Below are 143,560 nucleotides of genomic sequence, written 5' to 3' on the forward strand. Positions count from 1 at the left end.
TGCTGGTATAAAGGAGTAAAGGAGTAGCAGAGACATGGAACCTCCGCTCCAGAGCAGTGTTATTCACTGCAGGTTGTAACCCATTCATGGATGGGGAGAACAATTTATGGGCCACAAGCAACATTTTAAGCAAATGAATGGTATATTTATGTCAGAGTGCATCTCATGTGATAAGGACACGTCTTACCGGGTAGAAATGTAAATTGTGTTTCTTAATATGGATTATAGTCAAAGTTCCGAAAACACTGCTGTCATAACCTACAGTCTTAGGGACTCTAAAGGTCATTTCCAGAGACAGTAGTCTGTGGACTGCAGCTTGAGACACAGGTGCATTACAAATTTTGGTACCAACACAATTGTAAAAGGAAAGGCAAACGGGCACTGAAATTAAGGGACAGTGTTCATTTACATGATAACTATTCACAGGTTTATATTAATAACATTTTTTATTAAACAAATGTAACAAAATCATAAAGAATAAAGTTTTAAACCCAAAGAATCCAATGTGATAGGTAAAACTCTAGAATGACCCTTGCTCAGATATCATACCATCCCCTTTGAGTGGATGGAACTTGTGAGTATGATGGGAGATATCACTCCTGTGATTATGTTCCATTATAATGCAAAAGAGACCTTATCCTGGGTAGGTCTGACCTAATAAGGTGAATCCTTTCAAAGTAGAGTTTTCACTGGCTGGTTGCCAAAGGGAAAGTGGAGAGAGATGCTCCAGCTGGCCTGGCTGAAAGCAAACACACATGTTGTGATTGCCTATGGGGACCGTGTGGCAAGGAACTGCAAGCAGCCTTTAAGAGCTGACGGGAAGGGGCTTCGCTGGTGGCGCAGTGGCTAAGAATCTGCCTGCCAACACAGGGGACACAGGCTCGAGCCCTGGTCCAGGAAGATCCCACATGCCGTGGAGCAACTAAGCCCGTGCGCCACAACTACTGAGCCTGTGCTCTAGAGCCTGTGCTCCGCAACAAGAGAAGCCACCGCAGTGCGAAGCCCACGTACTGGAACAAGCCCACGCGCAGCAAAGAAGACCCAGCGCAGCCGAAACAAACAAAAGAACTGACAGGAAAACAAGGACCTCGGTCCTACAACCACAGAAGATGAATTCTGCCAACAACCAGTGAGTTTGGAAGAAGAACCTGAGACCCAGATGAAAACCACAGCCCTGCCTGACACCTTGCTTTCAGCCTGGTGAGACTGAGCAGAGAATCCACCTGAGCTGTGTCTGCACATCTACAGAAACCTACAGAAGCTATGAGATAATGAACGTGTTGTTTTAAACCACTAAGTTTGTAGCAATTTGTTATGCAGTAATAGAAAACTAATATATCCAGGAATAACACTTTGGTTTATATCCTTGTAGTTATATCGTTTGTAGTTTTCTTTCTGTGTACATCTATACTTTTTTGTTTGTAACAATCATACTTTTTCTTTAATCTTTTTTTTTTAAGATTTAATTTTATTTATTTTTGGCCACGTTGAGTCTTCATTGCTGCGCACGGGCTTTCTCTAGTTGCGGCGAGCAGGGGCTACTCCTTGTTGCGGTGCGCGGACTTCTCATTGCTGTGGCTTCTCTTGTTGCGGGCCTCGGTAGCTGCGGCTCGTGAGCTCTAAGGCGCAGGCTCAGTAGTTGTGATGCACAGGCTTAGTTGCTCCGCGGCATGTGGATTCTTCCCAGACCAGGGCTCGAACCCGTGTCCCCTGCATTGGCAGGCAGATTCTTATCCACTGGGCCACCAGGGAAGTCCCTCTTTAATCTTTTATTTACCCTATTGTTGAACATTTTTCACCCCATTAAACAATGATACCACAAGGTGTTTTTTTTGGAGTATAGTTGATTTACAATGTTGTGTTAGTTTCAGGTGAATTAGTAATACATACACATATATCCACTCTTTTTTAGATTCTTTTCCCATGTAGGCCATTACAGAGTACTGAGTAGAGTTCCCTGTGCTATACAGTAGGTCCTTATTAGTTATCTATTTTATATATAGTAGTTACCACACCTTTAAAAGTTGTGTAGAATTTATGTAATAACCCCCTATTGTTGAAGATTATTTTCAGGTTTTCATTATTATTAGCAGTACTGTCTCACACAATCCATGAAGAATTCCTGAATCTAAATACCTAGAAGTAGTCTTCCCAATATTTAAAAAACCTTTGCTCGTTTCCAGTCATCAACTAATTCTCTCCTACTTTCTCATTGTGAGAGCTTTTTTTTTTTTTTTTCGGCCCCTCCATGCAGCAGTTCCCTGACCTTCCCTGACCAGGGATTGAACCCAGGCCCTCGGCAGTGAGAGCCCGGAGTCCTAACCACTGGACTGCCAGGGAAGTCCCTCATTGTGAGAGCTCTTTTTTTTTTTTTTTTTTTTTGCAGCACGCGGGCTCCGGACGCACAGGCTCAGCGGCCATGGCTCACGGGCGCAGCCTCTCTGCGGCATGTGGGATCCTCCCGGACCGGGGCACGAACCCGTGTCCCCTGCATCGGCAGGCGGACTCTCAACCACTGCGCCACCAGGGAAGCCCATAAATTTTATTTTTGTAATTGAAATTTCATTTCTAGATTAGATGAGGTTTCAGGCTGCTATTCGTAAGTGACTTTCTAAAAATTAACACATCATGTGTGGATAATTTTTATTGCCCCAAAATGAAAAACTGATTGAATATAATTATAACTGTATGATCTCTTTTATTTTTTTAATATATTTATTTATTTATTTTTGGCTGCGTTAGGTCTTTGTTGCTGCGCCCGGGCTTTCTCTAGTTGTGGCGAGCAGGGGCTACTCTTGATTGTGGTGCGCAGGCTTCTCGTTGCGGTGGCTTCTCGTTGCAGAGCACGGGCTCTAGGCACGCGGGCTTCAGTAGTTGTGTCACGTGGGCTCAGAAGTTGTGGCTCACAGGCTCGAGAGCGCAGGCTCAGTAGTTGTGCACGGGCTTAGCTGCTCCAGGGCATGTGGGATCTTCCTGGACCAGGGCTCGAACCCGTGTCCCCTGCATTGGCAGGCGGATTCTCAACCACTGCGCCGCCAGGGAAGTCCCTACGATCTCTTTTAAATGTTGGTTTTTCAAGTTCTAGAGACATCTTGATACACTATGTAAGAATAAGTAAATGCAAGTCTAAATGATAGGTAAAGGAAACTTCTATTCAGGTGAAGAGCAAACTTTGGTTGATTTTGCAGAATTACCACCTATTCTGTACTATTTATTAACTTGTACTTTAATTTCGGCATTCCTGATACTTCCAGTCTTTGGCAGTTATTTTGAGGTATAAATTAAACAATATATGGTTAAGAATAAACACAAAAGAAACTGCAGGATGTCAGAAACACTTTAGCAGTTCCCCTTCTGCTGGTGGTAAACCAACTAGTGAATCGTTTGTGAATTGTAAAATCTACACATGTTCATTCAATAATTGATCACAGGCTCTTGAACAGATTATACTGATATTATTGAGAATAAAAAAAAATTAAGCAGGCACTGTTATTGCCTTTGGTGATATGAATCCCCAGAACCTCTTCTCAATCATCTGGAGGTTTACAAGTGACCTGCGGGGAGCTGCGATGTGTACCGCTGGCCGAGTCCTTCCCCATCCTTTCAATTCTAAGCCTTGGGTCGTAATGGCTGGTGGAAGCCAGCCTGGTTTGCCCTGGATCAGCCACGTCACCTTACATATGATGGAACTGGAGTTTCTACATCATCCCTGTTCAAAAGGCAGAGCATTCAGCCTGGGCCGGGTGTATTTCAGGCACAGCTCCTCTGTAATTCCCCCACAGTTAAACAGGACTCGCGTAATCCACCCAACCTGCTACCCTTTCTCTACCCTGCCCCTTCCCCACTGCCTCCTCGCCCCTTCAGCTTTTTTTTTTAATAAATTTATTTATTTGTTTATTTTGGCTGCGTTGGGTCTTCCTTGCTGTGTGCAGGCTTTCTGTAGCTGCGGCAAGCAGGATCTCCTGTGTTGCGGTGCGCAGGCTTCTCACTGCGGTGGCTTGTCTTGTGCTCTAGGCACGTGGGCTTCAGTAGTTGTGGCGATGCGGGCTCAGTAGTTGTGGCGCATGGGCTTAGCTGCTCTGCAGCATGTGGGATTTTCCCAGACCAGGGCATGAACCTGTGTCCCCTACATTGGCAGGCGGATTCTTAACCATTGTGCCACCAGGGAAGTCCCCCTTCAGCTTCTTTTATAGAGAGAGCTGCACAACTTTACTTTGAAGGATATTGAAATGTATGTTTGTGAGTTTATCTTGCGGTGAGTGTATTTTTGTGTGTGTAGAGGTTGATGAGGAGTTAACATGATGGAGCCCAAATCCAATACTGGTCATTATCTGAGGGAGAGTGAAGCATAATTGTTAAGTGGGCTCTGGAGCCAGGTGATTTGGGTTTGCATCCTGGCTCTGCCACTTACTAGCTGTGTGACCTTAATCTCTCCGTGTCTCATAGCCTCATTTTTATTTATTTATTTATTTTCCTTTCTTTTTTTCTTTATTAGAGTATAATTGCTTTACAATGGTGTGTTAGTTTCTGCTCTATAACAGAGTGCATCAGTTATACATATATATATGTTCCCATATCTCTTCCCTCTTGCATCTCCCTCCCTCCCACCCTCCCTATCCCACCCTTCCAGGTGGTCACAAAGCACAGAGTTGATCTCCCTGTGCTCTGCGGCTGCTTCCCACTAGCTATCTATTTTATGTTTGGTAGTGTATATATGTCCATGCCTCTCTCTCTCGCTTTGTCACAGCAAGACATATCTTCAAGTCCATTCTCTAGTAGGTCTGCGTCTTTATTCCTGTCTTACCCCTAGGTTATTAATGACATTTTTTTTCTTAAATTCCATATATATGTGTTAGCATATGGTATTTGTCTTCCTCTTTCTGACTTACTTCACTCTGTATGGCAGACTCTAGGTCTATCCACCTCATTACAAATAGCTCAATTTCGCTTCTTTTTATGGCTGAGTAGTATTCCATTGTATATATGTGCCACATCTTTATCCATTCATCCGATGATGGACACAATCATAGCCTCATTTTTAAAATAGGAGTTACAAATAGTACCTACTTCAAAAATAGTTGACAGGATGCACTGAGTTAGTGTAAATAAAATGCTTGGGGAATTCCCTAGTGGTCCAGTGGTTAGGACTCCGCACTTCCACTGCAGGGGGCCCGGGTTCCTTCCCTGGTCAGGGAACTAAGATCCCGCAAACCACGCGGCCGGAAAAAAAAAAGCCTGGTACAGTGCCAGGCACATAGTAATTGCCGTATGTGTTTGCCATTATTATTACCGTAGTAGTACTATTACTGTTACTACTAATAGACCTTTTCCGTAATAGAGTGGGGAAGAGATTCAGGAATAATCTATGAACAATGAAATATTAACTGAAAGATTTTTTCATACATGGAGGTGTACTTGACGCTGGCAGACGAAATAGAGACATTCATAATCTTTTTCTATTAATTTTTATTGGAGTATAGTTGCTTTACAATGTTGTGTTAGTTTCTGCTATACAGCAAAATGAATCAGCTATATGTATACATATATCCCTTTTTTGGATTTCCTTCCCATTTAGGTCACCACAGAGCACTGAGTCGAGTTCCCTGTGCTCTACAGTAGGTTCTCATTAGTTATCTATTTTATACATCTATAATCTTTTTTTCTTCCAAAATGTCCCTTTTGGAGCTTTATTTCATATAATTCCCTTGTTAACAACTATGCAGTTTTGAGGATGTGAGAAAAGTGCGAGCTTCAGTTAACACAGAGTCTTCCTGGACCTTGGCTCTAAAGCAGCGCCTGCTTGAGTGAGCTTCACAGTGTGGTACAAGCCTGCTCTGAGCTTCAGAAAAGCCTGTGCCTCTTTTCAGAGCAGACATTTGTGCGCCCTCACCCAGGGAAGCTGCTCCCTTCCACTTGCCCTTTCCAGTACTTCTGTCCCAGCACCATCATTTCAACAGGAGCCCACACTGGTTAATTACAGGTTGCTGGTGTTCCGGTGACCTTGTTCTCACGTGTGTAACCTGTTGGTAGGAATGTTTTAATTCCAGATAACCCGCAGAGGGCATCATCCTAGAAGCTGATGAGGTTTTAGAGTATTGGTTGAGACTGGTGTGCAGATAAATGGAGGAGCCTTGGTGTGAACCATTAATCTCCTGTCCTGCTCAGCCTCTTGTCTGCACACTTTCCCCTGATCCAGTCAGTTTTCTTTTCCCTTCTTCTTTTTTTTTTTAATATTTATTTATTTATTTGGTTGCACCGGGTCTTAGTTGCAGCAGGCCGTCTCCTTAGTTATGGCTCCCAGGCTCCTTAGTTGTGGCATGCGAACTCTTAGTTGCAGCATGCATGTGGGATCTAGTTCCCTGACCAGGGATCGAACCAAGACCTGCTGCACTGGGAGCACAGAGTCTTATCCACTGCGCCACCAGGGAAGTCCCTTCCTCTCCTTCCCCTTCTTAAGGAGTGTCTGCTCACTGCCTCCTCTGAAAATTGCCCAGTGACTTGGTACAGGTGTATTCCTGATCTGCCTTGTGAACTCCTGCTTCACATAACCCCTTCTTTAGAACAAGAATATGTATGTGAAAAAAGGTTAATCTGCTTTGATGCCTTTATTATTTCTGGCTTGTAATAGATTTCCCTCATGTTTCCAAAAGGTAAGTTGTTCGCTTCAAAAATGAATATATATTGCTGTGAATTAAATGTAATTTATTCTCTGTGGTTACACTCCCATCCTCACCTAACCTCTGTATGGTAGTAGTTCTCAAGGTTTAGTGTGGGGAGAATCACCTGGCAAGCTTGGTGAAGTGTGGGTTTCTGGAAAGATTCAGTCAGTCAGCCATGGGTGTCAGGAATCCTAGACAAGCATCTCCTGGCCCCTGTCCTAGGTGTGGTCGGGGAATTCCACTACAGAAGCATTGCTCTGTTGTACTGTCCAATGGACATATGGTGTGAGCCACACACATAATTTAAGATTTTCTAGTTGCTACATTAAAAAAAGTAAAAAGAAACAGCTGAAATGTTAATATATATTTTATTAACCTGGAATGATATTAATCTAAAATATCATTTTAACATATAATCAATATAAAATTATTAGGAAGATACTTTACATTTTATTTTTCATAATAAGTCTTCAAATTCTGGTATGTATTTTACATTCAGAGCTCATCAAATTGAAATTAGCCAATTTCAAGTAGTCACGTGGCTAGTGGCTATTTGTTTTGTGCTGGTCTCAGCCTGCAGATAACAGTGCTACAGCTAGAAATGCCTGGGGGGGACCCACCTGCACCCTGGGTGCGCCCCAGACAGACATTTCCTCTTTCAGAGCTGATGTTGTGGCCGGACCAACACTTGCAGTTCTTACTAGGATTGTAAGACACCCTCAGCAGCAACCGTCAGGGAGCTTTGCGGACACAAGGGTTATGACTCACAGCTTCCGGAGGGTACACAGCACGCCCCGGCCATGCAGCAAGGTCAGTACTGGTTTGATATTTGTCTATGAGCCAATTTAATTTCAATTCAGAAATGACTTTTGATCCAGCAGATGATTGGGTGTTTTGGAAAGAAATTGTAGGCATCTCCCTCATCCTAGGAGGGTGGTCCAATCCGCCCAACTCGGATAAAGTGAAATCTAATTCTCTCTCCATCACATGGCTCCTGACCATTTGGCAAGACCGTATTTATCGTCTTTAGGTCAAAAAGCTTTGCCCCCCAAACTAAGACCTGAGGTGTGAATGTCAGGAAGCAAAAGTTAACAACATCTGGTTCATCATTGCAGGCTTTTTCCCCATCTTCCCACACCCACACTGTTTTCAACCACTCTGCAATGTTCCAAACATCTTCTCCCCTGTCTTCTTTCCTTCTTCTACTTCTCTTTTCTTCTTTCCTTTACTACCCTCTTCTTCAAGTGAGAAGCAGAGTTCAGTAGAAAACAGCTGAAGGGTTGGGGAGACAGAAAAGGGAAAGATGAAAAGGAACAAATCTTGTCCTCCTACCACTGGGCCTTGAGTCCTAGGAAAAGTCAAGAAAAACAGTGGTGTCCTCTATCCTCAGAGTCAGGGTTTCCCCCTCTGGTGTGAACTGAGGCAAAAGGGTGCCCCCCCACCAGGCAGGAAGGAGTAGGACCAGCTGCAAGTCCGCACTGGAGTCCGAGGTCTCCTCAGCAGACACGAGGCCGTCCGCTGCCCTTGGTTTCGGAGGTGGCCTCTGCTGGGTGCCACCGGCCCGGGGAACATACTCAACAAGTGCACTGGCTCTTCTCCCTCGGCCCCGGGGCCGTGAGGACAGGACTGGAATCCAGGGGGAGGCTGCCCAGGGTGCCCTCCCCGTACAAGGGCAGGCTGTGGCGAGCCATCAACTCCCTGGCCATCAGCACGAAGACCTCGTCGATGTTCTTGGACTCCTTGGCAGACGTCTCCAAGACAGCCAGGAGGCCGTATTTCTCAGCCAGTGTGCAGGCATCCTCAAACAGGACGTGCCGTTTTTCCCACATGTCACATTTGTTCCCTGGGAGTGAGAGAGAAGCAAATATTCCGATGAGTAACTTAATCTGGTTTTTTAAAAGGTGAACTTCAAAGAGAACATTTTAGTTTAGCAATATGCGCACATGCATTTGTTCACAAATAGTTACTGATGGCAGATTTACTGAAAATGAACCCAACGATGAATGGAAACAGAGCCACTATCTTTTTTTTTTTTAATTGAAGTACAGTTGATTTACAATGTTGTGTTAGTTTCTGGTGTACAGCAAAGTGATTCATATATATATATAAAATTTCAGATTTTTTCCATTATACTTTATTACAAGATATTGAATATAGTTCCCGGTGCTGTACAGTAGGACACACACACCTGCGTGTCCGGAGCCTGTGCTCCTCAACGGGAGAGGCCACAACAGTGAGAGGCCCATGTACAGCAAAAAAAAAAAAAAAAAAAAAAAAAAAATTGCACAGACTTGAAGCAGACAGGTCAATGAGTTTTGGCAAATGTCTATGTCCCATAACCGCCAACCCCCTCAGGACACAGAACATTTGCAATTCCCCCAGAAAGCTCAATGAGGGGTTTTGCCAGCACAGCCCAGGATTTACTGTTAGAGAAGTACCGCATTTCTTTTCCTCCTCCTCAATCCTACATTCATCTAATCACTGGACTTTGATCTCTCGGAGGCAGGAATCTAAAGGCGAAATTACTTTCTCACCAGGGTTGTTTCACTAGACATCAAGGTTTATTACAAAGCTACAGCGATTAAGATGGGCTAGACCAGTGTTTCTTTATTGTCCTCATAGAGGGTCTTTTTCGATCTTTTTTCCCCCTAATTACCCCTTTGCCTCTGAAAAACAGTAAAACTTCCTATTTGGAAAAAAAATCTAGATTCACAGGAAATTGCACACGCACACACACACACACACACACACACACACACACACACACACACACACACACTACATATATATATATTCAGGGAGGTCCAGTGTACTCTTCTCCGAGTTTCCCCCAATGGTAACCTCTTGCACTACAGTACAATATCAAAACCAGGAAATTGACACTAATACAAGTCACAGAGCTTATTCAGATTTCACAAATTATACACACATTCCTTTGTGTGTATGTGTGTGTGCGTATGTATTTGTGCAATTTGATCACATGTGTAGATTCCTACACCTACCAGTGCAGTCAAGATACAGAACAGTTCCATCACCACGAAGTACTCGCCGTGCTACCCTTTACAACCTCCCACCAGCTCTAATCCCTGACCCCTGGTAACTAATCTGTTCTCCATCTGTATAATTTTGTCATTTCCAGGATGTTATGTAGGGGCTTCCCTGGTAGTGCAGTGGTTAAGAATCCACCTGCCAATGCAGGGGACACAGGTTCAAGCCCTGGTCCAGGAAGATCCCACATGCCATGGAACAACTAACCAAGCCTGTGCGCCACAACTACTGAGCCTGTGCTCTAGAGTCTGTGCTCCGCAACAAGAGAAGCAACCACAATGAGAGGCCCACGAACCGCAATGAAGAGTAGCCCTAGCTCCCTGCAACTAGAGAAAGCCCACGCGCAGCTACGAAGACCCAACGCAGCAAAAATAAATAAATAATAAATAAATAAATTTATTTTAAAAAAAAAGAATCATACAGTAGGTAGCCTTTGGAGATTGGCTTTTCTCAGCATAATTCTCTTGAGATCCATCAGAGTGATGTATGTATTAGTTTTTTTTTTTTTTTTTTTTTTTGCGGTACGCGGGCCTCTCACTGCTGCGGCCTCTCCCGTTGCGGAGCACAGGCTCCAGACGCGCAGGCTCAGCGGCCATGTCTCACGGGCCCAGCCGCTCCGCGGCATGTGGGAACCTTCCTGACCGGGGCACGAACCCGTATCCCCTGCATCGGCAGGCGGACTTTCAACCACTGCTCCACCAGGGAAGCCCCCAGTAGTTTCTTTTTTATTGCTGAGTCATGTTCCATGGTATGGATGTACCACAGTTTAACTACCCACCCATATGAAGGAAACTGAGTTGATTCTAGGTTTTTTTTGTTTGTTTGTTTGTTTGTTTGTTTTTTGTGGTATGCGGGCCTCTCACTGTTGTGGCCTCTCCCGTTGCGGAGCACAGGCTCCGGACGCGCAGGCTCAGCGGCCATGGCTCACGGGCGCAGCCGCTCCGTGTTATGTGGGATCTTCCCGGACCGGGGCACGAACCCACGTCCCCTGCATCGGCAGGCGGACGCTCAACCACTGCGCCACCAGGAAAGCCCTGATTCTAGTTTTTTATTATTATGAATAGTGCTTCAGTGAACATTTGTGTACAGACCTTACAAAATTTGTGTACAGACCCTACAGATACACTGTATATCTGGCCCTTTGGAGGCCACAAACCACTGTAATATCTGAAATATTTTTGCCCTCCAAAAGAATGCATGAAATAGACCAGTAGAATAGAATAAAAAGCTCAGAAACAAACTCACGAATATATGTACCCTTCACAGAAAGATGGTGCCACAGAGCAGTGGACAAGATTGCCTTTTTAGTCAATAGTACGGAGGCAATTGGATCTTTACATGAATAGTTACAAGTTTTGGCCCAGACCTCTCACTGTACACCATAATCAATGCTGGATAGATTGCAGATCTAAATGTAAAAGTCATAATAAATTATAAACAAACAAACAAATACAGCAAGCAAGGGAGGGTGGGAGGGAGACGCAACAGGGAGGAGATATGGGGATATATGTATACGTATAGCTGATTCACTTTGTTATACAGCAGAAACTAACACACCATTGTAAAGCAATTATACTCCAATAAAGATGTTAAAGAAACAAAAAACATACAGCAAGCAAGCTTCAAAAGATAATGTAAGGCTATGTTAATGATTTCAATTAGGGTAAATTTTCCTACATAGGATACAGGAAGCAATAATCATTAAGGAAAAGTTTGATGGATTGAAATATATTAAAATTAAAAATGTCTGTTCATCAAAATACACCATCAAGAGAGTGAAGAGGAACTCTGAGAGTAAAAAAGTGAAAGATGAGGGACTTCCCTGGTGGTCCAGTGGTTAAGACTCCAAGCTTCCAATGTAGGGAGCATGGGTTCGATTCCTGGTCAGGGAACTAAGATCCCACATGCCGCATGGCGTGGCTAAAACATTAAAATATAATAATAAAATTTTAAATAAATAAATAAAAGTGAAAGATGTATTTGCAACACATGCAATTGACAAAGGGCTCAGAGCTGTTCAAGAGAACTGACTTCAGGGAGCATAGGTGACCCCAGCCCAGCTGCTACCCCACTGTCCTCCACCAGCTGGTGCAGAGGCCCCAGCACAGGGAGGCACTAACGCAGGCCCCTGCTGCAGAGACCAGGGTTCCATTCCTCTATCAGGCAGCTTTTGTTCAGGACTGAACGAACCTTTCTTGGACACCATCCTCCTTCCTCCCTTCTCTCCTTCCCAGGGGCAGGTCTGCATGACATAGAAGACTCTCCCCTGCCTCCTTCTGCGCCTTCCTCTTTACCCCTCACAGCCATTTCTCCCAATAAATCTCTTGCATGTCTACCGGATCCTGTCCTGACATCTTCCTGGAAGACCCGAACCAACATAGATTATTTCCAGAAAACATAAGGTACTTGTAGGGATCAATAAGAAAAAGACAAACAACAGGTAGAAAAATGGGCATGAGAATTGAAAAGAGAATATCCAAATAGCTAACAAGTGTATGAAAAGGTGCTTGACCTCAACAGTGAACAGGGACCTGCAAATAAAAAATGCGAGTGATATCACGACACACTTATCAGGATGGAAGAAATGAAAAGATCTGATAATAGCAAGTGCTGGTGAGGATGTACAACCAGGAAATCCAGGTTCTAAGAGCTTTTGCTGAGAGATTGTGGACCTTTAAATATAACAGGGGTTTAAGTGGAAAGTTTGCCCGAGATCCTAAGGGGACAAATAGAAGATGCCAAAGAATGTTAAGAGACAGAACAGCCACATAACCTACAAAAGGAAGTTGGCTCCCAAACCCTTACTCTGAGGGAGTAAGAAGAGTTAAGAAGTTAGAAACAGAACAGAGGGGGATGAGAAAACGACAAGAAGCAGCCATCTCCAGGCGGAAAGCAGGGCACCTTGTGAATGATGTTCAGGAATTTGGGTGTTATCTTGGGGGTGACGGGGACACCGAAGGTTTTAAACAGAGGGACAGGGGCTTCCCTGGTGGCACAGTGGTTAAGAATCCGCCTGCCAATGCAGGGGACACGGATTCGAGCCCTGGGCCAGGAAGATCCCACATGCTGTGGAGCAACTAAGCCCGTGCGCCACACCTACTGAGCCTGCGCTCTAGAGCCCGCGAGCTGCAATTACTGAGCCCGTGTGCCACAACTACTGAAGCTCACGCACCTAGACCCCATGCTCTGCAACAAGAGAAGCCACAAGCCCGCGCACTGCAACAAAGAGTAGCCCCCGCTCGCCACAACTAGAGAAAGTCCGGATGCAGCAAGAAGACCCAATGCAGCCAAAAATAATTTTAAAGAAATTTTATATAAGTAAACAGAGGGACATTACTGAGGAGCTGGGTTCCCTGTGAATGGCTGGAGGGGAAGGAACAGGACAAATCAACGCACAATGGTCTCTTTGATTTTGTATGGTGGTGACATGGCCTCTAGGGGCTGGGGTAAACTTTTGAGAGAGAAAGCCATTTGTGTGAAGAACCATGGAGACAGAATGGAAAATATGGTAAAACGGGCAGGGACACTTCTGTGAGGGAACAGCACAGTTGGCTATCCCAGATTAAAGGGAGGAGGCCACTGACAGTAAACAGGAAGACCCGTGGTGTCAGCCCTTGGGATTGGATGCGTCATAAGCGAGAACATTGGGGACACGTCCTGATCATCTTAGGGGGCATTTCTAGAACCAGTTAAGAAGTGGGGCAGAGATATTTTTTACAACAGACAGACGAGGGAGTAAATCTCAAGCAAAAGTTGTGAGATTCGTGGAAATCCCACCACATCTTGGCATTTGTTCCCCTACTCTGCCCCACCTGTTTCTGCAGTAGGGGGAGGAAGAGTGAAGGACAATGCTGGTGGGGGCGGGGCCAGCAAAGGGCGGGGCCCGCAAGGGAGGAGAAGGCGGAGGTGGAGAAGCAGGTGAGGCCTTCCAAAGACAGCCCAGAGGGGATGGCTGGTCAGGGTGGCTTTGCATGGCAGCTTTCAAGGTTCTTCTGCTTCAACGTTTCCTGGGAAGCCTGTGAATTTAATGGAAGAGGGATCCAACACACCTTCCTGGGTAACCGCCAGCGAGTTTAGGACGGCGTGGTTCCCCTCAGCGAGATGCAAGGAATTCACACCCAAGCTTCCCTTCCCTGGGAGCTACTATTGGTGGGGTTCCCACCTTCCCTGCCGGCTCAGCTATGTCCCCCCTCTCCGGGGGATGCCCTCTGAGCCCCTCGTTCCCTGGATTGAGGTCTCAGCACTGTGCTAAGTGCTTTATGTTACCTTGTTTAATCCTTTCAATTCAACAAAACCTTTGAGGCAGGTACCAGTTTTACAGATGAGTAAGTAGAAATTTAGAGAGAGGGATGAGACCAAGTTCAGACAGGAAGGACAGAGAGGGAGATTTGAACCCAAATCTGGCTGACTGCAAAGTCCAGGCACTGGAGTGGACGAGACATTGCCTCAACCAGAGCTTCAGGGGGCGACTGTCGGCCTGACCAGCTACTGGAAAGTGGCTGGACAGGAACTGAACCACCCGGGGCTCTGATTCAAATCCTGCCTCACCTGTCAGTAGGTGACTCAGCTGAGCTCCTTGCCAGGATACTTAACCTCCAGAGGCCTCGGTTTCCTCAGCTGGGAGACGACAATGGTCGTCTCTGCTTCTCAGGATGGTTGTGAGGATTAAATGAAGGGACCCAGGGGCAGACTCAGAGTGGAGTTTAGTAAATGTCACCTGTCGTCAGATCTTGTCACCCCTCCTGGTCATCACACTTCAGGAGCAGCTGTTGTGAAGGGTGTCAGAAACCTTGGCCAGTGTCCTCCTCGGTGCTTCGAAGAAGTGGTCATTGAGGAAGAAATATGGCTCTGTTGGGGGGTCAGTGTTTATTTTTATAACTCTGAACTCTGCCTTTTTCTTTTTTAAAAAATAAATTTATTTATTTATTTGTGGCTGCATTGGGTCTTCATTGCTGCATGCGGGCTTTCTCTAGTTGCAGTGAGCGGGGGCTACTCTTCGTTGCAGAGCACGGGCTCTAGGCGCGCGGGCTTCAGTAGTTGTGGCACGTGGACTCAGTAGTTGTGGCTCGTGGGCTCAGTAGTTGTGGCTCGTGGGCTCTAGAGCGCAGGCTCAGTAGTTCTGGCTCATGGGCTTAGTTGCTTCGCAGCATGTGGGATCTTCCCGGACCAGGGCTCAAACCAGTGTCCCCTGCATTGGCAGGCAGATTCTTAACCACTGCACCACCAGGGAAGCCCTGAACTCTGTCTTTTGAAGAAGTGTTCTTTATATCTGAAATCAAATCAAAAATGTTTCTGGTCCCAGAGGGGACCTTTGGCTGAGAAGTAACAGGAGAGAGGAGGCAGCTCACACTTCTCCAAAAAGACAAGTCGCCCTCCATGTGGAAGACGCTTCCCAGGCTCACTAATCTCTCCTGTTTTCTGCCATGAGGGAAAAGACACAGCCCCTCTGAAAAAAGGGGCTAAGTTTGAGGCGCATTTTCTTTGGCAACTGGCTGTGGATAGGGAGCTTTTGATCTGATGCAGCACGAAGGAACGAGCCCCGTCTAGGCTCTTGGAATGACTTTGATTCTTAAGTTACAAGAAGCAGAATGAGTTACAAAGCAGCATTCTCTTCAAGGCCATGCGTATGATAGGGGCTAGACTGTGACTTAAAACAGCAAAGACAGGGAAAACATGGTTCTAGAATAACAAGTCCTTTTTGGAATCAGAATAGTAATAATAGATGGGCTAGATGTGCCAACGATGTGTGCGAGTGACCTCTTCTGTGGACCGTCTGCAGCCCAGCTATGCTTCCTGTCACTGCCTCCCCCCTCGGGGCCCAGCTGCTTGGTCCAGGCCGGGCACCTTACACCAGGCCTGCCCGCCACCGTGAGGTTGGCCAGCAGCCTGGGCCAGGCTTTGCCATGAGAAAGAGGAATGGGGCGGGACTTCTCTGATGGTCCAGTGGTTAAGACTCTGTGCTCCCAATGCAGGGGGCCTGGGTTGGACACCTGGCCAGGGAACTAGACACCGCGTGCGTGCTGCAACTAAAAGACCCTGTGTGCTGCAACTAAGACCCGGTGCAGCCGAATACATAAATAAATAAATATTTTTTAAAAATTAAGTATTAAAAAAAAAAGGAACGGGGCAATTGGATTTCCTTTCTGAAGAATGTGAGCTGGAGGGTATGAGAGAATGAGGGATTCTGTGGCAGGAGCAGGCTGGGGATTATGCTTTGAGGAACCCAGGAGAGATGGTTCAGAGGGAGAGTGCTGCAGGCCCACAGTATCCTGAATGTAAGAAGCAGCTCTGAGAGAAGACATAGATACACAATGGTGGAGGAGGCTGGTACACAGAGCCCAGCCCTGAGAAGAGGGTCCCCAACTTCCTGCTTGCGATGGGTGGCCTGGCTCCACTGTGTCTCCCACTCTGCTGGGCTTGAATGCTGGGCTGGGTTTTCCTAGGTCCCAGGGACTTGCACCCTCACCATAAGCACCCCACCCCATTGTTTAAGGAACACAGAGGAGTTTGTTCCCTCAAACAAATGAACCTTCTAGAAACAAACCCCACACCCGTTATGAAGCACCTACTCTGTGCTAGGCACTGTCAAGTGATGTATACACATTATCTCGTCACATCTTTACAACAACCCTAGTGAATACTGATTGCATATTATAGATGAGGAAACTAAGACTCAGAAGGTAACTTACCACACAGCTAGGACATGCCTGTGCATGGATAAATAAGCCACTAATCATTGCTATGTTTAGCGCTCAGTCCCACAGCAGCTCTCTAGACCTGTGCTCTGCAAACTTTAATTTGCATATGAATCTCTCTAGGATCCTGTTAAAACGAAGACTCAGATTCAGTAGGTCTGGAATGGGACCTGAGATGGGGCACTTTTAACAACCCCCAAAGTGATGCTGATTCTGTGGATTTTTAGGGCAGTGAAAATACTCTCTCTGATATCATCATGGTCGATACTTGTCATTAGACATTTGTCCAAACCCATAGAAAGTACAACACCATGAATGAGCCATAATGTAAACTATGAAGTTCAGATGACTATGATGTGTCAATGTAGGTTCATCCTTTGTAACAAATGTACCACATTGGTAGGAGATGTTGATATGGGAGAGGCTATGCATGTGTGAGTACAGGGGGCATATGGGAAATCTCCGTACCTTCCCAATTTTGCTGAGAACCTTAAAAACTGCTCTGAAAAAATAAGTCTTCATACAAAAAAAAAAGAAAAAGAAACCTAAAACCAAAAACCCCAGTGATGCTGATGCTGCTGGTCCGTGGACCACGCTTTGAGTAGCAAGAACCTAAACCAACTTGCCACTTGGTAAACATTAGTGTCCTTAGGAGGGGCACTGCTTGCAAAGCTAATACTATAGGGAAGTGACAGCACATTACCCGTTTCTGAATGCACAATGTGACGGCACGTATTTCAAGCTGTGAGTTCACTGTGTATAGTTGAAGTTGCGGTTAATTTTGATGTTGGCTTGTTGTTAAGATTTGCTTAGCATCTTAGCAGGTGTGATAAGTCATTCAAGAGTGTTGTCAGTCATAGTCATCTGAGCGGCTCTTCCGGGGATTAAGAGCCATCTGACGCTGTGAAGCTCGGACTACAGAATACTTCCTGTGTAGTCTGTACAGACGTGTGTCAAATCAGCCAGGGTGTACCTTCATCTAGATATCTGGCCCCATCTCAGGTTTTTGCAGTGAGAAACTCTAGGGTGGGGCCCTGGAATCTGTATTCTTAACAAGTTCAAACCACCCCACTCTCATGCTCAAGTGAACCTGATGGGAATTTCTGGCCCAGATGTTTTCTGAGGTCCCATCCGCCACGTGCACTTTTACGGCTTCCTGTTCCACTGCCACTGGAAACACAGAAAAAGCTGAGCATGGGGGGCGGCGGGCAGTCAAGGAAAGCAAAACACTTTGAAATCAACCTACCAATCAGCATGATGACCAAGTTTGCCGCCCCGTATTTCTCTATCTCGTGAATCCAGTGAGGAACAGACTCGAATGTGGACCGCCGGGTGAGGTCGTAGGCAATGATGGCCGCGTGGGCACTGCGATAGTAGCTTTGGGTGATGGTCCGGAAGCGCTCCTGGCCTGCAGTGTCCCATACCTGCATCTGGAGAAGGGCAGGAAAGGGGGTCTGCATCAGGAGTTCCCACCCCTGATGGGAACTTGCTCGCCTAAGTCGTTCCCTGGGTCTCACTTCTAGAGATCCAAATTCAGGAGATCTGGGGTGGGGCCCAGGAATCTGTCTTTTTTCAGGTGCTCCCCAGGGTAAAATCCCCAAGGTTTTCAGGTTGGGGGCCATCACCTAAGGTGCCCTTCAGTGGGAGAGGCGGATCCAGTGTCCTAAGGTCTGGTGTTCTTTTGCCTTCCTACCACACTCATCCCTTCATCCAGATGTTTTATCTTTCTTTTTTTTTTGCGGCACGCAGGCCTCTCACCGTTGTGGCCTCTCCTGCTGCGGAGCACAGGCTCCGGATGCGCAGGCTCAGCGGCCATGGCTCACGGGCCCAGCCGCTCCGCGGCATGTGGGATCTTCCCGGACCGGGGCACGAACCCGTGTCCCCTGCATCGGCAGGCGGACTCTCAACCACTGTGCCACCATGGAAGCCTCAAAATGTCTTTTTACTATTGTGTTTGTTTAATAAGGATCCCACACAAAATCCATTTATTACATTTTCACCAATACTTTTTGATCTTTTTTGGTTGGTCAAATGGGTAAATGATATTATCTCACTTATTTTAATTTCATTTCTTTAATCATGAGTAACAATGGGCACTTTTACTTTTTCACATAAATGTATGAGCCAGTTCACATAACATCTGTGAAGTAGCTGTTTTGTCTAATCTGTGAAGTGCCTACTTTTTGTATTTGGTTGTTGGTCTTTTCTTCGATATTTATCAGAGCTCTTTTCACATCAGAGAAATTAGCTCTCTGTCAGTTCCATATCTGCAAATGTTTCTTTCCAGTTTGTCACTCATCTTTGACTTTGTTTATGGTATTTTTGAGTATGTAGAAATTTGACCTTTATATGATCATATAGAAGAGTATTAATTTGACCTTTAAATAGTTAGATGGAGCAATATTTTCCCTTATGGCTTCTGGGTTCTTGTCTTACTTTAAAGCCTGATTTCTCTATTCCTCAATGATAAAAATAAATAGTCCCATGGGTTTTTTTTCCCTGGTATTTTAATGATCTCATAGTTTATATTTAAATCTTTCACTCCTCAGGCATGTGTTTCGGGGTTAGGAACCATGGCTAAAAGAGGCAGACCCACCCCTGTCCCCCTCTGACCTTCACTTTCTTGCCGTTGATCTCCAGGGCACGCACAGTGAAGTCCACCCCAATGGTGTTCTGCTGCGCCTCGGTGTAGACGCCGGACGTGAAATGCCGCACCACACACGTCTTCCCCACATTGGAATCCCCGATGAGGATAATCTTGAACAAATAGTCAAAGTTCTCATCCGCTGCCCTGGCTGAGCTGGAGAATTGCATGGCTCTTGCCACCTAGAACAGATCAAGGAAGAAAAGAAGGAATTCAGTCTCTCTTTAGTGCAGCCATCCCCAACCTTTTCAGCACCAGGGACTGGTTTCGTGGAAGACAATTTTTCCTCGGACAGGGTGGGGGGCTAGGATGGTTCAGGAGGCAACGTGAGCAATGGGGAGCGATGGGGAGCAATAGGGGGCGATGGGGAGTGATGGGGGGCAATGGGGGGCGATGGGGAACGATGGGGAGCGACAGGTGAAGCTTTGCTCACTTGCCTGCCGCTCACCTCCTGCTGTGTGGCCCAGTACCTAACAGGACCGGTACTGGTCCACAGCCTGGGGATTGGGGACCCCTGTGTTAGTGACCACCTACCAGGGGCCGGGAACTATTCTTGGCACTCGGGATTCAGCACAGGACAAGACAGAGTGAGGTCACTGTTTTCCTAGCACTGCCATCCTCGTGGGAGAAGCATGTTAATTACTGGTCAGGTAAGAGGGAGCTGCCCGCACAAACCCCACCTGTCCTAGGTGAGTTAACATTACTTTAGGGGTGACCTTGGAATGAAGAGGTTCTACTGTTCTCTGCTGGGCCCAGTACACGGTCAACACTCTCAGATGACAGCATTGACTGGGACTTCCCTGGCAGTCCAGGGGTTAAGACTCCATGCTTCCAGCGCTTCCACTGCAGGGGGTGGTGGGTTTGATCCCTGGTCCGGGAACTAAGATCCCACATGCCTCGGGGCCCAGCAGGAGTGTTTTACCTGCCAGTTATCAGGTGGGAGACATGCCTAGCTGTCAGCCTATCTCCATGTCACACGGGAGGAAGACAAATTACTGGAAGACTGAATGGCAAGGCAACCAGCCGCAAGCATCCATGAGCCCTGACAGACAAGTCAGTTTCGGGAAGAGTCACACAGCCCTTTCCTTGTGGCTGGCACCTGCTTTTCCTTGTCCTGGAAATTATGATTCTGAGAATATTCAGAATGAAAACTGTGGGGAATTCCCTGGCAGTCCAGCGGTTAGGACTCTGTGCTTTCACTGTCAAGGGCCCGGTTTCAATCCCTGGTTGGAGAACTAAGATCCCACAAGCCTCGAGGTGCCACAAAACAAAACGAAACCAACAAAAAAACCCTGTGGTTCGAATGTTTGTGCCATACTCTACCATAGGCTGGAAAAGAAAGTTTCTCATGACAGTGTCTCCCAAACTAACTGATTATCAGAATTACCTGGGAAGATAATTATCTATATATTCCTGGAGCCCATCTTAGGTCTGCTAAATAGATTTAAGAACATGCACACACTCCCAGGTGATTTTGAGGACTAGCTAGCCTTGGGAAGTGTTGACCGACACAATCACCCACCTGAAACTTTATTCCCACCTTCAGCGTCTCTGCTTAAATACCCACAGCATCTCAGATCACGAGGAACTCACTACCTCCTGAAAAAATCTATGTTGTGTGCACAGCTCTAACTTACATGGGGTTGAAATCTATCTCCCCGAGGTTTCCATCTGTGGACCCTCATGCTACATCAGGACTCCCATTCCACATGACAGCAGATTCCTACTCCACAGCCCAGCAGATTGTTGGAGCAGCAACCGTGTCCCCTCATGGCAGATATACCCGGGCCCTTCAACTGTTCTTTGGTTGTGTTGGGTCTCCTCGTCAGATGTCTCTTAAAAATACAGGAAACCTTATTTCATTTGATGACGAAATTTGATGTGTTGCAAATTGTTCCTGCCTATGACACCCTTCTTCATTTCCCCCAGTTTTAGTTTTTGGCTTTCTCAGAAGTCATAGAAAAGGACAAGTCTGTATCATGTCACAGATTAAAATCTGTACGTAAAAACTGCGAGCTTTAAACAGATGGAGGATCCTACACTTCTCCTAGACTCCTCTGAAATCACTATGGCTAAATGATCCAGCAGACACGAGACATAATCAAACAACTCTTCCCCGGGCTTTTCAAGTAAGAAAGCCATTCCACTTCCGGTGTCTTATCCCTGTAATTTGAGCTGAAATCTTACTTCCATGCCCCTGCCCCCATACACACACACCAAGTAAGTCCTCAGGGTTTCCACAAAAGCCCCCTTCACCTCCGCCTACACGCCCTGCAAGGAGAAACAAGCGATGTCCACCCTCCAACACCCTCCATCCTGCATCCTGTAACCTGCACCTGTTGCTTACCTGTCTGGCTCTCTCACCTCTGCCAGTAGGTAACGTTTGCTCTTTCTCCTGGTTTTCCTTTTGGTCCTCCGTGCCCCTTCTTCCTCCTGTCTCGAGGCGTGGTGGGAACTGTAGTTCTGTCCCCAGGTGTCAGGTTTGGTGGCCTGAGAAAGTGAAAGGAAAGTGTCAACCCTCCCTCCCTCCGCCTCCCCCTCCCTCCCCATCCGGAGGAGCTGCCATTGGGTACAAAGCACGGGGTGAGGCCACACTAGGTCACCTTTCCTCCGGCTTCTTAGCATCACATGTTATCCAGCAAACCCAAAATGAAAAGGACTAGCCTGCTACCTCAGCCAACACCTACTGAGCCTCCCTATTATTTCTTTCAGCTCACATTCTCTTAGGCGGCCCTTACCCCCAATTTTTCCTGGTGTCCCCTGTTTGGCTGGGGTGGGAGTGGCTAGTTGAAGGACAGCAACTTAAAGGAGGATACAGATCTGGGTTTTGAGTCATTTAACTGTTTTGTGGACTTGAATAACCTTTTCTGAGGAGCCACTGAGAGAAAGGAGGTGATCCAAAGAGAAGATTAAAAAACGAAAACAACTTTGAATTTGCAGGGGAAGAAGGAGCTGAAAAAAAATGTTTCCTTCCCCCCACAAAGTGTACCCCAGAACCAAGGTTAATTTCTAGGAAGACCTGGAGTTCGTCAGTCCCTGATGCTGGCAGGAGAAGCATGGAGCTGAGGTGAATTTTCCTTTTTATTTTTTCCCCACAGAGTCTGGAAGAGTCACTGCTTCTAGCATGGGGACCAGATCAGCTCCACTCTGTGGAATGTGCTGAGCAGGCAGTTAAGCTATAGGCACAACATGCAAAACAGAAACATCCCGATCGATAAAATATTAAACTGGTGTAGTGTTTTCAAACTGTGGGCCGAGACCCGTTAATGAGTCATGAAGTCAAATTTAGGGGGTTGTAACCAGCGTTTTTACAGAAAAGATTAGGAAACCAATTCAGAATGCATTCCATGGAGTAAGGGTATTGTTGCATGAGCTGTTTGGATCAGTTGTGAACAGGCACGTGTGTGCTGGGGGTGATGTAAGATGTATTTCTTACTGTGGATTGAGGCCTAGCACTGAAATAGAGGACAATTTATTCACTACTCAAGAACATTTCTCCAGAAACCTGTAAATGATGATTTATCTTACCCCAAATTCCATTTACACATCACTTTCAGGAACCTCTCTTTTGGGGAGGATAAATCCAATGTTGGCAGGTAGAGCAAGAAGACAAAAGACACTGCCAAATACTGCTGCTGCATACCGTGCTTTATTGTGTTTTTAAAAAATTTTTATTTTATTTATTTTTTTGCCCATGCCATGCAGCATGTGGGATCCTAGTTCACATTCAGCATGCGGGATCTTAGTTCCCTGATGAGGGATTGAACCCGTGCCCCCAGCAATGGAAGCGTGGAGTCCTAACCACTGGACTACCAGGGAAGGCCCTGCAGACTGTGCTCTGAAAGCCACAGTCATGCATATGAGGCTTCAAAATGAAATGTAGGTCAAGATCCATGACAAATGTATGGGCAGGGGCAGGAAATAAAACCCGTGAGATATGTCCGTGAGGTTAGGTGTCAAAATGTTCTCTTCTTCTGGTAATGATTACTGATAAAGAAAAAAAAAAACCCCAAACCAAAAAACCCCAGCTGACTCAGACTTCGCACTTGGAGAGCAAGTATAATTCGAATGGTAAAATGCCCGAATGGTTATGGACGTCAAGGAGAGATGCTGCTTTTCCCTACCCCGACCCTCTCCACCAATGCTGACTATAAGTGCAAAGAGCAGAACTTGGGTTATGGGGAAGAAGGCATTCTTGACCTGGCTGGTGGTGATGCAGGTCATATACTTATACACACACACATACATACGTGCATATACTCACATATATCTCACAATATATACAGTTTACCATTTTAACCATTTTTAAGTGTATCATCCAGTGGTCTTAAATATATTCACATTGTTGTGTAGCCATCACCACCATCCGTCTCCAGAACTTTTTCATCATCTCCAACTGAAACTCTATATCCTGTTAAACAATAACTCCTACTTCCCCTCCCCCCCAGCCCTTGGTAGCCATTATTCTACTTTCTGTCTCAATAAATTTGATTACCCTACGTACCTCATACAAGTGGAATCATACAGTAAGTGTCCTTTTGTGCCTGGCTTCTCTCACTTAGTTTAATGTTTTCAGGGTTCATCCATGTTGTAGCATGTGTCATAATTTCATTCTTTTAAAGTTGAATAATTGTCCACAATTTGTTTTTTACAATAAGTGTGAAACGCCTGGTCTGGTTGATTTATGGTTGCTCCCCATAATATCACATTTCCCCAGCCACACCCTCTGATGACTGGAAACAAAACTACCCCTGCATTGTGTAAAGGCAAATACAAATTAAAAATAAGAGACTTAATTCTCCTTGTTGAAAATAAGGGAAGAGGACCCCCCTCCCTCCTTTTTCTTTCAAAATTTCTGTCCTTTTCGAATATATGTATATCTTTAGAATGGCTAAATAACCTCTGCCGGTCTCACAACTCTGGAATGTTTCCTCCAGGACCTGGGAGCCATCTTTTGAAATTCAAACATCCAGGGAGCTATTGCCCCTAACTCCCAGTTCCTGTGGCAGGATGGGAGGCTAACTTCCGTGGGGGCTTTGCTCCAATTTGCAAAACCATCTCCTGTCCTAAAGGTGTGAAAAGTTTGTTTGTCCTAAAGGTGTGAGAAGTTCTCTGGATAAGCCAACTCCGGTGGTCTCCCCAGTGACCATGATAAAGTTAGGAGAAATATTTGTGACATAAGGTCCAGTCGAGTCCTCTCACTTGAGGAGTAGTGATTATCTGAGAACTTGCCTGGAGTGGGTAGTGTCTGCCTGGCAATGTAAGGGGGAGATTCCTTTCTTCCTTTGTTACCTCTTAGCGCGTTGCCTGTGATGTGCGTCGCAGTCTGATTCAAAGCGTATTCAATAATAAAACTGTTTTCTAATCTGCTATCTTTGTGGAGAGGTTTTCTGGGTTGAAAGACTTATTTATTTATTTATTTTCCCCCTAGCAGTTGAAAGAGAGCCCGGGAGGGCAAAAGACCCTTGTTCAGAGTCGTGTGTTGTAAGGCCTTCAGTTTTTTTTTGTTTTACATCTTTATTGGAGGCCTTCAGTTTTTGCTTGAGGTTGCCAGGATCTTAACACTCATTTATTTGTTTGGGTGATGGGGGTGGGATGTACAACAGTGAATTATACCGACAGACTAATAACCCTGTCCTTATGGGCAACTGTATTTAATTCAACAAAAATTTAAAGCTTATGCCCTCATGGCAGGTCAGTAGCACACCTAGCAGCGCATTTCTTTCTCTCAAAACAAAATGCAGAATAAAGGTTTTTTTAAAAAAAAGATGATTTATATATACATAATTTTTTCCCAGATTATATCTTTTCTCTCCCGCACTGCTTCTTTCCTAACAGTCCTGGCTGGTGTCCGTCCCTCCGACCCCCACTTCCCCCTCGGAGCTGCCGGGTCCACCCAGGCCTCTGGCGCCGTCTGGAAGTCGACACTCCCCCTCCCCCTCCCCTCCCCTCCCCTGTCCCTCCCTTGTCCCTCCCCTCCCCTCCCTCTCCTCCCTCTCTTCCAGTCCCCTCCCCTCCCCTCCCCCTCCCCTCCCTGCCCAGTGGCCCTCAGGTAAAGCCGCGCGGTCGGACTACAACTCCCAGCATGCCTCGGGTACCGACGGGTCACGTGAATGCCCGGAAACCCTGGCCGCGGCGGCGCCGGTGAGGTGGCGGTGGGAGTGGCAAGCTTGCGGGCGTGGCGGAGCGAGAGGAGCTATCGGGCGGCCGGAGTGCGACTGCTACTGCGGACTCGGGTGCGCGAGTGGCGACGCGCCGGGCCCGAGCCGAGAACGGCCGGAACCCGGCTTGGGGCGGGGGTGAGGGGCGCCGTAGGCGAGGGCAGGTCCGAGGAGCTTCCAGGCGACGAGGGGACGGGGCGGAGAGGCAGAAGGTGGCGGCCGGTGGGTGTGGCGCCGCGGGCAAGGCCGGCCACCCCTCGTTCCGTCCACGCTGTGCCTGGCTCCTCGGCGCCCAGGTGCTCCGGGACCGGCGGAGTACCGTAGCGGGCCGGCGAGTACCGTAGCGGAGGGGAGCGGGAGGGTCGGGAGGGCCTCCGGGGAGAGCCGGCGGCCGGGCCCCACGCCAGCGCGGTGGCGGGGGCGCCTGTGCAAGAAAAGGGTTTGTCGTCTAGACCAGGTGGAAGGGTACCTCACAGGTAGGGCGGGCAGGCTTTTGGAGAGGATGTAGTGAGGCCACAGAGGGAGAAGGGTCTTAGTGGAATAACTGGGCTTTGCCTTTTGGTAACTACCACGGTCTCGGTCAGGAATTTATCTGATCGCTTTTTCGTCATTAACTCAGTATTCTTGTGTGCACAATGTGGTCTGTTTATTCTCACGTCTCACGGGATTATGGGAACGTGTCCACAGGGTTTTTGGTGTTTCCAGAAACTAGGCGATCTCCTGATAACTTACTGAAAGGATTGTAGGGAGTTCCTGGGGTGAGCAAAATATGATTTTTAATGGCCACCTTCTTTCTTCAGCGTTTTGATGGTTGAATTCTTTTTTTTCCCATTTGTTGAATGTTTGCTATATGCCAGGCACTGTACTTACTTACTAAATTAATTTATTTTTGGCTGCGTTGGGTCTTTTTTAAAAAATTATTTTTGTCTGCGTTGTGTCTTCATTGATGCGTGCGGGCTTTTCTCTAGTTGCGGCGAGCGGGAGCTACTCTTCGTTGCGGTGCGCGGGCTCTCATTGCCTTGGCTTCTCTGGTTGCAGAGCACGGACTCTAGAGCACAGGCTCAGTAGTTGTGGCGCACGGGCTTAGTTGCTCCGCGGCATGTGCGCTCTTCCCGGATTAGGGCTCGAACCCATGTCCCCTGCATTGGCAGGCGGATTCTTAACCACTGCGTCACGAGGGAAGCCCCAGGTGCTGTACTTAGATAAATTGTCTCATTTAATCTTCAGTGAGGAAATTGAGACTCAAAGAAGTTAAGTGGAGGGTCTTGAATTCCAACCTGGAACTTTCATGCCTTTGTGTGGGCCATGTTGTGGCTTCAGATGACAATCTTCTATTAATCTTTGATATCTGGTCTCTGCATCAGAAAATAACCCTGAAATGATACTTTCATAAGCTCAAAGTCGGTGCACTGTCTTGTTGCTCACTAGCTGTCAGGATCCAGTGTATTAGTCATTGTCTCAGGTTCTGATTTGTCTTGTTCACCAGTGGTAAGGAGATGTCAGAGCAATGACCATTAACTTGAGTATAAGTCCTTTGTCTAGGAGAGGGAAAGATTTTTATCTTGAAAACTGTTGTCTTTGGAATATGTTCAAAATAGGTAGGAAGAACGTGGTTTGGGGAACCCTGAGAGAATTTTACAGAAAAGTGCTAGGTATTTTACATCTGTGGTAAGGAACAATTTAAGAAGAGAGACAAATTACAGGAAGACTTGAGTTTCGAATAAAAGGATTTACATGATACAGGGAAACGACCTCAAATGAGGTCATGTGGGATAAAAAAGATACTTGTGTAAATTACAGAATGCACAACTGTCACAATAGGTGAGCTCAACTATCCATTTAGTACTTTTCCCCCTACCTCTATACTGAGTATACATAATCATTTTACTTTGCAAACATAAAAACTGAAGTCTAGGGAGTGAAGTAATTGCCCTTCTTATTTAAGTGTGTGTGAGAACCACAGTTACTAATAAGGTGCTTTTTTTCCATCCTGCATCTATACTTCCATGTTTAATGTGTGATATTTTTAATTACTGTGTTTTACCCAACTTGGGATATTTTAACCTTTTAACCTTCCCTCTTACACAGTATAACGTAGGGTCTAGGGTCAGGTCTGGGTTTGAATGCTCCTTTCACCTCCTAAGAGATATTACTTTGTAAAATCCATTTTTTTATCTGTAAGATATGGTGAGAACTAAATGCAATGGCACATGGTAAGTACCTAGCACAGGGCCTGGCACTTTGAAAGCATTCAGTGTCGGCCATCAGTCAAAGCATTCATTCATTCAGAAAATCTTTACTGATCATTCTAAATGCTCTGCTAGGCCCTGGGGTTGTAGCTGTGGTGTTAAGACAGATGTGGAACTTACAGATGAACAATAAACATGTGAACAATTAAAGCAGATAATGAGATTGGGAGAAATGCTGTGAAGGGAAAAAGCAGATGGAGATGGGAGAGGTAGTAACGGAGGGAGCCCATTTTAGATAGGACGATCCAGGCAGCCACTCTAGCGGATGACACTTGAGGCTGAGCCAGGGAAAGGCAAGAGCAAGCCGTTTGCAAAGAACCAGGAGGAAAGCATGTCAGACAACAGAAGAGCAAATGCGAAGTCCCAAAGCAAGGAAGGGCTTGGTGTGTTCAGGGGCAAGAAAGGGATTGGGTGCTAGGGAGATGGTAGCCATGTGGAGGAGTGATGCTGGTGGGGGGCGGAGCAAGGGGGGCACAGAGGAGAAGGAAACGGCTAGCTCCACGCTGTGTACAGCGGCAGAGGACTGGGACCCACCCAGATGTCCCGCAGGAGACTGGACTGCGGCAGCTCTGTAGGTGCAGATGGGGTGGACCTCCACCCTCTGATAAGTGAAGAGAAAAAATAGTGCAGGATAGTGTGTGCATTTGTGTATGTGTGAGTGTGGGGCTACGCCTGGAATGCACGCACAGGTGCAGATTCTGCAGGAATGCAGAAGCAATGGTAGGAGCCCCTGGTGACATGAGAACAGGGAGGGAGGTGTCACTGTGTATATACCCTTTGAACTTTCTACCATTCTGCAAGAATGCAGAAGCAATGGTAGGAGCCCCGGGTGACGTGAGAACAGGGAGGGAGGTGTCACCGTGTATATACCCTTTGAACTTTCTACCGTATGTGTATAGCATCTACTGCATACAGGTTTTGGAGGCCATGGCAAAACTCTTGTGGTTTTATATGAGTCTTGGGAAACAGTGAAGAAGGCATTTTAAGCAGAAGAATGACAGCTGATTTATGTTTTAAGATATGTTTCTGGCTGATGTGTGAAGAGTGATGGGCAGCAGGGGGCTGGTGTGTGTGCTAGATGTAAAATAGTGAAACCCTGCCGGAGGCTGTTGCACTAGGCTTGGTAGAAGATGTGGGTGGTTGACCTTGGTAGTGGCTGTGGGGATGGAGAGAAGAGGATGGATTTGGGCTGAATTTTGGGGTGAAAAGGACTGGATTTAGTAATGGGTTGGATGTGGAAGCTGAGAGGAAAGGAGAAATGAGGGCTAAGTGTTAGTTGCCTTGGTGGTACCATCTTGTGAGGGCAGTGCTGGGGACGAATGGGTGTGGAGGGAGGAAGTGAAGAATTGTGAAATTGTCTTTTAGTTCCAAGGAGGGCTCTCAAGTGGTTGGTTGGCTGTGCCGCTGGGAGCCCTGGAGGGTCTGAGTTAGAGCTGGCGCTCTGGGAATCATAGGCAGAAAGCCGTGGTACCAGATAAAGGGGACAGAGATCTTGGAAGTTTAGAGAGAGAAGTGTAAGTGGTTATCTCAGATGTTGAGAAAGCAGGTCCTTAGGCAAGTGTGGACTTGCTGGGCAGAGCTGCATGCCCTCTGAGGTTTGTGGTTTTGAATCTGAAAAGTGAAACCAGCCCGCTCCTTTGATTTTTCTCTGGCAAAACTCAACCACTTGGGCCCAGGGGAGGAGGCCAGAGGCAAGCGAGGAAAAAAAGGCCCATAAGGGAGATAGTGCAGATTCTAAGTTGGGAAAGAAGGGAATGAGGACAGGAGGAGGGTCATGGATGAAGGGAAAAAATGGGGAGGTGACCTAATTGGGAGCTTGCTGAGGTAAAATGACTTTGGAGTGGGGAGTATGAAGTAAGCAGTTTTCTGGAAGGAGACAAAGCAAGATGTTTGAAATGCAGTTTGGGAGGTGATGCACTTACTGCTTAGTAGATGACACGGGCTGGGTTTTGACCACGGAGTGGGTTTTGCTTGTGGGATAGAGGAAAAGATTGGTGGGAAGAGGACAAGGGTCTGCTAGGTTACCCATCTGGGTGTTGACATGAGACAGAGCAGAGGGGGGACAGCAGGTGACCAGGAGACAACGGCTGTGAAGGGCAGTGGGCAGCGAGGCCCAGGAGCTTCAGAGAAGCTGGAGTCTCGCAAGGAGGAAGAGTGGTTGTGAAAAGGAAGATTGCTTCTCGCTGAGAGACCCCAGAGGAAGCAGTGTTATCTGGGGGCAGGCAGGAGTCCGCCAGGGTAGGAAAGGCAAGAACTCGCAGAACAGGGTCATAGTATGGAGGAGTAGATTAACTACTTCTCTCCATTTCCAGAGAGCATTTCCTTCCAGTGGGGGTCGGGTGAGGATGGGTGCGATGAGATGGAGGTGGCAGGTGATCTCCTTTCTGCCAGTCTCTCCCCTTTCCACTCCGCAGTCTGTTTCCCCCAAAGTGTTCCTAATATGAGACAACTTTATTTATTTATTATTTTTAAATAATTAATTAATTTTGGGCTGCGTTGGGTCTTTGTTGCTGTGCATGGGCTTTCTCTAGTTGCGGCGAGCCGGGGCTACTCTTTGTTGCAGTGCGTGGGCTTCTCATTGCGGTGGCTTCTCTTGTTGCGGAGCATGGGCTCTAGGCGCCTAGGCTTCAGTAGTTGTGGCTCGCGGGCTCTGGAGCGCAGGCTCCATAGTTGTGGCGCATGGGCTTAGTTGCTTCACAGCATGTGTGATCTTCCTGGACCAGGGATTGAACCCGTGTCCCCTGCATTGGCAGGCGGATTCTTAACCACTGCGCCACCAGGGAAGTCCCTACAAGACAGCTTTAAATCTTACTATTTTGAGTTGGAATGGACTCTAAATATGTATGGAAAGTGAAATTTGGGGAATGTTTTATATTCCAAGGCAGTGTTTATAAGGGGGAGATTGCCCTCTGCCTGGGCGTGTCACATGTGAAGCCATCTTTTTATTTAGCCTCCATCACACAATATGGAGTGTTCCATCCTGGAAAGTATATTGTGTGGGTGATCCTATAGGATCTCAGAAAGCTTCTTACAAGTCAGATGAGTTAATGATCATGAACTAGCCTTGAAAAGTAGAATAAGGCTCAATGGTTCTGCATCCTTTTTGATGGCAGGGATCTTACTTTTTATAAGTTTTTTTTTTTTTTTAAGATCATTCTTGGTCTCACATGACAGTTGTATATTTAGTATCCATGGATTAAGAAAATACTAAATGACAAGCTTCTATTCAGAAACACTTAAAATGAATTTTGGCTTTATTAATTATAACAGCATTTACATAAGCTTGAAAAATGTTAGACATTTGTTCAGTCTGTATTCAGAGCTGGAAAGAAAATGGTCTAAAAGTAGGATGTGCTTAATAGAGTTGGACTTGGCAAAAACTCTGTGCTTCTGCAGGGCTCCAGAGCTCACAGATGATCAGAAATCACTTCTGTGATGTAGGACATATAAATGCAAGGTATTGTTATTAATGATTATAATTATATAGGACCAGATGTTATAATAGTATTCATTTTAAATGGCATTCTGCCAACATCAGATGAATGTTTAAACTCTTTTCCCATTGAACTTATTAAGCATTTTCTTCCCTGTCACTGTAGCTAAGGAAAAGGTGGTTTATTTAGAAACTAAATCCAGATGGTCTCAAACAGCTTGGTAGTCACTTAGCACCATTAATGTAACTGTACAGGCCTGAAATCCACAACCATTATTGCCGAAGCAAGTAATTCCAATCTGTTGGAGCATACATTTTTGGAATTATTCTCTTACGTAATTAATTATAGAATTTCATAACCCACAACCTTTTCTGAAGTATTCAGTACAGTGTTTTGAGTTGTGAGTGTGTTCAGGTCAAAGAGCTATGATTTATAAAGAATGGTTAAAACTTTGAGTTGTTTCACTTGGGTGTCATGCTTAATTTGGGGGATAGAGGTAAATTTAGCAGTAACACTAGTAGCTCTCAGGTTTGTAACTTCCTGGAATTACAGACAGAAAGTTTATTTACATTTTGTGAGTGGAAATTTGTTGTCTTACTTGGCTCATAATTTTGTTTTAACATTTTTCAAGGAGAATGATTATGTGAAATTAACTATATTCTCCTGATATGGGATTAACCCTGGGCAGATCAGTGGCTAAAATAATTATCTTAATACCTTACATGCATTGTTTATTTTGGTCCCAGAAGAGATAGGCCATTTTACACATGACAGTCTGTGCTTCAGACAGATTGATGTGTCCAAGGGCTCACAGCCAGTAAGTGAATCAGCTATAATGTTTATATAACTTTAACCATCTCGACTTTGTATCTTTTATCCAAAAGTTTCAAGAATGGCCTTTCAGGGCTTCCCTGGTGGCGCAGTGGTTGAGAGTCCGCCTGCCGATGCAGGGGACATGGGTTCATGCCCCGGTCCGGGAAGATCCCACATGCTGCGGAGCAGCTGGGCCCGTGAGCCATGGCCGCTGAGCCTGCGCGTCTGGAGCCTGTGCTCCGCAACAGGAGAGGCCACAACAGTGAGAGGCATGTGTACTGCAAAAACAAACAAACAAACAAACAAAAAGGATGGCCTTTCAGCTGGGTCTCTCAGCATTTAAGGTTTTGGGTTCATCTACCAATCAGTAGTATAAATTGTAATAGAGAACAGGAGTATAAATAGCAGTTACAGGGAACACAGCCTTGGGCAAAGTCCTGTGATTCACTAATTTTAGTGCTGGAAGCTTTTGAGTTTGTCTCCTACCTTGACTATTATTGTAGTATGTTTATCATACAAGGTATTTTGTTAATTTAATTTTTTTTTAAGCTTTTTTTTTTTTTTTTTTTTTTTTGCGGTACACGGGCCTCTCACTGTTGTGGCCTCTCCCGTTGCGGAGCACAGGCTCCGGACGCGCAGGCTCAACGGCCATGGCTCACGGGCCCAGCCGCTCCGCGGCATCTTCCCAGACCGGGGCACGAACCTGTGTCCCCTGCATCGGCAGAGGGATTCTCAACCACTGCACCACCAGGGAAGCCCTGTTTTTGTTTTTAATTTATTTGTTTTTGGCTGCGTCGGGTCGTCGTTGCTGCACGCAGGCTTTCTCTAGTTGCGGCGAGCGGGAGCTACATTTCGTTTTGGTGCATGGGCTTCTCATTGTGGTGGCTTCTCTTTTTGCGGAGCACGGGTTCTAGGCGTCCAGGCTTCAGTAGTGGTGGCACATGAGCTCAGTAGTTGTGGCACGCGGGCTCTACAGCACGGGCTCAGTAGTTGTGGTGCACGGGCTTAGTTGCTCTGCAGCATGTGGGATCTTCCCAGGGCTTGAACCCGTGTCCCTTGCATTAGCAGGCGGATTCTTAACCACTGCACCACCAGCGAAGCCCCTGTTAATTTAATTTAATTTTTTCCTAATATGCAGATAAACTATAGGACTTTTACAATGCTGTGGATGTTTTCTCTCCTGATTTAAAAGTAATATACATTTTATTGTAGAATTTTTAGGAAAATATATAGAAAAGTATAATTACCCATAATCCCACTGCCTAGAGAGAACTATATATTCCCTGTTTACTTGTAAATATTATGTAAATCTAGAGTTCAGTTGATTATAAGTCATATCCTACACGTTTCACTTGCCATTTACTCATGTTATTATAAAGTCTTAATCATCATGTCAAATGATAAAATATTCAGCCATTTGGATATACCATAATTTGTTTAATTATTCCCCTCTTATTGCATGTTTAGGTTGTTTCTGCAGACTCATAGCTGGAGACATTAAGTGTAGGTGCTTACTTTATGCTTCATTAGTCTTGGTGTCAGAGTGTGGATGTGGCTTTCCGAGAGGACAGAGGAGAGGTGAGAGGAAGTGGAAGGAGATGGCAGAGGTGTGGCCCTGTCTCTTTCCCCTGTTCCTTTATGACTGGCACAAAGTTCATTTCTTCATATAAGAGAGCTCTTCCGACTTTTTGTGAAAACTACCCTTGTGTATAGAGCTGAATGCATCTTGTATTTCTTTAGGAATAAATCCCTGGAAATTGAATTTTTGTGTCAAAGGCTCTCAATGCACATGGCCGGATCGTCTTCCTATAAAATTGTGTTACTTTTCGCTTCCATCAGCAAGTGTATGAGAGTTCAGGATCATTAGACCTTGAGCTGCATTGAGCACAGTCTTTTTTAACTATGCAAACTTTTTTTGTTACCATAATTAGCATTTCTTATGTTCTAATGAGATTGGAACTCTTATTTGATAAGTTTAATAGCCATTTCATTTCTTCTGAGTTGTCTGTTCATTTCCGTTGCTCATTTTCCAGTCAGAATTAGTGATTTTCTTATCAGTTTGTATGAGAGTTCGTTCTTTTAGGAGGTAATCTTTCATAAAGGATTTCTTTTTTTTTTAAATAATAAATTTATTTATTTATTTATTTACTTATTGGCTGTGTTGGGTCTTTGTTGCTGCGCGCAGGCTTTCTCTAGTTGTGGCGAGCTGGGGCTACTCTTCGTTGCGGTGCGCGGGCTTCTCATTGCGGTGGCTTCTCTTGTTGCGGAGCACCGGCTCTAGGTGTGCGGGCTTCAGTAGTTGTGGCTTGCGGGCTCTGGAGCGCTGGCTCAGTAGTTGTGGAGCGCGGGCTTAGTTGCTCTGCGGCATGTGAGATCTTCCCCGACCAGGGCTCGAACCCGTGTCCCCTGCATAGGCAGGCGGATTCTTAACCACTGCGCCACCAGGGAAGCCCCAAGGATTTCTTTTTAAAGGACTAGTTAATAGCTATAAAACATAATTATCAACCTAGTTTTTTGGTGTCAACTAATCCACGTAATTTTTTTTTTCTAGGCCTGATTATACAGTGACTGGTTGTAAGTCTAAATAATTCTGTTTTTGGATAATATGCCTATTATGAGTAATGTTAATAATGTGTTTTGTTTTTCCAGAAAGAAGAAATGATGTAAACCATTCACTATCCAGACTTTAAGGTCAAGGTGAGAAGGAAGGTCAGGAGGAACATGGCCTGGCCAAATATTTTTCAAAGAGGAGCTCTGCTCTCCCAGTTCAGCCATCATCATGTGGTGGTGTTCCTGCTCACCTTCTTCAGGTAAGTGGACCACTGAAACTCTTCTCTTGTTGTTCTTGTCCTTGTTTTCCTTTTGAAGGAGCTATTTATTGCATGTCAAGTGCTTAATGCAGTGATTGGCCTGGGCTAATCATGAGCTGGACCAGCTAGTCCTTCTGCAGTACCTTATGATAGCTCTAATACAGTGGTTCTCGAGGGTTGTCTTGCCCATATTTGGCAATGTCTGGAGACATTTTTAGTTGTCACGCTGGGGGAAGGGGTGCTACTTGGATCTAGTGTGTTGGGACCAGGGATGCTGCTAAACATCCTGCAGTGCACGGGACAGCCCCCCACAATAGAGAATTTGGGGGGCCCAAAATATCAATACTGCTGTGATTGAAAAACCTTGCTCTAACATAAAGTCCTTTAATTGTTAAAACCAGGAGCTTGCGAACAAAGGATGTGTGTATTCAGGGAATGCTCTATGCCTCCTTGAGCAGTAAAGATGGTAGGAGACCTCTTTGAGGAACTTCGGTCACTCGTGTGAGAGCCCGACCAGTCAGTGTGACTGAAGAATCGTCCATGTCTGACTCAGTGGCCTTCAGTGGCTCTCTTTAGTGGTCTATAGATGACTTCAGCCAGGCTCTTTGGTGTTAAGGGCACGTTTTTCATAACCCTGTGACTCAACTATTTTGATTATTTCTTCTGAATACATTTTATTTATAATTAATCTTTATTGAAGCCACCGCAAATGATGATGATGGTTGTTTTATTTTTAAGGCAGAAACTAGGAAAATGGTTTTCTAATTATGTAAGAGTTGATAGGTAATTTTGGATGCTTGCTTTAGGGGAAATCCATTTGTGAGGGGTTGAGGGAGGCAACAGTATGAGGAAAAGACAGGCCCCAAGTAAAAAGCCACTGAATGGCTAGTGCAATGAGTGGCCAGTGGTTGGTAAAGACTTAAAATCCTTTACAGAACTGCAACCATGATTTAAAGGGGTTGCAGTCCATCACATCTCCATCTTCTAGGTCCAGAGACATGTTATGAGTGAACATGGGGGCTCATACTGAAGAAGACAAGTCAGTTGTTTCTTTGCTTAGCAGAGAGTGTTTCAGTGGATAGTTCTTATAAAGCAGTTTCTTCCCTCCCTCTTTCCCTCTCTCTCTCTTTCTTTCTGAATTTCTCTTTTTTAAAAGAAGAATTCCAAGTTGTATAAAACAAATGGGAATATATCTGTGATTTTATTGAATCTGTTTTTCTTTCATTCAGCTGTCTTTCTTCTCTCTTTTGTAGTTACTCGTTGCTCCACGCGTCAAGAAAAACATTTAGCAATGTCAAAGTCAGTATCTCTAAGCAGTGGACCCCAAGTGCTTTTAACAAGTCAATTGAACTGCCGGTAGAGGTAAGCGGAACGAAATGCTGGGGTGGATTTAAGAAGGGAACCACGCCCACCCATAAATTCTTCTAAGTTCTGTTTTGTTTCATTCATCCTTAGGATGGCTTACTATTTCCTATGGCATAAAATCCAAACTATTCTGCCTGATTTCTTAGCTTGCCCTGATTCAGGTCTGTTTTACCATTTCAACCAACTTATTTCTCACTGTTTTGAAATCACACAATTCTGCCTAGGCTGGTTTTTTCATCGAGTTTCACAAGTACCATGCTCATTTCTGCCTTTGAGATTTTGCCTGTATTCTTTTGTATGATCTTTCACCTTCCTTACACCCATCTAAATTTTGCTTTTTTCTTTGTGTCAAGATAAAATGCCACTTTTTCTATCAAATTTTTTTCCCAGCTTCTGCTGATTTTTTTCCCCTCCTGAACTGTGCACTGTAATATGCACTGCATATTACATAGTTTAATGTCGAGGTACTTATGTACTTTATAATCATTTCACTTGTTTTTATCTTGTTTAAGTGACTTGAAGTCAGGGAGTCTGTATCCAGTTTTATATTCATTTTTGTTTGTTTGTTTTGTTTTTGTTCTTTGGCTGTGCCGTGTGGCTTGCGGGATCTTAGTTCCCCGACCAGGGATCGAATCCAGGCCCTGGCAGTGAAAGTGCCGAGTCCTAACCACTGGACCTCCAGGGAATTCCCTCTTATATTCATTTTGGACCAAGTAAATTCTTTGATGACTATTTGGAATGGAGATGCTATTCTTTTTTTTAAATAAATTTATTTGTTTTTGGCTGTGTTGGGTCTTCATTGCTGCGTGCAGGCTTTCTCTAGTTGCGGGAAGTGGGGGCTACTCTTCATTGTGGTGCACGGGCTTCTCATTGCGGTGGCTTCTCTTGTTGTGGAGCATGGGCTCTAGGCTCGGCGGCTTCAGTAGTTGTGGCTCATGGGCTCTAGAGTGCAGGCTCAGTAGTTGTGGTGCACGGGCTTAGTTGCTCCGCAGCAGGTGGGATCTTCCCGGACCAGGACTCGAATGCGTGTTCCCTGCATTGGCAGGCGGATTCTTAAGCACTGCGCCACCGGGGAAGTCCTGGAGATGCTATTCTTTATGATGCCATATCTCAATACAAAAATCCATACCTGTCAAACTTTACTATGTTGTTTGAGCTCTACTTATGTGGAATTATAGGTATATGTTAATATGCTTTGCACTTTTTAAAATATTTATTTATTTTTGGCTGCGTTGGGTCTTTGTTGCTGCATGTGGGCTTTCTCTAGTTGCGGTGAGTGGGGGCTACTCTTCGTTGTGGTGCGCAGGCTTCTCATTGCAGTGGCTTCTCTTGTTGCGGAGCACGGGCTCTAGGCACATGGACTTCAGTAGTTGTGGCCCACGGGCTCAGTAGTTGTGGCTCACGGACTCTAGAGCGCAGGCTCAGTAGTTGTGGCACAGGGGCTTAGTTGCTCCGCGGCATGTGGGATCTTCCTGGACCAGGGCTCGAACCCGTGTCCCCTGCATTGGCAGGGGGATTCTTAACCACTGCACCACCAGGGAAGCCCCGCATTTTTATTTCTTAAAAATTATTTCCCCTATTTGGACCAATTCAAAATTGACAGAGATTCGAAGGTTATATGAATATACCCTGAAGTTTAAATAAGTTATTCAGTCAATTGCTTATTCAGTCTGTCTTGCACTGAGGATACAATCAATCAATCAGTCAATCAATAAAAGCCTAGAGGATTAAAAAAAGAAAAGAGCCTGTCCTCATGGAGCTGACATTGTAGTGGAAATGCTCTTGAACAATTTTTCTGGAATTGAAGTTATCAGGGACTTTTTTTTTTTTTAATCAAGGACTTTTAAAAGGGAGGCTGTTAAGACTAGACAGCTACATTTCTTGACGGAGCCTTGACCAGTGTTGTGTGCACGGTAACTACGTCTGAATGATCATTAACTGACTCGTCACAGACCCTCAAGGTGAAGTGGCCTTAGAGAGATCATATGCCCTAACCTCTCAAATGGTATAGAATCCTTCTTTGTCATTATTGACAGATGACCACCTAGCTTCTGATTTAATACTTCAGGGAGAAGAAACTCCCTGTTTTCTAGGTGGATGATTACATTTTTATTTAACTCTCATTATTAGGAAGTTCTTTCTTATAGTGAGGTAAGAGTGTTCTGCTGTTTAATTTTGATCTTAGGTTTTATCCTGAGCTGTGCATACTAAGTTGATTCGTGCTGTAGGACAGCCTGTTAAATATTTGAGGAAAATCCGTCTCCCTAAATTTCTCATGTTGAGGCAAAACATCCCTGCTCCTTCGGCTGTAGTTTAGTGACACAGAGCACTAAATATGCTCTTTCAGGTACAGGCTGACCAATATATAGAATAATAGGATTTGATTTAGGCGCTGAATTTCTGGTTATACAGCCTTTGTTTTTTAGGTGACTGGGATGGAGATCCCCAGTGCCACCCCCAGGTTTGATGATTCACTAGGGGGACTCATAGGACTCAGCATATGACTCAAAACTGTGGTTTATTACAGTGAAGCATACCGAGCAGAGTCAGCAAAGGGAAAAGCACATAGCGTAAGGTCTAGAGGAAAGCAGGCAAAACCTTCCAAGAGTCCCTTTCCAGTGCAATAATATGGATGTGCTTAATTTTTCCAGCAGCAAGTCATGACAGCTCCGGTGAGATGTTGTCTACTAGGGAAGCCCATTAGAGACTTGGTGGCAGGGTTTTTACTGGGGCTAGTCATGTAGGCACCCTCTGCCTGGCACATATGAAAATTCCACATTCCCATAAGGAAAGCAGGTGTTCAGCACAAACCATATTGTTTGGACAGACAGTTTAGGTACAGGGAGCCACTCTTAGCAGGGAATGATGGGAACCCTCCCAAGATCCAAGTTTCCAGGGGCCAGCCTTTCAAGTAGGCCTTGTTAAGGGTACATATCAGGTCTGCTATGGTAACTCTTTCCTGCCAGTGACCGTGTCACATTATTAGCTTGTGTTGAACTTGCATTAATTTTCCTGCTAAGATATTTACTTACTTACTTATTCTAATTGCTGCTTATTGAAGTAGGTTTCACCATTCTGATCTTTCAGAACTATGTACTCAGTAGCTTGGATGGATTGATTATGTAGAAGTTGGGTTCTGACTTATCTTGGAGGTCTTTGTATTTCCATACCTGCCCTCATAGAGAGCAGTGCCAACCTTCCACTCCCTTCTGTAGACTTTAAAATCCAGGTTTTTTCTTTCCTGAAGCCTGCTGCTGGGAGCAGAGTGGCTAGGGCAGTATGTACCTTTCACTCCTTCTGTGCTTCTGGGTCTGTAACTATCTTAACTCTAGCTTCCTTTGGAGACTTACTTTCTTGTCCAAAGTGGGAACGTTCTTAGAACCGGAAATATACGTAAAATGAGTCAACTCTAAAAAACATTTTGTTTATGTATGTTTTTTAACATTTCTTAAGTGCCCTAAACAGCATCCTCAAAAAGTGCTTATTATAGCTTTCATGTTTATGCATAGCTATCTTAGGTGCTTTACAAAAAAATTAAACAGACCCAGTCTGTATACCTTGAGATTTTATAATGGATCCCACTGACATGGGCAAACATTGGACATAGTAAGAGATCATGATATAAAATCTCTGTTTATAGATAACGAAGAGGAAATGGTCGAATCTAAGATTTGAGGACAACTTGATTGAAAATTGTGAACAAAAATTTGTTCCATTAAGTTAAAAAGTCATAACTCTCCAGACAGCACAGTCCTTCCAGGGTGTAGGGAATAGTGTAAGAGTCTAAACTTCTCTCCAGGAGAGGAAAGCAGGATTCAAGGTGCCCTCAACATTCCAGCTCAACCTCGGCCACAGCTGCTCTTACTCAGATTCTCACAGCAACAGATACCTGACCCCTGAACACAAGTCAGCTTCAGCTTCCTCCGAGCGCCGCTTCAGGAAGCGCTTTCGTGTCAGTTTCCCCACCCCCATGCATAGCTATAGTTCAGTGATAAACATTCTCACTTAGGAAACCCACACTGTGACCTTTTGTGTTTCCTGGAAGTGCCCCAGTGTGTAGCGGTTGTGGTAGCTTAATGCAGGCCCTCCCCTGACAACACAAGAAAGGCCTCCACACGTACAGGCCGGTCCTTTCACATGGCAATTGTGCATATGTGCAGGCCAGCGGGTGAGATTTGAGCACCTTAAAGTCACTTTGTTGATGACCTTCAGGTTCATTTCATTCTCTTTTGAGGAAATATCTGCCAGATACCCAAATCTGAATAACTAGAGTTTGTCTGTCGGTCACTCTTACGAGTAAAAATGACTTTTCAGCTTGCGACTCACACAGTTTTCCTGAAGACAGTCATCTTCTCTCCTGTTCGTATAGCTGTATTATCGATGTTAACTTTCTTCGCTAGTCTTTTCTCTTTTATCCTATTTTCTGAATCTTTTTGTTAGTCCTGCTTTTTTTTTTTAGTTTTGGGGTTTGTTTACACTTGTTAAGTAGGCAGTCAGAAGTGTATTTCAGCTGAATTTTAAACAGAAAAAAGCTCTTTGAAACCTGTCAGTTTTTGTGTCAGCCACACCTGCAGGGAGATTTTGGTGGCTTCTAGTAAGAGAAGAAAAAAAAAGAAAAAAACCCTGAAACTTGGAGCAGCTGCTTGAATGTGAGCTCCTCACACTGGTGTGTGCCCCCCAGGGCTTCATTCTGGGTCCTGTTGAGGCTGGATGGCATCAGGGATCAAAGATTGTGGTTAGAGAGGAAGGTGGCAAAATGACTCTAATTGGAGATATTTCGGGCCCCAAGTTGGCACACTGAAATACTGATGGGTCTCAGCCGTGTGGGCTGCTTTCTTATCGCTCATGAAAGCAGTGTGTGAGGGAAAGTAACAAGACTGTTGGCGTTAAGCCTCATGGAAGTGAGTCACAATGCTTTAGGATCACACTTTATATATTCTCTTACAATTTGGGGATTTTACTTTCTGTTAAAAGGTAGAGTGTATTTTAAGTTGCCGATTGTGATTTTTCTTTTTAATATTCCAAAGTCAAATTTTCTATAATAACCCATCTCAGAAATCATTTAGTATAACACCTTTTTGGTCTGCAGACCCCAAAGAGCTATGGGTTTGTATTTATGGAGACTTACTGTTTTAGAAATTAAAACCAAGACATTGAAGAAAACTACATTGGTTTTAAATTATTTATAAATGAACTAAATAACCTATAACACGTTAACATAAATAACATTTAGTGAAAAATGACTTTTTCAAAATGGAAAAAAATCACTTAATAAGGAGACTGGCATTGATTTACATTTTTGCAAATCTCTTCATGTCTGGCTCAGTAGAAGACAGTGGGTTTTCATGTCTGCTTCTGAATTCAGTCGCTTGCAGCTTGATCCTTTAAAGTATATGAAGAAAATTTGGCTTTCACAGATACATAGTAGGAAGGGGAGAAGTATTTTAATAGCCTTTTTCGTTAATTGTGGATATTTGTCTTTGATACTACATGAGAATTTGACAAGAGGCAATTTCTTAAAGGTTAGTTACAATGTGGAATCTGAAACTGTATTCATTAACTTTTTTATACACTTGCATTAAGATCCATTTGTCTGTCTTGTACTTTGAATGGATCCTGAAGTGACAGGCTCATTTCATTCTTTTCTGAGGAAGTATCTGCCAAATACCCAAATCTGAATAACTAGGGTTTGTTTGTCAGTCACTCTTTCAAGTAAAAAGGACATTCCAGCTTGCAGCTCAGACAGTTTTCTCAAGATAGCCATCATACTTTGGTGTGCATAAGTGCTGTATGCATATTTTCTGCTTCATCACACGAAATATTTTAAAAAATGTACTCAGGGGCCAGATTTAATAAAATCAATAATTTTTACTGCTCGACAAATATTTATTGAACGTCTAGCATGTGCCAAGGACATTCTTAAGTGAAATTGCCTTTGTTTTTTTTTAAACTGCGCGACATTAAAGAATACAGTGATTAATAGTACAGTTGTGGGGCTTCCCTGGTGGTGCAGTGGTTGGGGGTCTGCCTGCCGATGCAGGGGGCACGGGTTCGAGCCCTGGTCTGGGAGGATCCCGCATGCCGTGGAGCGGCTGGGCCCGTGAGCCACAACTACTGAGCCTGCGCGTCTGGAGCTTGTGCTCCGCAACGAGAGACCGCTATAGTGAGAGGCCCGCGCACCGCGATGAAGAGTGGCCCCTGCTCGCCGCAACTGGAGAAAACCCTCTCACAGAAACGAAGACCCAACACAGCCAAAACTAACTAACTAAATTAATTAATTAAAAAAATATATATATATAATAGTACAGTTGTGTAACCGCCTTGATCCGTGCTAAGGCACAGGAATTTTACCCACCATTGCTTTTGCACCATCAATGGAAAAGTTAAAGGGAAAAAGCAAATAACATTTTAGTGTTATGCAAATGATTTTGGCCTTGTGGACCTTTTTTGCATATGTGTTTCCTTATGTACAGAATGCTGATTTGCTCTTTTCAGTATCACCACCTGGTGATGCGGGGGTGGGTGGTAGTTGTGTGTGTAGGTGCTTTGGACCAGCGGGACTGACTGGTTCTTGTGTGACTGCAGATCTGGAGCAGCAACCATTTGTTTCCCAGTGCAGAGGAAGCCACTCTTTTCCTCGGAACACTTGACACCATCTTCCTCTTCTCCTATGCTGTGGTAAGTCTCAGAACTCTAGGCTTTTATGTTGAGGAAAAATGTAAAATTACTCCAAACCTTATGAAGTTGGCAAGGGATTTTGAATTTGCTGACTGAGGAGAGTTTATATTTTGTGTCCTTCCCATTCCTCTATTCCTCCATTCGACACATATTTTTTGAGCACCTAGCATGTGCCGAGCATGTGCCAGGTACTTTTCTAGTCGATGGGGAATTCATCAGTGAGCATCACAGGAGAAATCCCTTCCTTCATAAAGCTTATATTCTTTTTTAAGCTTCTCTTCTTGAGTGGGAGCTAAGGGAGACAAATGATAACAAAATGCTGTAAATAAGTAAATGACTGAGTGTATTCGAAGGTGGTAAGTGCTGTGGCAAAGAGCCAGGCCCGGGTGGGGGGGCAGGAGGGGGTTTGTCGTGTATGTAGGACAGCCGGGGAGGACCTCATGAAGAGCAGAGGCCTGAGTGTAGGTGGAGATTTCAGAGCCCTTCACATATAGATGATTTTTTATTTTTATTTTTTAAAATTTATTTATTTATTTGGTCGTGCTGGGTCTTAGTTGTGGCTCACTGGCTCCTTACTTGCAGCATGTGGGCTTCTTAGTTGCGGCAGGAGGGCTCCTAAGTTGCAGCTCGCAGGCTCCTTAGTTGTGGCATGCGAACTCTTAGTTGCAGCATGCATGCGGGATCTAGTTCCCTGACCAGGGATTGAACCCGGACCCCCTGCATTGGGAGTGTGGAGTCTTAACCACTGGACCACCAGGGAAGTCCCGTAGATGATTTTTTAAATTATGAGACTGGATGAAAATGGTCAGGAGAGTTGATAAGGACAGGGAGGAGGTAGGAAGACTGAGCCGGGGCTGGGGCGTTTCCAGTATTTCGAGGTGGGGAAGATGAGGGGTGGGCCAGGGAGGCTGAGAGGGAGCAGGAGAACCGTGAGAGGGTGGCATCGTCCTGGGAGCAGAACCGGGACAGCCGGGGCCAGCTCTGGCTGAGGGAGTATCCTGGGATCGGGCAGCCAGAGTCTCTGTCTGGCCTTAGGGAGTGTCTGTGGTGGCTGCTGAATTAGAGTGGTGGTGGCCATAGCTGGAGCTGTGCCCCCGGGGGAGCAGTCTGACCTTTTCTCCCCAGCATCTTACTGTTTATCTTTAAAATGTGTCCAGTTATAGGGCTTCCCTGGTGGCGCAGTGGTTGAGAGCCCGCCTGCCGGTGGAGGGGACGCGGATTCGTGCCCCGGTCTGGGAGGATCCCACATGCCGCGGAGCGGCTGGGCCCGTGAGCCATGGCCACTGGGCCTGCGCGTCCGGGGCCTGTGCTCCGCACAGGAGAGGCCACAACAGTGAGAGGCCCGCGTACCGCAAAAAAAAAAAAAAAAAAAAGTGTCCAGTTATAAAAAAGCCTTTTAGGTATAAATGTGCAGGTGATGTGAAATGCTGGGTGAAAGTCCCAAAGTAATCTCCAAATGTTTATTTGGGCGGTTACTAGAATATCTTTTCTTTGAAGAGGAAACTTACAGGCATAGTTGGAGCAGATCTTGGATCATTTAGCCTAGCTTCTCAGGCCAGCCTTTTTTTTTTTTTAATTGGGGTATAGTTGTTTTACAATGTTGTGTTAGTTTCTACTGTACAGTGGAGTTCCCTGTGCTATACCGCAGGTTCTTATTAGTTATCTATTTTATACATATTAGTGTATACATGTCAATTCTAGTCTCCCAGTTCATCCCACCCCTCTCCTCCTGCTTTCCCCCCTTGGTGTCCATATGTTTGTTCTCTACATCTGTGTCTCTGTTTCTGCCTTGCAGACCAGTTCATGCATACCATTTTTCTAGATTCCACATATATGCGTTAATATACAATGTTTATTTTTCTCTTTCTAACTTACTTCACTCTGTATGACAGTCTCTAGGTCTATCCATGCCTCTACAAACGACCCAATTTCGTTCCTTTTTATGGCTGAGTAATATTTCATTGTATATATGCACCACATCTTCTTTATCCATTTGTCTGTCAGTGGACATTTAGGTTGCTTCCATGACCTGGCTATTATAAATAGAGCTGTAATGAACATTGGGATGCATGTGTCTTTTTGAATTATGGTTTTCTCTGGGTACATGCCCAGTAGTGGGATTGCTGGGTCGTATGGTAGTTCTATTTTTTTTTTTTTTTTTTTTTTTTTTTTTGCGGTACCCGGGCCTCTCACTGATGTGGCCTCTCCCGTTGCGGAGCACAGGCTCTGGACGCGCAGGCCTAGCAGCCATGGCTCACGGGCCTATCCGCTCTGTGGCACGTGGGATCTTCCTGGACCGGGGCACGAACCCGTGTCCCCAGCATCGGCAGGCGCAGTCTTCAACCACTGCGCCAGCAGGAAAGCCCTATTTTTATTTTTTTAAGGAACCTCCATACTGTTCTCCATAGTGGCTGCGGGAATTTACATTCCTACCAACAGTGCAAGAGGGTTCCCTTTTCTCCACACCCTCTCCAGCATTTGTTGTTTGTAGATTTTCTGATGATCAGGCCAGCCTTTTCTGTACAAAATCCCAATATAGGATCGCTTGGCTTTGGCTGGAGCACTCCCAGTGATGCTTCTCCTTCAGCCTTAGAAGAGGCTGTGTCGTCTCATGGAACCACTAGCTCACCACCACCAACTAGCTATGATAAGCTTTGTATCAAAATGGAATTTAACCTTTTTTTTGATACTTAGTTTCCTTACCTACAGAGTTATGATGATACAGAATTATGATGATAATAGTTGTCTATAGGATTAAATAGGTTTAGGAGATAAAAGATAAATGCCATGAAAAACCAGTGATCATAACTCTTTATATTGAGCTGCATTTCCTTCTGTAACTGCCAGGTATTGTGTGGACCTTTGGAACAATACAGAATAAATTGGTTGCCTAATCTGAAACATAATTGAGAGATTTTCTTCACCACCAACCCCCCCCTTATATGTATAGTATAAAACCATGTGAATTGGAGCTATAGAACATAGACTCTTCTCTAATGTTTGCGGGTACCTCTTTTGATGTAGTGAAAGCTTGACAATAATGAGGGAGAAACATTTATTATGCCGTTTATCATCTAAATTTTCTCTAATATAGATATATTTATACAGCTATATTATATTTATAATGTAGTCAATTTATGAGAAACACTTGTATCTGAATTTAGGTATTTAGTCAAGACATTTATTCATTTTACATATTTGTGGAAGAAACCTAAAGTGTGTTGCCCTTAGCTTTTTGGCTGCCTTGCTGCCATGATCTCGGCATTTTAATTCCTGCCACTCAGTGGGAGGAGAGCAGAAGGCAGAACATTTGTGCCTCTCTTCAACTGATTATTGTCTCTGCCTCCGTGCTCTCCTTGCCTCGTGATGTCATGAAACCCAAGGATCAGATTAAGCAGGCAGTGCATGTGCCCCCAAAGCTTCTGTTCTGCAGGACACGTAACATCTTAATTCAGAATGCAAATGCCTAAGAGGAATCCCTTTGGGAAAGCAGGTAACTGATTTTTAGGAGTTCATCTGTTCTAGAAGAGGAAATATATTTGTGTGCTTGTTTTATTAGAATTATTCTTTGTGTTTTTTTTTCTTTTCTTTTCAGTCTCTTAGGCAGGGGATCAAATAGAATGGAAATTTGCACTGAATTGTACTGTCTTGGTGCATGAAGTATTTACAGTATAGTGTGCAGAAACAATTGTCATTTCCTGAAATGTTAGTGAAAGTGATTTAGACGGCTAGGCTAGGCAGGAGAATGAGATTTAATTTTTGTGTTTTGTTTGCCTCGCCTTGTTTGCTTTGGAATGCATTTCACTTTTTCCAGGCTGTGTTGTTTTCCAGAGCTATAAAATAAAATGCTTTATTTTTAGGGCCTTTTCATCAGTGGTATCGTTGGGGATCGGCTTAATTTGCGATGGGTTCTGTCTTTTGGCATGTGCTCCTCTGCATTAGTGGTAAGTTGAAAGGTGTTATTCTTATTACTATTACTGTTGTCTCAGCCAGGTATTTTACCATCCAAGCAGTCCCCCACTTCTGTATATAGAGTAGAATAGAAAAATTAATCTTCAGTGTTCTAATCCCTTCTGTGCCTTTTCGCTTAGGTATGTCCTTAAAGTGTGACTTCAGTCATGCCCCTTGCTTGATTCTCAGTCACCAGCAAAATCAAAGCATAACTTGCCTGGCATCCAGTGCCCCCGAGAACCTGGTCCCAGCCCGCCTCTACAGTCATGTCCTGTGCTTCACCTCTCTGCACTCCCACATCAAACTATCAATACCTTTTGTGGCCCTAACATATCCTGCTTCCTTCTACCTCACGGCTATCGTTCCTGCTGTTCTTCCTGCCTTGAATGCTCTCTGTTCAGCTCTTGATAGTATAACTCAGCGTCTCCTTCAAGTCATTGGCCAAATGACTCTTGTTTCATTATGCCTTACTTTACCAGCCCCACTCCCGGAAGTCATCCTTCCCTGTCCTGAGCTCCCGTGCCTGGATTTCTTTGAAGGCACTTCTCTTGTCTGCTGCTCAGCCTGCTTGTTTCTGTGTCGGTCTTGCTTTCCCTAGGAGCCTGCAGTGGGGTGATTAAGACCACAGACTTCCCCAGACCTGCACCGCCTGGGTTTCAGTCCTTCCCCGGGAGTTTCCAGCTACGGTTTCTGTGTGCTTTAGCCTCCCCTTTTGAATACCTCCACCTGGGGTTGCAGTGAGGGTTCTGTGTGTTACTATGTGTGGGGCATTTGGAACAGTGGCTGGTGTATTGAGTGCTATAGAGGGCAAGATCCATATTTGATTCATCTTTATTTGCTTACAAGCATCTGGTGATAAATTTTTGTTGATTGAATGAAAGCATGGAGTTTAGTTAGACTCTGTTATTGTTTTTCAATGTCTGCCATTTGTGTATGGGGAAAAACTTCTTTTTCTATTTCAGAGATTGAAGCACTTTATTTATTCACAAGCTGCTCACCCACACATATATACATACTATTTTTAAACCTGTATACATACTTTCTTGTTTGTTTGTTTTTTTACGTTTTTTGAAAAATTGAAGTATGTACATAAACTCAATAAACTCACCCTTTTTAGTGTATACTCCTGAATTTTGACAAGTGAGTATAGTTGTGTAACTGCCACCCTTCCTTCTGCCCCCAGCCTCTGGCAGGCACTGACTGTTTTTCTGTCGTTATAGCTTTGCTCATTCCAGAATGTCATATAACTGGAGTCATACAGTATTAGACATACCAGTTTGAAACCCATGCCAAGTATTCCCGAAGGAGACTGACTACAAATAAAATGCCCACGCCGAGCAGAATGCCTGGAAAAAAGCAGTCCTTTGATGAATGCCACCAAATGATTGAGCCAATCACAAGTTACGCCAATGCACTTATTAGGCACGGTGTTAATAATAGCCGGCGCTTTCTGGTCCGCGTGATGTGCCTGGGCTGTTCTAACGATATTTAAACATGTGAAGTCAGGTAGTCCCCAGAGCTGTCTTCCATAAACAAGAGGAAAGGGAAATAATGTAAAAAGAGGTCCAACAATCGGGACTTAACCTTTTAGAGTTGAAGATGCAAGTTGGAAGGATGGTCCTCGCTGTGTTTTACGCTCTTTGCCATCTCTGCCTCTCTGGTGGGGGTGGTTTGGTGGTGGTCTCACTCAGCACTGCTCTGGGCGGGAGCATCTGAAGAGTTGGCCACACGTCTCTCAGGCCCCAGACATTGACTGTATCTTTCACATAGGGTCTTTAGTCGGGGTGTCCACAAGGATGTTACATGTGTCTTTTTCTTTCTTCTTCTCTAAGGTGTTTGTCTTTGGCACTCTCACAGAATGGCTGCATTTCTACAACAAGGGGCTATACTGTAGCCTGTGGATCGTGAATGGCCTGCTGCAGTCCACTGGTTGGCCCTGCGTCGTTGCTGTTATGGGCAACTGGTTTGGGAAAGCTGGGTATGCCACTTCCTCCTCCTTTCATTTCTCTACTTAAGTAGTTTTAATATGGGATTGTTCAAGACTTGTCAGAGTCAATGCACTTGATCCCTTCGACACCACCCACGTCTTCCCTCTATTTTAGAAAGTTTAGAGCAGCCGGGAGAGGAGGTTTCATGTCAGAGTACATTGGAAATAATGTGGACCCTAGATATGGTCTAGCCTGTGGGACTCATTCACAGCAGTCTCCTGGCCATGGTCAGATATTGAGTGTGGCTAAGGCCATACGTCTCAAATTTTTTTTTTTTTAAATCTTCCCTTTAGAGAACATAAATAACACACCATAATAACAAATCTCACGTGCCATCTCATCATGTATCTTCCTGTAGGTTTTGCTTTCCCTTTTTTTGAGACTCAGTGATCTAGTTTAACCTTCTTAAAGATAAGGTAACTGAGGCCAGAAGTTATCCATAGGGCTTGCCCTAAGGTCACAGAGCAAAGGCTTCAAGAAGATGCAGATGGGGCTTCCCTGGTGGCGCAGTGGTTAAGAATCCACCTGCCAGTGCAGGTGACGCAGGTTCAAGCCCTGGTCCAGGAAGATCCCACATGCCGTGGAGCAACTAAGCCTGTGCGCCACAACTACTGAGCCTGCGAGTCACAACTGCTGAAGCACGCGCACTCTAGAGCCCATGCTCCACAACAAGAGAAGCCACCGCAACGAGAAGCCTGCGTGCTACATCAAAGAGTAGTCCCCCCCCCCAAAAAAAAAAAAAAATAGTCACCGCTCGCCACAACAAAAGAAAGCCTGCACGCAGCAATGAAGGCCCAACGCAGCCAAAAATAAATAAATAAATAACAAAAAATAAAGTTCCCTTTAAAAAAAAAAAAAGGAAAATGCAGATGAAGAATGCCAAACTTTGGGGCTTAGTTAAGTTGGCCATTTTTTCCATAAACCTTTAAGTACTTATCAGTTGTATGTGAGTTTGTGTGTGTGTGGCGGGGGCCATGGCTTGAGGATGGGCACCTACTGCCACTCAAGAAGAACCATACTTAATTTACAGGATAGGAAATAAATTGAGCTACCCAAAGACCTGGCTTTGTTGTTTATTGTTGTTTGTGGCACTCTGCCTTTGTTGTTTATCACTGTTTATGACACTCTGCCTTTAGGAATACTGTTAATTTGGATTTCTATCATTTGTCCTGGATAAATATTTATGTGTTGTGAGATGCACATTTATTTCATCGATGGCTCTATGTTTTTTGTTTGTTTACTCTTTTACGTAAGGACCAGTGTGCATAGCAGGCATTATCCACCCGCCGTGGTGATCAGTGCATGCTTTGACCAACTCCTCTCGGTTTTCCACCTTCCCCAGTCTCATAGTAGGAGTAGAGGTGCTTGCTGGCTAATGATCTCTGTATTGTTGTGAAAGTTCACCTGTAAAATGCCTTGTGGTTAGAATCAGCACCGCTTAATGAGAATGCTCTGATTATGTTCAGTGTGCTAGTGATTTCCAGTTCTTTCCAACTCTAGTGTCACTGGTTTAACAGAATTGATTTTCGGAGGTACTCATTCCCCTGGGATACTTTAGTTTTCTTTTGGAGTAGGAGATGCTGTCTGCTTGTGTGTTATTTATTTTTATTAAGATTTTTAACATAACTTCTTTCCAAGCGTGATTTTTGAAAATTATACAAAGGTTACTTGATTATTGTAACCAAACTAGATAATATAAATGAACATAGAGAAGTAAAGGTAAAACCACCTGAAATCCTGTCACTTCAAGGATAATCACTTTGACTTGTATAATTTTGAGATAATCCTTATCTGAACTTTTATAAATTGGGTGACACTTGGTGGTAGGTGGCAGTGACTGGGTAGGCTGACCTTGATTATTTCTCTGGCTCAGTCACAAATTCAAGAAAGCCATTACAGTTTACTTTCGAAAGTAAGACAGCTTGTTTTTAAGCAAATAACACTAGTAATTGAAATCAATGATGCATTGCCTGACACACAGTGACTCTTCCTGTGAAATGTAACAATAAACCATGAAGTACCAATAAAACTATGATAACTTAAAGTCACAGTTGTTTTCAGCCAGTTTCTTCTGAAATCATGTCTTTGGTCAGCCAGTGTTATTCAGACCCTCTAGGACGCTCTTGGTAGGTTTGTGATCCACTGAGGACGTTGCCTTGGAAAGCTATTACCTTGGCTGAATCGTGTCCCTCTTCCCGTTGTTGGGGTCATAGTTTTTTAAAACACATTGAGGCAGGTAGTACTAGTAGGTACACCCTTGCAGGCCCAAACTGTCAACTCTGTCACTGCACTCATTCCTTTGAGGAGCACAGCGCTTTCCAGATGAGAGCCCTGAGCCTGGGCTGGGACTTGCTGGAGATCACCCAGCTGGAAGTGGCAGAGCTGGGACTTCTGAAAAGACTTTATTTTTCACTGTTAAATGTTGTCTACCTGTTCATTTCTAAGATTCCTTCTGTCTCAGTGAGGTTATAAAAATGTTGAAAGAGCTGAAGAACCTAGACCTAACACCGTGTGTTATTGATATGTATTAAGTAGAATAAAATACAAATTTTTTTTTTGTTGTTGTTTGTTTGTTTGTTTTGCGGTACACGGGCCTCTCACTGTTGTGGCCTCTCCCGTTGCGGAGCAGAGGCTCTGGACGCGCAGGCTTAGTGACCATGGCTCACGGGCCCAGCCGCTCCGCGGCATGTGGGATCTTCTCGGACCGGGGCACGAACTCGTGTCCCCTGCATCGGCAGGCGGACTCTCAACCACTGCGCCACCAGGGAAGCCCACAAATTTATTTTTTAATATTAGTTTTAAAAATGTAACACATACATTTAAAAAAAAATAAATTTATTTATTTATTTATTGATTTATTTTTTGGCTGTGTTGGGTCTTTGTTGCTGCGCGCGGGCTTTCTCTAGTTGTGGCGAGCGGGGGGCTACTCTTCGTTGTGGTGCGCTGGCTTCTCATTGCGGTGGCTTCTCGTTGCGGAGCACGGGCTCTAGGTGTGCGGGCTTCAGTAGTTGTGGCACATGGGCTCAACAGTTGTGGCTTGCGGGCTCTAGAGCGCAGGCTCAGTAGTTGTGGTGCACGGGCTTAGTTGCTCTGTGACATGTGGGATCTTCCCGGACCAGGTCTCAAACCCGTGTCCCCTGCATTGGCAGGTGGGTTCTTAACCACTACACTACCAGGGAAGTCCTAATACACAAATTTAAACGTTAAAAAAATTAATTTTTCTTAACTGCTTTTTTTTTTTTTGTCTTTTTCTTTTTTCAGCAGCCCTACTGCCATTGCCTATGTCCAGAGCTAGTTGTTTTTCTCCAGGACTGTTGTAATAGCTAGTTTCCCTTCCATAGACTCTTCATCCACATATCCATTTTTTTTTTTGATGGCCTTATTGAGGTATACAATATGCTGCACATGTTCAAAGGGTACAGTTGGATGAGTTTTGGCATGCATGCACCTGTAGAAGTATCATCACAATTAAGATCATGACATATCCATCACTCCCAAAGTTTCCTCATGCCCCTTGGTAATTCCTCCCTCCCACTGCCGTCTCCAGTCAACCACTGATTTGCTTTCTGTCACTTTAATCTGAATTTTCTAAAATTTTATGTAAATGGAATCACGCAGTATGTCTTCTTGACTGTGTTCTTCCACTCGGCACAGTAACGTTGAGGTTAATTCATGTCTGCATTCCTTTTTATAGCTGAGGAGTCATCCATTATATCACAATTTATCTGTTCACCTATTGGTGAACATTCAGGCTTTTAGTTTTCGGCTTTTACTAGTAAAGCTACTGTGAATATTTGTTGATGAATCCTTGTATGGACATATGCTTTCACTTCCCTTGGATACATACCTTGGAGTAGGATGGCTGGATCGTATGATAGGGGTGTGTTTATCTTTTTAAGAAACTGGCAATTTCTTCTAAAGTGGTTGAACCATTTTACATTCCCACCAGCAGAGTATAAGGATTCTAAGTGCTATACATCCTTGTCAACACTTGGTATGCTCAGTGTGTTTTGATTTTAGCTATTCTAGTAGGTGTGTAGTGATACCTCCTTGTGGTTTTAATTTGCATTTCCCTAATGTCTGATGATGTTGAGCATCTTTTCATGTGCTTATTTGCATCTTATTTATTTTTAATTTTTTTAATTTTTTGGCTGTGTTGGGTCTTCGTTGCGCGCAGGCTTTCTCTAGTTGCAGTGAGTGGGGGCTATTCTTGGTTGCGGTTCATGGACTTCTCATTGCAGTGGCTTCTCTTGTTGCGGAGCATGGACTTTACGCACGTGGGCATCACTTGTTGCAGCACACAGGCTCAGTAGTTGCGGCACACGGGCGCTAGGGCGCACGGGCTCAGTAGTTGTGGCTTGCGGGCTCTAGAGCACAGGCAGTTGTGGCACACGGGCTTAGTTGCTCCGTGGCATGTGGGATCTTCCTGGACCAGGGATTGAACCCGTATCCCCTGCATTGGCAGGCGGATTCTTTTTTTTTTTAATATAAATTTATTTATTTATTTAATTTATTTTATGGCTGCATTGGGTCTTTGTTGCTGCACTCAGGCTTTTTCTAGTTGTGGTGAGCGGGACTACTCTTCGTTGCAGTGCACGGGCTTCTAATTGCGGTGGCTTCTCTTGTAGCGGAGCATGGGCTCTAGGCACGCAGGCTTCAGTAGTTGTGGCACGTGGGCTCAGTAGTTGTGGCTTGTGGGCTCTAGAGCGCTGGCTCAGTAGTTGTGGCGCACGGGCTTAGTTGCTCCATGGCATGTAGGATCTTCCCGGACCAGGGTTCAAACCGTGTCCCCTGCATTGGCAGACAGATTCTTAACCACTGCGCCACCAGGGAATTCCGCATCTTATTTTTTTTGTGTGTGAAGTATTTATTAAAATCTTTTGCCCCTTTTTCAGAAACTTTGTATTTGAGATTATTGTAGATTTATACTCTTTAACATTTTATTGCATTGTCTATTTTTCACCTTATTGAGTTTTGAGAGTTCTTTATATTCCAGTGACAAGTCTTCTGTCAGATAAATGATATCCAAATAGTTTCTCCCAATTTGTGGCTTGTCTTTTTAAATTCTCTTAATGGTGTTTTTCAGTGAGCTCCAAATTGAACTTATAATAAAATCTTAGAGTTAGAAGAGACCTACCTGATGTTTTGCCATTTGGGTGTACTTTAAAAAAACGTTAAAGTAGAATATTGATTCTTTGTAATGCGAACCTGCGCTATTTTGGCCATTTTGTATTTGAACTGCACATAAAATCCCTTCTGATTCTATTGTCTTCTGTTTTGCACTGTTCCCATCATAGACGAGGAGTTGTTTTTGGTCTCTGGAGTGCCTGTGCCTCAGTGGGCAATATTTTGGGAGCATGTCTAGCTTCTTCCGTTCTGCAGTATGGTTATGAGGTAGGTGTTTCTTTCTAGCTTTTTCTTGAGTATATAAATATATTTTCTATTTTAGGTAATAATCCTGTGACCATTTAAAATGACCTAGAGCTATGTCTGGGTGGGGCAAGGTTTGTATTAAGAGTGGACAAACTCTTGGTAAATTCAAACACGTTAAAAAATTAGTCATGGAAAAACAACCAAATCTAAAGACATATCGGTTGGGGAAAAGTATTTGCAACTCATGTTACAGATAAAGAGCTAATTTCCTTAATATATAAAGAATGCCCACAAATTGATAAGAAAAAGACCAACACACAGAAAGAAAGGTAAAGGATTTGACTCTGTAGTTCATGAAAAGGAAATAGAAATGGCTTGTAAACATACGGCAGGGTATTCCACTTCACTCAGAATTTATTCCTTCATTCAGTAAATATTTTTAAGCTCCTCTAAGTGCCCCAAGGCAGTAAAGAATAGAGCCCTGACCAAGAGACAAAAATCTCTACCCTTATGGAGTTTAGGTGTAGTCGGCAGAGAAATGCAAATTAAAACTACACTGTAAAAAAAAAAAGAAAAGAAACGACACTGTATACTTATTATATTGGTAAAAACCCCAAAGCTTGGTAACATGTTTATGACGATGTGACAAAACAGGCATTGCAGATGGGAGAGTAAATAACCCCTCTTGGGGTCAGTATGGTCTATCAAAATTATAATGGCTCTCACCAAGCAGTTCCACATCTGTGAATTAATCCCATTGGTGAATATACTTCACCATGTACAGAGAGATACATCTACAAGGTTATTTACTTCAACATTATTTGTAATAGCAAAAGATTGGTAACATGTCAACCAAAAGGGAAATAGTTACACTAAGGAACTCCTATTCAGTGGAATGCTGTGCAGCTGTGAAATAGAATTATGCAGCCCTAATGTCCTGACAGGGAAACAGCTCAATGGTGTGTTAAGTGAAGAAAGCAAGGGTGCATAACCGTGTGTGTTGAATGCTGCCATTTGTGTGAAATGGAGGAAGAATTAAAGAGTATCTATTGTATTGGCTTGTATGTTTCCAAAACAATCTCTGCAAAGTAAAAATGAAATAACAGTGCTTATATGTGGAAAAATGAGAATTGAATGGCTGGGAGAAGGGATGGGAGGGAGGGTTTAACTATACATCTTCTACTTTTTGTTACTTGAATCATTGTCAACCTATTGCCTGTTCAAAACCCTAATAATTAAAAGTAAATTGCTCTTTTGAAAAGTAAATTGCTCTTTTGAAAAGCAGCAGATACATTTTTAAGCTGCTCACCAAGTGTTTGGTCCCTGAAGAATTCTGGTCTAGTTAGGGCCAGTGGGAAGTCCTTCCTGTGTTCACATTCACCTTTTCCCAGGTTTCTTAGCTTCACACCTGGATTGTACTAATTGGCTCAGATGGGAATTTCAGTTCGCCCTACGTGCTGCTCCCAGATTTGACTTCTGGCAAAACTAATTTTGTCACCTGTCTCTCTGCATCAGTCTCCACTCTTAAATAAAATAATATTCAGCGATGCAGCCTGGCTCTTGAGTCTTTCATCTGGATAGCACCTTTCCAAGTCAGTGTTCTTCCCTGTTACCCCCAGCAGAAGTCCTCAGCTCCCACCATGCAGAAGGCTTTCCATCTCCCTCCCACCTGGTGCCTTTGCCTCAGCCGTGCCAGGAAAGGTGGTCAGTTGCTATGATTTTCAGCTGCTCCCTAAAGCATTGTCTCCCTCCTTCAACCTCTTTAGCTGTTTCCTTCTTCTGAATTCAGTTCCTCTGTTTGTTTCCTATTAGGACTGGGCCTTCTCATTTATCAGCTACATGCTGCCTTATACTATTATTTTGTGTACTGTTTAATCCTCTCAACTGGAAAATATCTTTGAGGGCAGATACTGTCTTTTGTAGGAGGCCGAGTAGTGTAAGGATTATTACTTTGGAGCTAGTTCTGATTTCATGATCGTAATAGTACCACTCAGTGTCCCGTGGACCTCAATTATCCTCTCTGAGTCCCATAGAGTCACTGGGAAAAACTTGTGAGAAAACACAAGTAAAACACTTAGCTCAGTGCCTGGCACAGGCTAGGCGCTCAGCGCTCATTTCCTTTCCAGTCGCCCTGTCCTCCCCCCGTGTGCCTCTAATGAATGTGCCTTTAATGAGCATCTCAGATGCGTCAGGAACACCTTTCCCTTCCCCCTCCAGTATGCCTTTCTGGTGACGGCGGCTGTGCAGTTTGCTGGTGGGATCATCATCTTCTTTGGACTCTTGGTATCACCCGAAGAAATTGGTGAGAAGCTGCTCTTCTACTCAGAACGTCTTACTATTATAGGCAAAGAGAAACCTGTGGCCAGAACAGCCTATCTCTTCCTAGGAGAACTGTGAGCTCCTTTCAGTGAATGCAAGGAGCAGTATTGCTGTTTGTATCCTGTTGACGCTGCGGCCTCTCCTGGCACAGCTGCAAATGTTTGAGGCAGTGAGGCTCACCTTTTTATAGATTCAGGGAAAACTCATCATTTGCAAATGGGTTTTATAATGGAGATGCTGGCTAGAAATTAGCATGGATGTATTTCGAATTTCACTTCTTGAGACAGATTTCTTTTCCTTCATAAAAATAATTTAGTGTGATACTTATCTGTGGTTAAATACAGAACGTGTACAAGTGAAACCACAGAAGCAGATAGATGTATGATTCTTCTATCTTTTGAGTATACTAAAGAGACATGTCAGTTTAAGAGCACGTAATTAATGGTGTTTTTGGTATTATGTAAGAGAGATACTGTGATGTAGCTGAAAAAGCTTTGCTTTGAAGCCAGGTCAAGGAGAATTAGAGGCCTGGGTTTGTGGCTCATTAGCTGTGTGACCTTAATTGACCTTGGACTCTGAACCTTAGTAGCTTCTTCTGTAAAATGGAAATAAAGATAACATGGCCCCGTAAGTAATGATGCATGCAAAGCACTTAGCCCAGTGCTGGGCACCTGGAGGGCCCTCTGTAAACATGGATGTCACTCTTGTTGTAGGTCTCCCAGGTATTGAGGCCGAAGAAAATTTTGAAGACGACTCACACAGGCCATTGATTAGTGGTGCTGAAAATGAAGATGAAGCTGAGCCTAATTATTCAATCCAAGAAGACAAGACTATTACCCAAGTCAAGGCGATAAGCTTTTACCAGGCTTGTTGCCTTCCCGGAGTTATAGCGGTAAAGCCTGTTCAAATCTCCTTACCACAGCCAGTGAGATGTTATAGCCGGGATAGTAACTCTGCCTGGGATAAAGCATCTTGAAGTATTTCGCTTCTCTCTGAGACTTTATTTTAGGAATATATGTTCAGAGGAATAGTGAATATTGGCCCTCAGCTTGTTTCTGTATTGGCACCACTTGAAGTTTTATCTGAAATCTAATGCAGGGTTTGGCAAAACCTTTTCTGTACAGAGCCAGTTAGTAAATGTTTTCAGCTTTGGGGGCACCATACAGTCTCTGCCACAATCGCTCAACTCAGTAGAGGAAAGGAGTCCATGGACGATACGGAACAAATGGGCCTGGCCGTATTTGGCCCGTGAGCTGGAATTTGCTGACCGTGGTCTAGCCTTCGAGTAAGAAGGCAAAATTGATATTTTAAAATATATACCTTTTGGCCTGTTGAAGTCTTATAGAATTATAAATAGCCCAAGAGAGGTTTGAGTGGTTCGTTAGGTCTGTTTGATTTGCCTATATCCTTACTATTCTAGGGGAAAAAAAGTTTTCCCTTCTGTTAAAGGTCCAGAGCAGAATACTCCACAGCATTTCCTGGTAATGCATTCCAGTGTTTCCGCAACCTTTACAGTTAGGTTTTTTCCTAATGTCTGAACTGAAGCCCTTCTGCTGCAGTTTTTCTGTCTTGGTGTTTCGGGCGCTCTAGCATAGGAGTGGAAGTTAAGAGGCCTAGGTTATGTTGCCAGCTTACCCATTAACTAGGCCTGGGGTAAGTCACTCAGCCCGTCCTCGTGTCTCAGTTCCCCTTCCTATGGACAGAAAGCCTACCAGTCCTCCCTGGAGTCTGTAACACTGGGTTATTGTATTGTGAATAAGCACCTTTTTTATTTTATTGTGTAATGGTGCTTTATGAACGTAACCCGTCAGTAAATTCAGAGTCTGCAGGTTGTCCTACTTCATACTTTCCAGTTCCCTTCTACCTGCCCCCAAGCTAAGAGAACTGACATTTACAAACAAGATAGTTTAAGTGTGAGTTAAAATTTAAGTGTAAGTTCCCACAAGTCTTCAACCAAAAGATGATGTGTAATACAAGGGAAATGCAAGTTCCTTTGGGCCTGTTATTATGCTAATGATCAGTATTTTTTAAAGTAGTTATTAAAATGTTTTGCTGGTAATAGGTTAATTTCTGAGACAGAACTTAGATTTGTTGTGACTAAACGTGGCCCTCTTTTGCTATTGCTTTGTGTTTCACAAGCTATTGTTCCCTGCCACGGGCAGGGTGTAAAGGAAATCCAGTTAACTTAATTCCTTTGTCTTTGTGGCAGGCTGTCTGGACAAAATGCACTCATGATTGGGATTTGGCTCTCTAGGGGGTGGCTGCTGCCCTGCCTGGGAAGCTGCTTTAAAACAAGTGATACCTAGGGAATAACTGGCAGCTCCAGGGAAAAGAATATACTAGCCAGACACCCTTTGAAGTCAGTCTCTCTGTTCCTCCCCCTTTTTCCTTTGATGCTAAATGTCAGGATTTCCTGGTAATAATGTGTTGAATATAGGATTCTCAGCCCCGCTGCCATCTTAAGGCAGCTGTAACTTTCATTCCTCAACCTAGAGCCACAAGACCCATGACGATCCTGTTCTTTCACTTTTGACTCAAAGCTTGTGGAAACTACAGCGTGAAAGTAGTTTTCATGTTGATGCTTTTCTTAAGACCTTGGAACCGTAGTCCAGTCCCATTGCTTTGCATTGTCCATAATGTTAACTTCACAGGAAGTAGAGCCAAAAAAGTCTGGCTGCTTGCAATAAGGGCTGTGATGTTACTGGATTCGTTTGCGTATGGTTAGTGCTAGTCAGTGGCATGAATACCTTTTATCTTTATCCATATAAAGAAATATGAGTATGTGCCCTGCCTTGCAGGTTCAAAACACTGGTTTGCTTCTACCAGAGAACTGAAAGAAGAAAGTGGGGGGACAATTAAGGAGTAGTCCTATGTGTTTTTTATCCCAAGGCCTACTGTACTGCCTTTCTAGACGCTAAGGGGGGATGAAGAGAAGAGGGAGACTGGGTAAAGTCAGGCAAATAGGAATTTGTAGAAACGTTTAATTTGAAAATCAGGTACTATTCGCCCCATACTCCTCTGTTTTGTTTTGTTGTTTAATTACATTTACATGGTAGTTATGTTGTGCCGTTTGTTCCTTACTGGTAGTTGGATGTTTTTCCCTATAGTATTCACTGGCCTACGCCTGCTTGAAGTTAGTGAATTACTCCTTCTTCTTCTGGTTGCCCTTTTATCTGAGTAATAACTTCGGATGGAAGGAGGCTGAAGCCGACAAGCTGTCCATTTGGTACGATGTTGGAGGAATTATAGGTAAGGCCAGTGATACATCTTTTTCTGTAATAAGAATTAGTCACTAGTCATATTTTACTGGGTTATGAAATCTGGCATCATTTAAAGTTTTATTACTTATTCCACAGCTATTTTTCCTAAACTGTCCTACGAGTAAATAGCCAAACTCTTAAAAAAAAAAAGTCCTCAGAAAAGAAGCCCTGGCCTGTGGCAGCCCTGCGATTTACAGGGCTCTTTTTCCCAGTCCTTTGTTGATGGATCAGTTCTTTTGTCTTGGGAAGTGCAGGGATGTCTCTCTCTGATCCCTTTAAGTGTAACCCTTTTGTACACTTTCAGCGATAGCTTAGCTGTAAAGCAAATTGTATGTCAGACATTCAAGTTAGGATGTGAATGTGTTCATTTTATATACCACACCGCAGCCAAAGAAGGGAAACATACTAGCTTAGTGTATTGATTGTCAGATCATAAAGGTAGGAATAATAGCAGGGATTAATTTTTTTGTTTTGCAGTTGCTTCATTGTACACAGCAGATTTTTTTGTTTGTTTGTTTTTTTGCGGTACGTGGGCCTCTCACCGTTGTGGCCTCTCCCGTTGCGGAGCACAGGCTCCGGACGCACAGGCTCAGCGGCCATGGCTCACGGGCCCAGCCGCTCCGCGGCATGTGGGATCCTCCCAGATCAGGGCACGAACCCTTGTCGCCTAGCATTGGCAGGCGGACTCTCAACCACTGCGCCACCAGGGAAGCCCCACAGCAGATTTTAACAGTGACCTTTTGTTCTAACTGGAAGTGTAAACAAGGAAGTAGGAAACTTTCAAATCAGACAGATGTACAGGTTGCATGTTAGTGGGTACTGCTTACATGGCTATGGCAGAACCTTAATATCCTTTCTGTAATGTTTACATTTAGAAGTGTGGGAAGCCTAAACTGCCCTGAGCGCATGAAAGCACAGTGTATCCTTAGGTGATATACTGTTGCTGTATTTGAACTTGGGTGCCCTTGTTCTTAGATCCAGAGCCAAGGTGAGGTTGCTGCCTTTAGACCTGCACGTACTTCTGATGAGGGTGTACCAGGTGTCCCATTGCCCCTAGACTCCAAGTAGGAATGCATCTAAATGTGACTGCGTTGCTTCAAGGATCCACATCACTTCTTTTAAACGTCTTGACCTATTAGTTATTACCAAACCATGATTGCTGCACTTAATTTTAGTGAATATTTATGTTCACTACTACTAATAGCCGATGAAGCACAGTCCTTAATTAATTATCTTTTAAAATAAAAAGAGGAAAAGCCTTCACAGCTGGTTGGAGAAGCAAAAACAGCAAGGAACAGTGGGGTAGTTTTGATGATTTTCCCTTATTTGTGGTGTCCCGTCCCCATCAGCCATCATGGCAGTTAATAGTCAGGTAACCTTTCTGAAAGGAAATTACGGAGGAAATGTTTTAGGAGAGCCAGCTCTCTTTTTGGATGGACCAGTGTTAGGATCCTGATCGCAGGTGGAGGGTATGTGGTAAGCAAGGGTCAGGTAACTGAGCTAAATTAGACATGTTGATTGGGTTGCACTCTTTGTGCTTGAAGGTGGAACTCTGCAAGGCTTCATCTCTGATGTGCTACAGAAGAGAGCCCCGGTGTTAGCTCTCAGTCTGCTTCTGGCCGTCGGCTCCCTCGTTGGATATAGTCGTGAGTATTCCCTTGCAATTAAACTGTTTTCCTCATCTCTTAGGACTAAGGCATTTATTTGCCTTGAGTCAGTGATCAACCCTGGGGGGATAGTTGAGACCAGCCACAAAGGCATAATATTGGACCTTTGTATTGTCCTGTAAATGCCGCTAAAAGTATCACATAGTTTTATTTGTGTTGGGGAGGAAACTGGCATCTCTTCTGCTTTGTTGGTTTGTTTAAAAGCTTGCTTGGGAGTGTATATGCTTTGTTCAAGGGTAGGCTCCAGAGTGGCAGCATTAGAGCCAATAAAACAATAAAAGGGACAAGATTTCAAAAGAGGAAAGATGGTAATTAGGTTTGGTATATGTCCCTTAAGATGCTGCTGAGATAGAAGCAGAGTTTTCCTGTAAGCTTTTAGAAGTCACATTAGCTTGAGCACCAGCAAGAAGCAGACATTACAAATAAAAGCTGGGGGAGGTGGTGATGGAGCTGTATGCGCTTGTATCCCTGGGAGCGATCTGTGAGGTCACGGAGATCCAGGCGCAGATCTGTGTGTACTGTTGGGTGGAGGCACACGTAATGTGCTCCTCAGATCGTTGTTCTGTGTCTGTGTGTCTCCTCACAGGTTCTCCAAATGATAAGTCCATCAATGCGCTTCTGATGGCTGTCACAGGTATGGCATAAGCTCCATTTCACTGTACTGTTTCTCTGTAAGGAAAAAGGAAAAAAGGAAACTGATTTCTCCTTCAATTTGAGTAATGCTAAAACCACAATTATAGAGAACTCAGAAGGTAAAAAGGAAAGATGCCTCCTTCAGATCCTACTTCTCTGCTCTCGTGTGACCTCCTCAGTCCTGTCGTGACAGAGGCAGTCCCTTTTGACAGAGGTTTCCTAAGATTTTTGATTGCTGCCCCGCCCGCTCATGTTACTTGCAGAAGTGGCTTAGGAAGATGCCGCATTGGAAACCAATTCACCAGCCTTCAAAAGGTCCAGTATAGCTAGTTTTTCCTCCTGTGTTGGAATTGGTCAGAATTTCTTCACTTGAGCCCCAGGTGAAACAATTCGGTGCAATTAGCGACCGTGTTATAGAAGAATTCTTATTTTTCAACTTGAGATCATAGGATAGTGGGAGCTGCTCCTGCTCTATGAGGCACGTGGGACTGATGCAGCCTCATGGACAGAGTCACATGGGCCAACTCCCGCTCAGTCCTTGGACAGCCTCACCGCGAGCAGTGGCTGATGGAACCCCCTACACCGCTGAAATCGCTTTTTCTCCTCTCTTTTTTTTCAATACGTTTGGTTGAATTTGGGCAGTCAGATGCTCTGCGCTGCACCTCTACCATAAGAGAATTTGACAAGCTAGTGCAGTTAGTTGTCAATGCATGCGCACTTCACAGGATTAGAAAGCTGTGTGTTCACTCTATTTTCTAGAGAAAAGTGGATGCTAACTAGTTTGAAGATGTTACTATCTGGGGGAGTTTCCATTTTTATTGGTTATTTTTTTCCCCTCTTTTTGTTTCTCTCCAACATACTGATTGGAGTATTGGGATTAAGAGTTTGCTTTATTCAGTAGATTCCTAGTGTTGTTACAAATAGTGTCTTAATAAGAACCTGTTCTGTTTATGACTTCAGGATTTTTTATTGGTGGACCTTCTAATATGATTAGCTCTGCTATTTCTGCGGACCTGGGTCGTCAGGAGCTGATCCAAGGCAGCACTGAGGCTTTGGCGACCGTCACAGGAATAGTTGATGGAACCGGGAGCATTGGAGCTGCGGTAGGCCAGGTGAGAGAGCAGGGGAGGGCTTGACATGGAGTGCTCAGCAGTTCTTCAGCGGTGGAAGAGTTTACCCCACCCTCTGGGCCACAGTAGGGTGGCACTCTTGTGCTGTAGTGCACTGTACTGAAAGCCTTGTGTTTTTAGTCTTTGAGGTCCAGCTGATGTGACCTAATGTGGAAGGTTGCTCTACATTTATCAGTTCCTTCTTTCCACTTTTACCTCCAGATTCTTCCTGTCTGAAAAGAAGCTAACACCTCATAAGACAGATTCTCCAGTCCCAGCCCGCCACCCCTTTCTTCCAGCCTGAACTTGGCACTCCAAGGAGGCCATGAGACACATGCTTCTCATTACCCCACACCTGACATGCAGGCCCTACCTCTGTCCCCCTACCAGACACACACACGTACACACATTCTTCCCATGGATCCCTGCCAGAAATTGCCATGGACTCTGCAGCTGCCCTGAGTCGCTTACTCTGCTTCCTACAACTGTGTCTCAAAAGGCGGTTCATAAATGTCTTATGCCAGAATCATCTGGGGGTTCATTAAAGTACTGAACACTAAGCTTACTGTAGACTTGCTGAGTGAGAGCCTGGGGATCTGTATTTCAGCAAGCCTTCCTGGCGATTCTTACGCACTCTGAAGTTTGAGATCTTCTGGGCTAAGATTGGCCTACTCTAGGTAATCAGAACTATTCAAATCGATCCTTTTTGCTTACATTCAGCTTCAGAAAGGCATCCCTTCTCTGGGACAGTCATGAGTCATGCCTCGCCTAGGGTATACTACTCTAGGTCATTGCAGAATGTGGATTTTGCAAAATGTGGATTTGAGAATCAACTGCATGGATAAAATGGTTGAAACCGTGGAAGTGATGTGATGTTTAATGGGGAAAGAAAATATAGGCAAACCCTCAGAGGATGCCCAATGGTCACAGAAACAGGAAGCCAGAATTTGAGGAGGTGTGTTACTCAGATCATAGAGGTAGAGAGGTCAGGAGAAAGAGAATGGAAGGAAAAAGGCTTGTAGTTTTGACATTGAGGTCATTAAATGGCCTTGAAGATTGCTGCTTAATGGGAGTGGATCAGTGGTATCCGATTGCTAGTGGTTAATGCAAGAGCAAATACTGAGGGAGATAAACCATCTTAGTGCTGGTCTCCACCCAGCCATATATTACACATTTATTTGTTAATGTCTGTGTCTCCCACTGTAAGGTGAGCTTCACGAGGGCAGCATTTTATTTGTTTTGTGTTCTACTGTAGCCCTGGTACCAGGAACGGTACCAGGAACGGTGCCTGGCACACAGTAGACATTCAGATATTTGTGGAATGATTGTAGAATGAGTGATTTATAGGATCAGTGTGTTAGCATATTTGATTCTGAGACTAAAGGAAAAACAAACTTAGCAAAGGTAGGAGAAATTTGTCCTGGAGTAGGAACTAAAAAAAATGCTATTGGCCACCTGTTCAGATGTCTTCATATAAGGGGTATTGGGCATCCTTTTCTGAAATTACTGTATTTTAAGTTTTCCTTCCCAACTAATGTTTTCTTCATTAATCAAATGGGTAGATTGTAATTAGCATTTCAAGGAGTTTCTTTTTATTTAGAATGCCTGCCAGTGTTACGATCCCTATCTGTGAACATGGGTCAGCATTAGGTTGACTTTCATGGTTTGGGAAGCAGGACCAGGACCAAAGCATAGCTAGCTTTACTCATTCCCCCGCCATGTTGATTTTTGAATGATTTTCTATTGCTTGAGGTATGAATTCCAAACTCCATGACTTAATAGGGACTTAATAAAGCCCTTAGAAGGAAACATAGGGACGACGCCTCATGACAGATATACACCAGTGGTCAGTAAGCACCTGAAAAGATTCTCAGCATCCTTAGGGAGATGCAAAGCAAAAACATGAGCTACCACTTGACACCTAATGGCTGTAGTTAAAACAAAACAGAGTAACAGGTGTTGGTGAGGATGTGGAGAAATTCACATACAGTGCTGGTGGGAATGTAAAATCGTGCAGCTACTGTAGAAAACACTATGGTGGTTCCTCAAAAAGTTAAACATAGAATTACCATATGACCCAGCAATTCCACTCCTAGGTATGTTGTACCCCAAAGAATTGAAAACAGATTCAGATATTTGTTTGCCGATGTTCACCACAGCGTTATTCATAGTAGCCAAAAGGTGGAAACAACTCAAGTGTCCGTTGATAGATGAATGGATAAACAAAATGTGGTATATCTATGCAATGGGATATTATTTAGCCATAAAAAGGAATGAAGTTCTGATACATGCTACAACATGAATGAACCTTAACAACATTATGCTAAGTGAAATAAGCCAGACACAAAAATATTGTGTGATTCTACTTAACATGAAATATCTTGAATGGTAAATTCATAGAGACAGAAAGCAGATTAGAGTTTATCAGGGGCTGAGGAGAGGGGCCATGGAGAGTTCTTGCAGAGAGTTAACGGGTGCAGAGTTTCCGTTAGGGGTGATGAAAAATTTTGAAAATAGGTAGTGGTGATGGTTGTGCAACATCATGAATGTATTTGATGCTGCTGAGTTGTACACTGAAAGATGGTTAAAATGGCAAGCTTTATGTTACATGTATTTATTTTTTAAAAGAGCGTGGGTTAAAAACTATTGGATACCTTTTATTAATTGAAAATAAAAGAATGTGCTGTAGAGTGTCAAAGTCATACAGTAATCCTATGAGCAAATAGTGTAATTGAAAAATGAGTGGTATACTTAAAAGACAAACTTTTAAAAAAAAGTTTTATTTATTTATTTATTTATTTGGCTGCATCGGGTCTTAGTTGCAGCATGCGAACTCTTAGTTGTGGCATGTGGAATCTAGTTCCCTGACCAGGGATCGAACCCAGGCCCCCTACATTGGGTGCGTGGAGTCTTAGCCACTGGACCACCAGGGAAGTTGCAGAGACGAACTATTTTTAAAAGCATCAATTATAGTACCATTCACTGGAAGAAGGACTGATTAAGTGGAAGTGACTTGAGGCTGTTCATCATCCTCTCTTAATTTTTTTTTTATAAATTTATTTATTTTATTTTATTTATTTTTGGCTGTGTTGGGTCTTCGTTGCTGCACACAGGCTTCCTCTAGTTGTGGCGAGTGGGGGCTACTCTTCGTTGCAGTGCATGGGCTTCTCACTGAGGTGGCTTCTCTTGTTGTGGAGCATGGGCTCTAGGTGCGCGGGCTCAGTAGTTGTGGCTCACGGGCTCTAGAGCGCAGGCTCAGTAGTTGTGGCACGTGGGCTTAGTTGCTCCATGGCTTGTGGGATCTTCCCGGACCAGGGCTCAAACCCGTGTCCCTTGCATTGGCAGGTGGTTTCTTAACCACTGCGCCACCAGGGAAGTCCCCATCATCCTCTCTTAATAGAAAAGTGAAAAAAAATATACCTCCTGAACTTGTGCCTTCTGTTACACAGATTTTGGACTGTGCCAGCTTACCAAATGAAGGGTGTCAATAAAGCTTAAATAGGAGCATGTATATGCAAGAGCTCTGCAAACTGCAAAACATTATACAAATCCTAACTCCTTTTTATTTTCTAGAAGAGATATGTTTAATCTACTTTTTTAAAAAAAATTATTTATTTTATTATTTATTATTTTTGGCTGCATTGGGTCTTCGTTGCTGCGCGTGGGCTTTCCCTAGTTGCGGTGAGCAGGGGCTACTCTTTGTTGCAGTAGTACTTTTTGAAGCACGGGCTTCTCATCGCAGTGGCTTCTCCTGTTGTGGAGCATGGGCTCCAGGCGCACGGGCTTCAGTAGTTGTGGCTCGTGGGCTCCAGAGCACAGACTCAGTAGTTGTGGCGCACGGGCCTAGTTGCTCTGCGGCATGTGGGATCTTCCCGGACCAGGGCTCAAACCCGCGTCCCCTGCATTGGCAGGCGGATTCTTAACCACTGCGCCACCAGGGAAGCCCTAATCTACTTTTTAGCTACTTCAGTTTATTATTTTATAAAGGATTATATTGTGATTTCTTTTTCTCCCTTTTAGTATTTAGTGTCTTTGATCCAGGACAACCTAGGATGGATGTGGGTTTTCTACTTTTTCATTCTTATGGTAAGTGTGTGCCCTTTTTGTTTTTTTTAAACTAGTAGTTTTTAAATTAAATTAGTTCAAAGCATTTACTTAAATCACTTTTTTTACACGCAAAGTAGTTTTTTTTGGTTGAGGAATAATTGACTTAAAATAAATTGCATATATTTAACAAGTAAAATTTCGTACAGTTTAACATATGTGCATGCGTGTCTGTGAACCCATCATCCCGATCAGGACAGTAAATGTATCCATCACTCCCAAAAGTTTCTTCATGGCCCCTGTGTAATCCCTGTCTCTTGCCTCTCCACCATCCCACCTCTCTCCAGGTAACTACTGATGCACTGTCTGTTGCTATAGATAAACTTGCGTTTTCTTGAGTTTTATATACATGGAATCATACACTATGTATTTTTGTCTGCTTCTTTCCTTCAGCATAATTATTTTGAGATTCATCCATGTTGTTGCATGTATCAGTAGTTCATTTCTTTTTATGGTTAAATCACTTCTTAAACCAACAAAATTGCTGACCACTTTTAAAGATTCTTTTGTGAAAAGTAACATTTTATTATTCTGAAAGACACATTCATTTTTCAAGGAAGGAAAGGGCTGTTAGTTTGCCCTTGACCTGAGTCTAATGAGTATTGTCATTTATAATTCCAGAAAAAATGAAGAGAGACTTATACCCCCAACCATTAATCAGGGTACTCTTCCAGAGTACTCTCTGTCTGCTAAATATAATTTGGGAATTCTGAAGGAAATGTGTATGCCAAGCCACATAGGGTTAAAAAAGAAGCATTGCTGTAATTAACACTGTGGTGTGCAAGTTCTAAAATGAACCTCGAGTCTCTTGAGAAAATATCTGTTGTGCCTTCGACATTCTTGGCTGGAACTCTGTACTTTCTGGGAAACAGCCAACACAGAATAAGGCCTTGTGCTTTTAAAACATTGCTCTCTTTTGAATAAGCATGTGACATACTCTTATCACATATTGAGACGGTGCTCAAGACAGGTCTACTTGAGAGTCTGGTGATGGCTTCGTCCACCAGGGGATGCATTCAGTATCCTGTCCCTAAATCTAGGGCATCCTAATTGGAGGCAGCCTCCATTGCCCAAGTCTAGATGCTGTCCTCCAGCCTATCCAAGGAGCCTTTGGGATAGCTCAGCACCTGGAATCCCCTGGAGCTGCCTTAAGGCTTATGTACTCTGCTATCACAAAGGATGCTTTCTTCTGCCTGAGTGCTCTCCAGCTTCTACAGACTGGGCCGTATAACTCGGTCATCTACTTCTGAGTAGAGGGAAGTATCTCCTGATGAACCTGTTGGTGTGATCATACTAGAAATGTAATAGAAAGAAAACGGAATCTGTTAGAAGAAACACTGTTTAAATCTGAGCTCCAGTATCAATTTTCTGCCCTACCTATGAGTTATTTAATCTGTGTACCTTAGTTCTTTTTTTGGAGACTGTAATGTAACATTAAGTATTTTGTAATATTAACTGTAATTTTCAAAATCATTTTCTAATTCATTAAAGATTGAGTTGTCCTTGTACGAAGTCAAAAAGAATGTAATTGTCCAAATTCATTATTATGTTCAAAACATGATGCTCTAACAGAATTAATTAACTTGTCACTGCATGTTCAATGCTTTTTTCTCTTCACAGACAAGTTGCACAATTCTATTTATTTCACCATTAATAGTGAGGGAAATATGCTATCTTATGCAAAGACAAGAAGCTCGCATATTGAGTGGGTGACTGGTGCCCACAAAAGAACAAGAATAATAGGAGACACATCAGGACTATTTCTTTTCATTCACCTTATTTTGGGGTTGTCTTAAGAGCTCCAGCATAACCTCAGATCATCAAGCCTCTTTCAACAGTGTCAGCCGCCGGAGATGCTGACCAGAGTGAAGGCTGGGCTGTTTTTCTACACTACAGGAATCATTGTTAATGATTTTTATCGCTGTTGTTTCATGAATGTACTGAATGGCCTATGAATCTGCCAGTGTCTTTTTTGGCCTGTGGAGGTTTATCCCTTTAACCGTAAATGCTGTATTGGACTTGGACCCAAGTTCTCCAGTCTGGAAAGCCGAGTGACCACAAGGCAGTCAGGCATGGTTTGTATCAGTGACGTGCTCCACGAATAGAAAGGATCGTTGCATTTTGCTTTGGTCATGAGTTTGCAGAGCGTGCCTCGTCTCTGAAGCATCAAATCCGGATAAAGCACTCTAGCTGGGTCCAGCGTAAGCCTGCTTGGACAGAGAATCCCTTTGTTAACGACGGTGGGAAAAATCACACTACATGCTGATTGGCTCAGTCACTCTGTATCTGCTCTAAAGTCGTTCAGCTCCAGAAGCAGAAATATCTTCAAGTGATTGTCAACTTGTTCTCCTCCGTCTTCATTCAGAATTCCCTTTGGCTCCTGGAAGTCTTTAGTCTTCCTTTCAAGGACCATAAGGTACCTCGATTGTGAACATGCCAGTGTGTAATTTACAACTGAAGTACTCAACCCCAGATTGGTTCTCTGGGAACTTCAGGATCCACTAGGAAGCTAATCTGCTTAGCAGTATTTTCAGAGGATTGATCTCTGTCGCAGCTGGGTTCCTTGCATTACCTCAGCAGAAGACTAGAATTAGAGAAAAAAGAAAGACCTTTTGGCCCTGTAAGTGTTAAGTATGTGACCTTGAATCACATTAATGGATTACTAGGGCCTGAGGTGTATCTAGGTATCTATTCTTTAGAAGTTTGTAGAATATATGTCTTCAAGGCTGTGAATTCTATACTAATTATCAATATTTTAAGGTCATACTGTATATATATTTTAAATTATGGAAGTTAACAGGTGAAAACTGTGCAATTTTGAGGGAGGGCTGCCTAATTTGCATTGGGTTAGGGAATATTTTTCAACCTCTTGCTTTATACTCTCAAATGTGGTGCGATTATGAACTTGTTAATGTTATTTAATCAAGCAGATTTCCAATCAGTTAATTGCTCATTACTGACAAAAAGGGAAAATATGAAACACAGAAAGGGAAAATAAACTGACTTTTATAATAAATATCTGTCCACCTGGTTATTTTATATATACCGTGAGCTCCGCGCTGTAGAATGTGACTCATGCCTTGCAATTTCCTGCTACTGAGTGTTCCCTGGTGACTATTCACTGACCCTACGGTGTTGCCAGATTGTACAGGTCTATTTCTACTACATTCTGTGAAAGCCTTCCCTTCCCCTTTGTGTAAGACTGTGCTGAGTTTGGATGAGCTGCCTAGTTGTAATTTAAGAATCGTCTCTAGATGAACCCCGTTTTGATGATTTAGCCCCTGTCTGACATTTGGCTGAGCGTTTCCTCTCCCCCTACGTAATCAGTGTGGTCACATCTTCGTATCCTGACACCAACCATTGTTTTCTTTCTCAAGTTTAAAATTAGCTGGACAGGTGTTCCTCTGACCTCTCTGTAGCCCCCAAGTTGTACCTGAAATGAAATTATAAATAAAACAACTGCTCAGCACTGAATGAAATTATATCTTGCACTATGGATATATTTCCTATTGTTCTCTTTCTTACGTGTTAGCTTTAAAGAACTCCTAAGAGTTAACTTTCTTATTTTTTTTTCCCTTGAAGAAAAGGCCATAGTGAAGGCCAGTTTGGAAAAGCATTCTTCTCCGACACCTCGATCCTCCGATACTCACTAGGTTGAAATACAGCACTCTGGCCTGCCTTTTCTTGTCATATGGTGTTTTCTTTTCTCCTTCCATATAGTTTCAAAGGGAGAAAGGCCCCTCTCCACTCCTGCTTATTCTAGTCTTTGCCGCTTCCTGGAGGGCTGGTGTCCCAGTCAACATTCACACAAGAAATGTCTGAGGGCCCCCGTGTGCGTCGTGAAGTTCAGCAAGATGGAGGGTACAGGATGCTCTTGTCCACCACTCCTTCCCTTTCCTTTACAACATCAGAAGTCCTCCCTCCTCCCACATAGGTAACTGATAAAGCCTTTTCTTATCCCTACTAGTTCTTCTGACTTACGTCCTATTTTCCTTTTCACAACCAAATCCTTTGAGTTAACAGATGGTATCTGCTGCCCTCCTGGCTGTGCTACAAACTTCCTCCTCAACTAGGTAACTAACTGTATGTCTATTTGTCCAGGACACTCCTGGTTTATGCCTGATGTTCTGACATAATTATCACGTCATAATTATAGCACTTTCCTTTGCTCTCCCAGTCTCCTAGTTTGGATATGTTACCCTTAACCTCTGACCTTTTTTGCATCGCTCTCCAGAAACCGTGCAACTGAAGGTCATAGAACTTAGATACCTTTTTTTCCTCATTCCTTATCTTTCTTAATCCTCCTCTTATACTTGACTCCGGTAACCACTTCATCTTCTCCAGGACTTTTTTTCTTTGGCTTCTATGGCATTTTAATGTATTGAATCTTCTTATTTCCTATCTTTTACTGGGTTCTCTTCTCTGCTCACCCTCTGCTAGTTTCCAATAGGGGTCACCAGCTTTCCCAGATGAGCTGTTCTTAATACCTAACAATAGCTCTGTTAAGTACTAAAGAGAGATAGGGCATCCATTTATATAATACTATCTGGTGTTTAGTTAACTGCAAGTCTCAAGGGAAGTGAGCTCAACTTATGTAACCTCAACCCCTGTCCCATCCCCACCCAGACCACACTGCCAATTGGCTTTATGAATGGTTTTCAAATTTTCTAAGTCATAAACCCTTTTGAGAAGCTGACAGCCATTTGCCCTCTCCCCAGATCAAAATGCACCTGTGAACAAACTTTCAAGGTTTATTACAGGGTGTTCACAGGCCAAAACTTGAAGCCCGTCCTTAGACCACAGAGTTAGAAACCTTGGTTGAGAGAATCGAGTGCCATCTGTTAGCCTGAGGTTTCCCACAATCCACCTTCAGTCTGTTTCTTTCTTTCTTTATTTAGGCTGCACCAGGTCTTAGTTGCGGCATGCGAGATCTAGTTCCCCAACCAGGGATCAAACCCGGGCCCCCTGCATTGTGAGCATGGAGTCTTACCCACTGGACAAACAGGGAAGTCCCTCAGTTTGTTTCTTTACCGAATCTCCTGATGTCTCTCTACACGAACTTTCTACAAAATCAGACTGGTTAGCTTATTGACTACAAATGGCAGTGTGTATTCATATCAGTTTACATTTTTTTTGGAAGCACCTGTGTTTTGGTTTGTTTTCTCTTTTTTTTGGTTTCTTAAATGAAAAAAATGTTTAATTGTGATAAAATACATGTAACATAAAATGTACCATCTTAACCATTTTAAGTATACAGTTCAGTAGTGTTAAGTATTAATATATTCACACCGTAGTGCTTACCTTCTAGTGTTGATTCACACTTCTGGTCTGTAATACCCCTTCTTAACTCTCTACTTTCTGAATCTTAATTTTTTCCTCAAGACTTGGACAAGCACCATCTAGTCCAAGAAACCATTTTCCAGCCACAGCCTTACTGGCCCCCCATCGTCTCGCCTTTTTTTGGTAGCAATAGCAATATTACTTATTTGGTCCTTAGCTGCTTCAGTCTAACCTGTTTTTATATCTAACTCCCCAAGGTGATTATTGGTCTTTTTTTTTTTTTGGCTGCATTGGGTCTTTATTGCTGTGCGCGGGCTTTCTCTAGTTGCGGCGAGCGGGGGCTGCTCTTCGTTGCGGTGCATGGGCTCTGGGCGCGCGGGCTTAGGTAATTGTAGCACGTGGGCTCAGTAGTTGTGGCTTGCAGGCTCTAGAGCGCAGGCTCAGTAGTTGTGGCGCACAGGCTTAGTTGCTCCGCGGCATGTGGGATCTTCCCGGACCAGGGCTCGGACCCGTGTCTCCTGCATTGGCAGGCGGATTCTTAACCACTGCGCCACCAGGGAAGCCCTGATTATTGGTCTTTTTCTCCAATGCCTAGTTCCTTGCATGGTTGGTGCTGCGTAAATGTTGATCGTGTTGGAAGAGGTGGAAGGAAAAGGAGTGGAGGGGGGCCGAGTGGAGTGTGGCTCCCTGACCCTGCATGTGGCTCTTCCCCTTGCTTTACAACATGACACTGCCTCCCACAGTAAATGGCCAGGTTATCAGGCCAGGCCGTGGGGCAGAGAATGCATTGTCCTCTCCTCAGGCTCTTCAGTAGCCGTATCAGCTCTCCTGGAGAACTAAGCCACAGTGAAGGGCGAGCTTGCTGCTACAGAAGAAACCCCATGTTGTTCAGGCTGCTGTCTTTATTCCTGCTGCGTGTTTTCACCTGGCCCATCCTCTTCCTTCCAGTTCTGTCTGTCCCTCTGAGCTCCTGATGTCCTACCTCCATGGGACTTTGCTTTTTTTTTCTTAATTGAAGTTTAGTTGATTTACAATGTTGTGTTAGTTTCAGGTGTACAGCAAAGTGATTCAGTTACACATGTATATATATATTTTTTCTGCAGATTCTTTTCCTTTATAGGTTATTACAAAATATTGAGTAGAATTCCCTGTGCTATATAGTAGGTCTTTGTTGGTTATCTGTTTTATATATAGTAGAGTGTATATGTTCATCTCCATGGAGCTTTTCCTGATTACCCCACTTCTAATGCTCTTTCCTTTCCTTAAAATTCTAGACTCGTTACATAGACCGTGCAGTCTGCCCAGGCCGAGTGATTTTACTGCCTTATTTTGTTCTCTGGTTGTTTCTGGTTAAGTTGTTTCCTCAGTTAAATTGTGAGCGTGAAAGAGTCAACTCCATGTCCAAGGTCGCAGCAACCATCAATCAAGACAGCTCGTTTATCTTCCCTTGTGGCCTCTGTACTTTCAGGCACATCTTCCTTTTGCTTTTCCTTAAATGCCCTGACCATTTCTGGTGACCAAGTTTTTATTTATTTACTTATTTATTTATTTTTGGCTGCATTGGGTATTCGTTGCTGCGTGCGGGCTTTCACTAGGTTGCTGTGAGCGGGGGCTACTCTTCGTTGTGATGCATGGGCTTCTCATTGCGGTGGCTTCTCTTGTTGCGGAGCACGGTCTCTAGGCATGCGGGCTTCAGTAGTTGTGGCACGCGGGCTCAGTAGTTGTGGCTCGCGGGCTCTAGAGCGCAGGCTCAGTAGTTGTGGCTCGCGGGCTTAGTTGCTCCACGGCATGTGGGATCTTCCTGGACCAGGGCTCAAACCTGTGTCCCCTGCATTAGTAGGAAGATTCTTAACCACTGTGCTACCCAGAGAAGTCCCTCTGGTGACCGGGTTTGTTCCAGCATATATCCAGAATAAAATCAGATTCAGTATGAAATTTATATATGTGAACACAGATAATACAAATCGCTTAAATGGTTATATATGTGTTACAGGTAATTCTAGGTGACTATATATATGTATATATGTAATTATATGTTACATTTAACTATACACACACATATAAATATATACATATGTACATGTACATCAAGACTAATATTTGAAAGGGAGTTCTATGCCTGAGCCACCAATGCTTCATGTGTGTACACAACTTTCTATTTTTTTTAAGCTTCTCATCTTCCTGGCCTCATTTTCTTTTCTTTTTTTAAACAAGTTTATTTTATTATTTATTTATTTGGCTGCACCGCGTGGCATGCGGGGTCTTAGTTCCCAGACCAGGAATCAAACTCGTGCCCCCTGCAATGGAAGCATGGTGTCTTAACCACTGGATCAACAGGGAAGTCCCCTGGCCTGATTTTCTTTATTTTCTTTTATTTTTTATTTTTTTGGTCATGCCACACGGCTTGTGGGATCTTAGTTTCCTGATCAGGGATCAAATCTGGGCCCCCTGCAGTGGAAGCCCAGAGTCCTAACCACTGGACCACCAGGGAATTCCTGGTACATGACTTTTAAAAGTACCCTCCCATCCACTACTCTCTTTTATCCCCACTGCATTTGTAAGGTAGGAGGACCCGTGGTTGTGGTCCTTAGATTTGAGAACTGAGGCTCTGAGAAGCTCATGGGTTTGCCCAGGGTCACACATCTAGTACATGACAGCAGGACTGAATCAAAACCCAGGTCTTCTGACTTCAGTGTTTTTTTCCGTGATGCTACTCGGCCTCTTCTCATTTGACTTTAATCTTATCTTGGGCTTCCTTCCAAGGTACACGCTGTGCAAGGCTCTCGAATTCCGAGCGCCAGAGTCCTGCAGGTGAGCAGGGCTGCCAGACGCTGCGAAGCTTTGGCTTTTAAAAAGAAAAACAATTATTTATTTATTTTTGGCTGCATTGGGTCTTTGTTGCTGTGTGCGGGCTTTTCTCTAGTTGGGTCGAGCGGGGGCTACTTTTCGTTGCAGTGTGCAGGCTTCTCATTGCGGTGGCTTCTCTTGTTGCAGAGCATGGGCTCTAGGCACGCGGGCTTCAGTAGTTGTGGCGCACGGGCTTCAGTAGTTGTGAAGCGTGGGCTAAGTAGTTGTGGCTTGCGGGCTCTAGAGCACAGGCTCAGGAGTGGTGGTGCACGGGCTTAGTTGCTCCGTGGCATGTGGGATCTTCCCGGATGAGGGCTGGAACCCATGTCCCCCGCATTGGCAGGTTCCCCAGGGAAGTCCGAAGCTTTGTCTTAAAACTGCCTCCAGCTCGCACCTGCTGCTGGACTGAGTGCCCCTCAGAGCCCCCCAGGGCCCCTCTCTGCAGCGCCTTCCACTCCAGGTTTGCCTTTTTAAGGAGCATCTCTTCCCTCTTTCCTGGTCCTTCTGCCTGAGGCTTAGGAAGATCTGCCACCTGACAGACTCTTGCATTGTGACGTCTTCTGTCCTCCCCCGGCCCTGGAGTTGGTGGAGGTGCTGATATCCCATGCCCACCTGAGCCAGCTCTGCCTCTTTCCTCTTGACCAAGGTCCCTGCTCTTACCCGTCATTTTTTTTTTTTTTTTGGCGACGCCTCAAGGCTTGTGGGATCTTAGTTCCCTGACCAGGGATTGAACCCAGGCCCCAGCAGTGAAAGCACCAAGTCCTAACCACTGAACTGCCAGGAATTCCCTTACCCTTCCTTCTAATGAATGTTTAATTAACTTTGAATGACAGTCTTATATCTAAAATGCTATTAGTCAGCTTTTTATTGCCTGCCATTGCCCTCTGATTAAAGAAATAACTTATTTTTCCCTTTTGCCCTTTCAGAAATTAGATAACAAGTAGCAAAATCATTTGAAACCATTTAAAATCCCATTTAATCACAAGGATGTTGTCATAACTTCATCAGTGAAATACTGATAAAAAGGCCACGCTGTTGGATGGGAATGTTCATCTGGATTGTAATGGGATAATTGTATTTAGGTAAAACCTTTCATCCAAGTACTTCAAAGGCCTTCACCTTGTTTAATAGTTATTATCAGGCCCTGAAGAGTGACATCAGTATACCATAGTCCTAGATTGTGTGTGTGTATGTGCACATTTGCGTATTTATTTAGCATTTTGTTTGTTTTCCTAGGCTCACCATAGAAAGTTTCAGGAACCTAACTCTTGCTGTGGATTTCATTAAAAAAAAACGATACCTAAGGAATCGCATACATAACTTGCCTTTGTTGCATAGGATTAAGATGTGAATGGGGTTACAAAATAAAGAGAGACAGCTCTGGAGCCAGGAGGGTGGAGCTGGGGGATGAAGGAGCAGTGACTAAAATAGAGGCTGAAGAGATACCCTTCCCCAAATGCCCCCAGTCGTGAGATAGGTTTCATCCTTGTTTGCTCTACTAGGTGGGTTCACATAAAAATGATTCTGTGAACAAGGTCTTGGAGAGAAGATAATTTAACAGAACTTTTGAAATTCAAAACGAGCCTGTGTCCTGGCTGAGGGAAAGGTCCCTATCTCTGCAATCACTTTGAGGCTGTTGAAGCAGCGTCTGGATAAATGGATGGGTTACTTAAGAGAAGAACCTTTTAGAGAAAAGACTAGCAAAGATTTTTTTTTTCACCCCCCGCACCGTGTGGATCTTAGTCCCCTAACCAGGGATTGAACCCGTGCCCCCTGCAATGGAAACATGGAGTCTTAACCACTGGACGGCCAGGGAAGTCCCCAAAAGACTAGCAAGCGTGGCCCACAGGGATGACCCAGTGCTGGCCCACTTCCCACATCTTTCTGCTGTTTGTTTTTCGCATAGCAGCTCATTTAATGCTGCAGGATCTAACTTATAAGGTGATTTTTAAAAATCAATGTTTATGTTTTCCTCTCTCTAACCGCCCCCCCCCCCCCCACCGCCGCGCGCCAAAAGAAACAGTTCTTTCCTATTGGGCTCCTTTCCTCGTCTCAGCCGTTCATGCCTCTTGACTCAGCAGGGGGAGACAAAGTTCCAAAGACCCTGCCCGCTGCACCTGTCAGCACCAGAAAGCCACATGTGCTTCATTTCATCATGACTTTACATCCGTTGGTTTTGAAACCCTCCTGGCTAGTTATTCTCTCAGAAGTTCTCGGTCCCCCAACCTGGCAGCCTTCTGTTACCACTGGTGATGCCCCACCTGTTTTACTGAAAGATCAGGATTATCTGGAGTTTCTCCACTTGGGCATTTCTCTGTTTTGCACAGGAATTGTTGCCTTAACTTCACTCTAAATTCCATTCCTTTTGATTAGCTTCTCTCCATCTTTTTTTTTCTCGTCTTTCAATCCTCCAGGCCTCTCAGCTGAGACCTTGAACCTTCCCTTCCACACCTTGCTTCTACCATCCCCCTACTATGAATAGTAACCTGTTCTCCAAATGGATGGTCTTCCCACGCGCACCTCAGCCATGCTCTCCCTGTGAGGCTCTCGTTGTTAGATGTGCTCTACTGAGTGAAAATCTTTGGTTTTTTTAAAAATTCATTTATTTTATTTGTTTTTATTTTTGGCTGCATTGGGTCTTCGTTGCTGCGCATGCGCTTTCTCTAGTTGTGGCGAGGAGGGGCTACTCTTCGTTGCGGTGTGCGGGCTTCTCATTGCGGTGGCTTCTCTTGTTGCGGAGCACGGGCTCTGGGTGCGCGGGGTTCAGTAGTTGTGGCACGTGGGCTCAGTAGTTGTGGCTCGCGGGCTCTAGAGCGCAGGCTCAGTAGTTGTGGCGCACGGGCTTAGTTGCTCCGCAGCATGTGGGATCTTCCCCGACCAGGGCTCGAACCCGTGTCCCCTGCATTGGCAGGTGGATTCTTAACCATTGCGCCATCAGGGAAGCCCCCTGAGTGAAAATCTTACAGTGTCTTGCATTTGTCCTAATTCTTCCAAAGTAACACAGATATATATTTTCTCTTGATATATTTGGAGACAACTTCCCTCTTTCCCTTTCAGCTTTTTACGCTTCTAATCTTAAATTTTTATTGAAGCTATTCCCCCAAGCATTGCTTTCTGATCAAAGCTGGCCGTCTCTGTTCTTTACTTTTGATGTCGTTAACTACCTTCTTATTCTTTGAATTCCACTTTTGTCTCCATTTTGATATCTCCTTTTCCTCCTAATCCTCAGTCGTAAGAAAACTCTCTAGACAAAATTGTTTCATCTTCTGTGTTCCAGACGCTCTCGTTCATACTCTATTTTTAGCTTTGTCATCACTCGTCCACAAAACTCTAGAAAGTCAGGACTACCTTCTAATCATTTTGAAAAATCCTCTCATGCAGTGCCTGGCAGGTAGGTGGTAGAACTTAGTTAGTGTTTAATTTTTCTCTGTCCAGTTCCAGTACTTCTTTTGCACAGTTCGCTGTTTCATATTTTTCTGAAACCTCCCAATGACTACCAATTTTTTCTCTCTAGCCCCAATTTGTTACTCATTTTCCAATCTTAAATTGCCTTGCGGTCACCAGGATGTCCTGCTGGCAGCCCAGTGTAATAGAGTTCATTTTCTCACCCCAGTCCCTGCAAACCCACTTCCCCCATAACTTTCCTAGTGGTCTTTGTTTAATAAGCTGCTTGAAGCATTTTTGAGTAAACTTAGGCATCAAGGCACATTTTGATCCTTATTCATTAAGTAGCTCTCTCGCATTACTGGGCCCGGAGTCTCCACTGTGCCGTAATTCTCACATTTTCTGGGTTGTCTTTAACTGTCAGTGGCAACGCCATCTTCCCCAGGCCCCCAGCCTTAGGGATATTTGTGGATACATCTTTTTCTCTCTCCTTTGTCCTCAGCCTCCAGGTGTTGCTGATTCTTTCTCACTTGCTTTTCTAGCTCATCTTTCTTGTTGATTTCTAAGCCATTTTCCTCTGCCTGAATTATTCTCAATGGCCTTATTTTTGGTGTCCCTCTTCTAGGCTTCCCTGCTCCAGTCTGTGCCATGCTCAACTCTCAGAATAATCCTGTTAAACGGTATTTTTGTGGTGTTTTTCTCCTGCTCATATATCAAAAAGGACTTTTTTTCCTGGATTAATGTTGAGATCTTGCATGAAGCCTCATCTCTAGCTAGAAAATCGGGGAGACCAGAGATCTGAGGGTAAGTAGTAGTGACACCTCTCTTCCACTGATGTCTTTTTTTTTTTTACCATGCTGCATGGCTTGTGGGATCTTAGTTCCCGGACCAGGGATCGAAGCCGGGCCCCCTGCAGTGAAAGTGCAGAGTCCTAACCACTGGACCACCAGGAAATTCCCCTCTGATGTCTTGTTTGTGAAAGTATTGAACACCGCTCTTTCTTTGTATTTTTTTTAAAATAACAACTTTATTGAAATATCATTTACACATGTATGTCACCCATTTAAAGTGTACAGTGGTTTTAGGGATAGTCACGGGTTTATCTAATTTTAGAACATTTTCATCACCCCCAAAAGAAACCCCGTACCTCTTAGCAGTCACTCTGCATTCTCCTCTCTCCCCAGCTTCTGGCAACTAGTGATTTACATTCTGTATCTATGGATTTACCTATTCTGGACATTTCGTATAAATGGAATACAGGGGCTTTTGTGATTGGCTTCTTTCACTTAGCGTAATGTTTTCTAGGCTGTTCTAACTGGGTTTTCTTAGATCCTGTATTTGTCTGTTTGGCGTCCATTCATCAGAAGGCCAGCTGTCTTCATTGTATCATCTTATCCTCTGTATTCTTGATGCTCTGGCATTTGTGGGCTCGCTGCCCCTCCCAGGACTAGCCAGCTCTGAGAGATAGGAAAGGGCTCACCCTGTAGCACACTTTGCGTATGCAAACGATCCAGTCCAGAGCCCACACCCCGAACCAACCAGGAACCAACCACGTCCTTTATCAAACTCTCACACACCAAGCTAATCTCTCCCCTGCCCTAAGTCAAACGAGGGCCAGGTGCCAAACAACTAAGAGACGGCCCTTCCCAAAGCCTTCCAGAATTATTCAGACTAGTCAGTCCTAAACTCTTTACCCTGCCCTGCTTTGCCTTTCCTGCAGAAAACACAATAAAGGCTCTGGCTCAGGCTTTCCCTGGCTCCTTCCTCCTCCTGACTCAAACTGAAGCTTCCCCATAGGGCCCGGTGGGTGTGGTGTGCTTGCCTTTCAGGCACCGTGAGTAATAAAAATCTTTCAATGGCACTGACCTCTCCTTGTCGTCACTCAGTCACTTCCATAAGTTAAAAATCTCACAGGTACAATTGAGACAAAGGCTCATGTCTGTTGTCGCATGTTCATTCCTTTCTATGACTGAATTATGTGCAGACACCACATTTTGTTTATTCACTCATCAGTTGATGGCCATTTGGGTTATTCCCACTTTTTGGCTATTATGAATAATGCTGCTAGGAGCATTTGTATGTAAGTTTTTATGTGGATGTATGTTTTTGGGTCTCCTGGGTGTGGAATTGCTGGGTCATATGGTAGCTATAATTAACAGATGGAACTGCCAAACAACTTTATTTATTTATTTTTTTAACGTTTTTTATTGGAGTATAATTGCTTTACAATGGTGTGTTAGTTTCTGCTTTATAACAAAGTGAATCAGTTATACATATGTCCCCATACCTCCTCCCTCTTGCATCTCCCTCCCTCCCACCCTCCCTATCCCACCCTTCTAGCTGGTCACAAAGCATGGAGCTGATCTCCCTGTGCTATGCAGCTGCTTCCCACTAGCTATCTGTTTTACTGAACTACTTTCTGAAGTGGCTGCACAATTTTACAATCCCATCAGCAATCTGCGAAAGTTCCAATTTCTCCACGTCGTCACCAGCACTTGTTATTGTCTGTCTTTTTAAAATTTTAGTCATCCTAATAGATTTGAAGTGGTGTCTTACTGTGGTTTGATTTGTGGTTCTCTCTAATGACTGATCATGTTGGGCATCTTTTCATGTGCTTATTGGCCATTTGTTTGTCTTCCTGGAGATGTGTCTCCTTTGCCCATTAAAAATTGGGTTATTTGTCATTTTGTTGTGTTGTGAGAGTTCTTTACATATTATAGATATAAGTCCCTTATCAGATATATGATTTAATATATTTTTCCTATCCTGTGGATTGTCTTTTCACTTTCTTGCTGGTATCCTTAGAAACACAAATTTTTAAAATTTTGATGAGGTCTAATTTACCTGTTTTTTCTTTTGTCACTTCTGATTTTGGTGTCATACATAAGCTATCTTTGTCTAGTCCAAGGTCATGAAGATTTACTCGTAAGTTTTCTTCTAAGACTTTCATTATTTTAGCTCTTACATTTAGGCATATGATCCATTTTGAGTTAATTTTTGTATGTAGTATTAGATAGAGTCCAAGTTTTATTCTTTTGCGTGTGGCTATCATTATCCCGCTGCATCATTTGTTGGCAAGACTATTCTTTCCCCATTGAATTGTCTTTTTTAAAAAATTATTTATTGATTTTATTTATTTTGACTTATCTATTTATAAGATCCCACATGCCATGGAGCAACTAAGCCTGTGCACCACAACTACTGAGCCTGCGCACCTAGAGCCCATGCTCCACAGCAGGAGAAGCCATGGCAATGAGAAGCCTGCGACCGCAGCAAAGAATAGCCCCTGCATGCTGCAACTAGAGAAAATAGTTGGGTCTTCGTTGCTGCTCATGGGCTCTCTCTAGTTGTGGTGAGCGGGGGCTGCTCTTCATTGCAGTAGATCAGTTAGGTGGAGAGTATTGCCATCTAATAATATTAAATCTTCCAGTCCATGAATATAGGCTGTCTTTCCATTTATTTAGGTCTTCCTTAATTTCTTTTTTTTTAATAAATTTATTTATTTTTGGCTCTGTTGGGTCTTTGTTGCTGCACGGGCTTTCTCTAGTTGTGGCGAGCGGGCGCTACTCTTCATTGCGGTGTGTGGGCTTCTCATTGAGGTGGCTTCTCTTATTGTGGCGCACAGGCTCTAGGCACGCGGGCTTCAGTAGTTGTGGCTTGCGGGCTCTAGAGTGCAGGCTCAGTAGTTGTGGTGCATGGGCTTAGTTGCACCACGGCATGTGGGATCTTCATGGACCAGGGCTCGAACCCGTGTCCCCTGCATCGGCAGGCAGATTCTTAACCACTGTGCCACCAGGGAAGTCCTGGTCTTCCTTAATTTCTTCCAGTGATGTTTCATAGTTTTCACTGTACAAATATTGTACTTTTTCTGTTACAGTTATTCTTAAGGGTTGTTTTTGTTGTTGTTGTTGCTGCTATTGTAAATGGAATTGTTTGCTTAATTTCAGTTCATTGCTAGTATATAGAGATACGATTGATTTTTGTATATTGACCTTATATCCTGCAACCTAGCTGAACTTCTTTTTTTTTGTTCCAATAATTACTTTGTGAATTGCTTAGGATTTTTCATATACAAGATCACATCATCTGAGAATAGAGATGGTTTTAATTTTTCCTTTCCAATCTGGATGCCTTTTATTTCTTTTTCTTGCCTAATTTCCCTGGTTAGAACATCCAGTACAATGTTGAATAGAAGTGGTGAGAGTAGCCATCCTTGTCTTGCTTCTAATCTTAGGAGGAAAACATCCAGTCTTTCACCAGTAAGTATGTTAGCTGTGGGTTAACAAAGAGCCTCTTGCCTTTTTGTCATCCTACACTATCCAGTTTCTCTTTCTACTCTCTAACTTTACAGCATAGTGGAAAGAATGTGAACCTTAGAATCAGACTCGGGTTTGAATTGACTGTTTTATTAATTCTACCAGGAAATGTTGAGTGTTAGAGACCAGTGAATAAAAGCAAATCCTTGCCCCCAAACTGCTGCTAATACAGTGAGAGAGACTGTCGTATGGGTTAAATCTTGCAGTGTGATAAGTGCTGTGATGTGGGTATGCTCAGAGCAGTGAGGAGTACAGAAAACAGGTCCTTGGGAAGATTAGTACAACCTGAGGTTATGATGCCTGAATTGCTCTTGAACTGTAGGAGATGGTCTTGGGAGAGAGGAAACATGTGCGGAGAAGGGAATGTGGCTGGATTCTGTGAACCACAGGTAGGTCTGCGAGGCTGGGGATGGAGTGCTTGCAAGTGAAGGGCCAGAGGTGATCCTGGAGTTAGCAGAGCCGTCTCATCAAGGGCCTTGCAAGTTTCTGAAGGCTTTGTGAGGACTGGATTTGTGTGTTAGACCACTTGGGCAGTAGGGAAAGAGATGGACTAGTGATGGGTGAGACCATGAACAGGGAGACCTGGAGACAGGAGGTTATTGTGTAAGCAGGGGAGAATTGAGGGCCTAGAGTAAGGATGGAGGAAAAGAGTAGAATCAAGGAAGACTCAAAGGTAAACTTTTTTTTTTTTTGCGGTACGCAGGCCTCTCACTGCTGTGGCCTCTCCCGCTGTGGAGCACAGGCTCCAGACGCGCAGGCTCAGCGGCCATGGCTCACGGGCCCAGCCGCTCCGCGGCATGTGGGATCCTCCCGGACCGGGGCACGAACCCGTGTCCCCTGCATTGGCAGGTGGACCCTCAACCACTGCGCCACCAGGGAAGCCCTCAAAGGTAAACTTAATAAGGCATGCTGTGGGCTTCCCTGGTGGCACAGTGGTTGAGGGTCCACCTGCCAATGCAGGGGACACGGGTTCGTGCCCCGGTCCGGGAAGATCCCACATGCCATGGAGCAACTAAGCCTGTGCACCACAACTACTGAGCCTGCGCACCTAGAGCCCATGCTCCACAGCAGGAGAAGCCATGGCAATGAGAAGCCTGCGACCGCAGCAGAGAATAGCCCCTGCACGCTGCAACTAGAGAAAATCCGCGTGCAGCGATGAAGACCCAACACAGCCAAAAATAAATAAAATAAATTTATTTAAAAAAAAAAAAGGCATTTTGCAATTGACTGTGAGACGTGGAGGTGGATTTGGAGAGAATGATTCTTGGGTTTCTGATGTTGCATCTGGGTTGATTGGTGGGTTACCTGAGATTCAGTTTCCTCATCTGTAAAATGGGAAAAGTGCTTCACAGATACCAGTATATTCAAATCTCTGAGCACAGGCATGTGGTTGGGACTCAGTAAGTACTTATCCTTTTTGCTTTGCCTCATTTTGTTTCTGTTTTTTCCATTCTCTAAATGTAGGTCTTCCTTTGGTTCTACCTTCAGAATGCTTTTCTTTGCTGTGTCCCACAGTTCCCACTGTCACCCCCATGCAGATGACCCCCAGATTTCTCTCTTCACCCTGATCTCTCTCGTATTTTTGACTGTGTTCTGAGCATCTACATGGCCTCTTAGCCCTCGCAAGGGGGAACCATCCCCCAAATCTTCCTCCTCCTCATATCCATAGGCCTTTTTTTTTTTTGCGGTATGCGGGCCTCTCACTGTTGCGGCCTCTCCCGTTGTGGAGCACAGGCTCCAGACGTGCAGGCTCAGCGGCCGTGGCTCACGGGCCCAGCCGCTCCACGGCACGTGGGATCTTCCTGTACCGGGGCATGAACCCGTGTCCACTGCATTGGCAGGCGGACTCTCAACCACTGCGCCACCAGGGAAGCCCTCCATAGGCCTTTTAATGGCACTGTCGCTTCCTCAGCCACTCTGGCTTATAAATTCATCTTCTCTAGTGGAAAAAGCACATCTATCTCTGGTGGTTCCTAGTTTCCCAGAGTCTTTTTTTTTTTTTTTTTTTGGGTGGGGGCGGCCCTGCGTTGGGTCTTTGTTGCTGTGCACGGGCTTTCTCTAGTTGCGGCGAGCAGGGGCTACTCTTCGTTGCAGTGTGCAGGCTTCTTATTGCGGTGGCTTCCCTTGTTGCGGAATGGGCTCTAGGCACGTGGGCTTCAGTAGTTGCAGCACGCAGGCTCAGTAGTTGTGGCGCATGGGTTTAGTTTCTCCGTGGCATGTGGGATCTTCCTGGACCAGTGTTTGAACTCGTGTCCCCTGCATTGGCACGTGGATTCTTAACCACTGTGCCATGGGGGAAGCCCTTCCAGAGTCATTTTGACGTCTCTCTCTCTCTCTCTCTCTCATTTCCTCACATCCAGTGAAAATTCAAGCTCTGTTTACTCACCTCTGTAACGTTGTACACATGTTTCCTTTCCCATCCCCATTGTTACCACCATCTTTCATGCCTTCATTACTCCTACCTGGACCAGAACAGTAGTTCTGTGATTTCTCTCCCTTTTGATCCATCCTGACGGCAGCTTCCAGACTGAGCTTCTGGAGACTCTGATTCGATCCTGACTCTCACCCTGTTGAGGATCTTCAGTGAGATCTGCACATCCGCTGGGTCAAGCTGAGCTTGCAAGCTTGTCGTTAAGGTGCTGCACGTCCAAGCCGAGTGTGCCTCTCCAGCTCTGTCTCCCTACATCCTTGTTGAAAACTGAGACAGTTTTCTGCACCTTTGGCATTACCCCTGTGTCTTCCCTTTCGGGAACTGTATTGTTCTCCAAGGCACAGTTCATGAATCTTGCCTGACTTTCATCAAACCAGATAATTCTCCTTCCTCATATCCTGTAGGACTTTGTGCTTACTTTTTACTTACTTCTTTATTTTATTGAAGTATAGGTGATTTACAATGTTTCATGTGTACAGAAATGTGATTCCGTTATATACATATGTACACACACACACATACACTTTATCAGGTTCTTTTCCATTATAGGTTATTATAAGGTATTGAATATAGTTCCCTGTGCTGTACAGTAGGTCCTTGTTGTTTATCTAGTTTATATATAGTAGTGTGTATATGTTAATCCCATACTCCTAATTTATCTCTCCCCTCCCTCCACCAATCACTATCCCCTTTGGTAAGCATAAGTTTGTTTTCTATGTCTGAGTCTATTTCTGTTTTGTTTTTTTTTAACTTTTTATTTTATATTGGAGTATAGTTGATTAACAATGTGATAGTTTCAGGTGTACAGCAAAGTGATTCAGTTATACATATACATGTATCTATTCTTTTTCAAATTCTTTTCCCATTTAGGTTCTTACATAATATTGAGCAGAGTTCTCTGTGTTATACAGTAGGTCCTTGTTGGTTATCCATTTTAATTATAGCAGTGCATGCATGTCAATCCCAAACTCCCAAACTATCCCCTCCCCCCACCCTTCCCCTTTGGTAACCATAAGTTCCTTCTCTAAGTCTGTGAGTCTGTTTCTGTTTTGTAAATAAGTTCATTTGTATCATTTTTTAAGATTCCACATACAAGTGATACCATATGATGTTTGTCTTTCTCTGTCTGACTTCACTCAGTAAGATACTCTCTGGGTCCACCCATGTTGCTGCAGATGGCATTATTTCATTCTTTTTTTATGGCTGAGTCATATTCCATTGTATATATACACACCATATCTTTTTTTTTTGGCCACGCCGCATGGCTTGTGGGATCTTAGTTCCCTGACTAGGGATTGAACCCATGCCCCCTGAAATGGAAGCACAGAGTCCTAAACACTGGACCACCAGGGAATTCCCAATACACCATATCTTCTTTATCCATTCATCTGTCCATGGACATTCAGGTTGCTTCCATGTCTTGGCTATTGTAAATAGTGCTGCGGTGAACATTGGGGTGCTGCATGTATCTTTTGGAGTTAGTTTTCATTTTTTCTGGATATATGCCCAGGAGTAGGATTGCTAGATCATATGGTAACTCTATGTTTAGTTACTTTGTGCTTGTGTTAAATGATTTGTGTACACATCTTATCTCTCCTACGAGATTTACTCTCCTTGAGGGTGCCTCCTTCGTCTCTGTAACACCCACGATGCCCTCCCTCATATCCAATAAATATTTATTGGGGGATATCTTACATTTCTCATCTTCCTGAAGCATGAGCTTTGCTTTTCCAAATGCCCATCCCCAAAGGTCTGTGACACAGGCAGTGGTGAGAGGATGAAGGACGACTGACTTTTCCCTGTGGATCTTATAATTTAATACAGAGTAGTACGGGGATATTACACAGACTCTTTCTTATTTAAATTCCTGGTAACTGAGTCCCGTAGCATTTGGTGAGTTTGGTATAGTCTGTACAGCACTGAACTCTTTATATGGCTTGCATGGATGTAAGTCATCATAGGCTGCATGGGAGCTAGAAAGATGAAGAAATTAATCCAAGTGCTGTGCAGTTATATAGAGCTGTAGGTACCAGTCTGATTTTTCCTTGTAGAATTTAGAACTTAAATTTACATACTTCTCGGGCACTTTCAGTCAAAATAAATAGCCAGGTGATTCATTTGGGAAATTCTACAAGGTATGCCCTGCCCTCCCCTGCTCCTCCCTGGAATGGCTTCTCAGCAAGGCCGCCTCAGCTGGGCTTGGACGGAGGTGGCTCTCTGTCCTAGTCTCCTATCGGTGATTTCCAGGAACTGAGAAGGGATGCAGGAAGAATAGAAAGCATTAGATAGTCTGTCTTGGGCTTTAAAAAAATGAAAATACTCAGTTCCTATAGCACTCGTCTCCTGGCAGCCAGACAGGGAGGGAGAGAAACTGTGAAGGGTGCTAGGGTGCCAACAAGAGCATCCGTGTCCTTGGCAGCACTCAGAATAGCAGTCAGGCTCTCAGTGATTCATCGCACGCAGGCCTGCCCACTCGTGGTCCAAGCGGCCGAGCATAGGGTGAGTCAGGCCTCCCGCGGCTTCCTCCCCGACTCCGATTCTGTGTCCTCCCCAGTCTCGCTGGGCTGGGAGCGGAGGGGAGGCCCGTGATGCAGGAGGCCGTGCCCGTGAGGAGAGGGTGCCAGTTCTGGACTGTTCCCTCCTGAAGGGTTTCCTGCTCCTGTCTGCGCTAAGCCCTAGGGAAATTTGGAGAAGAAGAGGAATCCTGATATTTGGAAGAGGGGGTAGTTTAGGGGCCTATCTAAAATCGGGGCCACCTTGCCCCACTGAGCTGAACAGTGCTCCTACGTTGACCCTACAGTAGTTCTCATTGTGATGTCCTGCCCCTCTCCAATTGGATGGGCGTTCTGTTCTCTTGCTTTGTCCCACTCTCTTCTCTTCATTCTTTTCTCTGTCCCCTTGCTCAGTAAGAATTATATGTATTTATGAAATCACAGCTGTTGGATTTTTCCTTCTCAGGATAGTTTTTCAGCCAGGTGCATCCACATCTCTTGGCCGGTCCTCCCCTATCCTAGTCCTAATGGAGAGAATAGCCCAGCGTTCTCAACACCAATCCTCCAGTGTGGACCCAGGCCCAGAGTTCACCACCTTTGTTCCCCTTTGACCCGCAGCAGAATCACTAGTTGAAAAATCATCCTAATGCCACGCAGTGCTTGAAAATGCATCCTTCTGGGCTTCCCTGGTGGTGCAGTGGTTGAGAGTCCGCCTGCCGATGCAGGGGACATGGGTTCGTGCCCTGGTCCGGGAAGATCCCACATGCCGCTGAGCGGCTGGGCCCGTGAGCCATGGCCGCTGAGCCTGTGCGTCCGGAGCCTGTGCTCCGCAACGGGAGAGGCCACAACAGTGAGAGGCCCGCGTACCGCAAAAAAAAAAAAAAAAAGCATCCTTCTTCGTCTGGTTGACCCGAGACAGACCCTGGGTCTCAGGATCTCCTTCAGCCGAGCTCTCATTCTCTCCTTGATGCAAGGCTCTTGCTGTGTGTCCCACTTCACTTTTGTAGCAAGTCACTTTCCTCTTTGCCACTTTCCCAGCACTGATTTTCTTGGATCCACTTGAGTTAAAACTGAAGTGTCCCTGTTCCTTCTTCACAGCGGGAGCTCCTTGCTTCCAGCTCTGCGTGTGTCTATCACCAGACTTGTTCCACGACACCTTATGGCCATCCAGACACAGCTAGTTTCGGTGGCTTGTCTAGAATGACATAGCACTGTCTGGATGAGAATGATAATTTATTCTTTTAGAGTTTTTTTTTAATTATTAATTTTATTATTTTATTTATTTATTGTTTCTGGCTGCATTGGGTCTTCGTTGCTGCTCGCGGGCTTTCTCTGGTTGTGGTGAGCGGGGGCTACTCTTCGTTGCGGTGCACGTGCTTCTCATTGCGGTGGCTTCTCTTGTTGCGGAGTATGGGCTCTAGGTGCGTGGGCTTCAGTAGTTGTGGCGTGCGGGCTCTAGAGCACAGGCTCAGTAGTTGTGGCGCACGGGCTTAGTTGCTCTGTGGCATGTGGGATCTTCCCGGACCAGGGATTGAACCCGTGTCCCCTGCACTGACAGGCGGATTCTCAACCACTGCACCACCAGGACAGCCCTAGACGTTTTCTATTTTCCCTTCCTTGTGGCTGCATGGCATACACACTCTGAAGAGAATGCAGCTTTAGTAACAAAATATCCAAGGGCTTTTATTTCCAAAAAGAGCTGGACAAGATGAAGCACTGGGGGCTGTGTGGATTATACCCTGCGTGAGGATAGGAAACAGGAGGAGGTTGGGTGTGAAAAACACTTCACTTTTGTGGGGTCAGCGCTTGTAATGAACATGACCGGGTCTCTGGGTCACAGCTAATTCTAAGCCCTGGCAGATGACCCATTTATTTCCAGCACATTACACAATATTTTAAAGCACAAGGGATAGTTATCTAAAATTCATTTCAGTGAGGCAACTTGGGGCACTTAAAGGTGAAGTGTTTTGAAGTCGCTTTCATTTTTATCATCAGATCAATGTCATGAAATGGGTAGGACAGAGATTTAGGCCCACTGTAAAGTGAGGACACTGCGGCACTGTGAGTGAATGAATGAATAAATGAATGAGGTCATTCGGCATTTATTCCAAAGGGCATAGGCTTGGTTAGCACAGCTGGGTCTAGACCCCTGATCTATGTTTGATTTCTTTTGGTTTTTTAAAATAAATTTATTTATTATTTATTTTGGCTGCATTGGGTCTTTGTTGCTATGCGTGGGCTTTCTCTAGTTGCGGCGAGCGGGGGCTACTCTTCGTTGCAGTGCACGGGCTTCTCACTGCGGTGGCTTCTCTTGTTGTGGAGCACGGGCTCTAGGCGTGTGGGCTTCAGTAGTTGTGGCTCGCGGGCTCTAGGGTGCAGGCTCAGTAGTTGTGACGCACGGGCTTAGTTATTCTGCGGCATATGGGATCTTCCCGGACCAGGGCTCTAACCCGTGTCGCCTGCATTGGCAGGTGGATTCTTAACCACTGCGCCACCAGGGAAGTCCTATGTTTGGTTTCTATCACACTGCTCTCTTTTCAGGAAGCTTCTCTCACGTAAGAGATGAGATGAAGCCGCCCCCAGGAAGACCTGTGCTCTGAATTGTTTTATTAAAGCGGGAATGGGTTTCCTTGAATTATCCACATGCTCTTCCCTAGAGCAGTGCCTGTATCATCTGGAATTTATTCTGAGTCCTGGGAGCAGCCTGCCCTCTGCAGTCCCTCAGGGCTCAGCTCCTCCGGCTCTGTCCCCCCTTCCCAGACCCATTCCTGCTGGCGCCCACCTGCCTTTCTCCTGATTGTGTCATTTCCCAACAAGTGGCTCCTTTTCTTGTCAGCTCCTTGGCTTGTAGGGCAGGAGAAGGGAATGGTATACTCCTTGCCCCCTAGAGACGCTTCCCTTCATTCCACAAGTAGTTAGTAAGCGCCTGCTGTGTGCTGGATTCCCTGATTATACCACCTGTCGTCACCATGTCCATCTACCGACTTCAAGAAGTTCTCTCTCTTCTCTAATGAGTTCAGTGCTGGACTGATAGTGTCCCACCCTGTTTACTGCCATCACTGCCAAGGAATTGAATGTCCATGTTACTGACCACCCAAACATCCCACCCTTCTCGTTTTCTAGACTTCCTACTCTAGTGCCTCCTTTTTCAGGACGCTGCAGTCACCCATGACGACATTAGGCTTATTGCACTTCGTAATCACGTGGGACTGTTACTCATCCAGCCTTTTCAGCTCAAAAATCTCTCTGACCACGTTTCACAGGATTGACAGGCTATGATCCTGGCTCTCCTCTCCTTTCCCTTGCCTTTGACAGACATCACTAATTTATGGCCAAGGCACTGAGTCCAACTGAGCCTGGACACAGCCTTGAAAGTCTTCCTCAACATGAACCACTAATGTCACTACATATTAACATATTTGGTCTAAGAGTTTACAACAATTTTCAGAACATTTTAGGACCACAACCTCTTTCTGTCTTTCCCACCTCCACTCACCATGACCTTCAGGCCCTGGATCTCTTATTCTCCCAGTCTAGGTTGCCTTCTCTTGTTTCTTTGCAAAGCTCAGAAAACCCCTTAGTTGACCATTTCAAAAATGTGCTTTCTATGATCCAAGAATGCCTCACTCCTTGGATTTTTATTATACAAATCTTAAGCATACTTAGAACCACCCTCTCAATGCCATAGCTTTTCCCTCTCTCCCCCTTAGAGTGCCAGGCATTGATGGCTGGCCCACCAGGTGAGTTTGCTGCACATGTGTGCTCTCCAGCCTCATCTGGGCCCCAGTGACACTCGGCAATCATTTAATTCCTCCTCTCGTGGCTCCCTGTGTCACCTTCTGCAGTAGACGTGCCCTTGTTGAACCATCAGAATCACTCCTGGCCCGTCTCCTGAAGCAGATGACTTCATTTCTTACTGATAAGTGTGGAGCCATCTTCCTTCTTCTCCACTAAAAAATTGTTTCTTCGAATAGATAAAGAAGATGTGGTACATATATACACAATGGAATATTACTCAGCCATAAAAAGGAACGAAATTGGGTCATTTGTAGAGACATGGATGGATCTAGAGACTGTCATACAGAGTGATGTAAGTCAGAAAGAGAAAAACAAATATCGTATATTAACGCATATATGTGGAACCTAGAAAAATGGTACAGGTGAACCGGTTTGCAGGGCAGAAATACAGACACAGATGTACAGAACAAACGTATGGACACCAAGTGGGGAAGGCGGAGGTGGTGGTAGTGGTGATGGGATGAATTGGGAGATTGGGATGGACATATATACACTAATATGTATAAAATAGATAACTAATAAGAACCTGCTATATAAAAATAAATGAAATGAAATTCAAAAAAATACGTTTATTCATCCAAAATGCAAAAAGTTAAATGTATATATATTTTAAAAAATTGTCTCTTTACTTTCTCCCACCCTTTCCCCCTTCACTTCTGTCTACATCATCCTGACCTTGTGCCAGGTCTCTCCACCCTTCTCCCTCTTATCTACTTCTGCCCCATCACTTCACTCTTCTTTCTTTCTCTAATCTCCAGTCTCCCACAGGGCACCAATTCTTTCTAGTCCTTCAGTCTCTCCTAACCTAAAAACACAGACAAAAACCACGAATCAAAATGATGCCGCAAAACCTTTCCCCTCAACATACAACCCTCTCTCTTCATCTTCACTGTTAAATGAATTGAAAATCATCTATACCCTAAATAGTGCGCCACCACCTTCTGCCCCATTCTGACCCTCCCTCTCCACTTGCAGCCATCGGCTTCTATGCATTACCCTCCAAGGAGCCCCCTTCCTGTCCCCACTCGCTCCTTCATTCCCATCCTGTGGCCACTAGTCAGGTCCAGACCTTCCTTATTTCTCACCTGGCTGTTTAGGGGCCTCTGTCTCCTCTTTTCAATATATTTTGTACACCAATGCCTAGCTAATCAATCTCAGGGACAACTTTGAGAACTTCATTCTTCTGCTCAAAATTAAATGGAAAATTCTTGATTTAGCAATCATGGCATCCTGTCCCCAGTCCCCTCCTACCTTTCCAGCTACCTCTCTACTTGGCCTGGACTCCATACTAAAATATACCCTCTGTTGTTCTTCCTCTAAACCTTGACTCAAGCTACTTCTTCTGGAGCAGCCTCGCCTTCTTACCTGTCTTTCAAAGCTCAGCTCAAGTTCCATTACCTTCATGAATCCTTTAGAGATTCCCATGACCAGGTGTTATCTCCCCTCTGAATTTCTTTTTAATTTACCAAGCTTATTTTATTTTATTTTTTATAAATTTATTTATTTATTTGGCTGCGTTGGGTTTTTGTTGCTGCGCGCAGTCTCTAGTTGTGGCGAGCAGGGGCTACTCTTTGTTGCAGTGTGCAGGCTTCTCATTGTGGTGGCTTCTCTTGTTGTGGAGCATGGGCTCTAGGCGCGCGGGCTTCATAGTTGTGGCTCACGGGCTCTAGAGTGCAGGCTCAGTAGTTGTGGTGCACGGGCTTAGTTGCTCCGTGGCATGTGGAATCTTCCCGGACCAGGCCTTGAACCCATGTCCCTGGCATTGGCAGGCGGATTCTTAACCACTGCGCCACCAGGGAAGTCCCCATCTCAGCCATTTTTAAGTGTACAATTCAGTGGCATAAATTACATTCACAATGTTGTGCAACCATCACCACTGTCTTTTTCTAAAATGTTTTCATCACCCCAAACAGAAACTCTATAGCCATTAAGCAATAACTCCTCAGCCCCTGGTAACCTCTTATCTACTTTCTGTCTATGAATTTGCCTCTTCTAGATATTTCATATAAGTGGGATCATATAATATTTGTGCTTTTGTGTCTGGTTTATTTCACTTAGTATAACATTTTCAAGGTTCGTCCGTGTTATATTAAGTACCAATACTTCACTCCATTTTATAGCTGATTAACATCCCACGGTGTGGCTGTACCACATTTTTATCTGTTTGTCTGTTGATGGACACTTAGGTTGTTTCTACCTTTTAGCTATTGTGAATAATGCTGCAGTGAACACTGGCATAAAAATATCTGTCTGAGTCCCTGTTTTCAGTTTTTCTGGGTATATACCTAGGGATAGAATAGCTGAGTCATATGGTAATTCTATGTTTAGCTTTTTTAGGAACCCAGTGTAGAGTTTTTAAAATTCAGATTACTTAATGACTTTTAAAAATGAGGAATTACACATAAAATCAGATTTTTTTCTAATTTCTCTTGAAAAAAAAATGAGAAAGTCTGGCTCTCCTGGGTCCGCGTCTCTGTAGCGATATGATCTGCTGGGGATGAGTGGGGAGCAGTCACTATAGATGAGGTGTCTGGTCTCGGCTCAACAAGGTCCTTATCCAGCTGGTATCAGATGTTGGCACCCCCTGTCTGGGCCTAGTTCTAAGACTTTGCTCTAGTCCCCTCCCTTCATTGTGTCTTCCCAACCCGCCCATACGGACACTATTTCCCTCCTGTGTTCGTACTCACCCCGTGTTATTATTTGTGTACATGCTGTTCCTCTCCCTATCTAGGCTGTAATTATCTGAGGGCAGAGTACCTGTTTTTTTATCTCTGATTTACCAGAACTGACTGGCACATTGTTTATACCCAAAGTCTTAATTATATTGAATTTTTGTTTTAAAATATTTTAAATTAATTTTTATTGGTGTATGGCTGACAATGTTGTATTAGTTTCTGCTGTACAGCAAAGTAGATCAGTTATACATATACATATATTGAATTTTTTAAAGTGAACAGTTGAGGTTTAGGGCAGAACTAATTTGTACAGTTATGACTGAGTCAAGCAAGTGCTAGATTGCATTATGGCATGTTATAAGAAAAGGGCAAAAGTCTAAAATTGGGGAAATGAATTATAGATTACAGGCAATGCAGGAAGGGCTAACCACTTCCTCATTTAAAATATTTCTTCATGAGAGTTTTCTTTTTTATCATTCTAGGCTGTAGTCTGAAGAAAATCATCTAAAAGATGTTTTATGGAAAACTGATATACAGTATCATAGAACAAGTTAATAAGAAATAGAATTAAAGTGTAATGTCTATACCCATATGCAAGAGAATAAATTCGGACCCCTACCTCACATCATATACAAAAAATAACTCAGAATATATCGCTGTAAAGTAGTGCAGCCACTATGGAAAACAGGATGGAGTTTCCTTAAAAAAACAAAAATATGGCTTCCCTGGTGGTGCAGTGGTTGAGAGTCCGCCTGCCGATGTAGGGGAGATGGGTTCGGGACACGGGTTCGTGCCCCAGTCCGGGAAGATCCCACATGCCACGGAGCGGCTGGGCCCATGAGCCATGGCCGCTGAGCCTGCGCGTCTGGAGCCTGTGCTCTGCAATGGGAGAGGCCACAACAGTGAGAGGCCTGCATACCGCAAAAAAAAAAAAAAAAAAAATAGAGCTACCATATGATCCAGCAGTCCCACTCCTGGGCATATATATGGAAAAGATGAAAACTCTAATTTGAAAAGATACAAGTACCCCAGTGTTCATAGGAGCACTATTTACAGTAGCCAAGACATGGAAACAACCTAAGTGTCTGTGAACAGACAATTGGTTTAAGGTATGTATGTATAAGTTTTGGTATTGGTTTAAGGTGGTATGTATAAACAATGGACTGTTACTCAACCATAAAAAAGAATGAAATAATGCCATTTACAGCAACATGGATGGACCTAGAGAATATCTTACTAAGTGAAGTAAGTCAGACAGAGAAAGACAAACATCATATGATATCACTTATATGTGGAATATTAAAAAATGATGCAAATGAACTTATTTACAAAACAGAAGTAGACTCACAGACATAGAAAACAAATTTATATTTACCAAAGGGGAAAGGGAGGTGGGAGGGATAAATTAGGAACATGGGATTAACAGAGATGAACTATTATATGTAAAACATAAGCAACGAGGATTTACTGTATAGTACACGGAACTATATTCAATATCTTGTAATAACCTATAATGGAAAATAATCTGAAAAAATATAGATAACTGAATCACTTTGCTGTACACCTGAAATTAATACAGTATTGTAAATCAACTATATTTCAATTAAGAAAGAGATTGTCACCTAAATGTAAGAGCGAAAACCATAAAACCCTTAGAAGAAAACGTAGGAGTAAATCTTTGAGTCAGGCAGTGGTTTCTTAGATAAAGGAGAAGCAACAAAAGAAAAAAATAAACAAATTGGACTTCATCAAATTGAAAACTTTTGTGTTTCAAAGGACACCATTGAGAAAATGAAAAAGCTCATGGAATGGGAGACCATACTTGCAAATCATAAATCTAATAAGGAAATTACATCCAGAATATATAAAGAGCTCTGACAACTCAACAGTAAAAGGAAAAATAACCCAATTAAAAAATAGGCAAAGAGGGCTTCCCTGGTGGCGCAGTGGTTAGGGGTCCTCCTACCAGTGCAGGGGACATGGGTTCGAGCCCTGATCCAAGAAGATCCCACATGCCGCAGAGCAACTAAGCCTGTGAGCCACAACTACTGAGCCTGCGCTCTAGAGCCCGCGAGCCACAACTACTGAAGCCCGCGCGCCTAGAGCCCGTGTTCTGCAACAAGAGAAGCCACCACAATGAGAAGCCTGCACACTGCAGCGAAGAGTAGCCCCCGCTCGCCGCAGCTAGAGCAAGCCCGTGCACAGCAATGAAGACCCAACACAGCCAAAAATAAATAAATAAGTATTTTAAAAAATAGGCGAATCTGAAGAGATATTTCTCCAAAGAAGTTATACTGAGCACCTGAAAAAGTTTACCATCATTAGTTATTGGAGAAATGCAAATCAAAACCACAATGAGATACCTGCCACTTCATACTCACTAGGATGGTTATCATATATATTTTTTAAATGACAGTAACAAATGTTGCAGAATTTATGGAGAAACTGGAACCCTCATCCATTGCTGGTAGGTTTGTAAATGGTGTAGCCACTTTGGAAAACAGTTAGGTGGTTCCTTAAAATGTTAAAATAGAGTTACCATGTGATCCAGCAATTCTACTCTTAGGTAAATTAGCAAGAGAAATACATGTGTCCACGTAAAAACTTGTACACAAGTGTTCATTGCACCATTATTCATAATAGCCCAAAATTGGAAGCAACCCAAATTTTCATCAACTAGTGAATGGATAAACAAAATACAGTATATCCATGCAATGGAATATTACTCAGCCAGAAAAAGGAATGAAGTATTGGTACATGCTCTAACATAGATGCATCTTGTAAGCATTATGCCAAGTGAAATAAGTCAGACACAAGAGACTATGTGTGTGATGATTCCATTTATATGAAATGTTCACAATAGGCAAATCTATAGAGATATAAAGTAGCTTAGTAGTTGTCTGGGGCTGGGGGGTACGGGAGTAGGGAGTGACTGCTCACTGGTACAGGGTTTCTTTTTTGGGGCGATGAAAATGTTCTAAAACTGGATCGTAGTGATGTTTGTACAACTTTGTGAATATATTAGAAATCACTGAACTGAAAAAAAATAGAAAAGAAACAGAGGACCCAGACATAAAATGCTATTCATTCCTCTTACATAGGTAATAAAGTATACAGTACTCAAAGATAACCAAAAAAAAAAAAAATGTGTCTGAAGTAGTTTAGACTAAAGCATTTACACATGACCTGGAACGATGCCTTGAGTTTGCTTTAAAATGCCACAGACATCCTTCCATGCAAAATAAACTTGGGTGGGAGTTGGATGAAATAAAATGGACAAAATATGGATAATTGTTGAGGCTGTAGGATGGGCACGTGGAGTTTATTATACTGCTCTATTTTTGTGAATGTGAAAAAAACTTTTCCCATAATAAAAGTTTAAAAAAAAGTCTAAGGGCTTCCCTGGTGGTGCAGTGGTTGGGAATCTGCCTGCCAATGCAGGGGACAAGGGTTCAAACCCTGGTCTGGGAAGATCCCACATGCCACAGAGCAGCTGGGCCCATGCACCACAACTACTGAGCCCGCGCTCTAGAGCCCGTGCTCCACAGCAGGGGAAGCCACTGCAGTGAGAAGCCTGCGCACCGCAACAAAGAGTAGCCCCCGCTCGCCGCAGCTAGAGAAAGCCCGTGTGCAGCAACAAAGACCCAACACAGCCAAAAAAAAAAAAGAAAAAAGAAAAAAAAGTCTTAAGACATCTGCAATTCAGTAGTTACATACAAAGTATGTCTGTGTTTGTTTGGGGAGCTCCATGTGGAGAGCTGTGACTGTGGATTCCGTGGGGTCCCAGGCATGTGTACCCACGTGGATGAGGAGGGATGAGGGTTTTACCTGGAGGAGAGGCCAGAGCACTTTGGGGATGTGTTAGTTTCCTAGGGCTGCTGTACAAAGTTCCACAAACCGGCGGGCTTAAAACCACAGAAATTTATTCCCTCGTAATTCTGAAGGCTTAGAAGTTTCAAATCAAGGTGTCAGCGGAGCCAGGCTCTCTCTGAGGCTCTAGGGAAGGATCCTTCCTTGCCTTCTATAGCTGGCAATCCTTGGGGTTCCTGGCTTACAGATGCACCCCTCCAATCTCTGCCTCTGCTGTCACGTGGCCCTTTCCCCGCCTCTCATCATGTGATCCTCCATCTGTGTGTCTGTCTCCAACTCTGTTTTCCCTATTCCCAAGGACACCCCCCTAACTGAATGTGACCGCATTTTAACTTGGCCTCTGCAAAGACCCTATTTCCAAATAAGGCCATGTTCACAGGGAGCAAGGGTTAGGAACCCAACATGTCTTTTTTTTTTTTAAGGTTTTTTTTTTTTTTTTGCGGTACGCGGGCCTCTCACTGCTGTGGCCTCTCCCGTTGAGGAGCACAGGCTCTGCACGCGCAGGCTCAGCGGTCATGGCTCATGGGTCCAGCCACTCCGCGGCATGTGGATCTTCCTGGACCGGGGCACGAACCCGTGTCCCCTGCATCGGCAGGCGGACTCTCAACCACTGCACCACCAGGGAAGCCCCCAACATGTCTTTTGGGGGGTCAGAGGGACACAGTTCAACCCATGCAAGGGCACAAGGCAGAATAACCAGAAGGAAGAAGCCAGGTTCTCATCAGTGCATGTCTCTACAGCTGGGGCGTCAGCTGCCCCACAGGCAGGCCACAGTGGACACTGTGTTGGCAATGACTAGACTTGAGCAAAGTGCATCTCTCCCCAGCCAGCTTTATCTTTCCCAAACCGAGACAAGCCTTTTCCGGGACCCATTTCCCACTCGGCAGCCTTGACTGATGAGTGACACATCGAGACTCTTCCAGTCCATCCTTTCACCAGAATGTTCTTGGGGTTAATTCTAAGCAGTATGCACTTGAGATATAGCTCAGAAAAGGTCCGTTTCCTCCTCTCTGACACAGACACACACAGCACTTTTAGAGTTTATCTTTTGAGTCGGCTGCTGAAGTTATTTTAGACTCTACAGTTAAATTGACCCAGAAATCATTCCTCCTTTGAAATTTCCTCTGAAATGTTATTCACTCCGACTCTAACTGAGGATTGCATTGTGCTGTTCCTTGCTCTGTAATCTTATTCTGGCCTTTGACCAAAAGCAGTAAAATCAGACCTCTATCTTAAATGGTTCTTAAAACATATATAATATATTCTAGTAACTCAGATATCTGATAATTGCCGTGAAGTTCCAGATATTTGCTCGCTTGAAGAGTTTCGTGGAGGCAGGGCAAGCTCCTCCGTGCTCATGAACTGTGTGGGCCACGGACTGTTGGTGACTTTGCAGAGGACGTTGGAGGGAATAGAGGTATGAGGAGAAGGGGCTGGGCTTTGGGCTCCTTCACGTCCTCCGTAGCCATCTTTAACCTGGATTTTGGATCCAATTGATACGAATGATTTTCAACCCTTTTTTTTTTTTTTTGCGGTACGCGGGCCTCTCACTGTTGTGACCTCTCCCGTTGCGGAGTACAGGCTCCGGACGCGCAGGCTCAGTGGCCATGCCTCACGGGCCCAGCCACTCTGCGGCATGTGGGATCTTCCCGGACCGGGGCATGAACCCGTGTCCCCTGCATCGGCAGGTGGACTCCCAACCACTGCGCCACCAGGGAAGCCCAACCCATTTGTTTTCATCTCATTGCTCTTGGGGGAGTGGGAAAGGTCTAAGCAAGAAGGAGCTGATGCTGATTGGAGGAGAGGGAGGGAGGAGGCTGCCTGACCCAGGTGCAGGGAGACGACAGCCAGGGCGAACTTGGCCGCTAGTCTGGAGCTTAGATGCGAACCACTGTGGGCTCCTGGGCAGAGATGAAGAGACTGGTGAGCACGAGATGAAACATTGATCCCTGGTGCCCCGGCCCCTGTGTACAAGCAGAGGTTAAGCCAATAGCAGTATCCATACAAGGCCGATAGTGATATTTTAAGAGCGTCCACGTATTGCCTGCGTCCTCAGAGCGAGGCACTGTGCTCACAGCTTTACGTGCACTGGGAACCTGCCAGCCACACTGACTTTCTGTACTGTGTATGAGACTAATTCATTCTTTTACCTTGGGTGGGCTCTTCCATCTAGTTTTTTAACCGATTTACAGAAGGTTCTCAGTTTTACAGTAAAGCTCGTTTCTCCCTTCTCCTATGGTGCAGTTAATATACTGTATACAATTTGTAGGAAGTCTGTTTACAGAAGGCTCTGTAAGAAGATCCCTTTTCTTGGAAGCACAGAAACATGAATAACAGAAAGGCTCAGAGTCCATTGATGGTTCACTTACCACAAGCAATATTGAATGCGATAGAATTAATTGTACCACTAGAAGGGCCTGGGACTGAGGTCCTAGGAGCTTTTTATAACTGGATTGAAAGGATCCATAGACTCACCCCTGACATCCAGTCAGAAGCTCACCTAACCCACAATAGAACCGGGGGAATATTTTTTTAACTATCCTTTAAAAAAGGTCTTCCGAGGCGAGCCCATTATTTCCTTTGTTAGTTTGGATCAGAGTCTAATAGCCCCAACAAGTCAAAGTTGCTTTGCACTCTTGCTATGATTTGAGTCTATTCCTTTTATGTCATGTTCTCAGTGGAGGTGGAAAAGACACTGTCACCTCGATGTATGTATACCTGTTAAATTCCTGAAAACTGCTGTTAACTCTCACATTAAAATGATTGCTACCTTCTTTTCTAGTGTGTGTTTCTGACCTCTTCGTTATTTATTGTTTTCTATTGGAATTTTTGGTTTCTGTATATTTCTTTTAACAAGAAGCACCTCAGTGTGTTCACATTGTAATTTCTTTGGCTTGTTTTGCATCTCCCTCTTCTCAAAAGACGCAGGGAAGAGCGTGTTCTATAAATTGCTGAAAACTCTGTGCAGACAGAGTGAAGGAAAGGGGTGGTGATATCTTATAGGAGACCAGAAATTCCCAGCCTCTGTCAGGCCAAGCAACAGCCCAACGAGGGCTTCTTACTTATTTCAGATCCGTGCTCTGAGCCCAGTTGACAGGGTTTAGTAAACCTAAGGTACCTTGAGTTACCTGAAGTACTGAGTGAACATTTGCTTGTTACTCTGTGGGCTTTATCCCAAGCTCTTGCCCATACCCTTAAGAATTTAGCAGGTTCTAGATGAGTGGCCCTGGAAGAGTATGATCTGCTGCTTTAGCCTGAATAACACCTCATGTCCCGCAGTGCAGTTTAAAAGCATGAGAACGTAGGACCAACCTCATACACTTTGTGCCAGCTCTAAGGGACCTCCTGTACCACTGGGACGATCATTCCCCTGGGGCAGGTGTCCCACGTGTCTCCCACATCACTAGGGATCATCTGGAGGGCTTACGAACAACATTTAATGGAATGTTAATAGCCATGAATCTATTTTAATGTGTATTAGAAAAAAACATGACAAGCACATAAACCCCAAGACGTGAACTTTCTTCTCAAAAGTAATCAGAGTTGAAAAGTGAGCCAAGTTTTAAAACTATTAAACAGGTAAACACAGGAGGCAGCATGTGACTGGAGAGGGCTATGAAGGTGGGATCAGCCAGCTTCCGGTGTGGAGCCCCCGTGGAAGGAATGCAAAGACCCTGGGCCCTCACGCTGCCCGCCACACCACACATCTCCCCTTCTCTCTTTGCTTTTCCTCTTTTTCATTCTCTCTTCAAGTTTCTCCTCTTCTGGGCTTTTTCTTACTCCCCCTTCTTCCTCAGAGCATCCCAGGTGGTCCTCTGGGTTTTAAGAGGGAGAAGGAAGAAAGCTCCCGTTTATTGATCGTTATTTGCTGGAAGGTCACAAACATAGTATTAGTGCGGTGTTGGGTGATTCCTCGGGAGTGCTTCTCAAATTTTAAAATGCCCATGATTAGGGATCATCTGGAGAGCTGGTTAAAATGCTGATTCTGGTCCAGTAGGTCTGGGGTAGGGCCAAGAATCTCGCATTTCTAACGAGCCCCCATGTGAGCCTGATGCTACTGGTCCAGGGCCCACACTTGGAGCAGCAGGGATTGAAAATGTGGCTCTACTTCTTTACGTAACTGTGAGCAGGAAAGGATATTTGTAGGAAGAGGATGAGCTCTGAAATCACCTCTTTTGTCTGCAGTGAAAGCAATATAACGATTAAGAACACTGTTTAGGGCTTCCCTGGTGGCGCAGTGGTTGAGAGTCCGCCTGCCAATGCAGGGGACACGGGTTCGTGCCCCGGTCCGGGAGGATCCCACATTCCGCGGAGCAGCTGCGCGCGTGAGCCACGGCCGCTGAGCCTGCGCGTCCGGAGCCCGTGCTCCGCAACGGGAGAGGCCACGACAGTGAGAGGCCCGCGTACCGCAAAAAAAAAAGAACACTGTTTACAAGTCCGCATGTCTTGCTCCATGTAAGGAATACAGGACGGTCCCTTACACTGACCGAGCCAGTTTGTAGTGAAAACTTTGGGCTTAAATTGTTGCTAGGGCACTGCTAGGGGAACCAGCCACACAGAGGGAACGTGTAACCTAATCTTATTATGTGTGAAATAAGGAGCTCTGGCCTTGGAGAGAAAGGAAGTGTTCTGTTTCACCCCCTTGCTCAGGTGACAGGCCAGGTCCGGCCTGGGCAGGCAAACCAAGGTGCCCTTTTCCATGCGGGGCTGCTGCAGAGCCCTTTCTCTGGGTACAGAAAATGGGGTTGTTGAACTCATCAGAGAGTATCTTGGTACGTCACATCTATTTGATTATGAGAGCCAGACCCACCAGTGGGTTCGGAGGGTTACAGTAGATAACAGCGTTTAGGAAACAAGCCAGCTACATACAATAGGACCCAGATTGAGGTCATATTAAAAAAGGGACTCAATTCGGGCCCAGGCTATTTTAAAGGAACGGACCCTTGATGTTATCTCACCTGTAGAGATCAGAGAGAGATGCTATTGCGTGGCCCTGCAGTTTTGCAGTATCCTTTCTGTTAAGGCAGAAAAATCTACAGAAGCTAAAAAGCAAGGCCATCTTTTCTTTTTGAGATTCAGCTGGAGCCAGACACTAAGCAAAAACCAAGCCCTTCTGTTGACACAAGGAGCCACATGATTGCAGAATATTAAGTGCTAAAATGGTTCCTGGGGACCACATGATGGTGTTTAATTTGGTGTGGGGGCAGTTGATGTATTCCGGACTCTCTTCCACCAAACACACACCCATTCACAATGTTCCATGTCATTTCCAGGGATTAGTGGATTCCCTAGCAAATCCACGGATTTCGATTAAACACCTCTGATGTAGTACACTTCCTTCTTTTTGCAGATGAGAAAACAGATGCCCAGACAGAAGGTGACTGACTGTTGGTCTCAGCAATGCTTGGGGTGAACTAATTAGAAAAGAGGATTTAAGAACCACAAATGTCCCCAGGGAAACCAGGGGTGAGTATCTGCACATAATTTATTTCTGAAGGCCCCGAAGCACGAGTGCCAAAAGTTTTTGAAAGAGTTAGAACTTTGAGCTGGGAGAATCCCAGTATTAGCCAAATCACATTTGAAGAAAAGTAGAAATAACTGGGCCAGAAACGTATGGGACCTAGATTTTATGATGCGTTCAAAAGACCTAAGTGAGAAGCCCCACTGCTACTTGGTAACTGTGTGCTAAGCTGTAGTTTGGGGTGTTTTTTAGGGCAGGTAATAAATTTCTTTCAAAGTTTGAAGTCACATACCAGTGTGAATCTTCCACATTCCCCCAAACTACTCAGGCAAGGTGCCCCGTTGAAACAGAGGTCTCAGTTTGGCAACACACTTTGGGGTTCAGCCCCTAACACAATCCCTGGCAGAGTCTGGATGCTCAGTAAATATTTATTTGAATAAAGGGGTTTTATTTCACATTATGACAGTTTTCTGGAGATGAGAGATGCAGGAACCTGGAGAGCCACCAGTATACAATGTGTAAGTACACAGCGGAGAGCTGGGGTTCCTAGTGAAGGATTTAGAATCTCGCCAACATAATGTTGAACAAAAGAAGCCAGACGCAAAAGAATACATACAAGATGATTCCACTTATATGGAGAACACATATGGACCATATTAACCTATGCTATTAGTAACTGGAGTTCTAGTTACCTTTGGTGAGCAGGGGTTTGGTTATGGAGGGTATGTGGGAAAGAGGGCTTCTAGGGTGCTGGCAACGTTGTTTCTTGACCTGGGTGCTGGGTACACCAGTGGATTCACTTTGTGATAGATAGTTCATCCAATGATACTCCTATGACTTAGCATGTTTTTTCTTCCAGTTTTGTTGAGATATAATTGACATACAGCAAGTAGAAGTTTGTGTACAGCATAGTGATTTGACTGACACACATCATGAAATGATTTCACAATAAGTTTAGTGAACACCCGTCATCTCATATGGATACAAAATTAAAGAAATAGAAAAAAATTTTTTCCATGTGATGAGAACTCTTAGGATTTACACTCTTAGCAACTTTCAGATATAACATACAGCAGTGTTAATTATATTTATCATGTTATACATTTCATCCCTCATTTTTATTTATCTTATAACTGAAATTTTATACCTTTTGACTGCCTTTATCCAATCCCCCCTCCCCCCATCCCCTGCCACTGGTAGCCACAAATCTGATCTCTTTTTCTATGCGTTGGTTTGTTTGTTTTTGAAGTACAGTTGACCTACAACACTATGTTAGTTCCTGTTACACAACATAGTGATTCAATATTTCTATACGTTTCAAAATGATCACCATGATAAGTCTAGTTACCATCGATCACCATACAAACATGTTACAAAGTTTTTGACTGTATTCCCCACCCTGTACATTTCATACCCACGACTCATTTATTTTGCACCTGGAAGTTTGTACCTCTTAATCTCCCTCACCTATTTTTTTTTACTTTTTATTTCATATTGGAGTATAGTTGATTTACAATGTTGTGTTAGTTTCAGGTGTACAGCAAAGTGATTCAATTATACATGTACATATATCTATTCTTTTTCAGATTCTTTTCCCAGACTTAGCACTCTTTTATGTGTGTTGTACTTCAATAAAAATGTTCACTTAAAAACACACACACAATGAAGGATCTAGGCCAGTGCTTCTCAAACTTGAATGTGCATACAAGTCACCTGCTTATTTTATTAAGATGCAAACTTTTGACTCTTTTGGTCTTGTGTAGGGCATGAGAGTTTGCATCACTAGGGGCTGGTATCTTCAGGATCTTTTCTGAGAGAGATCCAGAGGTCTGAGGAAAGTTTCCTGGGCCTCTCCTTACCTGCGGTGAAGGAGATGGGGTGCAGGGATGTTAACCTAGTAGGTTATTAACAGACAGAGTGTGGTTTCCAAGACCAGCCCATACTTGGGTGGGCTGTGAAATTTGCCTGCTCTCAGCACCTTTGCGGAGGATTTTCTGAGCGCTGGGTGGTGATCAGAGCCTAGAGTTGTGCCACTTGAGTGAAGTGACCAGCCGATGTCCAGCCCCTGCAGCCCACATTAGGGACCCTGGCCTGTCTGGCCCATAGAAGCCCCCGGCTTACCCCAAAGAGCACTCTAAGGGTGTTGGGAGCCTGGCTCCCTCTGTCCACGTGCACGGGCGAAACGGGATTGTCAGCCATGACCGCTGTGTAAGTGAATTGGACTTCCCAGCTCCTCTGTAAAACTCTGCAGGATATAGATGCCCAACTTATATCAAGAAAAACCATGATTTTGAGTGGAAAAAAAGCAAGTCACACACAATATGATTCCTTTCATAGAAGCAGTAAAGCCAGGCAAAACTAATCAATGCCTTGTTCAGGGATAGAGATGTAGCTAGTAAAATATAAAGAAAAGATAGGAAACGATTACTAAGTACTAAGGAGGTGGTATTCTGTGGAAACAGGAGAGGAAGAGGGGGCCACCCAGGGCCTTCCAAAGTGTTAGGAATATTCTGTATTTTCTACTAGTGGTGGGTTCATGGCTGTGTATTTTATTACTACTCTTTAAACTGTATAGTATATGCACATTATATAGCCATGCACATTATATAGCCTCTTTTACTTGTATGCAATGTTCACAATCTAAAAATGAAAATGCAGTGTGGTATCCTTTTTTTTTTTTTTTTTTTTTGCGGTACGCGGGCCTCTCACTGTTGTGGCCTCTCCCGTTGCGGAGCACAGGCTCCGGACGCGCAGGCTCAGCGGCCATGGCTCACGGGCCCAGCCACTCCGCAGCATGTGGGATCTTCCCGGACCGGGGCATGAACCCGTGTCCCCTGCATCGGCAGGCGGACTCTCAACCACTGCGCCACCAGGGAAGCCCCAGTGTGGTATCTTAAGATAACATTTTACGTTGATGTTTCTTTGTGTTTGACTCTTTTTAGGATATTCTGTTATTTAAAAATTTTTGACATAACAGAGTAAGCTGGCAACTATGATTTTTTGGAAGGACACTTTATTTTGAGATTCTGCTGCTCTTACATTTTGGATGTTAAACTGCCCTTTCCTTTGCTGGCATTTTAATGAAATATTGGTGATAGTAACAGTGATTTGAAAACAAAAACTCCCTTATAAGTTAAATAACAAATTGAAAACTGTAAATTACCCGCAGCCCTTCCCCTTTTTTAAAAAGTTAACTTGATCTGTGACATTAAAAAGACTGGGAACTGCAGGTTTAGAGAGCTTTTCTTTGGGAAAGGAAGACATTGCCCTCCAGCTCTAAGGAGTTTGAAAATAAAAGACAGAAAGAAAGAAAGGGAGGGAGGCAGGGACAGATGGACGGAGGGGAGAAAGGAAGAAAGAAAGGAAGAAAAAGAAAAGGGGGCTGGGGTAGAGGGATAATGCCTGCAGAAGATGAAAAAGATGGGTAGAATCTACTAAAGTTTTTTCAAAGAGCTTTTCACATTCTCAAAACTTGTGTGTTAGTCTGGCAATCTTTCTCATGGTCTTAAAAGAAGAAAATGGAGTGGGTTAAACAGAACTGCTATATGTTATATTTAGTAGGAAACCAGCAAGTGGAACTGTGTTGCAACTTTATTTTCCCCAAACGGAAGTTGTGTGTATGTACACTGCCACCAAGTAGCAGTGTTCACAGAATCCAAGAGGTAGAAGGGAATTTAGAGGTAATGTAATAACTATTATAATAACCTGCATTTATTGACCTTTTAGCTATGTGCCCTTTGTGAATGTGTTACTGACACCAGCTCATTTAATCTTCTTATCAACCTTAAGGGTAAGTGCTTATCCCATCTTGTTTTATTTTAGATAATGACTTATAATTTTATATAAATATATACATATTTGGGGGGGTAGTTTTAGATTTACAGAAAATTTGCGAAGATAGTATAGAGAGTTCTCATATACTCTTCATCCAGCTTCCCCTAATGTTAGTGTCTTATATAACCATGGTGGATTTGTCAAAACTAAGAGGTTAACATTGATATACTACTATTAACTCAAATATAGATTTTATTAGGATTTCACCAGTTTTTCCACTAATGTCTTTTTCCTGTTCTAGAACCCAATCAAGACAGAGCATAATAGTTTGTTGTCCTGTCTCTTTAGTCCCCTTTGATCTGTGACAGCTTCTTAGTTTTCCCTTAAGATGATATATTCAATTATAAAAACTTCAAGTCCAAAGGAAATAATCAACAGGGTGAAAAGGAAACATACAGAAGGGGAGAGAATATTTGCAAACTATATATCTGATAAGGGATTAATATCCAGAATACATAAAGAACTCCTACAACTCACCACCAAAAAACCTGATTAACAAATGGGCAAAGGACTTGAATAGACATTCCTCCAAAGAAGACATGAAAATAGCCAACAAGCACATGAAAAGATGTTCAACATCATTAATCATCAGGGGAATGCGAATCAAACCACAATGAGATGTCACCTCATGACCATTAGGATGGCCACAATCAAATTGAACGAACCAAACAAACAAACCAAAAAACCCCCCAAGTGTTGGTGAGGATATGGAGAAATTGGAAACCTGGTGCACTCTTAGTAGGAATGTAAAATGGTGTAGCCACCATGGAAAACAGTATAGAGTTGCCTCAAAAAATGGAAAATAGAATTATTATATGATCCAGAAATACCACTTCCGGGCATATATCCAAAATAATTGAAAACATGATCTCAAAGGGATATTTGTATACCCAGGTGTTTGTCACCATAGCCAAGAGGTGGAAGCAACCTAAATGTCCATTGATGCTTGAATGGGTAAAGAAAATGTGATTGGTACACACACACACAATGGAATATTATTCAGCCTTAAAAAAGAAGGAAATCCTGCCATATACTCCTAGGTGGACGAACCTTAAGGACATTATGCTAAGTGAAATAAGCCAGACACAAAAGGACAAATACGTTATGATTCCACTTACACGAGGTGCACAAAGTAGTCCAACTCTTGGAAAGTAGAAGGGTGGTTTCCGGGGGAGGGGGGAAAAGGGAGTTGTTTAATGGGTACAGAATTTCATTTCTGAGAGGTGAAAATGTCCTAGAGATTTACTGTACAACAATGTGCATAAATACTACCGAACCGTACACTTAAAAGTTGTTAAAGTGATAAATCTTATGTCGTGTGTTTTTACCATAATAAAACAAGAAGTTCAAGCCTTATAGACAAGTACAAAGGAAAAAACAACAAACCAACCAGATAGAACAGGAGCTAACCTTTCTGAGCAGACCCTGTTCACGGTTCATATCCATTCACAGCCCTCCTACCTTCTTTCTTGCCGAGACCCAGTTTTGTTTTTGAATTTGCTCTCCAAGTGGTATTTGCTCAGGGAAGACGCCCTGCTTTGGAGACAGTTTTACTTACTCTTAAAAAGTGTAACATTTTGTTGTTGACATTGCATTTTCTGCCCCTGGATGTTGTTCTTGGAATGTGTCCCTTATCATATAAGCCACTTTTAGTTGGATATTGTGTTCCTTGCAGGCGAAAACACCCTCACTGATAACCTTGCCACGCGTAGTAGACAGATGCAGCGCTACAATCCCACTGTGGAGAGATCTGGAGGACAGTGATGGAGGAAAATCTTCCCAGTAGGCAGAACTTGAGCAGTTCATCTGGTTGTTTGTTTTGCCTGGAAGGAGCAATGGCTAGAGGTATGGGTTTACATCGATTCATGGGCTGTGGCTACTGGTTTGGCTGGACGGTCAGGGACTTGGAAGAACCATGATTGGAAAATTGATGACAAGGAGGTCTGGAGAACAGGTAGGCAAATAGGTTTCTCTGAATGGAAATGAAATGGTGGACTCAGCAGAGGAGGATTTTAATAATCAGGTGGACAGAATGTCATTCTGTGGATGTCAGTCAGCCTCCTTCCCCAGCCAGTCCAGCCACTGCCCAATGTCAGGGATAAAGTTTATGCATGGGTCGTCAACATGGACTTCCACTCACCAAGGCTGATCTGGCTGTAACCACAGCCAAGTGCCCAGTCTGCCAGCACCAGAGATCAACACAGAGGACCTGATATGGCACTGTTCTCCAGGGTGATCAGATAGTTAACCTGGTGACAGATTGGTTACATTGGGCCACTTTCACCAAGGAAGGGGCAGAGTTTTGTTCTTACTAGAATGCTTACTCTGGCTATAGATATGCCTTTCCTGCCCACAATGCTTCGCCAAAACTACCATCTGTGGACTTACAGAGGGCCTTATCCACCGTTAAGTTATTCCACACAGCAACAGCTCTGACTAGAAATTCATTTCCCTGCAAATGAAGTGAGACAGTTGGCTCCTACTCATGGAATTCATTGATCTGAGCATATCCCCCATTATCTGGAAGGAGCTGGCTTGATAGAATTGTGGAAAGGCCACTTCACAATGTGGGTGAGGAGGAGGTCTGGGAAGCAGAAGATCCCAGGGGCGCCTCTTAGAACTACTATGTCCTGTGATTAAAGTTCATGGAAAATTACAGAGCAATTCAGGTAGGATTATTTTTGTAATTTTTATTTTTATTTTTCTGTACGCAGGCCTGTCACTGTTGTGGTCTCTCCCGTTGCGGAGCACAGGCTCCGGACGCGCAGGCTCAGCGGCCATGGCTCACGGTCCCAGCTGCTCCGTGGCATGTGGGATCCTCCCGGACCGGGGCACGAACCTGTGTGCCCTGCATCGGCAGGCGGACTCTCAACCACTGTGCCACCAGGGAAGCCCCAGGTAGGATTATTGATGTCACAGTACCTTCAGTAATGAAGGTTTGGGTCACCTTGTCAGGCAAGAACCAGCTGAGATTCTTGCTGAAGACAAAGGGGATATGGAATTGGTAGAGGAGAAGGAAGTTTTAAATACCAGCTACATCATGTGACAAGTTACACAAATGAGGACTGTAGTAGTTATAAGTATTTCTTCTTACTTTAATGTGAATGTATTTGAATATCTAATTTTTTTTGTTTGTTTGACATTATTTATTTGTTTGTTTTTTTAATTTTTGGCCTCGCCACACGGCTTGTGGGATCTTAGTTCCCCAATGAGGGATCAAACCCATGCCCTCAGCAATGAAAGTGAGGAGTCCTACCCACTGGACCACCAGGGAACTCCCTATTCCCCTTTCTTAAGGGAGAAAAAGAAGAAGGTGGTAAATCCAGGATGAACAAAACTATTAAGAAGTATAACCTTAAAGGTAGCTCCTCTCCAAAAATAGAAATCATGACAAGCAGAACTGCATTGCTTTAACTTAGACTGTGTAATTTTTTTATTTCCTTTTTTCCCTCTTGTTCCCTTACCATCTAAGTGAAATGTGCTAATAAGGCAACTTTATATTTAAGTATTGAAGTTACAGGATCTCAAAGAGGGAATGAGCTAGAAGAGGAATGAACATCACCCAAAGATGGGTAAAGAGACTATGTGCTTTGTACTCTCCTTTGGAAAGAGGGCTAATGTGTTTTGGTTGTATAAAAGATCATTGTATCACGTTAGGTGAATGCATGATTTTGCTATTGTGTTTATTTGGAGGTTAAATGTGATTCAGAGAAGTGTGTATGGATGTGAAGTTGACAAGAGGTGGACTGTGGTGGTTTGTATTGTGTCAAATAGGCTCAGTTGGAACTACATTTCCCAGAATCCCTGTACCTGTAGAGCTGGCCCAAAGAGGAATTTACATGAGGTTTGAAAGGCAGGAATGAAGCACCAGACATTACTCTCTGAAGGTCACCATAGTCAGATAGATGCAATGACAGACACAGAGAAGTGCTGGTCGGTTCTGTCTTGTCCTTGCCTCTTCCACCCCTCTTTCAGCTCTTCTACCTAACTGCTGATCCTGTTGGCCTCAGGTCCACCACTAGTCACTGGGCAGCAACTCAGAGAAGCAGCAGCCACTCAGAGCCGTGGCTTGCCCCATTGATGTCCCCATGAACTTTCCCTTTGCACTTCCCCTTTGGTGGTTGGATGTGCTTGGGTTTCAGATTGACTGATAGGTGACGTTATCTATGATCTTCCAGCTTCCCTCCTGGACCTTCACTTCCCCAAATGTAAGGTCTCATTCCACTGTAAATTCCTTACATATTAACCCAGCAGTTGGCAAACTACATACGGCTCATGGCTCAAATCCAGCCTGCCACCTGTTTTTGTAAATAAAGTTTAATTGGAACACAGACACACCTGTTCATTTACATATTATCTATGGCTGCTCAATGACCAGGTTGTGTAGGTGTGACAGGAACTATGTGGCTCCTGAAGCCTAGAATATTTATTATCGGGCACAGGAAAACATTTGCACCCTTCCTCCACTCATGCCAGGTGTGCTTCTCTGATTGGAACCTGACTGATACACAGGGCCAACCCAGACATCACTAGGGCACTTTAGAGTTCACTAGAAGAACTCTAAAGGTCAACTGAGAAGAACTCTAAAGTTACAGGGAAAGGGCATGGATGCAGGGAGAGCTGAAGAATTAGGAAGCTAATGCACTCTACCATATATACTGGTTTAAATCGAAAATCTAGTTAATTTTTTTTTAATTTAAAGAAGAAAGTGAAACAGAAGAAATTGCTCAACTTAAGATAAATGTTTCTTCACTGCAAGAGATGTTAATTCCTAAAATAATCTTCTAAGCCTAAAAAAAATTATGAATTATGATAACCATTAGAGGTTGAATTCACTAGTTTTTGAAATCACATTTCAGTTTTAAATAGAATTGATTTACTCCAAACTAGAAGAGATCAAGTGATTAATACTGTTTTGTTGCCTTCCTTTTCCCCTCTCCTCACTCCCAGTTTTTGCTTATACTGCTTTTCCCTTTAGTCCTGTTTCTCTCTTTAAGTGGATTCAGTGCCTATCATCTATTCCACTATGTGATGTCCCTATTCTAGAATTCTTTATTTTGACTCATCTCTTGGATAGGTTTTATCATCAATACTTTTTTTTTTAAGAAGTGACTATAGTTTCTGAATTATTTCATGTTTGAGAGTGTCTGCCTGTTGCTTCTATGATGGTTTGATTGAATGTGACATTCTTAGGTCACACTTTTTCCTCTCAGTTCTTTTTAGATCAACTCTGTGTCCTTTGGCATTGAATGTTGCTGTAAGGGGAGTCTGAGACCAGCTTGATTTTTTTCCCTCCTTTAAAAGTGATCTGTTTTTAATTTTTCCTTCTACCAGAACGTTTGAACAATTTTTTTCTTTTTTTTGACTGTGCTGCTCGGCTTGTGGGATCTTAGTTCTCCAACCAGGGATCGAACCCTGGCCCTGGGCAGTAAGACTGTGGAGTCCTAACCACTGGACCACCAGGGAATTCCCTGAACAATTTTTTTCCTTTAAATCTTGACACTCAGAATCTTAAACAGGTATGTCAATGTTGGTTATACTAAAACAAAATTTCCTGACATATACATGATCTTTTCAATATTCATATTTAAGTTTTCATTCAAGTCAGAGAAATGTATATTTATAAATTTATAATAAATCTATATTATATCTCTGAATAATTTTAAGTTCCTTTTGTTGAGATCTGTACACAAGGGACATCAATTGTCCTTAAGTTAGAACATCTTTGATTTCTATATCTATCACATTCTTTCTAATTGCTTCAATCTCTGTGTCTTTTCCCTCGACTTCTTTTATCTTAAGTCTCTCCTCCATGCTGTTAATTTGATTTTCAGCCATGATTATTTTTTTCTTTTCTAATTTATTTATTATATCTATAATCATAGTATTTTCAATTGATTTCCTTAGCTCTGCAACCTCCCTTTTCATCTCATTCTGTTACTGTACTGTCTCATTTTTCAGTTTTTGTTTTATTAACTTAAAACCATATTACATTATTCTAAACTGCAAAATACTTGCAGAGAATCTGTCTCTCTTATTTGGGTTCTAGCCTCCAGGACTGTGAGACAATACATTTCTGTTGTCTAAGCCTCCCAGTTTGTGGTGCTTTGCTGTGGCAGCCCTAGCAAACCAATACACTGGGCCACCTTACTTAACATTCCGGCCAGACCCCAGGACTCTCTCTCCTTCTTCTCTGCTTTATTTTTCTTCCTTGCAACTTACCCTCTCCTAATATATGGTATACTTTCCTTATTTATATTATTGCCTGCTCCCCCACTAGAATGAGGGCAGGAATTTTTGCTTTGGTTCGCTGATTTATTTCTAGGGCCTAGCACGTAATAGAAGCTCAATAAATGGCTGTTGAGTGAATAAATACAACCACATCTGATGCCCTAACCTATGCTCAGGATGACCCAGTGTTAAGCCTCTTGAGAACTAATAGAATCACGTTGATTATTGCTTTGTGATTTTGGGGAAAATGTCTTTGGATTCATTCATCTACTTAGAAAATATTTATTGAGCTCCTACTACATGCCAGGCACTCCTCTCAAGTGTTAAGAGTACAGTAGTAAACAAAAACAAGAGGGAGAAAAAGACAATAAACAAATAGCTTATATACTATCAGGCAGTGCATAGGTGCTGTGAAAACTAGTTAAGCAGGGTACATCCTCCAGATGACTACTGCTGTGGAAAAAAACCACCCTGAAAGTCCGTGGCCTAAAACAACAATTTTGTATTCTCTCTCATGGTTCTTTGGTGGACTGGGCCCATACGGGTGGGTCTTGCTGGGGGTCTCACAAGTGATGCAGCCAGATGCTGGCCGGGCCTCGAGTCATCCGAAGGACCGGCTGGGTCGGACATCGAGGTGCCTCACACGTTTGGCTGCCGTGGATGTTGACCTCTGGCTAGGAGCTCGGCAGGCTGCTGACCAGCACATCTGCCTGTGGCCTACCCACAAGCTTCTCAGCCTGGCAGCTGGGCTCTGGAAGGAGCGCTCCAAGAGTAAGTGTTCCACGAAGCAGGAAGCAGAGGCTGCTGGAGCGGTGAAGTGCCTGGGACTGGCTCAGCGTCACTTCTGTCGTGTTCTGTTGGTTAGAGCAGTGACAGGGACCCCAGATTCCAGGGGCCAGAGAAAGAACACGTGGCGTAGGAGAGATTGCTGTGGCACCTTTGGAAAACACAGTCCGTACGGCAAGGGGATAGTAAAGGATGGGCGAGCAGGGAAGGGAGGTGCTCTTCGTAGGCACGGCCTCCCTGATCAGCCTCCTTGGAGCACAGGCCTGCGGGGAGTGACGATATCTGGGGAAGAGTGTTATAGGCCGAGGGTGGCAAGTACAAAAGCCCTGAGGCCAGGCCTTAGGCATGGTGCTTGGCATGGTGAGGAACAGCTGAGGTGCGATGGGAAAGGAGCTGTGAGACCAGCACTTACAAGACTCAAGCAATGTCTTATCTGTAGGCCCCAATAGTTCACAGAAACCTGAAGGCTTTTAAAACTTTGGGGGCTTTGCTGCAGCCCTTGGTGATGACTCCACCCATGCCTGCCCTGTGTTGCTTGCCTTTGCCATCCTGAACCCACTGGTGCTCTCGCCAGCAGGTTGTCCCTTTTCTCCTTGATCTCCATCAACCCATGAGACCTTGTCATTAAGTCACCCTCTTCGGCCCAGAAGCCAGGTGCCAACCAGGTTGCCTGTGTTGCTATGTTTGCTGCTATGAGACAGGTTCGGGGCCGCAGAGCAAATTCTACATGTCTGTGTCATAGCCCTGCTGTCACAGTTTTTATACTTCTCAGGTCGGCCCATTGGGGCCCCAGCCCAGAAACAGGGAAATGGCTCAGAGCCAAAGGGGCCCAGGTGCCCTTTGCTGGGACTGCAACCTGCCCTGTTCCCTGCCTAGCTCTAGCCCAGCCCCTTCTGGGGTTGGAACTCTCTGCCCACAACCCAACCCATTGGCTGGCTGAACCCTTCTCTACACCATCGGATTATCTGGAACCATGACGGACCCCAGCCGGGCTCTGGACTCTTCTGGCTTCCCCACTGAGGGGCTGTCTGTCTGATTTGCCACCTGAAGACGAGCAGCTGGGAGAGAGGTGGCAGGGTGGATAAGGGTGCCAATTCGGGAGTCTGCCTGATTGGGTTTAGATCTGGCTCTGCCTCGCATTGACAGGGTTACCTCGGGCAAGTAGTTCAACCTCCCCGTCCTTTTGATCCTTCAATAGAGGGCCTCTACTACATCTTTAAAATATTAGAAATAGGGGGCTTGCCTGGTGGCGCAGTGGTTGAGAGTCCAGTTGCCGATGCAGGGGACGCGGGTTCGTGCCCCGGTCCGGGAAGATCCCACATGCCACGGAGCGGCTGGGCCCGTGAGCCATGGCCGCTGAGCCTGCACGTCCGGAGCCTGTGCTCCGCAATGGGAGAGGCCACAGCAGTGAGAGGCCCGTGTACCGCAAAAAAAAAAAAAACACCAAAAGTATTAGAAATAGGTCTTAAGAATGATCCGCCATCTAGTTATTTTCCATAGCCAGACAACTCGTAGATCTCCATCAGCCTGCTGAACTGTTCCTTTTTCAGAGACTTGTTCATATACCATCCAGAAGTGTCCGGGTTTCCTTCTAACCGTTGTGGCTTGCAGGATCAAAGTAACAACCTGAATTTGATATAAGTTCAATGTCTTTTCCTTTAAGAATTAACTCCTCTTTCTGGGCTTGAGACACTGACAAGCAACGCCTGGTTCAAATACTTTCAAACGCTGCTGATATATTTCTCATACAAGAAATTCCAGATTTCAACCAGAGACCTGTCCTCTTGAATGACAACGGTGATGGGGAAGCACACAGATCTCATCTTGAAACGGAAGCCGGGGTAACACCCTCCATTACATTCTGTACGTGACAACCGACAGTGCAAACCACAGCCAGTTCCTTCCTATTTCCCCACTATTTGTCCACCCAGAGCCTCTTCTTTTTCCTTCCAAGGAGACTGAGTTTGACCCTGATGTGATTCAAATCCCTCTGCAGCCTCCTGTGGGGCCCTTCGTGACACCTGTGCATCCCTTCTGAGTGATGTCTACATTTTCTGGACCGTCGACTGCCTGATTGCTTTCATTCTCACAGCAGATGCGGCAAAGAGAGACCCCGTCCCTGTGCTCTTGTTTCTACATCAGTAAAGTCGGCTGTAGTACTGACCTCATAAGTTCACTGGGAGAATTCATTGAGTTCGTGCACACATATCAATATTAAGGTCTTGGAAGGATGCCCGGCACATTGTTGGTGCTAAGTGTTGGCTCTAATTATTTTACTATATTAGAGTCTGTGACTTCTTGAATGAAGCTCTAGACCTTTCCATGCTGCTCCCCAGAGCCAGGCCCTGTAGCTGGACCCCATCTTGAGGCCCCACATGCACTGGGCCTCTCAAGTTACGTTCCCCTCCCACTAGCCTGATAACCCATCATGCCCCCAACCTGGCCTACTCAGAGCACCAAGGAGGCAGGGTGTAGAGTCCATCTTGTGATAGAATTCAGCCAGAATCCATTTGAATTTCCAGAGGCTAAACCACAGGACCCGAAGTGGACACTGGAGCCCTTGGAGACAAAGCAGAAGCTTTTGCTGACAGGCAAACTTCAGGAACTGCCACACAAGACGGAGCTTTGCTTGATTAGCTGGGGGTACTGGACGGGAAGGGGGCAACACGGTTGGAGGAGATGCTGAGACCTGGCTTCCGGCTCAAGCCTTTACTTAGATTGCATCTCCTGGCATGCGGTGTCTGGGGGTGCTCTTGGATAAGTAGGGGAGACAAAGTCCCTCACGCCGCAGTGGCGATGAGCAGACGCTGGAGCTTTGTCGTCATTTGGGGAGCGCTGGTCTGCTGAGTCAGCCTGATCACAAAAGGCTAAAGAATCAAGGAACTTCGTTTTTCTGTTTGGCCGCGTCGAGTCTTCGTTGCTGCGCGCGGGCTTTCTCTAGTTGCATCGAGCGGGGGCTACTCTTTGTTGCGGTGCGCGGGCTTCTCTGGCTTCTCTTGTTGTGGAGCACGGGCCCTAGGCACACAGGCTTCAGTAGTTGTGGCACGCGGGCTCTAGAGCGCAGGCTCAGTAGTTGTGGCGCACGGGCTTAGTTGCTCCGTGGCATGTGGGATCTTCCCAGACCAGGGATTGAACCTGTGTCCCCTGCACTGGCAGGCGGATTCTTATCCACTGCGCCACCAGGGAGTCCAATCAAGGAACTTTTGAAGGTTAGAAACAGGCCCTGGTTTCTGTGTTACTTTTTTCTTTTCTTTTTAAATTATTTTTTGTTGTGGTAAAAAAAAAAACCCAAACACATAACATAAAATTGATCATCTTAACCAGTTTTAAGTGTGCAGTCCAGCAGTGTTGAATATATGCACATTGTTGTGCAGCCAGTCTTCAGAACTTTTTGCAAAACTAAAAGTCTATACTTGTTAAACTCTGCTTCCCGCCGCCCCGCCTCCCCCCACCCCTGGTAAGCACCATTCTGCCTTCTGTTTCTCTGAATTTGACGACCCTAGGTACCTCATGTAAGGGGATCACACAGGACTGGTTTCTGTGCTACTTTTGAAAACCTGGATTTTGGAAACCTTTATGACAGTCGTCAACATACACGCCATCCTCCCACCTCTTCTTCTCAGTCTCCCCCTGTGCTCAGCCCACAGGTACTGCTGTTCTCCCCACTCAGTCCTTGGCCAGTGCATGGCCCCTCACACTTTTTCTCGGTGGGCTTCCCCAGCCTTGGCTCCAACCAGCCTCAAATAGCTGACGGCTGCTCCCCCGTCTGGAGTCTTTATCCTCCCTGGGCCCGACCTTCAGGTCTCAGCATTTTGACGAAACGTCAGGGAGATGCTTGCATAGGTGGTCAGGAACCATATTTTAAGCACTACTGCTGCGTCATAACGACCGATTTCCTTGTCTGTCTCCCCAACTACTGTCAGCTCGACTACTGTCAGCTCTGTCCCTCCTGACAGCCCAGCCTTGCAGACATCAGATTGAGTGAATGAAGGAAGAAATCCTAAAACACAGCTCAGTAGAAAAGTGAGACCAAGAGAAAGCTCTCAAGGTGGAGACGGTACATTGAACACATGCATTTTTTCCCTAATGAAACTCCACTCAAACTACAGCAGAGGGATTTAAGCGATAATATACAAACCCAGGAGGAGGGTGAAGTGGCAGAGCTGAAAGGCGGAGTCACAGGGGGCCGGTGGGAAAGCGAGAAGCCATGGAATCCCTAGAGTGTACAGGAGCATCAGCCCCGGTCCCTCTGGAAGTGGGAGTGAAGGCGAGGGAGGGATCATGGGAGCCATCCTAGGGGCTCCCCACCATCCCGGGTGAGCTTACCAGCACTCAGGATGCAGCCCACTTACCCAGCCATCTTCCTGCCAGGGGCCCAGTCTCTTGTCCACACAAGTGCCCTAATTCTGGTGAGTGCTGAGTTTTCCAAACTACCCACTGTCCCCCAGCAGGGCTCTGAACACTTTCTGAGCTGAAGACTCTTTTTGGAGCATCTCATCGTGGGAGCCTTCATCCAGAAACGGCAGTACTGCCCTTACCTTATTCAGCTAGACTTGTGCTTAAAACTCAGCGTTTCAAAACTCAACAATTTTTGTGTTAGGTATACAGATTTAGGTGGTGAACTATTTTAAAGGTTAAAAAAAAAAAGATTAATGCAAAAATCAGCCAAGTGGTTACCTCTTGGGGGAAGGAATATGATGGAGGAAGAACACAGCAAGGGCTCTGTAGGACATTGAATTGTGTCCCCCCAAAATATGTTCAAGTCCTCACCCCCATTGCCTGTGAATGTGACTTTATTTGGAAAGAGCATCTTTGCAGACTTAATCGAGTTAAGATGGGTCATACTGACTGGATTAGAGTGAGTCCTAATCCAATGACTGGTGTCTTTATAAGAGAAAGGAGAGGGGAGAAGGCCAGTGACCATGGAAGCAGAGATTGGAGTGATGCAGCTACAAGCCAAGGAACGCCAAGGATTGCTGGGAGCCACCAGGAGCTGGGAAAAGGCACAGACTTTCCTCAGGAGCCTTCAGACACCTTGACTGCAGACTTCTAGCCCCCAGAACTGTGAGAGAATAAACTTCCCTTGTTTTAAGCCACTCAGTTTGTGATCATGTGTTACAACAGCCATGGGAAACTAACACAAGCCCCAAAGCTTTACTAATGTTATATTCCTTAACCTGGGTTATGAGTACTAGGGGATTGGCTTTAGTATTGTTTTAAACTATACATATGTGATTTCACATTAACAACATTACAAATAAATAACAGCAGAAAAGGAGCATCCAGCGAGGGTCTGGGCCTTGAAGATGTGTTCAGATCGGGCACATTTGGCTGTGGGTTTGCTCTGCATGCCAAGATCGTGGCAGGTCTGTGGGATGCGTGCTGGAGGGGGCTCTCTGGGGCTGAGCTTGAACATCGTGGATCATGGGATACAGCAGATGGCAGAGGGGTGGTGGAAGCTTCTTGTCTTACATGTGAGCACCGTCCCAGGAGGTGCCATGTCAACAGGAAGATGAGATGCCCCTCCATCCCGGGTGCAGCAGGCTGTCTGCCTTACGGGAGGGCCGCGGACTGGATAGCTGAAGTGGGAAGGGTCCCTCCGGAGGCTCTGTGGGGGTCTGCTGACCTGCAGCATCTGTCTGGGAGGCAGCCCGAGGTCTTCCTTCTTCGCCCTGATGGGGGACGCTTGGCACATAGCATCCCCCTCAGTGGGAGACCTGTCCACCGCAAAGTGGGCAAGGTCTGAGCAGCCCCACCATCTCCAAGATGCTTATTACAACCCGGGCCCACACTTGGCTTTCTGTTGATGGCCCTGTGGAACTTCCAAGAGAAAGGCGTCATCAAGGGCCAGAAGAGCCCCTTCAAGAAACTGAAATAGAGGAGCCACTGGGGGAGAAGCAGCCTCCACCCACCCCCGGTGTCATGGGACTTCCTCCGCAGGCCTCCTGCAAAATGCTGTTGCCTTCGTGAGCACTGCCCCCTGGAGCAACTTTCCTCTTCCCTTTGCTCAGCCAGAGGAATCAGGGCCGTGGGCTTTCTTGGTGATTTTTTTTTCTCTGCTTGGTTCCCTGCCCTGTAGTTAAGAGGAAATAACAGCCATCCCAGGAATTCTCAATAAATGTATATTATTTAGCTGAAAAAAAAAATTGTTAAAGGATGAGAAAGTGAACAGTGAACACCTTATAAACTGTCCTAAACAAATAGATGCTGGTTCTGAGTGTAAAAGTGCACTTTGAAAAGTGGGGAGAGGTGGGAAAAAGTCACTTTATACCTCCCTTAAAACTGTGTTAAGTTCTGTTTAATGGCTATTCTGGGAAAGGGATATAATTCCATTAAAAGCTGGACTGCCCTGCAGCTGAAGCCAAGTTGTAAAACTGTTTGGGACGTAGTAGGAATGTTAGTAAAGAGACCAATCCTAAGGTCATTTCTAACGATTGACGGGAGGGGTGTTTGGAATGGTTTAAATGCTGGCTGTCAAGAAAACCAGTGATTGGAAAAACAACATCACGGGGCTTTTTATATGGCCCACTGGTATCATGAGGCAATGTGATTATTTTCCTGACTTTCTGTTATCACAGGAAAAGGAAGAAGCAAGGGAATCAGAGGAGTGATCAGATGCCTAATTACCAGTGCTTCTCTCAGATAAATTATAAACAGGCAGTTAAAATATTCTCCTGCTACAGCAAGGAAACAAAGCAGCCTTTAAACACTTTGGATGTCAACATGCCCTAATTTCAAAAGCACTAGAGCTATGTATAACCCCAAAGATAATCTCTTTCTCCAAGGAATGAGTAAGCAGTGTTTAAAAAAAAAAAACAACCCTGACTCGCCATTCCTGGGCCTGTGGCAGACATCATTAAACAATCAAGGCAGATTACTTTTTCCATGCAACCTAAATGCTGCCCCAGAATTCTTCTCAACAATAAATACTACTATAAATAGATCTATAAATAGATCAGAATTGGATTGTGAGCTGAGCCAACCAAAGAGGCATCTAATATGATGGTTAAAAGTATAATCTTTGGAGCCAAATATCAGCTCAGCTAATGAAGCTTTCAGATAAATTTCTTTACCTTCAAAATGCAGATAGTAATAATACCTATCTCATTGGATTGTTGTAAGGATTAAATTAATCACCACACCTAAAGAGCTTAGAACAGGACAAATAGCAAATACTTGAAAAATATTATTTTTATTTTTCCAGAATGAAAAGTTAAAAAAGATTATTTACTATTTAACCCTGGAGGAAGAACTAGATTAGGATTTAGTAGGAATCTATAAGTTGAGGGTTTATTCAACAAAGATATATGTAGCAACTATTATATGCCAGATTGTGTATAAAATGTTGGAAATTCTGTGGCTAGCAACACAAGTAAGGTGGGACTTCTCTGGTGGCGCAGTGGTTGAGAATCCGCCTGCCAATGCAGGGGACACGGGTTTGAGCCCTGGTCCGGGAAGATCCCACATGCCGCAGAGCAAATAAGCCCATGTACCACAACTACTGAGCCTGTGCTCTAGAGCCCACGAGCCACAATTACTGAGACTGCGTGCTGCAACTACTGAAGCCCGCGAGCCTAAAGCCTGTGCTCCACAACAAGAGAAGCCACCACAGTGGGAAGCCCGCGCACCGCAACAAAGAGTAGCCCCCGCTCGCCACAACCAGAGAAAGCCTGCATGCAGCAATGAAGACCCAACGCAGCCAAAAAAAAAAAAGACAAGGCACCAATTTTACCTAGGTGATATAAATCAGTCTTCCTCAAAATTGTCATCCTTTGAAATGTAGTGATATACTGACAAGCTATCGGTTTATATTCAATTGTTTTACATCAAAATTCTATTTAATAGAAAAAGAATAATTGAGAAGCTAAGTGGACAATTAAATATGGAAGCTACTCAACCTCATTAATAGGTAGGGAAACAAATTAATACAATAATGAGAATGGTGAGGAAGATGAGAGAGCTAGAAGATCTATTTAGGCATTCAACATCCAAATATAAGGAGTTCCAGGAAGAGAAAATCATATATAAATTTATTTCTAGACCTGAAGGGCAAGTGTCTCTAGATGTAAAGATCCACTGAAGTGCATGGCAGAATGAGTGAAAAAGACCCTCACCAGGGCATATTATTATGACATTTCTGAATCCCATGGATAAAGAAGCAAACAAACAAACAAACAAATAGGATGGAGGGGGAGTGTTGGAAACTAGTTATATGCAAAGAAACAGGAGTCAAAGTGGCATTGGATTTTTTTTTTAATTGGGGTATAGTTGTGGCATTGGATATTTTACCTATAATTTTATACCCAACCCATCTATCACTCAAGTGTGAAAGAAGAATAAAGATATTTTCAGACTTCAGTGACTTTAAAAATACACTTCTATTAAAGGAATATTTTTTAAAAGGTAAAATCATGACTCTCACAAATATAAAATGAACGTATGTAAAATATCTTACCTCATTATTAATGAGGGAACCAGTAAGATGTTACAACCAGTTTAAAGATGTCAAGGAAGCACAAATTTATATGGAAAAAAGGAATTTTGAAATGAATTTATAAACGGATATGAAACTGCCTTTTGTAGGGAGCCTTGTGTGGGGTGGGGAGAGGGACTGTGGGTTATTTATTTGCATATCTCTAGATAAGAATTATTTTGCATTGCTATCAATTACCTACAATTTACAGAGTTGTGAAATAGCTCAAAGGCAATGAAATGCAGAGAGCCCCCATAGAATCAAAATCAGAAAACTCAGAAAGGATGTACTCTAAGCAATGCCTAGTTTTTCACCCAATCACAAAATTATCTGAGTACACTCTCAAGTGAATTTTATTAGGACACTAGTAGACACTTCCTCCTTCATTAAAAGGAGGAAATAAAAATTTTTTTAAAGTGAGGAAGGAGAGAGAGGGAGAGAGAGAGAGGTGGGATCCTCAACATAGGGACTAAGGTATCCATCACTGAGGTGTGAGCAAAGTCCTAGGACTAACAGCAGAGCATTAAGCCAGAGCCCAGTCAACTTGGGTGCAGGAGGAAGGAGGCCTCCTGAGAGGCTCTGGGGAAGAAGAAATGGAGCTGATGTGCTTGACCATATGGAAAATATCATGGGAAGGCCTTTGGCAGAGAGGTTAAAGCTTTTAGAGAACACTAATGATGAGTCATAGAACATAAAATGAATTAAAAAAACGAGGCCATCATTAACTTTAGGAATACTGAAGGCTGCCTGAGAACAGAGATAAGTAATATTCACTTGGCTCAGCAGTGAATGATAACTTGTATAGTCATTATAATGTAAATACCAACTATTTATTCTTCCAAAGTTGTGCTATGTTGGGATGATGGGGGAGGGGAAGTGATGGCTGTACATGAGAGAGTTAGGTACTCACCTACCAGAGTCGGTGGAGAATGTCTAAACATGATAAATTAAGAAACAACAGTAGAGAATTCCCTGGCAGTCCAGTGGTTAGGACTCGGTGCATTCACTGCCTTGGTCCGGGGTTCAATCCCTGGTCGTGGAACTAAGATCCTGCAAGCCATGTGGCGTGGCCAAAAAGGAAAACAAAACAAAAGAAATAGCAGTAGAAGCACAGTATTCTTAAACATGGAGATAAGTATCAGAGAAAATAGCTAGAAGAGTTGCCATTGGCTACCACAAGCAGATCCTGGTGGTGAGAAAGCTTAGGGCAGGGGACTGCTGGTTTTGGTTTGGCTTCTGTGCTAATAAGCATAAGATGAGGTCTTAAGGGTGGAGCTCTCGTGAATGGGATTAGTGCCCTTCCAAGAGTCACAAGGGAGCTTGCTTCCTGTGCTCTGCTCTTTGCCACATGAGGATGCAAGAAGTCAGTAATCTGCAACCTGGAAGAAGGCCCTCAGCAGAACATGACCAATGCTGGCACTCTGAGCTTAGACTTCCAGCCTCTAGAACTATGAGGAACAAACTGTTGTTTATAAGCCACCCAGTTTATGGTATTTTGTTATAGCAGCCTGAGCTAAGACAGGTCCTCACGACAGGATTAGTACCCTTTTGTAAGAAGAGAAAGAGACCCCTAGAACCCTCTCCACCATGTGAGGAGACAGTGAGAAGGTGACTGCCTCCGAGCCAAGAAGGGAACTCTCACCAGAGCCCGACCAGGCCAGCACCTTCAGCTTGGACTCTGGCCTCCAGAGCTGTGAGAAAACAAATATCTGTCGTTTAAGCCACACAGTCTATGGTATTTTGTTATGGCAGCCCACGCAGACTAATACACCATATGAAGGCACAAGGAGAAGACAGCTATCTACAATCTAAGGGAAGAGGCCTCAAAAGAAACTAACCCTGCTCACACCTTCACCTCAAATGTCTAGTCACCAGAAGTATGAAACATTTCTGTCATGTAAGCCACATCATTAGGGCAGCCCTAGCAAACATACAAGTATCATTCACCATTGTTTGCACTTCCTTAAATGAAGCACAGCTCTCACACAGGAAAAAGGGTTCAAATGGGGCAAAGTTCAAACTCTCTTGTGCTTTCCTGTAGTTAGGACAAAACCAGATGGCAGCTGGAGGTCACCCACCTGAGAGAGAGCAGAAAGTGGAGGGGGGACAAGAGCATGGGAGCCACTGGGGCTATACTTGTCATATACTTTGGAATTTGACCAAGGGGAATAGAATTTGCTTTTTAATAACTATTTCCTTTTGTTCTCCCATGATATTAATAGAGCTATGTTTTGTAACTAGGACACAAGGTGAAAAAGTTATATGCAATAATTGAAAATAAGTTTTTCCTATGAGGGTCAAACTAGGAATAATCAACTTTTTTTAATAACATCTTTATTGGAGTATAATTGCTTTACAATGGCGTGTTAGTTTCTGCTTTATAACGAAGTGAATCAGTTATACATATACATATGTTCCCATATCTCTTCCCACTTGCGTCTCCCTCCCTCCCACCCTCCCTATCCCACCCCTCACAAACCACCTAGCTTATCTCCCTGTGCTATGTGGCTACTTCCCACTAGCTAGCTATTTTACGTTTGGTAGTGTATATATGTCCATGACACTCTCTCACTTCATCCCAGCTTACCCTTCCCCCTCCCCATATCCTCAAGTCCATGCTCTAGTAGGTCTGTGTCTTCATTCCCGTCTTACCCCTAGGTTCTTCATGACCTTTTTTTTTTCCCCTTAGATTCCATATATATGTGTTAGCACACAGCATTTGTTTTTCTCTTTCTGACTTACTTCACTCTGTATGACAGACTCTAGGTCCATCCACCTCATTACAAATAACTCAATTTCATTTCTTTTTATGGCTGAGTAATGTTCCATTGTATATATGTGCCACATCTTCTTTATCCATTTATCTGTTGATGGACACTTAGGTTGCTTCCATGTCCTGGCTATTGTAAATAGAGCTGCAATGAACATTGTGGTACATGACTCTTTTTGAATTATGGTTTTCTCAGGGTATATGCCCAGTAGTGGGATGGCTGGGTCATATGGTAGTTCTATTTGTAGTTTTTTAAGGAACCACCATACTGTTCTCCATAGTGGCTGTATCAATTTACATTCCCACCAACAGTGCAAGAGGGTTCCCTTTTCTCCACACCCTCTCCAGCATTTATTGTTTCTAGATTTTTTGATGATGGCCATTCTGACTGGTGTGAGGTGATATCTCATTGTAGTTTTGATTTGCATTTCTCTAATGATTACTGATGTTGAGCATTCTTTCATGTGTTTGTTGGCAATCTGTATATCTTCTTTGCAGAAATGTCTATTTAGGTCTTCTGCCCATTTTTGGATTGGGTTGTTTGTTTTTTTGTTATTGAGCTGCATGAGCTGCTTGTAAATTTTGGAGATTAATCCTTTGTCAATTGCTTCATTTGCAAATATTTTCTCCCATTCTGAGGGTTGTCTTTTTGTCTTGTTTATGGTTTCCTTTGCTGTGCAAAAGCTTTTAAGTTTCATTAGGTCCCATTTGTTTATTTTTGTTTTTATTTCCATTTCTCTAGGAGGTGGGTCAAAAAGGATCTTGCTGTGATTTATGTCATAGAGTGTTCTGCCTATGTTTTCCTCTAAGAGTTTGATAGTGTCCGGCCTTACATTTAGGTCTTTAATCCATTTTGAGTTTATTTTTGTGTATGATGTTAGGGAGTGTTCTAATTTCATACTTTTACATGTAGCTGTCCAGTTTCCCCAGCATCACTTATTGAAGAGGCTGTCTTTTCTCCACTGTATATTCTTGCCTCCTTTATCAAAGGTAAGGTGACCATATGTGCGTGGGTTTATCTCTGGGCTTTCTATCCTGTTCCATTGATCTATATTTATGTTTTTGTGCCAGTACCATACTGTCTTGATTACTGTAGCTTTGTAGTATAGTCTGAAGTCAGGGAGCCTGATTCCTCCAGCTCCATTTTTCATTCTCAATATTGCTTTGGCTATTCGGGGTCTTTTGTGTTTCCATACAAATTGTGAAATTTTTTGTTCTAGTTCTGTGAAAAATGCCAGTGGTAGTTTGATAGGGATTGCATTGAATCTGTAGATTGCTTTGGGTAGTAGAGTCATTTTCACAATGTTGATTCTTCCAATCCAAGAACATGGTACATCTCTCCATCTATTTGTATAGAATAATCAACATTTGAGAGACAAGATCAGCAGTCTGTAGTCTGAGGGCATAGATAGAAGGCTTCTGAATGGTATTGTAAGAGGAGCGTGGCTTTGGCTTGGACAAACGCGAGCACAACTTTTCCCTTTTCCAATTAAGAGCTGTGAGACCCTTAACTGGGGCAATTTGTGTAACTTCTTTGGACCACACTTTCCTCATCTGTAAAATGGGCAGAATACTACCTGCCTTGTAGAGATACTGGAAAGATTAGAGCTGTTGTACTTAAGCCCTGGGTACAATGCCTGGACACAACAAATGGTACTATTATGACTGTTGCTATTTTTTGGGAACATCCAATAAAGGTGATGGAAGTGCAGTGAAGGGAAACACGGTAAAGATAAAAGAAAGCTACATTTTACTTAGTCAAAATCATAGAGACAAAAAGTAGAATGGTGGTTGCCAGGGGCTGGGTGAAGGGTGAAATGGGGAGTTATTGTTCAATGGGTATAATTAAAGTTTTGTAAGATGAAGAGAGTTCTGGAGATGGATGGTGTTGATGGTTACATAAAAATACGAATGTATGAAAGTTTAATACCATGAACTATATATTTAAAATGATAAAATATATTTAAAAATGATTAAGGGAATTCCCTGGTGGTCCAGTGGTTAGGGCTCCATACTTCCACTGCTGGGGGCCTGGGTTCGATCCCTGGTTGGGGAACTAAGATCCCACAAGCTGCACGATGCAGCCAAAAAAAAAAAAAGAAAGAAAGAAAGATAGTAAATTATGTTACATGTATTTTACCACAAGAAGAAAAAAATTGGAAAAGAAATAACTTACTCCACAGTACAGCACACTTGATGAAAACACAGGGGAATTGGGGGGAAAAAATTAGCCATAAAGAAATTTAAAAATTTGACTAATAAACAAAAATTCTACTGGGCCAAAATCACTCTAAACAAAGACAAAGAACAAGCTAGGAGAAATATTTTCAATTCTATCCAACAGAGCTCATTTTCTTGCTGAAGAAGTCCATATGTTAGGAGAATGGCCTGCCAGAAGGCCAGAAAGAGGAGTTCAGAGACCATAAATTCTAGTTTCTCCAGGAACTTCCAGAGGCACCCATGGTGGGGCAGGTAGTTGGGGCAGACAGTTCTTCAGGCTTCATGATGTCCCAGCTCAAATATCCCTCTACATTCTCCATATCCCTTTTCTCTGAATTTTATGCTAAAACCTCTTTGGACACATATTAGGTGCCAATAAATTATTGAATTATTTCACATATTACAGTATTTTCGTTTCCTAGGGCTGCTGTAACAAAGGACACAACCTAGCTTAAAACAATGGAAATTTTACAGTTAGAGGCTAGAAGTTCAAAATCAAGCTGTCAGAAGGACCATGCTCCCTCTGAATGCTCTGTCAGAGGATACTTCCCTGCCTCTTCCTAGCTTCTGGTGGCACCAGGCATTCCTAAGCCTTTAGTAGCATGACTCCAATCCCTGTCTCTCTCACATGGCTTTCTTCTCTGTGTCTCTGTGTCTTTCTTAGTCTTCGCCTCATCTTGTAAGGATACCAGTCATTAGATTTGGGGCATACCCTATATCCAAGATGATTTCGACTTAACATCCTTAGCTAATTACATCTTCAAAGACCATATTTTCAAATAAGGTCACATTCTGAAATTCTGGGTGGATGTGAATTTTGGGGGGGACACTATTCAACCTTTTAGTTGCAACACAGAGCATTTTAGTTGCATCTTAAAGAAATCCCCATCTAACTAGCTTAAACAAATAAAAATAACTACTGGGACAGTTAGCAGAAAAGTCTAGGAATATATGGAACATCAAGAATGGCTTGACCAAGGAAGTCAGTTTCTCTGTTTCATTCTGATCTGTCTTTTGCTGTGTTGGCCTCATTCTTAGGCTCCATCGTGTGGCTTTTGGCAGCTCCAGGTTCACATCATCCTTATTGGTGGTAATCCTAGCAAAAAGTATCTCATACCTTTCCCCAAACAGTATCAGCAAACATCTCATGTATATCATTGGCTTTTATTAGGCTTCATGCCCATCTCTAAACCAGTCACTGTGGCCTGGCCTTAAGTCTATACCTCAGCTCTAGAACCAGGCATTGAAAGCACACAGACTAAGGATGGAGGAGGGGTTCTTCTCAGAGTGAACTTGGGGTATTATTACCAGGAAAAGCATGCATGGGTGCTAGGTAGTGAAAAATGTAGCTATCCACTAGAATGTTAATCCTACCTTCATAGTTAAAGAGCTCCTGGAAGACAGCCACTCTGGTTTTCTTTTCTGTATTCCAGAGCCCCAGATAGCATCAGGCCTTCACATAAGTATTTGCTGGCTTGTTTTGAATTTTTAACAAGATTTAATCTCTGCAGACTTTATCCACTATAAATCTGCAACCCAGTTCCTGAACCAAGGTGACACACCCTACCCCATCTAGATACTCTCTTTGTAAAGCTCTATCTAGGTAGTAGACCAGTTGGCCATCTGTCGTGAAATCATTCTGAAAAACTTCCATGAAAGGGAACTGAGAAAAAAGGCTCATGATTGGGTCAACATGGCAGGAAAGAAACACAAGTGGCAGGAAAGAAACAGTGAGTGAAACTGAGGAACAAAGAAATACAGCGCCACTTCCCCACTTTGTCCCAACACACACACACACAAATCTCAATCTATCTGCTGGGATGGAGTATTGTTACTCTCACATACCCCAGAGCCCTGGTGGAGTAAATAAGATTCTGAGTTTAGGCATGTGTCATCGAGGGGTTTAGGCCTGAAGTGTTGTACCTTAAACACACGCAGATGGGCCTTGTATCCAAGGCCAATGCCCAAAGGGTGAAATCAGACAGCCCTTTAGCTAGATGAAGCTGGACTTGGTAACCACCCTGTGGAGTTTAATTTGCTGACCTAGATGTAGTTTGCAGCCCACAAAACCTCATACCACAGCAAAGCTTTTCTTGTGCTGAGACAGCTGGCTGAGCGTGGTGTTGCAATGACTCAGTTCTTGGTAAAGGGTCTGCAGAAATTAGGGGCAGAGCTATAGTCCTAAGACCACAGTCCCAAGAGACCTTCCTGTTTATTCCATGGTGAGAGAAGAGGAACCTTCTGTTTGTGGGCACTGGTGTTTCATCAGAAAGGACAAGGCTGGGGCTATGGGTTTGGGCTGCATATACACAGTCCACACATGATGGTCGGACAATTATACTCAGACTGATCATTCAGACTTAACCACACAGGGCAAAAGCATTTTTGGAAAGTGGTCTTCAAACTGTGTGAACTGAGTCACATTTCTCCTTGACTTCCATTTTGAAATTGGGGCTAGTTTACATGAGGAAGCTGACTTCAATAAAACTGGGGTTGAAAACTGGGGGTTCTGAGGACTCCCCATTAAACATAGCAGATTGAACATGTGTATAAGCTTCAGCCTCCTCCCAAAACCCCACTAAAATATGAGTAAAGACACTTTTTTTTTTTTTTTTTTGCAGTACGCGGGCCTCTCACTGTTGTGGCCTCTCCCGTTGCGGAGCACAGGCTCCGGACGCGCAGGCTCAGCGGCCATGGCTCACGGGCCCAGCCTCTCCGCGGCATGTGGGATCTTCCCGGACTGGGGCACGAGCCCGCGTCCCCTGCATCAGCAGGCGGACTCTCAACCACTGCGCCACCAGGGAAGCCCAAGACACTTTTTTTTTAAAAAAGGCATATATCCAGAAGAGAGATAAGAGCAGAGAGAGGGATCAAAAAAATCCTAGCTGAAGCCTATTGATGTTCAAGGGAAATAAATTTACTTTGGATATATTTCTCTATTGTGAAATACATATCTAATAATAAATTGTTAGACATTGTTACATTAATCAGTGTTCACTAAAATATTCACCATCTTTGTATGAATGTATGTGCATGTTGTGTTGGTTGATTTAATTTTACATAAATTTATGTTCTCAAAAGGAAACATCTTAGAGTAAAAGGTGGCAGGGGATATAAATAATATCCATGTGAGTTTATGACATCAACTAGTACATTTCAACCCTAGCAGTGCATTAGAATCACCTTCAAGTGCTTATTAAAAAATGGGAACCCTGGGACTCCCCTGGCTGTCCAGTGGTTAAGACTCCATGCTTCCAATGCAGGGGGCGCAGGTTCAATTCCTGGTTGGGGAACTAAGATCTCACATTCCATGTGGTGTGCCCCGCCCCCCCCCAAAAAGGGAACCTTTATTAAAAGTATATTCCTGAGTCTGCCTCAGATATATGAAACGGAACAGGATTGTGGATGGGGGAATTGCTAGGAATCTGTTTTTCCTTCAACTTTTTATTTTGAAAATTTCAAACTTACAGAAAAGTTGAAAGACTATAATGCTCACCCTCTACCCTCCACCTAGATTCTACAATTATTAACATTTCATGACATTTGGGGTTTTTTTCCCTTTCTCTCTTTCTCTAACTATAAAATCTTTTGCTGAGACATCTGAAAGTAAATTTCAGACATCCTGACATTTTATTCTTGTTGTGGGTTGAATTATATTCCCCCCAAAGAGAGGCTGAAGTCCTAACATCTTGGTACCAGTGAATGTGACCTTATTATAAATAGGGTCTTTGCAGATGTAATCAAGTTAAGATGAGAGAATATTGGGTTAGGGTGGGCCCTAAACCCAATAACTGATGTGCTTGTAAGGGGAGAGAGAGATTGAAGTCACAGAGAGACACACAGGGAAGGACAAGTGACCGTGAAGGCAGAGATGCAGTTAATGCTGTCATAAGCCAAGGAACACCAAGGATTGCCAGCAACTACCAGAAGGTAGTAAGAAGAAGCAAGGACGGACCTTCCCCTAGGGCCTTCAGACAGAGCATGGTCCAGCTGATACCTTGATTTGAGACTTCTAGCCTCCAGAACTGAGAGAGGATACATTTCTGTTGTTGTAAACCACCCAGTTTGTGGTAATTTGTTATAGCAGTTCTAGAAAACGAATACAACCTCTAAGTACAGGAGTTACCAAAATGCAGGTATTTCATAGGAGTAAGGACATTCTCCTCATAATCAATACCATTACCACACCTAAGAAAATTAAGAATAATTCTATAATTTCCAATCCATAATCAAAAGGATCCAATTGTCCTCAAAATAACTTTTGCAGATTTTTTTTAAATTTTTTGGTCAAGATCCATCCAAAGTATCTGATATTCATTTGATTGCTATCTAACTTCTTTTAATTCTATCTAATTAAAAGAATGTAATTAAATTATTTTAATTTCTCTAATTTCTTTTATTCTGTAGTAATCCACCCTTTTAAAAAATGACATTAGGGCTTCCCTGGTGGCGCAGTGGTTGGGAGTCTGCCTGCCGATGCACGGGACACGGGTTCGTGTCCCGGTCCGGGAGGATCCCACATGCCGCGGAGCGGCTGGGCCCGTGAGCCATGGCTGCTGGGCCTGCGCGTCCGGAGCCTGTGCTCCACAGTGGGAGAGGCCACAACAGTGAGAGGCCCGCGTACCGCAAAAAAAAAAAAAAAAGACATTAATTCTTTGAAGTATCCAGGTGTTAAAGAAAAAAGATTCTCAGACTATAAAGAAGACTTTATTCAAGATTATTGCAACAGGGGAGAGAGAGGGAGCTCGACTCCAAATTCAACAAGGACAGGTGGGGATTTACAGACAAAGAGCAGGTGAGGGAGTCAGTGGATGGAGATGTACTAATAGGAGATGTGGTGGAGCAGGGCAGGGGGAATCTTGTTAAAGATAGGTTAAGTCCTTAGACATTGTCGTGGGTAGAAGAGGACGAACTGGATCAGATATTAAGGGTGATCAGATAGCGAGGGTGGAGGGATGATTTAGCAGCACTCTGCTAAGATTGGGTTGGGTAGGCCCAAGACAGGGTGGGGACCAAGGTCAAGGCCTAGTGGAAAGAGGGTTCAAAGGAACCTGACTAAAGTCTGGTCAATGAGACAGCCTTTGTCACAGGTCAGTTGTCTTAGAGTATGTTCCACACTGTGAATTTGTCTTTTTGATTTCTCTTGGTATAATTTAACTCTTCCTCTATCCCTGTATTTTCTGTAAACTGGAATGTAGGTCATGAGGCTTGGTTAGAAGTATGTTAATCACTTTGGCATATTGTGTATTTTGGATTACATCACATCAGAAGGTGCATAATTGTTGCACTATTAGTGACGCTCAGTTTGATTGCTTCGTTAAGATGGTGACTACCAGATCTCTCCATTGTAAAGAAAAATCTTCCACTTTGTAATTTGTAAGTCATCTGTAGGTGTTATTTTTTTTTTGTAGGTGTTATTTTAACCCAATGAGACTATCTTACTCTCCGATAACCTTTCATCCAATGGTTCCATTGTTAATCTTTGCCTAAATCACTTATTTTACTGGGGGCTGCAAAGTACTGTTTTCCAATTCTATCATTCCTTCCATTTTTATTGGCTGGTATTTCCCTCCCTCTCTCTTTTGTTTTGAATATCACTGTGAACGTGTGGATTTTGTTTTATTCATTGTGTTACCAACTGTAGTCATTATTTATTTTGATGCTCAAATTGTTTCAAATTTGGCCAGTAAGAATCCTTTCCAGCTAGCTCCTATGTCTTTGAATACTTCCTTGTCTTCTGGCACGATGTGATGCCCTAGGCTCACTTTTCCTGCCTGAGACTTGGGATTGGCCATTTGTTCAAGGGACAGGAAACAAGCCCATCCTTGTCAATTACCCATAAGTAAGGTGTCACTTTCCTTACCATTTAAAATAAGCTTAATAATAGCTAATATTTATTAGGTACTGTGTGCAGGCACCCTGCAAGTGTTTTCCATGCATCACCTCATTCAATTCATGTACTAATTCTTTGTGGTCAATACACTTATGTATCCCCCTTTTACAGATGAGGAAACCAGGGTGAGGAGAGGTTAATTGCACAGGACCATTCTGCTAGCAAGTGGAGGAGTTAAAATCGGAACTCAGATCATTCTGACTCCAAAATCGAGCTTGGAACCACCATGCCATATTGCCAGTTTTGCTACAAAAAGAGAAACTGCTTTAAAAGAACTGAACTTCATTATGTCTATAACTAAACAAAACAAAAACCCCATGCTTTAAGATGATAGGCATTACGTAAAATTTAAAGAAAGAAATCCTTGAGAAATTTGGTAACTTCCTCATTGATTCTAAATTGCCAGTAATCACAGTTTAGGATAACCTGGGCCAGGCCTGGAATGTGATTAGCAACTCAACCAGAAGCCTTATCATGGAATGAATTGGAGCAGGGACTTTGGACCAAGTTAGCGTAAAAGCCTTCCAAGTTTCTCATAGCTGCAGAATTTTTCTCTGTTTCTGGGGTGGTCTGTTCAGCACTTAAGCTGTACAGGTTAATGGAAGGGATAGATAGGGGCAGGAGGGGGAGCTGCTGTGACTATGTAGCTGTGTCCTGGTTCTCGTTGGCCCAGGATGCTGAGGAAGTTGGGAGAGGTGACTCGCCCAGTCGAGGGCTGTGACACCTGCAAGAAGGGGCCCCTTTTTCTAATTTGCACAAAGGTGCCCTGTGGGCTGGTAGAGGCCCTACCTAAGTAAAGTCCTCCTGGCTTGAAACTGACTGCTCTGGGTTCAAGGGCGAGTGACTCTCTATTATCTCTTAATGAGAGAAAACTTCCTGCTCCCACAGGAATTTCCAGTTATAGTTATTAGCTTAGGTGTAACCCGAAATTTAAATGTAATTACATTTCTCTTAGAGCTAAGGTTGCTCCTAGAAACCCGCCAGTTTCCTTTCCAGGAGGAAGGTCTTTGGCCTTTTACTCTTTTCCTTCTTTGCCACCTTCACCTTAGCGTCCAGTTAAGCCTGGGGTGGCGTTTAGTAAGGAGCCTTAACCCAGACACCAAATGTCCGGCCTGTCCTCCCCCATCCCCTCCCTCCCTGGGTCTTTGCCCAGGGCAGGGAGAGGTACCTGAGTATCCAAGTGGTGGTGAGGGATATTCCAGGGAGCGATAGGTGGGGGGACCCATTAAGATAAAGAGGAAGAATAAACAGAAGCAGATGTGCCTCTGCCCAGGTCCCCAGCCGGCTGATAAGAGCTAGTCTCCAGGGCTGGGCCTGGCCTCCTTGGAGCCAGGAGCTGGGCCAGGCTCCCCCATCCTCAGCTCTCCATTAGATCTTGTTTCCCTTCCTGGAGCTTTCCCCTCCATTGGAATACAAATCAAATATATTCACAATCTATTACCAATGCCAATGATTCCTGTATATTTAAAAGATGTGCCCAGACAACCATTCTCCTGTGAACTACAAAGGTGGAGACTACACACACACACGCACACACACACACACGCACACACATACACAGAGAAAGAGAGAAGCACTCATCTAGGTTGAGATTAAAAAGCCCCAATGTGTCTCCAATCCCCAGGACTGATAGTCCCCCAAAGCTGTGGGGCCCCCTCCATGGGATGGGTTGTCCAAGCTTCGCTAAAGGGCTCTGGGCTTGGGGTAGAATGAGTGAACAAGGAAACCTCTAGGAACCCTTCTGGCCCTAAAATCCTCCGGCTCTCAGGGCTGTTTAAGGCTACCCACCCCCAATCCAGAAAGGATAAAAGCAATAGAAACTCTGGACCTTTAAGGGTGTGAAGGGCTTGGCTGGCACTGGGGCCGGGGCTGGCGATGGTCTGGGGTCCTCCCCCTGGCATATCGTTCTACAGTAATGTTTCCCTTTGAAAAGAAAAAATGATCATCAATCCAGAACAGACTTAAAATATTAAATTTTTAATATTACCCAAATATGTGCAAATTTCAACCTAGGTTTAAACTCCCTGTGTGTGTAAGTTGTCCATAATCGTAAAATTCAAGCTGGAAAGAAGGGAGAAACCAGGGTCTTACCCACCCACTCCCACCTTCAGGGGTGTCTCCTGTAGCAGCTTCCGTTTCTCCCAGACAGACCCAGTGTGACCAACTGTGTTTAGAGCTTCCACTGGGTGATCCCTGGGCTCGGATATCACTGCCCCTTTCTCCTCTCCCTCCAGCCTGGCGGGGGGGTGGGGGGGTGGCCTCCCGCTGTTGTTCATCTCCGGGTTGCCTCAGCCTCCCCTGTTTGGACTCCTGGTTCTTTCATCCTGGGAAGCTTGAGGAGGGGAGGCAGCGTTTCATAGATGTGGGCGTGCAGGTGTCTTAGGTGGGATGTCCCCAAAGCCACCTCTAAGAGGGAGACGCGTGCAGAGTGTTTCCTGGCGAGTGTTCCCAGCAGCAGCAGCTGTGAGCCAGCGAGGGCAGAAGATGTCCAAGTGCAGCACAGCTGCAGCCAAAGCCCCACGCTCTGCCCCAGCGTCATCCCAAACCTCCAGCCCCGCACGGGTGAGCTGGCCTTGGGCCGCCCCCAGGAAGGGGCCCCTGTTGGACATTGGATGAGGCAGCTCTGTTGAGGCAGGGCCATTCCTGGGGAGCGACTGGCTGGGAGCTGTCCTCCGTCCCGAAGGGGAACCTGGGCAAACGCCACAGCGTCCCCCTCAGGTTCAAAGCCCAGCTCTGCACCTTCCTAGTTACGTGCTCTTGACCAAATTCCTTATCCTTATTTAGCCAGCGTTTCAGCTTCCTCATCTGTGAAAAGGGAAACTGTGAGGACTCCGTGAGACTTTGTTCCTGCACAGGGAGAGCCTCCGCCCCCGCTGGCTTCCCTCCGGGGAAGCCATAATCTGTTTGGTCAGGATCCAGGGCACTGGCTCAGCCAGACTCATGAGGGGGTGGGGCTCCTGTGCCATAAGGGGTCATGTGCCGCGTTTCTCCCACTCCCTGCTCCCGGGGGCTGGGTGACCTTGCTCTCCTCACTGGCTTTTCCAGCTCGGGACGGAATGAGGAAACAACCAAGGTCCTCTGGCAGCCTGGCCTCCTGGCCCTCCCTCGTCTTCCTCCCAGGGCTTGTGTCGGGGGCAGGGGAGTCAGAGCTTTGGATCCTGGTGTCCCTGCCCCCCGGATGGTGTGTCAGGCTCTGTGCTATTTGCCTTTATCCCATGTGTGTGCCCCAGTCCCCAGGAGCCCCGCAGGAAGGGAGGGGTGGGCGAACCAGGGTAGAATTCCTGGACCCCCAAATTCTACCTGCACTCTCAATAGTAGAAAAGATGGAAAGAAAGAAATAGAATATAGTGGGGGTGTGTGGAAGAGTACAGCAGCACCCCAGACTTCTTCAGGGTCCCCTGCTATATATGGGAACTCGATGTGAGTTAGAAAAGGTCCCTCCTCTGGGGGGACACAGCCCCATGAGTGCTCAGCTTAGTGAACGGTGCCTTTGTGCAAACTAGAAAAAGGCCCCCGATCTTCCCTGTGCACTCGAGGCGCAGTGCACGAGCTGCCCAGCCTTATGGGGTGACCCTGTAGGAAGGCTCCACTTGATGCCACAGGCTCCTTGCCCTGCCTTCTGTCCTGCCAGTTTTCTCAGCCCACACCACACCGCGTAGCCTTGGGTTCTGCACGTTCTGTGTGGTTGATGGGCTTAGGATGGGTAATCAGGTTATACTCCACAGAGCCTATCTTCCCACACATCAAACAACTCTCTGCCTCAGAGCCTTACACGTTCCTTTCTGTGATGACATTCATAGATTGTTTGAGTCCTGGAACTGCAAGGAACCCGAGAGATTACTAATCACTGCTGAGTGACAGGACCAGCAAGCCTGCTCCTTTGGGGACAGACCCCAGAAGCACCCCAGCCCGGCAGCCTTTGCCCCCCTGAGGTTCTTCTGTATGCATGTCCTGCTCTGCTCAGAGCCCACGCCTAGTGACTTGTGTCCATGGACATGGATCACAGCAACCTGTCCGAAGGCATATTGCTGGAGAGCTAGTGTGGACAGAGCAGAAGTCAGGAGCCAGATGAGTTCGGGGGATTTAGCAGGATTTGTTTGATCTAGACCCCAGTGTTGACTTTCATAACTTTTCTTGAATAAATGGATAAAATGGGTCTGCATTCCTTCCTGGCGGTACCTGACTGGAGCGGAGAGGTGTCTCCCTAGCAGAAGTGCAGGAGTGGCCTGAACCCCAGTTTAGTGGGGAAGTGTTATGTGTGTACTCCAGAGTCAGCCAGCCTGAGTTTCAATCCTGGATCACTTATTAGCTATGAGACCTTGGAAAAGTTATTTCCCTCTGCCTCAGTTTTTCCATCTGTCAAATAGGATGATGACATAATGCGACCCATCCTACAGGGTTGTTAGAAGGATTAAGTGATTATGTGCTTATAATATCACATAGTGCATAATATTTGTTAGCTATTGTAATGACAGCAGGTGAGTTCCCATTGGGCAGAATAGACATTAATGTAAAGTTTCCACAAACATCATTTTATTGTCTCAGTGACCCCTGGATTCTCAGCAAAAGATTGTAGCTGGCCTAAGGAAACCCAAGTAGGGAACTTCATCTATGAGATCCCCTCTCCTCAGCAAGGCAATCTTCCAGACTGCCCAGGGCGTGCAGGGGCAGTCTCAGCTCTGGGTCTTGCCTCGCTCAGAGCTCTGTCTCTGCCAAGGGCATGATGGGAAGGGCTGTGAACAGGCAGTTGTGCTCCCTGTCTGCAACCTCCAAGAGCACATCCCAATATCTCAAGGCATCCTCATTCCCCTTCCTAAGTCATTATGGTCTGTCAACAACAAAGTGTTCCACAGCGTACTGGGCATTTTAATTTCCAGTCTGACTCCTGCTTGGGGTAATAAGTTCCATGAGCTTACCACCCACCGAGTGAAGTCTGATTTTCTTCTATTATTCCTAAACATCATTCTCTCAAGCTTTAAGCAGAGCCCCCTGGTTGTAGTTCAGGATTGGGTGAATGAGTTCATGACCACTAACCGTAACATCCATGATCAAACAGATATTATTCCTTCTTAGCCTTTGTCTTTCCAGAGAGAAGAACCCTCAATGTATTACTCTGTATGTTTATGGCAGCTTCCCTATTTCCTTGGCAACTTTGGTTGGTCCTTTTCCTCGTTTCCCACTGTCTTTCATGGGGTGTAGAAAATCCACAGGGCAGAAATCCCTCCTCAGCGATAACTCCCCGTATGCCACATTCTATACGCTTGGATACACTTCCAAGTACCAAATGAGAATTTCAGTTCAATACATGCAAATTGTAGTCATTTTATTGAAGAAAACTGGAAGAAGAGGGCATTGGGAGTTGGTGAAAGAAAAGAGAGTAAAAGCAGAGAGCAGAGGATTTTGCCATCAAGGGTGGGAACAGTAAAAGGTGAGATCTTAGAACTCCGCCCCAGAGCTGCTTTACACAACCATGCAAGATGCACCTTACCCAAGGGCACCCTCCAAGGGGGCAAGTGGGGGCTGGAGTCCAGTTGTCACTCACTCACCATGGTCCTGGGTGCTGGGCTGCACCAGCCAGAAAGCGTTATCTTTTCCTGATTTGTGTAAAGACACCTTGTGAGCCAGTGGCAGCCCTGCCCACTCCTCCATTGGTCAGTATGGGGGCAGCTGTGTCCCCCAGACAGGGAGGGCAGAAGAACCCAGGTCAGAGCTAGGCACTGGGTCCTGACGTGCTCTGCCATGAACTTTTCTTCGGCATCCATCCAGTGAGCACTTACTGAGCATCTGCTATGTGCCCATCACTATTTTAGGTGCTGAGAAGGTAGGTACAGTTCGTGTTCTCACAGAGGTTATGTTGTAGTCAGGGGAAACAAATTAACAAAGTAAATTTAGACACCACAAGCATCATCATGGGCTGGTTCAGGGGCTTGGCAAACTACGACCCTTGGGCAAATCCACCCCTTGGCCTACTTCTTGTAAGGCCCATGAGCCAAGAATGATTTTTATATTTTTAAAGGATGATAAAACAAAATAAACCCTTAGGAGATACACAAAGCCTAATGATCTACTCTTTGGCCCTTTACAGACAAAGTTTGCCCAGCCCTGAGGTGGTAAAGTGCTCTGGGGGACACTGCTGGTGGCCTCCCCAGCACCCATCAGCATCTCCCAAATACATGGCAGCCTAGAGATTTGGGTGGGATGGGGCCTTAGCTGCCTAAGTCTAATCTGGGTCCTTTCAGCAGCGACTGGTTCAGGGATATGCGAATCAGCATGTGCGAGTCTCCTGGGTTAAGTGATGGGTTAGGTGAAGTGCAGTACTTTCCTTTGAGTGTTGGAGAACAAGGAACTCTCTTTCTGGATGAGGTGGGATATGGACGTGAGGCCAGGGCTTGCTGCAGCCATTTTGCTAACGTACAGGAGGTCATCATGAGGACAGAGCTGACCCACTGAAGAGGGGAACATCAGAGAATCACAGAGACACAGATCCAGGGCCCTGACTTTTTAGTTCCACAAGCCACTACATCCCCTTCGATGTTTAAGCCAATTAGGGTTTCTTGTTTCTTTTGACCAACAACATTCTAACTGATACGCAAGGAAAAAAGGAGGTTATGTTTGAGCTGAGACATGAATGACTGTAAAGATCTGGAGGGAAAACCTTCCAAACAGAGGAAAAGGCAAATGCCAATGCCTAGAAGTGGGCACAAGCCAGGCACATGTGAAAAGCAGGACAGTCAGTGAGCCCTGGGGAGAATGATATCCGATGAGGCAGAGAAGTAGGCTGGGTCTTTATGACCAAGGAGAGGAGCTTAGATATTGCTCTAAATGCAACAGGAAGCCATTGTTAGTTTGTTTTTTTGTTTGTTTTGTTTTTAGTTTTAATTTATTTTTGGTTGCGTTGAGTCTTTGTTGCTGTGCACAGGCTTTCTCTAGTTGTGGCGAGCGGGGGCTACTCTTCGTTGTGGTGCGTGGGCTTCTCATTGTGGTGGCTTCTCTTGTTGCGGAGCCCGGGCTCTAGGCGCGCGGCCTTCAGTAGTCGTGGCACGTGGGCTCAGTAGTTGTGGCTCGCAGGCTCAGGAGTTGAGGCTCACAGGCTTATTTGCTCCGTGTCATGTGGGATCCTCCCGGACCAGGGCCCGAACCCGTGTCCCCTGCATTGGCAGGCGGATTCTTAACCACTGCGCCATCAGGGAAGTCCCGGTTGGTTTTGAATATACAGAGGACCATGAGCTAAGGAACTCAATAGCCCTCAGAAGCTAGAAAAGGCAAGGAAACAATCGTCTTCTAGGGCCCCCAGCAGGGATCACAGCCCTGCCATCTGGACTTTAGTCTCTTGAGCCCATATCAGACTTCAGACTTACAGAACTGCAAGATAATAAATTAGTGCCATTTTAAGCCTCTAAGTTTGTGCCAATCTGTTACAGCAGCACCAGAAAACGATACACCTCTCATGCAGAAAATGTGCTCACACCCAACTCTGCAAAAGTCCCTGCGTGATTAGAGCCCCTGAACTCTACCATGTCTAAGAACCCCTGGCATAGAGGCCCTCGGGATTGGGAGCCTGTCTAGCTGACCGGTCTCCTCTCAACCGGTCAAGCTTTCAGCAGGTTGTCTGCTGGGGAGGCCTCTAGCCCCTCAATAGCCATATGTGACTGGTGGCTACTGTATTGAACAGTGCTGGTCTAGAGGGTAAGGCATGATAAATAGAAATAAAGTAAACAGTGCCCATTGATCAGAATTGAAGTTATGTAAGATGTGAGTCACTGACCTTACCTCTATTTAGAGTACGGACTTTAAAATTTTATTTTAGTCAAAGTAAGGTACCACCCATTCTCAGTTCCCTAGCCTTACATTCCTCTAAGGTCTTAGATTACTCAACACAGAATTTTCCTTCTTTGAGGGGTTTTAGTTCCCCTTTGGGTTCTCTCATGAATGGAGTTGTCACCCTGCACATGCTTAGGCAGTATGAACATCTGAATAACAGGTTCCTCATCTAACCAATAACCTGCCAATTTCACACTTGGGTTATCTCAAATTTTCTGATGGAAGTCTTTCTATATCTGTGGGTTCCCAATCTAGCTGGTTATCTGAATCACTTCAGAGTACTTAAAAGAAAACAAAACAAATAACACACATCCAGGACCTCTTGAATCACAATCCAGAGATGTGCTCAGTGGTGTGCATTTAAAAAAAATCTCAGCAGGGGCTTCCCTGGTGGTCCAGTGGTTAGGACTCTGCACTCCCAATGCAAGGGGCTTGGGTTTGACCCCTGGTTGGGGAACTAAGATCCCACATGCCTTAGAACCAAAAAAGCGCAAACACCGCCCCCCAAATCCCCAATGTCATTGTGGCCAGGGGAGGGGTGGGGTGATGGCGGTGGCTGAGGTGGAGGCCTCAGAGGTTCCTTTGAGTGTAGCCTATTTTAGGCAGGCAAAGCCTAGCCCATGGGACAGGAAGCAGTATCTCCAGATGGAGACCAATATGAGAGAAGACAGAGAGGGCCTCAGGTCTCCCATTGGCCTGAGGGCTGTGGGCGAGGAGGAAGTCCACAGCTGGTAACCCATCCTCATTCTCCTCATTTTGCTTTTACCTATGGTACTGGCTTTCCTGGCAGTGAGTCACTGGAATCTCTTCTACGCACGTAGGTGTATAACAGCAGAGCTAACCTGTGTTTTAAGGGGCAAGTTGAAAGAGCAATGGGGACTTCCCTGGTGGCACAGCAATGGGGACTTCCCTGGTGGCACAGTGGTTAAGAATCCGCCTGCCAATGCAGGGGGCACGGGTTCGAGCCCTGGTTGGGGAAGATCCCACATGCCGCGGAGCAACTAAGCCCGTGCACCACAACTACTGAGCCTGCGCTCTAGAGCCCGTGAGCCACAACTACTGAGCCCATGCGCCACAACTACTGAAGCCCATGCACTTACAGCCCATGCTCCATAACAAGAGAAGCCACCGCAAGGAGAAGCCTGTGCACTGCAACGAAGAGTAGCCCCCTCTCGCCGCAACTAGAGAAAGCCAGCGTGCAGCAATGAAGACCCAACGCCGCCAAAAATAAATAAATAAATTTATTTTTTTTTAAAGAGCAATGACTAAAGTAAAAAAAAAAAAAATTAACCGAGCCCTTCTGGATTTCATTTTAATTGCTGGGTGTGCCCTGGGCACCAGGATCATAAAGCAGGCCTGGTTTCCTTCCTTTGATAAATTTAAAGAGCCCTGGATTTGCAGTCAGGACACCTGAGTTCTAGGCCCAACGCTATCACTAACAGCTGTGACACTTTGGGTATATGATTCAATTGATCTGAGCGCCACTTCTCTCGCTAGTAAAATATGAGTAATAATACCTGTCTTTTAGGTTATAGGGATTACCAAGTAAGATCACGCCTGTGAAAGCAATTTGGAAACTAAAGCACTACACAGTCACAAGTTGCTAACGTTTATAGTAGGGAAAATAACGCGGGACATAGAAAAGCGGGAGAAACCCTTCACCAGCTTCCGAGACGCTCAGGACTGGAAGCGTGTTTCCGTCCCTCTGCCCTCCTCCCTTTCTTCCTTTGCCCCCTCCACCGGCCACGGCGTGTGCCTTACAAACAGCAGGCGCTCTAATCCGAATGGCTGAATAAGTGAACTCGCTCCTGGTATTTTGGTCCTTGATACACACCTGTCCTGGGCTTCTGGGAAAGCAGCCCGCAAGAGAAAGCGCTGGGCCAGGTTTCCATCAATGTTTCCAGTGGCAATTCCTCCGCAGGCGGCAGATTTCCATTGGTTGGGGACCCCCTGCGCCTATCTTTCATTGGCTGACTGCTGCGGGGATGAGGAAAGACAGCTCCTCTGCGGTTCACCGC

The 143,560-nt window shown here is 44.4% G+C and overlaps 2 protein-coding genes, 1 long non-coding RNA gene and 1 pseudogene across 9 annotated transcripts; 2 read left to right on the forward strand and 2 right to left on the reverse strand.

The window, feature by feature from the left end:
• Window positions 1-7,008: 7,008 nt before the first annotated feature.
• Window positions 7,009-21,943, reverse strand: RAB19 (RAB19, member RAS oncogene family). 2 transcript variants are annotated; one of them, XM_033432337.2, is made up of 4 exons: window positions 21,411-21,943; window positions 19,016-19,228; window positions 17,649-17,832; window positions 7,009-8,502 (listed from the first exon to the last, which is right to left on the reverse strand). In XM_033432337.2, exons 1-4 carry the CDS (start codon window positions 21,669-21,671, stop codon window positions 8,234-8,236), a joined length of 927 nt encoding a protein of 308 aa, XP_033288228.2. In that variant the 5' UTR covers window positions 21,672-21,943; the 3' UTR covers window positions 7,009-8,233. The 2 variants fall into 2 exon arrangements, with proteins under 2 accessions (XP_033288228.2, XP_004272185.1); XM_004272137.4 differs by having other exon boundaries at window positions 21,394-21,942.
• Window positions 21,944-25,171: 3,228 nt separating this feature from the next.
• SLC37A3 (solute carrier family 37 member 3) lies at window positions 25,172-69,976 on the forward strand. 6 transcript variants are annotated; one of them, XM_004272138.3, is made up of 15 exons: window positions 25,172-25,282; window positions 34,353-34,513; window positions 35,767-35,875; window positions 42,464-42,556; window positions 46,417-46,500; window positions 48,340-48,485; window positions 53,793-53,889; window positions 56,086-56,170; window positions 56,901-57,079; window positions 59,295-59,436; window positions 60,992-61,093; window positions 61,701-61,748; window positions 62,708-62,859; window positions 66,877-66,942; window positions 68,581-69,976. In XM_004272138.3, exons 2-15 carry the CDS (start codon window positions 34,425-34,427, stop codon window positions 68,671-68,673), a joined length of 1,485 nt encoding a protein of 494 aa, XP_004272186.1. In that variant the 5' UTR covers window positions 25,172-25,282; window positions 34,353-34,424; the 3' UTR covers window positions 68,674-69,976. The 6 variants fall into 6 exon arrangements, with proteins under 6 accessions (XP_004272186.1, XP_033288231.1, XP_033288232.1 ...); XM_033432338.2 differs by lacking the exon at window positions 25,172-25,282 and adding an exon at window positions 25,386-25,538; XM_049715091.1 differs by lacking the exon at window positions 25,172-25,282 and adding an exon at window positions 25,411-25,429.
• A 7,132-nt stretch (window positions 69,977-77,108) lies between these two features.
• Window positions 77,109-109,517, forward strand: LOC125965472 (uncharacterized). The gene is made up of 4 exons (XR_007479378.1): window positions 77,109-79,275; window positions 103,404-103,519; window positions 107,241-107,304; window positions 109,024-109,517. It is a non-coding gene; the product is annotated as an uncharacterized LOC125965472 (long non-coding RNA).
• Window positions 109,518-113,845: 4,328 nt separating this feature from the next.
• On the reverse strand, window positions 113,846-119,781 carry LOC101289404 (60S ribosomal protein L9-like; annotated as a pseudogene).
• Window positions 119,782-143,560: the final 23,779 nt, after the last annotated feature.

The sequence above is a fragment of the Orcinus orca genome, chromosome 9 (assembly GCF_937001465.1).
Source record: "Orcinus orca chromosome 9, mOrcOrc1.1, whole genome shotgun sequence".
NCBI classification, from domain to species: domain Eukaryota; kingdom Metazoa; phylum Chordata; class Mammalia; order Artiodactyla; family Delphinidae; genus Orcinus; species Orcinus orca.

Coding starts and splice junctions, on each gene's coding strand:
- RAB19 (XM_033432337.2), bottom strand. CDS start 21,671: ATGCTAAGAAGCCGGAGGAAAGGTGACCTAGTGTGGCCTCACCCCGTG. Junction 19,229..21,410: donor AACGTTACCTACTGGCAGAG/GTGAGAGAGCCA, acceptor GATCTGTTCTAG/GTGGCAAGAGCCATGCAATT. Junction 17,833..19,015: donor TCAACGGCAAGAAAGTGAAG/GTCAGAGGGGGA, acceptor GCCCTTCTCCAG/ATGCAGGTATGGGACACTGC.
- SLC37A3 (XM_004272138.3), top strand. CDS start 34,425: ATGGCCTGGCCAAATATTTTTCAAAGAGGAGCTCTGCTCTCCCAGTTC. Junction 57,080..59,294: donor GCCTTCCCGGAGTTATAGCG/GTAAAGCCTGTT, acceptor TTTTCCCTATAG/TATTCACTGGCCTACGCCTG. Junction 62,860..66,876: donor TTGGAGCTGCGGTAGGCCAG/GTGAGAGAGCAG, acceptor TCTCCCTTTTAG/TATTTAGTGTCTTTGATCCA.